The 144,179-nt window shown below is 38.0% G+C and overlaps 5 protein-coding genes across 5 annotated transcripts; 2 read left to right on the top strand and 3 right to left on the bottom strand.

Annotated features, from left to right (window-relative positions):
* Positions 1–5,972: 5,972 nt before the first annotated feature.
* Positions 5,973–15,699, bottom strand: LOC134803759 (CUE domain-containing protein 2). The gene is made up of 7 exons (XM_063776595.1): positions 15,121–15,699; positions 13,987–14,115; positions 11,398–11,482; positions 10,529–10,661; positions 9,484–9,647; positions 7,824–7,953; positions 5,973–6,484 (listed from the first exon to the last, which is right to left on the bottom strand). Exons 1-7 carry the CDS (start codon positions 15,284–15,286, stop codon positions 6,422–6,424), a joined length of 870 nt encoding a protein of 289 aa, XP_063632665.1. The 5' UTR covers positions 15,287–15,699; the 3' UTR covers positions 5,973–6,421.
* A 12,072-nt stretch (positions 15,700–27,771) lies between these two features.
* Positions 27,772–58,465, bottom strand: LOC134803816 (43 kDa receptor-associated protein of the synapse homolog). The gene is made up of 14 exons (XM_063776652.1): positions 58,339–58,465; positions 52,450–52,538; positions 51,366–51,481; positions 47,531–47,610; positions 44,865–45,022; positions 43,867–44,018; positions 42,856–42,978; positions 41,304–41,487; positions 40,126–40,326; positions 39,398–39,507; positions 38,451–38,631; positions 33,918–34,108; positions 28,325–28,460; positions 27,772–27,867 (listed from the first exon to the last, which is right to left on the bottom strand). Exons 3-14 carry the CDS (start codon positions 51,401–51,403, stop codon positions 27,772–27,774), a joined length of 1,650 nt encoding a protein of 549 aa, XP_063632722.1. The 5' UTR covers positions 51,404–51,481; positions 52,450–52,538; positions 58,339–58,465.
* A 7,689-nt stretch (positions 58,466–66,154) lies between these two features.
* On the top strand, positions 66,155–89,775 carry LOC134803778 (transcription factor SUM-1). Its single transcript, XM_063776614.1, has 4 exons — positions 66,155–66,605; positions 83,824–83,955; positions 87,375–87,471; positions 89,641–89,775. Exons 1-4 carry the CDS (start codon positions 66,369–66,371, stop codon positions 89,715–89,717), a joined length of 543 nt encoding a protein of 180 aa, XP_063632684.1. The 5' UTR covers positions 66,155–66,368; the 3' UTR covers positions 89,718–89,775.
* Positions 89,776–97,312: 7,537 nt separating this feature from the next.
* Positions 97,313–133,604, bottom strand: LOC134803646 (DNA topoisomerase 2-binding protein 1). Its single transcript, XM_063776430.1, has 26 exons — positions 133,475–133,604; positions 133,106–133,257; positions 132,009–132,141; positions 129,245–129,352; positions 127,527–127,786; positions 126,770–126,945; positions 124,865–124,962; positions 124,297–124,404; positions 122,912–122,985; positions 121,401–121,551; positions 120,790–120,987; positions 119,486–119,594; positions 118,779–118,916; positions 118,473–118,657; positions 117,081–117,250; positions 116,283–116,485; positions 115,236–115,559; positions 114,030–114,155; positions 113,276–113,392; positions 112,128–112,267; positions 111,528–111,569; positions 110,574–110,763; positions 109,315–109,634; positions 107,384–107,599; positions 98,157–98,380; positions 97,313–97,632 (listed from the first exon to the last, which is right to left on the bottom strand). Exons 1-26 carry the CDS (start codon positions 133,565–133,567, stop codon positions 97,440–97,442), a joined length of 4,248 nt encoding a protein of 1,415 aa, XP_063632500.1. The 5' UTR covers positions 133,568–133,604; the 3' UTR covers positions 97,313–97,439.
* Positions 133,605–133,823: 219 nt separating this feature from the next.
* On the top strand, positions 133,824–134,275 carry LOC134803901 (U6 snRNA-associated Sm-like protein LSm2). Its single transcript, XM_063776724.1, has one exon. The coding sequence runs from the start codon at positions 133,891–133,893 to the stop codon at positions 134,176–134,178; it is 288 nt and encodes a 95-aa protein (XP_063632794.1). The 5' UTR covers positions 133,824–133,890; the 3' UTR covers positions 134,179–134,275.
* Positions 134,276–144,179: the final 9,904 nt, after the last annotated feature.

The raw sequence follows: 144,179 nt of genomic DNA, 5'->3' as shown, positions 1-144,179 counted from the left end.
CGTGTTATAAAAATAAATATAAAATGCCAGCATCCCACCGCATCTGTGAATTAAGACACAACTTAACCTAACATTTAAAATGTAATTGCAGTCAAAAATAAAATAACCTATAAAATAAGTGACTTAATACTAAATTCAGATCGTCAGAGATAAATAATTTATACTTAAAAATTAAAACTTATCTAAAATGACAGTTTTTAGAGATATTATTTAAAATAATAATAGTTGTATTTGCTGACTGTTATAAAAGCATTACGAAATAATAAAAATTTAACTATGACAAAAAACAGCAATTATTCTGATTTAAACATTACATTTTTTCATGAATACATTTAACATATGTATGCCCATATCCTTTTCATAAAATTGTTATGGACGCACAGCGCAAAATCATTTAAAAGTATTTATGTAGAAAATACTATATTTTATTGAACATTTAATCATTTAAAAATGAAGCATCAGTTTGACATATTTTAAAAGTCATACATTTAAAAGCTGTTCAAATGGCTCATATTTATAATTATAACTAACGTTTTGATGAAGAAAAATATCAGAAAAAAATACACCTAATCCTTGTGACGAATATTTTACTAGACGAATTCTGAATGAGGGAACGCAAACCGGTTTTTAATTGTATGAAAAAACCGGTTATTAACCGAAATTCCATACAAATAAAAACCGGTTTGCATTCCCTACACTCACACAAGTATAAATATTAACACGCTTAAAACGAGACACATATTAAAACTGTTATAAGATACTTTAAGTAACCTATAAATAAATAAAAATACATTTCACAGATGCTTAAAGACAGCGCAGTAAATATTAGGAATCACATTTTAGGAATTAATCATATAAATATCGTTAACAATTCAAAAATCACAGGTCTTAAGACAGATCTAATACTCTTAACACTATCGTAAGAACTTGCGTTACTCGAAACATATGTTTTGTTATAATAACGCATGAAATAAATAATACTAGACTTTCTAGGATTTTAAGATAGGATTCACACGAGTCCGCAACCAAAAAGCCGCTGCCATACAATCGGAGTTGCGTTCTCATTTCAAAACGACATGCGTATATTACATGAAACTTTGCATGAACATTAACAATATGTCTGGTACTAGTTTTCATTGCTATACAAAAATTGTTATACAAAGAAAAAAGTGCGTGTAGAAGTTTTGTATGTAAAATTTATACTTAACCTCCTAAGTCCCGAGTTCCTTTAAAAAGAACAAATTAAAATCGAATTTTGAACTATAATGAAATAAAAAAAGGTTCCAAATTCAAAACTGCAAAAATTACCCTGGGTCTTAGGAGGTTAGAGATGCCCCGAATAGTGGTTTTGGCCGAATACCGAATATTCGGCCCATCTCTCGGTCGAAACCCCGAATATTCGGCATAACATGCGAAATTTTGAGTCACGTTAATTATAAAATTAAATTAAATTAATTATGAGAACTGTTCGTCAACAAAGCACAACGTTTGCTAAGATTTAACTTTTGTTGGTCAGAAGTAGTAAATCAGACCCATGATACAAATAAAACTATTTGTAATCAACAAATGCTCAAAAACAGCGTATTCGTATTTAACAACTTTTCAAGAAAACATGTTAACATTAAATATAGTGATTTGCGGTTATTTATATTGTGTAATTTTTTTTAGGTAGGTGCAACGTGCAACAGATATTCGGGTTCGGCCGAATAGTAGGCAACGTTCGGCCGAATACCGATTATTCGGCAATATGGCCGAATACCGAATATTCGGCAATATTGCGGAATACAGAATAGTTGCCAAATATTCGTGGCATATCTACTTATACTCGCTCGATTTTTTTTTGTATTACAATTTCTAGAAACGAAAGTATGTATTGAATGTTCATATTATTTCATGTTATTTCAAAATGTCGTTTTAAAATGAGAGTGTAAATTCGATTGTATGGCGGCGCCTATAACTCTGTATCTTTAGGTAATTAAATAAATGTAAACAAAATCCACCCTCAAATGGCTCCTTAAGCCAGTTGAGGGTAGATGAAAACATTACATGATCAAAAGGTTAGTCAGGTCGTTCAGTGACAGATCCAGGCGGTTTTGTATTTGGTTGGTTAACCAATAAATGTTATATCTAACTACCCGAAAATTTACAAATTATTTATTTACTTTTATATATGTCGGCGGCCGATCGTAAGATCAGGCATATCGTGAAACGTGATAATCTTTGACTCGTTCCCTGAGTCGACGGAGCCCCGGCAGTTTGCCCTTCGGGCATCTGAAGCAACCTAACGAACCTATCCTATCTATGTATTGGTTTAATGTGACTATCGTCAAAACATTACACAGGAACATTACAATCTGCCTGATCTTACGATCGGCCTACGACATATAAATACTTAAAGATACAAAGTATAGGTTCGAGACGCTTTAGACGTTTTTTTTAATCAGTTTTCGACGTGCTAGTATTATTTATAGTTCTTATTTCACAATCTGGGAATGTATCGATATAACAATGAATTGCAGGCGTTCAATCTATATTAAAGTCACTTTCAAAAGTTTACTACATTATTACGATCTACACATAGTTGACTAAAATGTAAGTTAATTTGTGATTAAACGATAATCTAAAAAGGTTTAATTCAGGTCTATGTGGCTAATTCCGTCATAGGTGGCTATTCCGTCCACTAGCGTTATTCTATATTGCTTATAGTTCAGCGTTCAAAAGCGAATGGTTTTTTTCCTACGATTGAAAATCAAAGAAATATACGATCGTGGACGGAATAGTCCCTATGGCTATGATATAGCCATATTGACCTTAATATAAATAATTTAATTTCATGACACATTTTCTAAATATTCCCTAATATATTTTTAATATAAATTGCTATAATAAAACAGGGTGCTATAATGAACTATTATAAAAGCGAATATGCTGCAAAATAATTTCTTTTAATAGTAGTTTTAACAGACCTAAAAAAGAAAATTATTCTTCGTGTAATTTTATTATTGAGCAGATAATTTAAACATTCATTTCAATTGTTCGAAAGACTCACTATTAGGTACTTATTGTTTTAACTATTTTTTTTTCTTTTTTTATTCGTAATCACCATCAGATATATCGAAGCGGCCAAGGTGTTCACAAATATCTGAACAAAGCCTCTATTATCAAGACGTTAAAGTGCATGCATGTTCAGATATTTTTGAGCACTTTGGCCGCTCCGATATATCTGATGGTGGCTGTACAATAAGTATGTTACAACATAAAGAATAACACAGACAAATGTTAAGAATAGTTTAAAATGATAAAATTATAGTGATTATGGTAAAATCCATTCTGCATTTAGTTAAGGTACTGTTCCATTTTCGACTGCAGCCAGATTGCTACTGCCGTGGAACAATACCTTAAATAAATATCAATATTTTAGCTGAAGTAAACTGACGTTTATTTGATGCAACATATAGTTATGGTGGATTTTTTTAAGGTTTTGTAATAATTAAATTTATCCTAGTAGTTTTAGTGCTTTAACCTATTGTTATATCTAAATATTAAATTATTTAAATACATACTTGTCAATTTAATCCAGCTAAAATAATTACATTTAATCGATCAATCATACTCAATTCGCTCATAGTGATGTGCCTGCATTATTACTATCGATATCGATACATTCCCCTAACTAACCGAATGAACACTTCCCATAGACTAGAGTTGTCGCGACGGGACGGCCTGACGCCGGTCGCTGTTTGGTTGGTACTAGTGATGCGCGTAACGTTGCCATATAAATAAATAAATAATAAATATAAATAAATATTACAGGACATACTTACACAGATCGACTGAGTCCCACAGTAAGCTCAAGGCTTGTGTCGTACTCAGACAACGATATATATATAATATACAAATACATAAATACATAGAAAACACCCAAGACTCAGGAACACACAAATAAACACACACACCACACAAATAAATCTGTGCTCATCACACAAATAAATGCCCTTACCGGGATTAGAACCTAGGACCATCGGCTTCACAAGCAGGGTCACTGCCCATTAGGCCAGACCGGTCGTCGAATATCGATATATATATTTTGATAAAAATATATGGCTGCAAGACAATAGTGTTTTCAAATATATACGTAGATATAAATGTTGTTCCTAGAGGTATGTAAAATTAATGCATCAGAAAAGATATGAAAAATGCCAGAACTGTCATCATTAATAGATTTAGATGAAACCGAAAAGTTTGTACCTAATGTTGACAGAATAAATAGCTGAGGTCTAGTTATTTAATGAAATAAATAGTTGTCAAAACTACATAAATAAACAATAAATATAAGTAAAGGCATACACGCATCACCTATAACAATATAGTTCTAATATAAATAAATAAATCACGCTGGTATTTATTTGCAATGATGAACAGATCTAGTTATTAGCCAATTAAAAAATAAGTAAGGTGCAGCGGGGTAATTTCGACTGCGGGATAATTTCAACTAATCAAAAATTTCCATGTTTTACATTATTAACTAGGGTCACACAACACACCTTTTTCGCTATCTGGACGTATGGCACTCTAGTTAATAATGTAAAACATGGAAGATATTTCGATTAGTCGAAATTGTCCCGCTGCATTAATTAATATAAAATCAACGACGAGTAAATGACGTTCTATCTCGACATTTAGGGAAACTTTAATAATGGTTTCAATTTATTTTTTGTGAGGCTCAAATGTTACCAAGGGATCAACTTTGAGGTAGGTATAAAAGTCGGAGAAAAATCAAAGTTAAAATAAAAATACCTAGTATTTTTACTTTTCATGCGATGATGTTTTAAAGATTTTTTTATACGAGTAACTAACTCTAGATTTGCCCCTCATTACATATAAAACAGTATCCAGCTTAAAACGAATCTAAAACATCACAGGCCGCCTACAGGCGGCCGATAATCAGACTAGCATATTTTTGGCCAACTCTTAAAGCGCCTAAGTTCATTTCTTTTCAAGAAATTTCATTAAAAAACAATTGAATATCTATTAAACTAGTTTGATATGCGGGTAAATATCGAAATGGGATCGATTGAGTCCACTGTTGGAAAATTGGGTTAAATTTTTAAGCCATCGACTTTAAAAAATGATTAAGTAATTGTTATCAATGCATTTAAATGTATAAATATTATTTCAAAGTGTGGTACTTTGACTTGAAGCGCTATAAAAAACGAAATATTACACTCAAAGCAGTGATTATTTACAAATAATACTAGAAAATTGATTTTAAAACCGATCTGGTACACGTTTGTGTTTAGTTACGATATAAAACGGTGTAAAAACAATATAAGGCTCTAAACAAACCAAAACTATCATAAACTTACTCTGTATTAAAACATTACTCACTTCACTATCAGTTTATTAAGTATCGCTACTCAATAATATTACAGTTAATTATCAAACGTTGATTTTTTTTTTAATTTACATGGGCGGCCAAATAGAATTTTAAATGTATCGATTTATCGAATAAAGAATACAGGATGGTCCCATATAAATTTCGTTTGTATTAGATGTCAACCACTTTAAGCAGTACGTAAATAAATATTATAAGGACATGTTTTACACAAATTGAATTGACTAAGCCCCACGGTAAGCTCAAGAAGGCTTGTGTTGTGGGTACTCAGACAACGATATATATAATATGTATATAAATACTTAAATACATAGAAAACAACCATGACTCAGGAACAAATATCTGTATCATCATACAAATAAATGCCCTTACCAGGATGCGAACCTGGGACCATCGGCTTCATAGGCAGGGTCACTACCCACTAGGCCAGACCGGTCGTCAACGTACGTAGTTTATATAATTAAAATAAAATTCGAAAATATTTTATTTCGGACAAGAAATCTTTAATGAAGATTGTCTTCGTCTTTACGTTTTCCGTAATCCATATATCATACTGCAGAAACCTAGCGTCCGCTCAGACATCTAAACCCAAGCCAATGCCATCAGATCATAAGACCCAAGAGGTGAGCATCTGTCAATTTTGATGCAAAATATGCATCATAAGCTCTTAAAATGGCGATACGAGATTTCACTCAGTTTCTCGCATATTTTAATACGACAAAAGGAAAATAATTGACCAAATTGATCCACATTTCGACGTCAACCCGCACACACAAACTATACACTAAAACCATATAAAAATCTTAACCGACCGCGCGTCAGACCCCGTCGCGATTCGCAACTCTCACTAATAAAAGACCTATTTGAAATAATACTGTCAAGAGAGAGCATAATAGTAAACTTAATCACTAAAATCATTAAAACCAAAATCAGTACGGGGAGGGAATGAACGCTACACATGAGGGGGGGATTAGGGCCGCAGGGGCCGGGGGCAGGGCGGGCCCGGTACTGATGTGGTTGTAATGGTTAAGGGCAGTGCTGTTTTTTGGGCTTTTTCAAGTTTTCCTCGTCGACTCCGGACCTTGGTACCTGGAATTTTTGGCGATATAATGTATTGCACATTTTTTTGCTTTTCGTCGGTTATCACACTGGTAGAGCATCCGGTTGTGGCGAGTTAGAAGAACTTAGGTCTACCAAACATTAGTGAACTATGCTCCCGCTATTCGCTATATACACAGTGGCTAAAAATAACTGCATTCCCGTTGCCACGGAGGTTTTGGAATTATACTGAGTTAGACCAAGAGAATGCAACGATTTAGATAGCACACGCAGTGCAAGTGTCATTTATACGTCATAATTTCATAGAAGTTATCAAAATGCGTGTGCTATCAAAATCGTTGCAGACTTGTCTTGGTCTAACTCTAAAGTGCTCAGCTCCCTCAGTGTACCGCTCGCCCTTGAGCGACACGATCTTGTTGTCGCGGTAGCGGACCATCTTGTGCTAACTTCACCTACTGTTTGTGATGTATGTAACCATGTCACACTCACCTCAGTGTACCGCTCGCCCTTGAGCGACACGATCTTGTTGTCGCGGTAGCGGACCATCTTGTGCTAACTTCACCTACTGTTTGTGATGTATGTAACCATGTCACACTCACCTCAGTGTACCGCTCGCCCTTGAGCGACACTATCTTGTTGTCGCGGTAGCGGACCATCTTGTGCTAACTTCACCTACTGTTTGTGATGTATGTAACCATGTCACACTCACCTCAGTGTACCGCTCGCCCTTGAGCGACACGATCTTGTTGTCGCGGTAGCGGACCATCTTGTGCTAACTTCACCTACTGTTTGTGATGTATGTAACCATGTCACACTCACCTCAGTGTACCGCTCGCCCTTGAGCGACACGATCTTGTTGTCGCGGTAGCGGACCATCTTGTGCTAACTTCACCTACTGTTTGTGATGTATGTAACCATGTCACACTCACCTCAGTGTACCGCTCGCCCTTGAGCGACACTATCTTGTTGTCGCGGTAGCGGACCATCTTGTGCTAACTTCACCTACTGTTTGTGATGTATGTAACCATGTCACACTCACCTCAGTGTACCGCTCGCCCTTGAGCGACACGATCTTGTTGTCGCGGTAGCGGACCATCTTGTGCTAACTTCACCTACTGTATGTGATGTATGTAACCATGTCACACTCACCTCAGTGTACCGCTCGCCCTTGAGCGACACGAGCTTGTTGTCGCGGTAGCGGACCATCTTGTGCTAACTTCACCTACTGTTTGTGATGTATGTAACCATGTCACACTCACCTCAGTGTACCGCTCGCCCTTGAGCGACACTATCTTGTTGTCGCGGTAGCGGACCATCTTGTGCTAACTTCACCTACTGTTTGTGATGTATGTAACCATGTCACACTCACCTCAGTGTACCGCTCGCCCTTGAGCGACACTATCTTGTTGTCGCGGTAACGGACCATCTTTTTCGGCTCCATCTTGGGCGCCAGTGGCTTGTGCTCCTTCGTTTCCGAGTTCTTGTCCACATACGAGTAGCTAAAACAACAATACTCATGTTAACTCACGAAAGCTCGGCCCCGAGTATACTTTCATGCCCTTTGGGGTTGAGACCCTTGGCCCGTGGGGTCCTAACGCTCTACAGCTCTTTAAAGAGCTATCCAACTCCGGAAAAGTCTAGTCGGCTTCACTGGCGACTGAAAAGCTGACAGCTTTCTCGCGCAACGTATTAGCATCGCAATACAGCGGAAAAATGCTGCCAGCATCCTCGGCGCCATGCCAAAGGGGCATTTTAGTTTATGTAGTTATTCGTTTTTAGTTTTATTTTATACATAAGTTCGTTTTTAACACTCTCGAAATAATAAGTAAAATTTAATGTTGACTGTACGAGCTCAGCCGAAAGAGCTTTGTATCATATGTCAGTGCAGTAGCTGAAAAGACTAGGTTTAGCGGAGGTACCCTAACGGCAGCACCAGGCCAAACCAGGAAGTCCCGAACTGAATGGTATTACCAAAAGAGTCAATAAGACTTCCGTAGTTCCTAGTCATCGTAGGGGGCCGATTTTTGAATTTCGACCGCATGATTTCGTGTATTTCGTTCAATAATATCTCCACTACAGGCATTTAAATTGTACCAATAGAATTGAAAATAAGTGGTCAATACCACTAGATTCCCAATTTCTATCGCTCGTATTTCAAAAAAAAAATAGCATTTCGCTGTTTTCCACCGATTTTCGAGTGACGAAATCGAGCGATTGAAAATCGCCGTCCAGAGCGGGTCTTGCTGATGGCGAGTCACCTATAGAGAATAGCTAGGCTTAGACAAAGCGATCATATCCCAACGATGTCAACTAGTAAGCCCCGAACCAAACGGCGCTCCTGAAAGACAATAGGACTCACGGAGCAACAATACAGATCTTCGGTTTCAATGGAGGGCAATAACGAACAGCGCTTGTCTTTGCTCACGTCAGTTAGTTTACTAGCTGCAGGGGCCCGTTTTTCAAAAGCTTGTAACTTGTAATACATGTGGAAGTCCCTTTCTAACAAAAGCTGTCAATAAGTGACAATTACACGTTACAAGCTTTTGAGAAATGGGCCCCAGGAGTCTGACATATCGCGCAAAAATACGGTTCTTCAACTCCGAGTCATCGCATAGCGGAGTCTTGCAGGCCTGATGGAGAGCGACAGCTGACAAATTTTTACCTTATCTTTTTAATTTTTTATTCTTTTCTTTATCTTATTATTCTTATTCTTCTTGGTTGACCAGCTGCAGAAGTGCACATATAGGGAGGAGGGAGGTTGTCCAATGGGAAAGCGAGATTTCGTGAGTGATTCTTTTTGCAGAAGGGTTATCTAATTAAAAACAAAACAAGTGCGAGTCGAACTCGCCCACCGAGGGTTCCGTACTTTTTAGTATTTGTTGTTATAGCGGCAACAGAAATACATCATCTGTGAAAATTTCAACTGAACCCATCACGATTCATGAGATACAGCCTGGTGACAGACAGACGGACAGTGGAGTCTTAGTAATAAGGTTACGGAACCCAAAAGCTGTTTCTGTAGTACTTACCGAGCGATGATACGGTTCTTGAGCTCCGAGTCGTCGCAGAGCGGAGTCTTGCTAGCCTGATGCAGGGCGGCGGCCGACAGCGCCTGGCCTTGCTCGCGGCGGTGCAGCAATGTCGCCGCCGCACGCTCCACGTCGCCGCAAGCGATCGACACGCAGTGCTTTATCTGTAAGTCAGGTTTAACCAAGGTTTGTTCTAAATGCGGCTACCTAAAATGTAAATATAATATTTTGCACATTCTACTTTGTACTACCTTTATTTTGCTCACCCACAATTATATTGCATTTGGATTCGGAGGTTTCTAATTAGAAAACGTTTTTGTAAATCAAGCTATAAATAGGTTTTACTGCAAAAATATAAACAAATTACTAAATGGCGCAGCGCAGCGCTCCATGGCCCTGGTCACTGACCCACTATCACTTGGTCTCTAGCAGGCTTCGTTAACGCTCGGCTTCCTCAGAGCTCGTCATCTCAAAGTCACTTTTACTATATTCCACACCACGGGGTCCTGAGTCCTAATACTATCGCCACTACTCTGAGTAGCGTCTTCGATGCAAGCGGTTACGATGTAATATCATAGAGAAATACAGTAAGAATAGAGTGCTCACTCCATAGTCTCCATACATCAGTTATGGTATCAAAACGACTATAATATTCGCAGTCGACATCTAGCATCGAGTAACGGGATTATCAGTACCGCGAGACAGTGATAGGTACGAGAATTCTCTAGTGTCGCGACTCACGAAAATTGTATTGAACAACAATTTACAACTAATATTAAAACTAGAAGTCGTTCAAAATAGAGTTCCGGTTAATCCGGTTATAATATTAGCCGTAAATTGTTGAGCATTAGACTTTTCGGTCGTCGCAACATCTATTGTCAAGTCGCAGTACTGATAATTCCGCTACTCGATGCTAGATGTATTATATGTACTAAAACTGATGTATAAAGTGAGCACTCTATGTATTTTTTTCTCTATGGTTATATAGAAGATCCTGATTATCCCTTGACCCTGTATGTAAAACATTTGTATTTGTCAATCTTACCTCCATAGCGCAGGTATTCGGGAACATCTCATGCAGCACCGCGCATTGAGCAGCGAGCATGGGCAGATCCTCGGCTTCCAGCAGGCTCCGCTGACGCTCGGCCTCCTCGGAGCTCTCGGAGCTTGAATGAGAGCTGGAACAGAGTTGTTTCTAGTTTCCAAACACGAGTAAAGAAGAGGAAAAGAGATTTTCTTAAACAATAGCAAAATATTTTAAATTAAATAAGCATTTAAAAATATACCGTTTCAACTCGAATTCGCGGCATTGGAACATAGGCTATAGTCGTATCATCGAGAGCGTGGAATTGCATATGTAGTAGTATTGTTTGTTTACAGGCATTCTATATTTGAATTTTCTATTTTCTTGTACTATCAGCATACAACCACTACAAATGCAATTCCATCTTCTCGATAATTCAACTATACCGAAGTTTATCTGACTACGACAAATAATGAAATGCTACATTTAATGTAATCTTCAATGCTTGACTTGTTAACGAACATACTAAAATCGCTAATGTTGATTTAAAAAGTTTCTTTAAGTATTCTTAATTTCATGCATTAGAACTGCGTTTTGTCAAATATAGTAAATTTTTTTTTCATGTCCTTTAGCACTACATCCTTTCATCTTGTTCTGGGTCCCACAGAGCACTGTGGGAATGCATTTACGCACGATGTGTGGGACTCGCCGCTCCTTTCCCCTCTCCTGGCGAGAGAGGGGGAGAATTTCGCCCTACCCACTAAACCCACTCCAGCGTTCACCCTCTTTGCCGTTTGTGAGGACGCATTGGGATCTGCTCTGGGTCTGGGTTCTGTTCTGGGTCTAACTCTACTTAATGATGTAACTACTGGAATTATTGATCATCTCACCGGCTGGGCTTGGTGGCCGTTGGCAGCATCTCGCTCAGGGTGTGAAGAGTCATCGTCAGCTTGTCGCTGCTGCTCGACGACTCCTCTGTAACAAGAACTTACAAGTTATAATAGTAATGGAATATGTAGTCATTAAGTCTTCTCCAACTTTTTCCATTAGCTGGCGCTGAAACCTTATTTTCGTACCCGGCAGACCTTGTCAGAAATGGTGAACTTCTTTTTGAGAGAATCGCCAGAAGTAGCACCAAACCGAGATGAGTGAAATTAGTTGTCGGCAAAAAATCATTTTTGGCACAAGCTTTTATCACTCACTGAAGTTTTCTTTCCACAGGCAATTTAACTCATTGAGACAATTCTGCACAACACAATTAGGATGCGTTGTTTTATCACAGTTTCTATGGCCACCTCCTGTCTCCATCATCAGATCAGCTCGATGGTACCATAATATTGCATACTCATCCATATGTAATGCAAATTTTCAGCTTTATCAAAACCAGGAAGTGGGTCAAGTTTAACTTGCAAGATTTGACCCATACAATAGTACATTGTGCAACATGGGGCGTAAGTTGAATATTGCAAACAAGAGTAAGTTAAATCGCGACGGCTTGCCGGAGCGATTTATAGACTCGAGTTTGCAATATTATTACGCCCCAAGTTACACACAATGTTTTTCATCACACTTGTGATACAAAAATTAAGTATAAAGACAAAAAACTGTTTATTATGGCACTAGAAACTTCATAACTCCCTAGGGAGAACGCTTTTTCTATAACTCCCGCTAGACCTGCGTGCAAATCCACATTTACTGAGCGAGTGTGATGAAAACATAGTTAGGTACATATATTCCTAGTTAAATAAAAGCTTGTAATAAAATGAGGCCGAAATGGGACACAATTGTTAATAATAAATCAAATAATCGTGCCATCCTGGCCCAGGACATTCTACATCGATATGCCTTACAGCGCAATCACTTTACTACAAGTCAACTAAGTCAAGTAACCAAGACAATAAAGTTTTCAGTCTATGAAGGACATAAAACTAGCTATAGACTAGATTTTACGCCTTCAAGGTAGCTGGGAACAAGTTGTTGAAACCTTGACATAAGGACTTCAAGCAAATCTAGGTTGCACTTGTAAGTACTTATAATTTCAAAGGACATATTCCAAGCGGCCATATTCACAGCAAGGCTTACAGATAAGAGATGGACATTAATAGTCACCAAATGGAGAGGTCCACTTGGCAAAAGAGGCCGGGGCAGACCACAAATGCGTTGGGAGGAAGACTTAAAAAGAACAGCCGGCACAGACTGGATGGCGACAGCACAAGACAGGCACAAATGGGCAGCAATGGAGGAGGCCTTTACCCACTAGGGATTCATTAGTAACAACACATATTATAAGTCATAGTTTTATTTAAATTTTTTTATGTAAACACGTTACAATGAATAAAGGGCTTTTTTATTTTTTTATTCTTTTTTTTTTATTTTTTTTTATTTTTTTTTTTATTATTCCAAGCGGCCTGTTTACATATTGTGCACTATAGTCCATATCATTAGGTATTTAAATAAAAGTAAACAAACAATTTGTCCATTTTGGGGTAGTTATAACATTCATTGGTTAACCAAATACAAAACCGCCTGGATCAGTCACTGAACGACCTGACTTTAACCTACATTATTTGATCATGTAATGTATTCATCTACCCTCAACTGGCTTAATGAGCCATTTGAGGGTAGATTTACTTTTAAATACCTAAAGATTACAAGAGAAGCAATAGACCCTAAAAAGTTTATAATGAGCGCCTATAGCTCACTAAACTATATTAATTTATTGATATTACTGTCTAGGATGCAAATGTACACTAGATTTAGTAATTACCTTGTAATACATTATGTTAAATAAAGAACTTATAAAAAAAAATAGACCCTAAATGGACACTGAATGTTGTCGTGTACCAATTTCGATTAGAATAATCTAATCCTATTCTTATTGGAAGCTTATTGGGCGAAGTATTGTCATTTTTCACGCACCCTACACAATAATTTAAAAACTTAGTATTATCTTTAATCCCGCCCAAAACCTACAAACTTTCAGACACTAGCTGTAGTAGATGTGTCTAAAAACGGATTAAGAGTGGAAATTGGAACTATTAGTATTTAAATCCAGCAAACTGTTTTTGATATTTAAGTAAGTGCTTGCTAGGTTTCATTTCAAGTTTTTCATGAAAATCTCTAGTAATAATGATGATGTTAAAGTCGGCATTTCTGTTATTCGGTCTGCAACCGATATGTCAAACATTTATTTAAAATTATGTAAAATTTATAAACAATAATCTGTTAAGTGTAACAAACCCTCGTTAATGTTTGTCCTTATCTGTCATTTTGTAATTTGTGTTAGTTAGAAAGGGATTTATAAAAGTTGCTATTTTTCATCTCACTATAATTATGATGTCACTGTAAATGTTATAATGACTTGTGAAAGAGCCCTTGAGGCCGCAACACCACTTGAGAATGCATTTTTGAATTTTGAATCCAGATATCAGTATAGAAGAGGTTAAAGTGGCCAAAATTATGTAGCTAAAGTAACTAACCGTGGCTAGACGGAGGGTCGCTCTCCTCGCTCGTGAGCAGGGCCTCCAGGTCTACAACCCAGGAGCACACGCGCTCCACGTCAATGTTGGCGAACTGCGGCACGTACGCCGCCATCATCTCTATGAACCCTAGAAGACAGATAAGAAATATGATAGAGAATTGATTAAGTATATAACTAAAGCTTTCTACTGTGCCCTTGCTATTTTACTAAGCACCACTTGCACCATCCCACTAACCCGGGGTTAAGCGGTTAAACTGTTAACCCAGTGTCAAATTGTACTGGTAACCATGGTAACTCCAGGTTTAACCGGTTAACCCTAGGTTAGTGGGATGGTGCAAGTGGCGCTAGGCCTACCAATAGTACCAATATAAAGGTGTGCCCTGGCTGGTAGGAAATTTGTTTAGATATACAGATATTAGTATTCATTTGCTTTATATTTTGAATAATCATTTATTCATATTCATTTATTTATATCATTCTCTTCCCTATTAACATTTTCCTGAAAACCAATTTGTTTCTAATGAAAAAATTGCAGCTGTATGATACACATGCAGTCAAATGTCAAACTTTAATTCAATAAATAATTATTCTCTCTTAATCTTTTGTTGTGATGGAACTCATAATATACTGGAGGAATACTCACTAAGAATTACATTTTTTGTGACATTTACCCTACTGCTCACAAAATTAACAACATAGGTGCAGCTGACTCCACCCTATATTGATTGATTTTTGTAAATTTATTTTTACAGTTATTTTCTCATATTAGCCGATTATTATCCAGCTGTAGATTAGAGAATACATGTTTTAAAGGAATACAACTGAAATCAACTGATTTATACAACTTGTTTTCTTCAATTCATACCTATTGATTTTGTGTAAAAGTTTGTATACATATTTTTAGCTCTATTTAAATAAAGTGTAAATGCATTATACATTATTACCTAAACTGCATTTACTCAGTTTATAAAGTAATTTATAAAAATAATGTGAACCCACTAGAATCATTGACACAAAATGCAAATTAGGAAGTTTATTTAAACGAAAATAGGTAGTTTATCGTCATAATTTCCATCCCAAGACCTAGTTTAGTTATTTATCTATAAATTTATAACATTTTCAAAGTATTTACCTTCGACATCGAAGCAGGGATCTTGTGAAGATTCCTCCACGAAAGAAATCACATAAGATAGTACTATATCGTCAATAACGTTCAAGTCCGCCGAGGGGACGTTCTTAGTAATAAATTGAAACAAACTCTCCTTAACAGCAGACTCCTGCAATGCTGTAGTGCTCATTTTCACTTACAACAATATATTTTTCAAGAAACTAGAGTTAATAAATTCTAATCGCAGCCAGGCCGCGTTACGCCCCGGTAAACAGGTAAAAGGGACGACGTTTTAGAGCAATGGGCGGCTCCTGAAAACCTTTTCTCTTATAACTAGCTAGCTTGTGCGTTAATATTAAATTACAAGGGAAAACTGGGCTATTCCGATGGAATTCCAGAGTTCGGCGACGGAAAATCAATAAAACACAATGCAATGTTTTTTTTTCTTATGTCATAAATTTGTTTATGTTGCTCGGGCATAGACTCGCGAGTATACAGCCATGGGTGACATTGTGACAGATTTAAAGGCCTCGTACACTTACCAGCATTGTTGTATGATGCACGGTGCTTCGGCGCTATCCCTGAACGCACCCGTTGTAGTGACTTTTTTTTTATGTCAATGTCATAACAAAAAAAATCACAACAAATTCAAGTTTTCATAAACTTTTTCATGTTGTTTAGAAGTTTGAGTCATAACATTTGTATTATAATTTACACCGTAAATAACAAGGTATATTTTTATTTACACCGAATTTCTTTAGGTCTTAGGAGATCTTGTATGGGTCTCGTGAAAACAGTGGTATAGAATTTAAGAGCAGATTTCTTGCAGCAGATTGTTACATGTTGTTACAGTGGTGTAAATACAAAAGAGTGTCAAAAAAATATGCGATAACAACAAATGTAACTCCGGAAAATCTTAGATACAGACTAAGCTTAAATACAAGGAGCTAGTTACAGTAGTTATATACTTGATAAACGTAACTTAAAATAATTTAAGTAAATAAACGCTGATGCTGTCATCAAGTACAAGGTAATATTTAGATAAATAAGTCTTGCATCATACCATTATCTATAACGAAAAAGTTGCTACCTAGTTTTAACAAAATATACCATATTATTTTTTTCTCATTATGTTCTTACAAGAAAAAAATACTTTTTGCATAATTTAAGAATCACCAAGGTACTTTTTTTAAACTATTACTTATTGTATTATATACTAAAACTAAAACATACTAATAAAATAAATGAAAATACGAAGAAGAATTTATAAAAAGAATATCCCTTTCTAAAACCTCCGCCTGCGGCATTGAGCCCATAATGCTGGCTGCATTACCTCTCTGTATTGCTAGCGATATGCGCTGGGAGAGGTAAGCGCCAGCCCTATAGTCTCCCGAGGCAACCATTCTTGCAAGTAGTTTATACTTTTGTATATAACATCTATTTTATTTTACAATAATTTAACTAATTGAGGTTTGTAAGTTATATACATTAATAATAATCATCTCACTATGTACATTAAAATACCTTAATTTGCAGATGTCTTCAGAATTGGGCCTTTCCCCAAAGGCACACAGAATGGGTTATCGTAGAATGTAGATAAAGGAAAACTGTAGATATAGTAAAAAAAAAATGTATTCTGAAATAAGGCTATAAATAAATAAACAAATTTGCAGATGTCAGAATACGACCATATTAGATTATTAGGAGACGCGCCAACCATATTAGATTACTTGAACGAGGAGTGCTGGAGAGAAGTGCTGAGTTACATATCCGTTAGTGACATCATCAAGTCAGAGCGGGTCTGCAAAGAGTGGCAGCGGGTTGTACTAGTATATTTGAGAGGTCAGGAGCAGTTGCTTAATCTCTAGCCACCCGGAGACCTATAAAATGGCCTTCCAGTCCATTGCATTTTGAATCTTCAAAACAATTTTTCAAACAATAGCCTTTATTTCATGCATTTTTGTTTTACACTTTCATTGTTTTTACAATCTAATATTTTTATTTGCATGTCGCGTGTGCGGAAAAGGCCTCCCCCAGTTTTTCCCATTCCTCCCTATTCTGTGCTGTTCTCCACAGTATCTGTCGAAGTTTATTAGCTCATATATGAATTATAAGCTGAAATAAACTGAGATAAGTGCTGGAAATCAATATACCGCCACCTATACGCAATTCATCAACTGTTCATACATTTAAAATTAAGTACAAAAAACACATTCTGAATATGCAAAAAATGTTATAAAATTGCCGATGCTACAACTCTTATGAATATTATTGTAATACTTTTTAAAGTTTTTGTAAAATTGTTTTTGATGTTCTTAACGACGGTGTGATAGTGTCCAGATAGGGCTTGCATTATCCGTCCATTTTTTGTATCCGGATATTTCGAATATTTATAATTTTACTATCCGGATATCCGGATAAAACGGATAATTCGAATACTTGCTTTGTATTTAACAAAACTCTCACGAACTTTATAAAAAATGTTATTAAAATCAAATTTTACGTATAAAAGGTTGCGTAACAGCAAATGCTAATAAGGTATTTTTAGGAATTCTACCTTTTCGTCGAAATTTTAGTGTCCGAATTTCACTTGGTAATTTTTTTTCTCTGAAGCTTTACTGTGACATGACAACCAACCTTCGGCAAATTTTATTTTTTAACAATATATAGTTTATAACCCTCCGCTTAATATCTAGATGGGTAGGACGAGGGTATGTCTCCTCGTTTTGTGTAAATTTCTGTGTATTTATGTACAAATTTGCAAGTCTCCAAAATGTAAAGGCAGGGTAGAGTAAGTATTTAAAATTTTACAAAGTATGGTTTGCAACTATCCGGTTCTTCAATATTGACGATTATCCGTATCAGGTTTTTTTGCTTAATGAAAAGGGAGGGAGCTTCACTCTACTATTTCTTAAGTGACTTCAGATGATCACAAGTTATTTGGCGTTATTTTATTAAAATTTAACAACCATGAATTAAGTATATAATAATGGTCAAACTCTTCTTCAGTTAAGAAATTGGCGTCTTATTGACATATGGTACTGGCCGTGGTTTCGATGATATTTAGAGAATCGAATACGTCTTCTAACTGCTGAAATATTACAGATTTATTCAAATGCAGAATGCTAAAACTTTCTTACCATATCTGCTAAACAGATACTGCATCTCGTTCAGCAGTTTAATATCAACCGAAGTTCTCCTCCGTTGGACCCATTTTAGTTCTTTTCGCACGTTATTAATAATGTATTCAGACGCTAACAATAATGCAGCGCAGCGCGTTTGACAGGAGTACATTCAAAGTTACGTACGTTGTACGTTTTACGGAGCTAGGTCGATCCCAGAAGATTGTTCCCAAATATTTTAAAAAATAAGGGAGTAGACAACAATCAAGGAGAAATACTTAAATAATCAGTTTTCATACCGTAAAAATGTATCTAAATAAATAAATAAATCAACCGACACCGTTAACGTTATAATTTTCAACGTTTTTGAAACAATTTTCTTATAAATTTAAATGATATTTTTGTCATAAATGGTATTCGAATTATTCGTTTTATCCGGATATCAACCTCATCTAAATCCGGATAGTAAATTAGACGGATATCTGGATAAAACGGTTATCCGGATATCCGGATTGCAAGCCCTATGTCCAGAGCTTAGTAAAGGTAATTCTTTAATAATGTGGCTAATTATGAATTAAAACATCATCTTATCACACATCAAACTTCTCACTCCTAGTCGCCTGTGTCTTTTTATTTTATCGTTTAAAGTTTTACAAATACATTCCTCATTCATCTCTGTTCCCATTCTAAGTACCTGTTTTTGGAAGAATTCTAATTCTGTTTTTATGCCGGCCATTATTATTTTACGCATTGTTTTTAGTATTGTTTTATTTCTTATTTTATAAGTTCAAGGGTCCACTGAAAATCAGCGTCGTTGCACTAAATGCTCCGACACATGCTGAGTGGTATCCTCTTTGGAACAACCAATTACATAACCTATGTTACATGTTTGTCTGTATTAATTTTAAGATTGTTATGTGTTGTTTCAAATAAATTATTTTCTATTCTATTCTTTATCTATCTAATTAAAAAAAAACTAAGTCTATAAAGGATATTAGGTAAATAAGAAACCAATAGCCATTTTCTCAATTTGATTTATTTCAATTAAAATTTCAAAATATAACGAACAATCATACTTTCAACTTTTATTGATAAAATGTCAAAATAAACACAACGCCGAATTCACAACTACATGGTTTTATATTATAATTACAAGAGAATTTTTAGCAATAATTATTACATTCCAAGTGCCTATATAGAAACATAAACTTAATTTTAATAGCTAAAGGATTGTTTTTTACAGCTTGGCAAAAAATAATAGAAATTAAAAAGTGGCAATACTGTAGTGTCGTCCCGTTTTCTTATATATTGGTTTGAAAGGGATGACACTACAGTGTTGCCACTTTTTAATTTCTACTCTAATTGCCAAGCTGTACTAGCGAAAGATTATAAACATTAAACAACCGAAATGTTTGAAATCATCAAAAAACGCTCTTGATTTCTTAGCATTAATGTCCTGTATGACTACCACCAGTTCGAGTCGAACTGTTCGACACTGACATAAGGTGTGCGTATAACATAAAGTATGTTACGCAGACGTTAACGAATGTCAGTTTGACACTGCTAAGGCAATCGTGGTAAGCCTACTAGAGTTAGACCAAGAAAAGTCTGCAGCGATTTTGATAGCCCACGCAGTGCAAGTGTTATTTTAAACGTCAAACTTCTATGAAATTATGACGTATAAATAACACTTGCATTGCGTGGGCTATCAAAATTGCTGCAGTCTTTTCTTGGTCTACCTCTATTAGACTGTTGCAGTAGCACTAGCTGTGGCCACGGAAGTCTTCCGTCCGTATCTGGCTGAAACGTCGGAAAAAGGTAAAATAATTAAATTTAATCGCGTTAGACCCGTTAATGACATTAATTAGGTAACAAATTTCAATACTAATTTTACACATTTAATTTTTCTTGTAGGCTTTCGGAATTCGGAATGCAATTTCTGCTGCTACTAAAGTTCTTGCATATTTAGTAAGTATAATGATTATAATGAAGGTAATTTTTTAGAGGAATCACATCGTGGAACGCTTGGCGTTAGTAAGTAACTTATAGTGTCCATTTTGTTACTTTTTATGATTAAATTGTCAGTTTTGTTACTTTTCTGTGATTAAATTGTCCGTTTTGTTCGTTTCTGTGATTAAATCGTCCATTTTGTTACTGTTCTCTGAGCTCCTAACGATAAGGAATAAACGATTTCTATTTTTAAATACAACTTTGTTATATGAGTGTTGTCGGTTCTTACAAAATTCAGTTATAATTTAAGATGCCAATGGTAGAATTTAAATGGACACCATAAGATTCTTACTTGGTTTAATCTATAGCCTATAAGTATTAGAACACAGTTATATCAAAAAATAAAACAGATAAGTTACCTATAGATAGATAAGTATTTGTAGGTACATCGAAGACATTATACCAATGTCAAATATTTGCTTGCAATTATTTATTTGTCTTTAGATACCACTATGGTAAATAAGAGCAATGTCTGCCTGATTGTAAAGGCTTCTGTACACAATGAGCCAGCGCCGGCCAGTCCAAGGGACGCAGCCATGGGGTAGAATGAGATAGCAATATCACTTTCTCCCTCTAACGCATAAATGCGTCCCCCAGACTGGCCCACGCTGGCCCATTGTGTACAGGGGCCTTAAAGCGGTAACGGCAGCCTATGAAGGCAAAAAGTTGTAAAAGAACTCGGATATAAAAAAAATCAAGACAAAACGTTTTTGAACTTCTTTATAGGAACTTTTGAGATATTTCTAAGATGCTTCCATGAAATTCGGAAAATTAATGTTTACCAGCACATATTTTACATTGGTATACTCAGTGGCAATAGTGGCCATCGCACGAACTGAGCTAATCCTCATGACGCTTAGTCATCGGGTCACTAACAAATACCTCCTTGAAAAACCATGGAATGCTCGGATCCTTTTTTGATTTTGACTGTTTTCCCTACTATAGTGGAAATAACATTATTTGCGGTATTTGACGTCTGTCACTCACAACAGCAATACTACGTAAAATGTTTTGCACATCGAAATCACAAAGGAAAACAACTGCACTGCGAACGTTTACGTTCTACGTCTTTTTTTTTTTAATTTTAGGGTTGGCCGGACACCACCGTTATGAATCGGTAGTCGTCTAAGTAAATCGATATGAATTTTTCATTTTTCTTTTAATAAAAATAAGGAAAAGGTGGATAATTAACTGTAAATATGGATATATTTATCGTCACCTAACAGACAACAAATTTGACACAGAAATAACATAAATAAACTTTAAAATAGATCCCCAGTTAGTTTCAATTTTGACAATGGGTGCGACCTACTCGGTCGGTGTATTAAAACTTGGTCGGGAAAACCATATAATTCTAGCTTTATTTAAATCTCAAATAAAAATTCATTATACGTCACAATTCGATACCTCAGTCTACGTGCCATCCAATCGTAATCGCTTGCTGTGACAATCGATTTGCGTTAGTTACATCTCTATATACGTCAGTCATAATGTGTCAAATACCGCAAATAATGTTATTTACACTATAGGCTTATAAGTTACAGCAAAAGTCACACAAAGGAAGTAAGCAGACTAAATTTGTATCAAAATGAGTCCGATTTGGTCTACCTATAGCTGCCTATAGTAATATAATATGATAAAAATGAAACATAGTTCAGACCTGAAGGCCTACCGAGAACCACGTTCGACGTGTTACTTCCCTGTCACACGTACGAATTTCCAAGTGCGACAGACAGGCAACACGTCGAACGTGGTTCGCGGTAGGCCCTCTGGTAACCTGAACCTACTTTTCATATTTTGTCTTTTACGAGGAATGTTATTAGATCAGTCCGTGATCGATCATTGGCCGAAGATAATTTATATATAGAAAGTGAGGTACTATCTAATACGGGTGCACTTATCAATAGTTGCTTAGTATTTTGAGCCTTATCACCAAATAGTTAAACGTCATCATCCAGTTGCTAGCCTGAGCATATTATAAAGCTAAAAACTGCAATTTTATAGCCGTAACACACTACCGTACCGCAGCGCGATCTTGATGCGGTGTGGTAGTGTGTTACGGCTTTTACTGCCAGAAATTGGCAACATTATTATGACATGACAACTCAATGGTGTTACCAGGACTAAAGAAGAGCAATATTCGGTTTTACGATACGCCTCCCTGTTTTTAATATATGTTTTTGATTTGTGACTTCTACACTTTCCTTTTCTTTCTAATTTTCGTGCATTCTTAAGGTAATTTAGAAATTCAACAGTTTTGAGCAAGCGAATTGAAATAATATTTTAAACACATCGACACTACAAAAATTGTGTAGTTAATAGCTGTATGTGATTTTCTAAGAAATTAAGAATTTTATCGGTTTTGTAATCATTTTAGGAGGTAAGGAACCAACTGACTTCTTTTTATAAAAAGTAAAGAAACAAATATGTTTCAAAAAAATTAAATAAAATGAAAAACTATAAAACACCCATCCTTTTCTTTAGAGTGCGAAAAAAATAGATATTTGGCTATACTTAACGACCTCCTAGCGTAGTTGGTAGTGACCCTGCCTACCAAACCACCCTCGTCTAAGTAAAGATACGTGTTTTTTTTAAACAAGTTTGTGCCAAAACTACTTAAAAATAGTGTACCTACATTTACTGGCTTTGTCCTTGTCGCACTTACACTTTAGAAAGAGATGGGTGCTTTATATCGATAGAAGTCAGAAGGAAGGCATAACAAGGCATGTATAGATGGTCAAGCAAATCTTGTCAGTAGAAAAAGGCGCGAAATTCAAATTTTCTATGGGACGATATCCTTTCACGCCTACATTTTTCAAATTTGCCGCCTTTTTCTACTGACAAGATCTGCTTGACCCAGTATAGATTAATAAGCGTTTGTGGAAATGCTTGGCATTTGAAGTAGTTACATATTTTATTTAACTGGCATGGTTTTTAATTTGCATCACATTTAGATCTGTAGGTATACATTTTATTGATTTATCCTATCGTCTCTATCGAGTAGGTTTAAGGCCGTAACACACTATCGCACCGCACGACGACCTTGGTGCGTCGCACCCATAAGTAAGAGCGAGAAAGAGATATCTGTTTCTCGCTCTCACTTATGGGTGCGACGCACCAAGGTCGCGGTGCGGTGCGATAGTGTGTTACGGCCTTTAGTTTAATTTATCCACAGGCAAATACTGGCAACACCAATACAATAACTTGAATAAAATCCAGTCATACCCATCGTGCCTGTATTTTTAAATTTGCCGCCTTATTGTAGAGTCAGACCAAGAAAAGTCTGCAGCGGATTTGATAGCCCACGCATTTTAAACGTCAAACTTCTATGAAATTATGACGTATAAATAACACTGCACTGCGTGGGCTATTAAATCCGCTGCAGATTTTTCTTGCCGACTACTGATATAAAGGCCGTAACACACTATCGCACCGCACCAAGGTCGCGGTGCGGTGCGATAGTGTGTTACCACTTTAATGATTATTAATGTTGCCGGTGGTTTTGATTGTTTCCATACTCGAATGTATAATACGTTCATTTAAAAATTTCCACGACAAATTTAATCCGGAATGATTTTGTCAACTCAGCACGGTCTAATTATCTTTATATTTTATATTAATCGTGTTTTTCCTTAATTGACTTTAATCTATTTATAATAATGTGAGTTGTGAATTTTAAGTGTGACCCTATATTTTCTTATTCGACAGTTAAAATATGTTCAATCTCAACGAGGATAGTTCTATCTATTAAAATGAGTTTACACGCTCTGACTTTCTGACCAGATCGTGTAAGCACATCTGAATTCATTATATAGTCTACACTGGCAACAAAATCGAGACCCTAGGAAATGGTGGTCGAATGACAGTTATATTTAAAGTACAGGTAAGTCTGGCTAGCCAAATATAGAAAAGTCTGGCTAGTAAAAAAATTACTTGATTAATGTGACGCTGACGTGACAACGCCCCAGGCAATGAGTATGCAATCCGTATACTATATATATTGCGGAATTGAATCTTTCGAGTTGTTTTTATAAGCCAGACATTTTTTTAATTAAATATATCTCGTTCTTTCATACACTTAGCATTTATTAGGACGAAATGAATAAAAAATTATGATATATTCCCTGATACTATGAAATCTGGCTGGCCAGACTTAGACTAGTATGTACAAGTATTTATATATACATATGTTTATATAGCTGCCAAGTCAATATAAATAATTATTGAATTAAATAATTCAGAAGCTATCTACCTATTACTACAGCCAAAATATAAAAGTGACATAGGGGCTGTCCATAAATTACGTCATCGATTTTTGACGATTTTGGACCCCCCCCCCCTATAATCATCCAAAAATCATGCTTCAAATGACCCCATTTCCTCCTACTTCATGCTACCGTCATCCGATGTCCAGACCCCCCCCCCCTAATTTGAAATGACGTAATTTATGAATAGCCCCATACCTACATAATATATTAAATTTAATCACTAAACCACATAAATTTTACACTAAAATTTCGAAACATTCAAAAAATTATTTAAAAAAAATGTTTATACTAGTTACACTTATATGTTATTTAAACTGTATATACATCAATGATAACAATATTTATAATTTATTTATTATAATTCGTTTTAATCAAAGAATTTATAAAGCGTATAGTGTAAATTAAACTATGTACCCAAAGGACATTTGACAGACAATTATTTTGACAGTGATGCTATGCAACTTTTTAAAAAGTTACACAGATTTTGTCCTATTCTTACACATTTTGTTCAAATGGTGGAAGAGTGGGACCACAATAGTGTTCACCATTAAAGTCGATTTTATATAGAATAGGATATGGACATTCGATCGATCCTTTCGTTTTAAGCTTTCCAGTAGGATTCATTTACCATAAAGACACAATAATAAATTTAACGTGCTTTTCCAAAAAAGGTTAATTTTCCAACGTTTTTTCTCGTAATTTTAATGAAAATTAACCCCCGACACCCCTATTAAATCTTATATAATATTTCCTTGCTTTTACCATCAATTGGTTAATATATATCTATATTAAATAAATTAAGTACACTTAAAATCCACATCTAAATATTATACATATATAAAATTATTTTACGTAGGTACGATAAATTCCTTCGATTTAATCAAAATGTCTTATCATTTTAAATATATTATTATGGGTATATCTATATATATTATGAACATCAAAAAAAACAATGACATTTTCGATAGTTACTATATTCATATAAGTATGTATAATGAGATTTATACGCATATTTATACAATGTATGTATAATGTCAATGTTTTATTCGTTTCATTTCATGTATGTACACATTTGTGCATAATCTTTGACATTTTTATTGCTATATAAATAGACTAAATACTATAAAGATAAGACTAAATATAATAAAAATAACACGTTATAGCAATAGCAAGATGGGTAAATTATATATCTATAAAATTATTTAGCAAAATCTACACTAAATCTTTTTCTTTTAACCATTATCACCGCGAATGAAGAATCCGTCTCTGTCGCACTTGTAGTCGTACACATGTTTAGATAGAGACACGTTTTAGTCGACGATAGACGAAACAATTGCGTACTACCTAACGGTGATAAAAGTCACTTGACTAAAGCCCCCTCCAGACTATGCGCGTGAATCGCGGGCGAAGCCGCGAACGCAAGTGTGGAGTCGATTTTCGCAGACAGCGAAATCGACTCCACACTCGCGTTCGCGGCTTCGCCCGCGATTCACGCGCATAGTCTGGAGGGGGCTTAAGGCGCACCCCACAAGAGCTGAAATTATCAGAAATTATAAGCACATTGTGGCTGGCCTGCATATTGGGAATTTGGGAGTGTTTACACATTGGTGTTTATTATACACACATCTCAAGCTACAAGCTCATACATTTGCCACTAAATGCAAGTACACTTACCTACTCGTATTGACCTTATCTGTTTTTTTTATGGCGCCGTACACAATATTCCGTGATAATCGACATTTCTGTGCTTAATTTCTGATAATTTCAGCTCGTGTAGAGTGCCCTTAAATATCATCAGTAGATTTGAATCGATAATTGATAATTAATAATTAAAAAAAAAAAACCTACTCCTCCACAATTAGGAAATCGTTTTGATAGTTTTACCGTTTTATATAGTTTGTTACTATGTACCTATATCTATTAATACATAGGTTCCAGGTACATGCTCTATGAAATATTCTGTCCCTCTCTAATTTACAAATAGACATAAATATAATCGTAATGATACTAATGATGATTTAGGTATTTTAGTCATATATTATATGGGCTCTATGGATAGCTTAACAGACTTTAGACTTTAAGAGAGACTTTATATTATCTGTATATAACATTTTGGACGTTGTACATAGGTAGTTATTTGAACTAGTAACCGAAACTTGAAATGTAACTATTATCAACATTAATATATATTATATACAAATTATTAAAACGGTTTATAAATTCGCTTCAAAAACAACGATAAGCGTAATATAGATTTTTGACACGATCGTGTTTTGTCTTTCGCGGTCTCATCGTGTAGAAAGCGCTTAAAAATATCAGTGACGAACACAAGTAAGTGTAGTAGAAATAGTTTTAGGAATTTTTTGCCTCTAGCAACACTTTTCTAGGCAGGAACTACCTTCATTATTGAAAACTTTATGTCATCTTTGTTTAAAAAAACAATTACTTACTTTTAAAGGTATCCATCCGCAACTAGGTTTAACATCAGGCAGCAAATTGTTTGTAATAATATCGGGTGTCTATATAATTATTATACGTGGAAATCATAATAGTAAATAAAAGACAAAAGATAATATCACCAGATTGTTGTTTATAATGTTAGAGCGCTGGTGGCCTAGCGGTAAGAGCGTGCGACTTTCAATCTGGAGGTCGCAGCTTCGAACCCCGGCTCGTAGGTAACCAATGAGTTTTTCGGAACTTAAGTACGAAATATCATTTGATATTTACCAGTTGCTTTTCAGTGAAGGAAAACATCGTGAGGAAACCGGACTAATCCCAATAAGGCCTACTTTCCACTCTGGGTTGGAAGTTGGAAGGTCAGATGGCAGTCGCTTTCGTAAAAACTAGTGCCTACGCTAATTCTTGGGGTTAGTTGTCAAGCGGACCCCAGGCTCCCTTGAGCCGTGGCAAAATGCAGGGACAACGCGAGGAAGATGATGATGATGGTTGTCAAAACAGGTTGTATTTAAGGTAGTTCCTCTCTAAAGACAGTGGTTGTAATCTCTTAGAGCAGGGGCCTCCAAACTTTTTTACCTGAGGGCCATATTGCGCCTCAGAAACTTTCGCACGGGCCACCGTCGGGTTTTGCGCCGGGGGACGGTGTCTGGTTGCTGGTTAGGAACAGTTCCACTCTCAATGAATGCTGAACCCCTGGAGCCTGGCTCCCGCGGGCCGGACAGTGAGCACTTGCTTTGGGTGTCGGCGGGCCGGATTGGAACGCGTCGCGGGCCGGATTTGGCCCGCGGGCCGGGGTTTGGAGAGCCCTGTCTTAGAGTTTAGACACTAGAAGTGGCTTGTTGGCTGCTGCGATCAGAAAGCACCGAGTTGAGGTCAGACTCGCGAAGCACGGGCGGGGTGCCGAAGGGAAAGTCCTGGAAACATAACATATGTTATGAACACATTTATTTATTTATTTTTAATCTTTATTGCACAATACATGAAGGTACAAAAGGCGGACTTTATGCCTTAAGGCATTCTCTACCAGTCAACCCATGGGTCAAACCAGAAAGATTAAGTAGGTGCAGTGTCTTTAAAGTAAATGAATTTGTGAACAAGACTATATATATATATGAATGTAAATTATGTTGATAAACTTACTCATATACTTAATACAAATAAACCTACATAGATACTATACATATTTACATATATACCTAGTGTGACTCATTAAGTTGACGAAGAAGAAAGTTTGTCAAAGAAATGCTTGCGCAGCATGCGCTTGAGAATGTGAATTTGGTCTCATGGTGTGGTGGTACATTTCACACCAAAGAGAACATCTGAGGTGAATTGGTCGAATCAGATCTTAAATCAATATGATTCTTCCTTTACCTGATCGGGGAAGTCCCTCGGAGCGGGTGGCGCGGGCGGCGGCGGCACGCGCGGCGCCCGCGCCGGCGACGCGCACTCCGCGCACTCGGGCTGCGCGCCGCGGACCGACCGACGCGACCATGACTCAGGCATACAACTGGAAAGGGCAATTACTTTATACATCAAATTACAAAGTCAAATGTGAAATAAAATTAAAAGCCGTAACACACTACCGCACCGCACCAAGGTCACCGAGCGCCGCACCCATACGTGTGAGCGAGAAAGAAATATCTCTTTCTCGCTCTCACTTATGGGTGCGCGGCACCAAGGTCGCGGTGCGGTACGATAGTATGTTACCGCTTTAAGGCGACGGTAGCGGTGGGTAAAATTTCAGATTCTGTCAATTTACCCCATTTCACACACAAGCTCACTTCACGCACACTACCTCGCTTTACTGGGACAGGTCAGTGACCCATCATGTTTTTTTAAGATTGGACTTTTAGTTTAGTATTGACCACTAGCCTCCTTTGAGGGTAAAAGCGTTCCATTGAAAGATGAAAGAGAAACAATGCATTTAATCTTGCTTTCCTTGTCTGTTCATGTCACACGTGACGTACCTATTTAATTCATTTGATTGTTGACTGTTTTACTACCTAATATTGCTTTGTCGAGATACGCGTTTTGTACAATTAAAGCGAATAAAACAAGATGTCATTAAGTCAGATGTAAAATGTTATTTACTACTCTGTACGGTTTTTCATAAGGTGCAAAATCCATTCAATAGGAATTTAAATAAATAAAGTTTCAGCAGGGTGGCAATTCCATTTTGGCGGATAAAGCGAAACAGAATAGTTCTATCGAACCTGCTTACAAATTTTCACGAGAATCAGTTGAGAAATGTGATCTGCAAAGGAGAACATACAAAAGCATTTTTGCCCAAGCTGAAACGGAGACCTTTGCTAACGCTCGGCCAATGATGGTTTAGGTACACCTATAAAAAATGGTTGTCCCTGCTGTAATTTTAATATCTTTATATTTCAACCGGTATAGTTTTACCTTCAAAAATAATCGGTATCGCTAAACAATAGCGGTACCTTACTACTTATACGTTCACGAAATCGGTATCTGCATAACTTGATTGTTAGTAAACTAACCTGAAAAATAATCTCAAAATCACCGAAACATTTATGTACAGTCACCTGCAATAATATGTTACGTCATTAGCGCCAAGTTTGCCTCCAGGGAAACTTTGCCCAAAACGACAATTTTAAACAAATTCGTTAATGTAGAAAAAATTATAATAGTTATGGCCACCCTGCTATTTTTAGTAGAATATAGGTTATATTTCTGACAAAACTATATACCAAACTTGTGCATAACTTGACTTGGGAATTTTGAGTTTGAGCGAGTTGTCTAATATAGGGTATATTTCGGCGGGCAAAAAATTTATAAATAATAAATGCAAGTAGAAAAAATTGAGAACCCTTTGACAAATATTTCCGGGTTTGAGTTATAACTAGACATGTGCGCCGCGCCGCCGCGCCGCCGCCGCCGACGATTTTTCCACGCCGCCGCCGCCGATAAATTTGACCGGCGTATAATCGGCGTGGGAAATTTTGATACCTATCGTGTCTTATTCCATGTTGCGTAGTGAGTAGATAGTGTCAGAGGTATAATTTAAAGATCCTTATGCTTTTTCGCTTATTATTTGCCAGTGAACCAAATTAGCATCATTTTTGTCGTTGCGGTGTTAGCCGTGATAACGATTTAGCGTTAATTTAAACAAGATCTAGTTTCGGGATCTCAGGTTATTATTTGATATTTTATCGCACAGCTTTTTTGTAGAACGCATTTTGTTTTACATCAATAGTCTCTTGATTGTCAATTTAATCAGTGAACTAAAGTCAAGAAAATAACAGGTTCATATCCTAGGACATAAACATGCTATTTCTTAGAATCTCCAGCAAGCTGTCACCATGATTATAATTGCGTATTTTATGATTTCTCGTGTGATGCTGGTGACACGCATAAGGGTCATCATATGATAGATATGATTTGATTTATTTATCACATAATATACAATTTCATTTAAAATTACACACGATCAATTCTTAGTCATTTTATTTTATGGTGATTATCAGCTTCTTTTACTTAACAATATATATTTCAATCAAAATTATAAAAGTCAGGTTAAAGCTTCCTAATGAGCTATACCTAAACAATTATACCTACTTATAGGAACTTAAATCACCAAGTATCATCATTAAGCTAGCAGTAAAGAAAACAACGTAGACCTTAATATTCCATAAAACGGGACACTTCAAAGACATTCTCTTGAGCGAATCAACCTGCCAGAGACGTTTACTTTCGAAAACGATAACATCTTTATTCTAATATACATTTCTGTTAAACTTCAGTTCAGACAAATGTAAAGTATGTAGTTCATCATTATTTCGTAACAAATACTAGGTGAGGCGACAGCGGCTGGGAAAAGTCAATATAGATTTAAGACTTAACATATAAAGATTTTTTTTTGTGTTTTATTTGTATTCCGCTTACAAAGTAAGTAAAACTGCCTAAAATGTAGTGTTTTAAAGTATCCTTCTTATTTAAATATTTAAAGATACCGTTGGTAACCGTTAGGTTGGTATTGGTAATAAATAGTTGCCAAGTGACATGATGGGATATGATTTACGGCAATAATTTAGAAAACACACATAATATGTTTTGGATAGCCTAGTAAATACTCAGAAGGCTTTAATGTAGAGTTTCTACAGCCACGTTCTCATGCAGTATCAAAAATTATGCCACGCCGATTTCACGCCGATCACGCCGCCGCCGCCGGTCAAAAAATCATCGGACGCCGCCGCCGATGATTTTGCCATCGGCGCACACCTCTAGTTATAACACATGAAGCATAGATTATGTCTATTGAGATTTAAACTAAAAAGGCCTAAATACACAAAAGTTTTAGCGGTGGGCAAAGTAATCCGGTAATATGCATCCATACTAACATTGCCCACCACCAAAAACGGATTAGGGTTGTCACTTTCATCTAATTTACCCAACTTCGCAAGTAAAAGAAGGTTATGTTTGTACACTAAAATAAGTTTATAAATATATACTGTATTTAATTTGTCTTATTATCCTTTATTTAGATGTTTTATCTCGTTAACGAATGAAAAACACAACAAAAATTTAATTTTTGGCCATTAAACTATTGTAACAGATTTTCTCAAAAGTGACAACCCTAGCCTTTGTAAAATGCTTAGGCGAGCCTTATTTGGAAATGGGCAAAAACGGGTAGGCAACATTGCCCAGCAAATTTATTTTAAAGTTTTTACACTTATCGCTAAGTTATTAACAGGGAATGGTAGGATTGCCCAAAACCTTTAAGTGATCCTTAGACATCATCATCATACGAGCTGTATTTGAATACCAAATTGACGTGGGCAATGTTGGCGAAAACCCCGGATATCTTTGCCCGCCCTCTAAAACGCAAAAAAATGGGTAAAAAATATATTTTTTTCAAATAAACTGATGCGTTTGATCACAATGGACGTGCTGAGCAAAAAAGTCATATGATGTGATGTTTTTTGAGAAATTCGTTTTAAAAAAAAAGCGGGCAAAGTTGGTGTTAATGACGGTACCTACTCTTCGAACGCCGCAAAAATATGTGACATGTTCTTATGGTTCTACAAATAAGATCGTGTCAGATATTTTTGCGGCCTTCGTTGTGTAACATAAATTGCAGGCGACTGTACATTTGGAATAATTATTTTATTTAGTTTCAACGAAAGTTTCAAGTTTAGTACGAAAATACTTCAGATATGCAATATGCACAAAATGTAGACCTAATCGAAATAAAACATTGCTTTTTATAGGTAATTTATAAAACATTCGATACATAGGTATACATAACAATAACTAGAGCGCCATTGGCCTGTAAGCTTCATCTCGGTCTCCAAAGCCGCAAAAACTCGCTAGTACTTTCAGAGAACAGCACGTACACGCATTATACATATAGACGGAACGAACGGCATAATCATTATCATTTATTCGTCGCAATCCATGGTATTACAGATCTAGGTACAAGACTTTCAGGTATTACTTATACGAATTACATAACTCTTCCTGTTAATAGGCAATATTTTAAGATAAAACTTGTATAATATAATACAAGATTACAATTGTCATCAAAATTCATTGACGTACAGAAGTCAAATACGTTTTTAAACTGACGCAAAATGATACCAGCATAATAAAAATTTATCCCAATCAGTAAAGATGAGTCTTTAAACTTTTTTCATTTTAAGCGAGTTTTGAAGGAACATAATACTTAAATTCGACTGTAATCGTATTGTTTTAAGATAGTTTACTGCGGTTTTCAACCATTATAACAGCAAATCAAATTTAAATGAGACGCGAGCAGATATTTATGTACCCTATTTTTTGAAATACAATTTATCTACTGGTATACTTTCTCGTGTGCGTATATGATTTAATGTCAATATAATTGTCAAAAGCAAGAAAATCGAGCTGTCATTTTCATTTGAAGAAGTACACATGTGCTCCGGTGTAGCCCCAACGGGCATCTGACTTGAAGAAGAATTTTGAGTGATGTCGTCAATGTATGGAAATTGTTCGAAAGTTTACATTTGAGATTGAATTTCTGTGTTGTCTTTGTGAGTAAAAATATAAATCGATAATAAATTGGTAGCTGAATTATCTAGCTTTCAGAATCATACAATAATTCAATTACTGTCAAAGACAAAATTGTTTTGCTTCTGTCTCAAACGGAACTCCATATTTTGATTTTTTGATACTTTTAGTGTCGATTTGTAGAGAATAACAGCAAATTAAAAATATAATGGCACAAAGAGTCGGTACACGGTTTCTTCGTGAACAAATTTACGTGTAATTTAATGCAATTATTAAACACTTATTGAACAAATTATGGTTACAAAGTGAGGTCTAAATCGAAAACGTCATATACCGGCCCCTTAAAAGCTGAGACTACACATACCAAGCTTTTTTTCACCTCTACGGCTTTTCAGCTAAGAGCGACTAAGAGGGATTTTTATTTAATGATCAAAACTATTTTTTAAAGACGCGCTGTTCTGTTGCGATGTTGTCGCCCAGCGCTGTGTAGAACTTATTTATCCAACTAGTATTAAATGGGTGTTCTCGGGTAAGCTACTTACGCTTGATGTACTATATGCGCGCACGGCAGTGAAGCTAGCGACTCTGGCTGTGTCGCTAACGGTTCTCTACACCGAGCGCACGGCGGGGCCACCCACGCGGCCGCCGCGCGCTTGAGACGCGCCGCTGCGTTGTTGTCGCCCAGGGCTGTGTAACACTTATTTATCCTACTAATATTAAATGGGTGTTCTCAGGTAAACTACTTACGCTTGATGTACTATATGCGCGCACGGCAGTGAAGCTAGCGGCTCTGGTTGTGTCGCTAACGGTTCTCTACACCGAGCGCACGCCGGGGCCACCCACGCGGCCGCCGCGCGCTTGAGACGCGCTGCTGCTTGTCGCCCAGCGCTATGTAGAACTTATTTATCCTACTTACTAGTATTAAATGGGTGTTCTCGGGTAAGCTACTTACGCCTGGTGTACTATATGCGCGCACGGCAGTGAAGCTAGCGGCTCCGGCTGTGTTGCTAGAGGTTCCCTACATCTAGCGCACGCCGGGGCCACCCACGCGGCCGCCGCGCGCTTGAGACGCGCCGCTGCGTTGTTGTCGCCCAGGGCGGTATAGATCTCGGAGAGGCGGAGGCGGACACGGCGGACCAGCATCTGGAAATCAAAAACGTGTAGTACGTTTAGCACATTGTTACTGTTGAATTCTCAATGCAACTTGAGACTCCAGTGCCGTTAAAAAGATGTAATCGTCTTTCGGTAGATGAGGCTATACGCCACCCCAAAGGCGTGTATACATAAGGGAAGGAATGGAAAGATTCGCGAGTTTCTGGTAGACTTCCGTAACTCAATTGGTTAGAGTAAACGCACGGATTTCGGAAGTTGCGGGTGCAAGTCCTGCCGGAAGCGTAAATTTTTAATTTTTTTTCCTTTAGGCAATATAAAATCTGGAAATCAATATTTATTTATGAATATGAGATAAGATGTGTCTTCTTATCCGGCCCGCCGCCGGTCCTATGAAATAGTTAGTATTATAATCATTGGCCCACGATAATTGTAAATCAAAATACGATTTAGCTGCAATTTTGGCCCTCCTCTTAAATTTCTGGCCCCCCATGAAGAAAGTTTGCCCACCACTGCTCCAGACTCCGCGGAGCGACGTGAGAGGTGTCCGAAGCGAGTATTTTATCCTGGCATATCATTGACGACCGGCGTTTTATGCGTAGCTAACGTGCCAACCACTTTTAAGGCGCTACGCGCCGTTTTTGGCCGTAAACTCTTACATTCTAGAGTATATATCTTCTTAACGGTTCAACAAAAAACTATGCATAAAATATATATGAATCTACGTTTTATGTACAACATTTGTAACGTTTGACTTTTTTCCTGTGACTTATAATTTTTCGAAAAAAGGAACATTACGAGAGGCCGTTTTGCGAGTTACTTTGCCTATTTCTACTAGACGGTTTATTCGATTAAAGTTATTTTTAAACTAAAATAAATGTTTTAACCGACACTACAAATGCAACGTAGAATAATGTTATTTAATCAATTTTTTTTTAAGAAATCGAATATTTTTCAATATTTCGTGCGTATGTAGCTCGAAAAAGGCGTGGCGTGGCCGGCAGTCGTGTGCTAGCTTTGAGACGAGGAGGCTGTGTCGCTCGTCGCTCCGTGCCTTCCTTGTATTCTGCATGCTTGTGCTGAGCCCAAGTGCAATAAAATTGGAGTTATTGTGGCCAAAGATTAAATAACTGCAGAAAGTTGATTTGGTTGTGACGCGCTTTAGCGCGCGCAACACGGTCTTTCGCAGCCTATTATTACAAACCTAATTACAATATTTCCACTTATGTTTGAGAAAGCTTCATTTGAAATTTATAATTAAAAACGTTTTCGAACATGCGCCGACATATTGACATTACAATTTAACGTTTTTAATAAAGTTCGATTCCTAAACAATTATAATTATGTAGTTGATCAACATTGGCAACTTATGTTGTAGGTATAGGTAAACTATATATCGTTGCTTATCATGAATAGTGACACAAAACAAAATGAAATGCCATTCGACTTTAAATCTTACCTGTAAAAGATAGAATATTAAATGCAATAGCATTTCATTTTTAGTTGTACCACTGTTCATGATAAGCGTCGATATGTAGTTTGATTCAGAAACCATTACATTTTTAGGATTGTTACCTATTAAAATGATGTTAGTTTATTAAGTAAATTAAGTTTTTTCAAACATGCGTGGAAATATTGTCATTACGTCCCGTCCTTATTTGAACTTTTATAATAATATTTCCACGCATTTTTTGAGAAAAGTAAGTATACATACATAACATTTACCGGCCTTACGTTCATAAAATATAATTTCTTTGCTGTGTGTTTAATATCATACTCGGCAGGCATATACCTAATAGGGATATGGCCATGTTAAATATTATAAATATTAAATATCTTCTTTCGAGAAATGTTTTTAGGGTTCCGTTCCGTAGCCAAATGGCAAAAAAACGGAACCCTTATGGATTCGTCATGTCTGTATGTCTGTCTGTCCGTCCGTATGTCACAGCCACTTTTTTCCGAAACTATAAGAACTATACTGTTGAAACTTGGTAAGTAGATGTATTCTGTGAACCGCATTAAGATTTTCACACAAAAATAGGAAAAAAAAAACAATACATTTTGGGGGTTCCCCATACTTAGAACTGAAACTCAAAAATTTTTTTTTCATCAAACCCATACGTGTGGGGTATCTAAGGGATAGGTCTTCAAAAATGATATTGAGGTTTCTAATATATTTTTTTTTCTAAACTGAATAGTTTGCGCGAGAGACACTTCCAAAGTGGTAAAACGTGTCCCCCCCCTGTAACTTCTAAAATAAGAGAATGATTAAACCGAAAAAAAATATATGATGTACATTACCATGCAAACTTCCACCGAAAATTGGTTTGAACGAGATCTAGTAAGTAGTTTTTTTTTTAATAGGTACGTCATAAATCGTAAACCGCAATTTTATTATGTTACTTGCTGCTACGGAACCCTTCATGGGCGAGTCCGACTCGCACTTGGCCGCTTTTTTTTATCTGATAGTCAGCAAATGAGCCGCCTGATGGGAAGCGGTCATCTGATACTACTTTAATACTGATAATACTTTAAACACTGAAACGTCCATGCGTTATTGATTTAGTGTAATTACGCCACAACAAATTATACAGTAATTTTATACATTTCGCGTTTGCGTTAAATCCGGTAGTTTTGATTTTTTATTAGCCTTTTGGCTGCACTTGGGCCGAGCACAAGCGTAAACAGTAGCAGTAGGTACTAGGTACAAAGAAATCACGGAGCGACATAACCTCCTCTTTCAAAGCTACCGCGATAGGCTCAGCTAGAAAATCGTGGAGTAACTGACTGCAAATAAATATGGGAGCGATAGCTTGCACTCCGTGCTCCATAACGGTCAAACAGATGGCGATGGCGTCGCATTCTTACGCCGATAAGGATCCGATAAAAGATAATTTTAGATATTAGACATAACAAAAAACTTAAGGTAGGTAATAAACACATTAAAAAATGTTGGCTAACGGCGTATTGCATAGAGTATCATTCTATGGAACTTGCTAACTATGTAAACAAAAGTTACTAGTAAATTCATTCATTCATCAAGTTTGATTTACATAGTTAGCAAGTTTCATAGAATGACACTCTACCAATACGACGGTTATGTCAATTACACAAACGTGCACGGTGCGTAACGGGATGGGTAAGTAATATATATAATAAGTAATAATATAATTTTATTTGGCGTATTAAGCGAGACTCGAGTCGTATTAACCGTGAAATATAATTTACGCCTCTGGGCTGTATCTTATTCTTTGAACCTCGTGAAGGTGCAGCGATACAAAATTCACATACGATCGCAGTGAGCGGGGTAAACGGGTGGTGCGGGTACAGAGCGCTTAGCTCCGCCCAGACGCTCAAGGGCATTGTGCCTACCTATCGTCTTAACCGCCGTACACTGATATATCTAGTCATCAGCTAGCCGTACTTTGCCTACCACTGGCTAGAGAGAGTTATAATGACAGGCAAAGTTGAAGACACGAGATCTCAGGGCCTTCCCGCTGCTAGATGGTGCGCCGCCGCCGCTTCCGAAGCGCGCTGCGGATGCATGGCTTCCATTAGAGCTATATACAAGTTGATATATTGGTTGAAATAAATTGGGTGAAATTGGTTTTACTAATAAATAACTTATGACTTATGACTTATATCTATTTATTACATAACAATGCCTTACCTTAGCCCCAACAGACGTGGCTACCTCCAGCAGCCTAGTGTTGAACTCAAGCGGGCGACAGTTACAAATGCATGCGGCCCTGCTTCCGAAGAGCTTCCAGACAGCGCGCTGCGCCGTCATAGCTTCCAATTAGAGCTATATACAAGTTGATATATCTATTACATAACAATGCCTCACCTTAGCCCCAACAGATGTCGCTACCTCCAGCAGCCTAGTGTTGAACTCAAGCGGGCGGCAGTTGCAGATGCGGCCCTGCTTCCGAAGAGCTTCCAGACAGCGCGCTGCGCCGTCCATGGCTTCCAATTAGAGCTATATACAAGTTGATATATGTATTACATAACAATGCCTTACCTTAGCTCCAACAGACGTGGCTACCTCCAGCAGCCTAGTGTTGAACTCAAGCGGCCGGCAGTTGCAGATGCGGCCCTGCTTGCGAAGAGCTTCCAGACAGCGCGCTGCGCCGTCCATAGCTTCCATTTGAGCTATATACAAGTTGATATATCTATTTATTACATAACAATGCCTCACCTTAGCCCCAACAGATGTCGCTACCTCCAGCAGCCTAGTGTTGAACTCAAGCGGCCGGCAGTTGCAGATGCGGCCCTGCTTGCGAAGAGCTTCCAGACAGCGCGCTGCGCCGTCCATAGCTTCCATTTGAGCTATATACAAGTTGATATATCTATTTATTACATAACAATGCCTCACCTTAGCCCCAACAGATGTCGCTACCTCCAGCAGCCTAGTGTTGAACTCAAGCGGCCGGCAGTTGCAGATGCGGCCCTGCTTGCGAAGAGCTTCCAGACAGCGCGCTGCACCGTCCATAGCTTCCATTTGAGCTAGACGGTCTCCTAGGGCTTGACCAGCACCCATTGCTACTTCGTAGTGCCTGGGAAAGTTAAAAAAAAGACACTTAGGGCCACTTGCGCCATTCCGCTGGCCCGGGGTTAACCGGTTAAACCTGGACTTATCATGGTTACCAGTACAATTTGACACTGGGTTAACAGTTTAACCGGTTAACCCTGGGTTGATGGAGTGGTGCAAGTCGGCTTTACGGAGTTAGAAGTTGTTGTCAAAGCTATGATACGTCGTTAAGTTAAAGGCAGCGTTGGCTTGGGAAAAACCTTGACAAATATCCCAGCAAGACAGATAGAGGATGGTCTGTTAAATTGTCGATATGCCAACGGCGTGTCAATCAGAAAATAATGTGGTCCTTCGAACCGGATATGAGTGACATACCTAATGTTGGCAATGAAAGACGCAACAAAAGTGCAAAACAAATAGTATATCTATATTATATTATGTTACGTCGTCGTCGTCGCCCAATACTAATGTTTAGTTAATTTCATTTTTATGTGTAGACCAGGTATTGTTTTTCTTTGTCTTGTCTTTAATTTTGTAGTTTCACAGTGCCTACTGCCTTGGTTTTATACTGTAATGCTGTGTTACTTATTTAATCAATAAATAAATAAATTGTCTATGTTATAGTTCCTTGCTTTAGCCACGCAGATCGCGTAAGTTCTTTGCCACCAAGCTACAGCCACGTAATGTGGCTGGCACAAGTAGAAAAGAAGTGTGCGTGATCCCCGCATACACCGTGTGCAAACGCGATTATATCCAGTTTCTATACATTCTAATATATGTTAATTAAATACCTTAGAGCTTTCCCAATATCGCATTTCCGTCTGTAGACATCCCCGGCTATGCGCACGGCTCGTGCGTAGCTACCTTGGTCTCCCGCCACCGCCGCCAGCCTTAGCGCCTCCTGTGGATGTTTTCAATGCATTAACTAATGTAAAAAAATATGTACATACATACATACATACATATAATCAAGCCTATTTCCCGGGGGAAGGCAGAGACCAACGATTTCCACTTGCTACGAAAAAAATATGTAGGTATACCTAATTTATACATACTAAGAACCAGTAATAATACCATACCAAACACTGTTGTCTGTTTCTTTTGCGCACCGGATGGTTGGATGGTTGGTTGATTGATAGAGAATTTATTGGTTTTCGACAATAACTTGTAATTAGGAACCGTAAAGGATGACTCACGTTAGACCGGGCCGTGTCCGAGCCGGGGCTACCGGTGCATAGTTTTCTATGGAAAGCATCACGTGATCGCCTGTCATGTCATAGAAAAATAAGCGCTGGAAGCTCCGGCCCGAACACGGTCCGGTCTAACGTGAGTCGTCCTTTAAATATGGGAGAAACAATCGTGAACAAAAATACCGAAAACCTTTACAAATCTAGTAATTACTGATTGGCTATTCATAACATTGGTGTTATCATGAGATTCATGAGATAAGGATTTTTTTGTTTCCACCCCTGTATTAACTATCTTGGTTATTGACATTGTCTATTTGTCTATAACTCACGTTACAATAATCATGAGCATCTCCAAGCTCCCCTCTTGCCCGTAAAGCGGCCGCCATCTGCAGCAGCGCTATTCTGTGGTGTCTCGTGTTGAGGTCGGCGGCGCGCGGGCCGCGGCCCAGGTCGCACGCGCGCGCCGCGCACGCCACCGCGCGCTCCGCGTCGCGCAGACGACGCCAGAGCTCGGACAGACCGACGTACACCTGGAAATACATATTAGTAGAACCACAGAATAAATAATAGTACGTATAGAAGACTCACTCTCTAACAAAACGCGTCTGTTACGATCAGGACAGATATGGCCGCTAGGTGGCGACAGCTCCACGCGCGGCTTATGGCTAGCCACCAAAATTTGTGTGTGCCCACAATATGGCAGAACCTCATATACACATAGGGTTGCCAGATGGTCGGGATTTGGCGGGATTCTCGCGATTTTTAGCATGTGTTCCCGATTCCCGACAAAGTGAAAATTGTCCCGAAAAACAGCTTCACGTTATAAAACAATAATTTCAAGCCCCGGACTGTCGTCGAGCGAGCGACGAACGTAGTGCCAATAATGTAAAATATCGTTGTTTTTAATACACTTACTTTAAATTGAATGTTTTTTTTTCCCTACTTAAGTCCCAAAAATTTATATTGTTTCCCGATAATAGCGCCTTTTGATCTGGCAACCCTATATACACAAGAAAACGTGCGAGAACGGTCGAAGTCAGCACTTGCTTTGGCAATGTATCTACATGTTTGATTCAGGCCACAAGATGGCAGACCCTCCAACGCGCACGGTCGATCCCTATAACTAAGTATGGTCCAGTTCATTTGGTTCAGTCTGGTTATTTATTCCATTAAAAAACTCCAAGTGCCTTCTGAAAGCCATCCATGGCCTTGGAGAAGGCGCCGAGTTCCAAACAGACGGCTGCTACAGTGAAACGCAGCCAGCGGTGGAACCTCCTTGTACAGTACATGAGTGTACATGCAATATGAAGCCGTCTAAACTCTAACCTGTAATAGTAAAGCATTGTCGCCCTGCGCCTGGGCAACCCCCAGTGCCTTCTGGAAGCCATCCACGGCCTTGGAAAAGGCGCCCAGCTCCTAACTGACGGCTGCCACAGTAAGATGGTCGCAGTCAGCGGTGGAACCTCCTTGTACAGTGCATGCAATATTATGCCGTTTAAATTCTAACCTGTAATAGTAACGTATTGTCGCCCTGGGCCTGAGCAACCCCCAGTGCCTTCTGGAAGCCATCCATGGCCTTGGAGAAGGCGCCGAGTTCCAAACTGACGGCTGCGACCGTAAGATGGACGCAGCCAGCGGTGGAACCTCCCCCGCAGTCGTTGTACAGCGCATGGCGGGCATATGATAGAGCTCTGGAAATTTAATTTGGGATTCTGTCACAGAATAAATAATAGTACTAGGTACAGATGGTTCACTCTCTAACAAAACGCGTCTATTACGACAGATATGACCGCAAATTGGCGCAAGCGCGAGCAGGCGTCCGTTCCGTAGCCGTGCGCGGCAACTACTACTGCTAGACACCAAAATTGGTGTGGGCAGCACGTACTTGTAGCGACGTGACTAAATCGCGGAGTGAGCCACGCCTGCTTCTGTCAAAAAGAGTTCCACTATGCATCGTCTGGCTCCATTCTTAGATGAGCTCGATGGTATTCCAATTTTCAGATCCTGATACTAATTTTCCGATTTCAATCATCAGTCGGACTGGACGGATTCGGACTGATCTTCAGTACAACTTAGATCCAAATCATGCAGTACCGATGTATTGCAAACCTTCATTTTAAAGATTGAGCAAACTCGAGGAGAGTTTGACATGGTGGGTCAAACAGATCACTGTGTTATGTCTTTCCTGTAGACATACACAAGAGTTAAGGGCTATAAAGGTTAATTTTCTTATTTAACCCTTATCCACGTGAAAAGGTCCTCCTTTTATTTAAAGAACTATGATAAAATCATTACTTACATGCCCACAAGCTGTTAACTATTGCCCACAGGAGAGAAAACTAGTGTGTTATCGCGAACAGTACATTTTTCTCTCCTGTGGGCAATAGTTAACAGCTTGTGGGCATGTAAGCAATGATTTTATCATAGTTCTCTAAATAAAAGGAGGACCTTTTCACGTGGATAAGGGGTCATCCATTAATTACATCACACGTTTAGGGGGAGGGAGGGGGTCAAGAAAAAGTGACATGTTGTGACAAGGGGGAGGGGGGAGTCATAAACTTTGTGACGTCACTTTAACTTCATCACTTTCATCAGTAACCGAAAATGTATTTAAATTATTTTATACGCTAATTATCATTTAAATAACAAGGTTTTGAAACGATAATCGTTTTTATTCGTTTAATTTTATTTCTTAATCAGTTTTGGGTTATAAAATTACTAATATTTATTTTGTCAAAAATATTTTGATAAAATATTAAATAAATATTTGCCGATTTCGTTGAAGAAATGTGACGTCACACCAGGGGGGAGGGGTTTGCCAAATGTGACCAAGTGTGACAAGGAGGCGGGGAGGGGTAAAAAATCCTAGAAATTCGTGTGACGTAATTAATGGATGACCCCTAAGGGTTAAATAAGAAAATTAACCTTTATAGCCCTTAACTCTTGTGTATGTCTACAGGAAAGACATAACACAGTGATCTGTTTGACCCATGTGATTCTCTCCTTCATATATCATACCAGCCCGACTGAGGTGAGAAAATGTTATCGTAATATGATACCTGTCCAGTCCACCCAAGGTCTGATGTGCCCTGGCCAGATTGAGGTAAGCTTCAGCGCGCATCGGTGCGGAGTCCAGCTCCTCTGATATCCCGAGCTGGCGGTTTGCAAATTCCAGGGATTCCCTGTAAAAAGTAAAAATGTTTAATATCCTCAAATACACCATGGTTACAAACAAGGAGATGACCCTTTGAACACCACGCCTATGGTTCATGAACCTTGTCGATTCCTTGCATTCGAAAATATTACTGCCGCGATTATGATGTTAATTCCGCCACTCGTTTTATCAAGGAGATCGAATGATACAGCAGCAGCAACAACGACGCTGCTACAGTACTGAAGCTGTAGTTAACATCAGAACATCACCTTAAGCGCCGGCAACTACACTTTTGGGCCAAATTCGACATGTGCAACTGTCAGATTTCGCATCCACGTCAAATCAACAGTTGATTTTATTGCATGTCGATTCTAACAAGTGTTGATTCGATCACCTGTGGATAATATCATTTGGTACAACCAAAACAACTCTGAACTCGGGATGGTTCGGTTTGGTTTGGTTGTCACCTAACCAAAGAGTAAAGTAAAACTGTGGATTGCTAACGTCAAATTTTGACATTGTACGTATTCGAGAACTTATGATTTTTCCCACATCAACGGGAGATCAACATGATACGTCAAACGTCGCTCGTCGAATAGGGCCTTCAACCTTATCTGTACTTTCCGAAGTCATTGTACGCCTGGTATAAGTGGCCAAGCAGAGCGAAGCGGTCACTCCTGTGCCGAACCCCTCTAAGCGCCGATAGCCACACTTTCACTGCTATGCTCATTCTACCTCATAAGTGGACTATAAACTGAACCTTACCTGTACTTTCCAAAGTCATTGTACGCCTGGTATAGGTGGCCAAGCAGAGCAAAGCGGTCACTCCTGTGCCGGACCCCTTTAAGCGCCGATAGCCACACTTTCACTGCTATGCTCATTCTACCTCATAAGTGGACTATAAACTGAACCTTACCTGTACTTTCCAAAGTCATTGTACGCCTGGTATAGGTGGCCAAGCAGAGCAAAGCGGTCACTCCTGTGCCGGACCCCTTTAAGCGCCGATAGCCACACTTTCACTGCCAGTTGCTGCTCATTCTGCCCGTACAGGCGCACGCCACGCTCGATCTAAACGAAATTCTATATTTTAATTTCAGTATCATAGATCAATAATACTTAGATAATAAATGCTGCTGGATTTATACAGTAAGTATAAGTATCTATTAAAATTAATCGGTTTGCTAATGCACTCAGGGAGTTCTTGGTATTGGTACCTTTTGTCACCGTTAGGTTAGATATGTTTAGTCACAGCTGATAGTTCATTGACCTCACCTTCCTCCTAAACCTCCTAGTGAGGTATTGGTCGAAGCACATACGGGATCCTTGGAAGCAGTCGAATAGCCCCTCGGTAGCAGGAGGGCGGTGCGGTGCGCGGTACCGTAACGGGAACCCCAGCGCGCTAAATTGTAACAATTTACTTCTTGGTATACTTACTCTTTGTCACCGTTAGGTTAGATGTAGTTAGTTGCACCTAAGAGCACAGTGACCTCACCTTCCTCAGCGCTAGGTATTGATCGATGCGCATACGGCACCCTCTGAAGCAGTCAAGTAGCCCTGCGATAGCAGGGGGGGCAATGCGCGGGACCGTAACGGGAACCCTAGCGCGCTAAATTGTAACAATCTACTTCTTGGTATACTTACTCTTTGTCACCGTTAGGTTAGATGTAGTTAGTTGCACCTAACAGCACAGTGACCTCACCTTCCTCCTAGCGAGGTATTGATCGATGCGCATACGCCACCCTCTGAAGCAGTCAAGTAGCCCTGCGGTAGCAGGGGGGCAATGCACGGTCGTGAAACAAGAAACTCAGCGTGCTAAATTGTAACAATCTACTTCTTGGTATACTTACTCTTTGTCACCGTTAGGTCAGATGTATTTAGTTGCACCTGAGAGTTCAGTGAGTTCATTGACCTCACCTTCCTCCTAGCGAGGTATTGATCGATGCGCATACGGCACCCTCGGAAGCAGTCAAGCAGCCCCGCAGTAGCAGGGGGGCGGTGCGCGGGACCGAAACGGGAGCCCCAGCGCAGCGCTCCATTCCGCTCCCCGCAGTCCTCAGCGAATGAGTGTAGCTCTATGAAATGGATGTTAGTTAGGACGTGATTTGATAGATGGCGCTGCAAGTAGTTTGATAGACTGTTTTTTTTTTTAATTGTATGAGAATGTATGTTTGGAAGTGGTGATCAAACTAGGGGTTTGTGCAAATATATTTATATGGTTTTAGAATTAGGTACGAAATTGCGGTGCTTGAAGTAATAGTACATTACGATACAAGTATGAAATAGTACATAACGATACAAGTGCGAAAAGTAGGAAATTCGCAACGAGTGGCGATAAATTGAAACACGACACGAGTTGCGAATTACCTTTTCGCACGTGTATTGTACAGTCACCTGCAATAATATGTTACTCTTCGAAGGCCGCAAAAACATGTGACACGCTCTTATAGCTTAACAAATAAGATGGTGTCAGATATTTTTGCGGCCTTCGTTGTGTAACATATTATTGCAGGTGACTGTACAACATTTTACAGTACATATATGGCCCTTTAAATTTTTGACATAGGCACGTATTGCCCTTAATCCCGACCTAGGGCAGTAAAGTAGCACCATATGTACTGTAAAAGATATATTTACCAGTCTTTTGGTACTTGGTAGTTGCTACTTTTTCCGAATCTCATCATTATTAATAAGGAACCTAATTACTTAATTACATTTAGAGAACCCTTAATAGTCAGTGCAATTCGAGGACTATAAATGCACATGATAGGGTTAATTTAAAATAAGAATGAACTAATGAATGACACTATATTAGAAACATTCAAGAAACAATGATTACTTACTAGTTAAGCAAGTACTGCAAGTAGGGTTTGCAATCCGGATCCGAAATGTATGAAATTATCCGGATCTGGATCCGGATCTGCGGATCTTCCTATACATTTCGGATCCGTCGTGCAAACCCTATTAGCAAGTATTAGTATGGGAGAAGAAATGCAGGCAGAAACATATTATAAAAATAAAGTATTACGTTGTACCCTAAATACATAGGTACATATTGTCCGATCCAGCAGGCACTTTTCATAGCTTTTATATATAAACTATAAATGTACATATATGATTTTTTCCCCTACTCCTTACACTTTTGTGAGTGGAAGGGGGGTAATAGAAATATAAATGTTTATTTGCCAGAATACGTTACAAAGTTTACAAACAGGTCTTAATACAGTTTTAGACTCAATATTCAGTGGACATAAAGTCTACATAAATAAATGTTTGTAAATTACAATTACACAGGTCAATGTGGCTAATTCCGTCATAGTGGCTATTCTCGAACAACGAACAACATTGATAATTTCGTCGACAAAGTTGCGATTGCTTTTAGTTTCAGCAATCAAAAGCAAATGGTTTTTTTCCTACGATGAAAATAAAAGAAATATACGCTCGTGGTCGGAATAGTCTCTATGACTGAATTAGCCACATTGAACTTACATCAGGTACATGCAGAAAATCAATAACAAAATCAGAAAAATCATGTAAAGATCTTCTGTCTTAAAGCAAACCTTCTTGTTTTAGTAAGGTTAAAGACCAGACGATTCCGTCGCTTAAAAGTTTTTAAATTTATTAACTTTAATATATACTTTATGTTAGTAAAACATTTTATATGAATGTTTTTGTGTAAAATATGGATTTTGTTGCTTGAATCAAAATTTAAATAAATATAATAAGATTGAGGAGGGCAATCATTGGATAGCCGATATTAGTATAATGTACTATAGTATAATGTATGTAATAGTTTCTTACCTGTCTGATCGGGCAAATCTGGCAAGCCTTGAAGTTAACAGACATATCAGACATGCAGACAGACAAGCGATGATTCAAACTGATGTATGAGAAGATTACTTTTTTAAGTTATTACACTCAGCAAAATTAAAAAAAAAATGTTTTTTGGCAATTGTTATATCTTTTGAGCACCCTTTAGGGTGATAATTTGGCTAAGAAACGTACATTTTGCTGAGTGTACATATATATGGTATCCATCCAGTCTTCAGGTCTTGTTTTTTACTAAATATATGTGATGTTCCACTGGTAAAGGTACCTTTATGGCGGTTGGCGCTTACGCTATTAACGACGCTCAAATACTAATTCCCACCGCCATAAGATACCATTTTCCGTGGAACGTCACATATTATGTAAGTAATAAAATTAATATGATGTTTCTGAAGAAAACTAATGATCGCACACCAAGAAATTTATAAATGTACCTAAAAATTATATATAATGTACAAATATATTTAATAATAGGTAGTCTTTTTTGTTCCTGATACTCAAGTATGGACACGACATAATATAAAGTATTTTTTTTAAGTTTTACTACGTAAGTAGTAATATGTAAAAAGAAAAAGCTTCTGAACGTTTTTTTAACGTCTTGGAAATACTAAATTACCATAAGATGGCTCCGAATAAAAAACGGACTCGCCCACCGAGGGTCCCGTTTTTACCCTTTGGGTACGGAACCCTAAAAATGTTCATTAATATACCATGCTCGCAGGAGTATGGTAGGGTATGCTAGGATAAGATGTTACCTGGCGGCTCATCGAGGTGATGTGAGGGGTCCGGGGAGCTCAGCAGCCGCGTTGCCGACAGCTGGTGGGCTGGTACCCCGCTGAAATTAATAAATAAATTATAAAACTCATCATCTACTCAAAGGTTAACTGGAAGAAATCCCTTAAAGTGATAAGTTCGCATTTGTACTGCCTATCCTGCGCCATAAAATTATATTTTGTGTTTTGTACAATAAAGAGTTTATACATACAGTCATACATACATACAAAACTACATCATTAGAGGCCGCTAGAGTCAGACCGAGATAAATCTGCAACGATTTTGATAGCACACGCAGTGCAGGTGTTATTTTAAACGACAAACTTTTATGAAATTATGAAATAACACTTGCACTTCGTGTGCTATTAAAATCGTTGCAGACTTACTTCGGTCTAGGCTAGAATACGTATGCATTTTTACAAGCTTTTATTTAGTTTCACCTGACCGTTGTCTGTCTGTCTGTCTGTGTGTAATCAAATCTTGCAAGTTAAATTTGATCCACTTCCCGGTTTCCGATTGAGCTGAAATTTTGCATACATACGTAAGTCGGGTGACAATGCAATATTATGGTGTCATCGAGCTGATCTGATGATGGAGACCGGAGGTGGCCATAGAAACTCTGTGATAAAACAACGAAACCTAATTGTGTTTAGGGTTTTTAGAATTGTCTCGATGAGTATTAGTTGCCTGTGGAAAAAAAAGTACAGTCGGCGATAAAAACTTGTACCAAAAATGAAATTTTGCCAAAAACTTATTACTCCAAAATTTGTATAAAATGAGGGTGGTCAGAGGCTACGTGCTTATTTCAAAATATAATTAACTAAATTATACTTATACACATGGAATTATTATATTTTTAATGCATAACTTTTCGTTCTATAATAGAACAGTTAAATTAAGGGTTTCACCTCGGAATGAGAGATAATAAGCTGGAAATTCGTATACACCTTCGTTATGACGTATTAAAGGTTCTCTTAACCCCTGGAACGCCGAACCGACAAACGTACTTGTACCCGTCAGATGCCTAGTGCCGGATCCGTCCCATCCCCCTCAACTGCCGGAGGGTCTTCAATTTTTGTACCCGTCAACTGCCGCGATAAAAAAAAAGTGCTATTGTGTAAATGATATAAAACTCTATTTGTAAGTGTTTAGATCTCAAAATTGTAAAAATATAATACAATAAATTTGGTGACTGATAAGGCACAAGGCAGTTGAGACACTTTGTACAGATCTGGGACTAGGCAGTTGACGGGTACAAAAATTGAAGACCCTCCGGCAGTTGACAGGACTGGTACGGATATGGCACTAGGCGTCCCAAGGGTTAAAAGTCAACGCATATATCGTGTGCGCGTCAGAAGTTATTCAAGGTCAAGGGTCATAAAAATCGGTTTTTCGCGAATATCAACATTTCTATAGCTCCAATGTTATTTATATGTAGGTAAAAATTATATTAGGTATCTGGTATAGGTTATACAAGTTCGCGAATATCAACATTTCTATAGCTCCAATGTTATTTATATGTAGGTAAAAATTATATTAGGTATAGGTTATACAAGTAAATACCTATTTAACATTTTTCATGGGATCAGCCGTTTTCAAGATATAGGGCACAGAAAGCGCAGTGATCAGACATACGTACTATTAGCTAGTTTGATAGTGCACGACAACTTGCATTTTGAAGAAACTTTTCACAGTTGATTCTTAGCTGGTCTTGAGTAGATTCAGACTGGGAGCCATCGAGAGCCACGGCACATTTAGTGGGGGGGAGGGGGGAAGTTCGACGCTGCCGCGCTTCAATTGAAGGATCATTTCTCTAAAGCTATACATATTAGGGCATCATGTGATATATCATTTTCAAATAAATTAAGGATGGGGAATCTATTTTTAGAACAAAACCAATGCACTTTCTAACAAAAATATGAATAAAGTAGAAAAAACTAAAAACGTATTTTTGTTTCTTTTATAATTACCATTTTTTTGTTTTATATAACAGAAATCTCAAAATAAAAAACAGTCGTAAAGCTACATTTATTTAGTTTAAAAACAAATATAGTTAATTACATTAATCTGTTGATACATGGGAGATAAAAAATAATATTAAGCGTGGGTCAGGTGATCTCAATGCACGATCGTCCGTGAAGTTAGGGTTTAGGTAGGTACTGTTTTAAACACACGAAAGGTGAATATATTTTATTGTTTTAGGTCTCCGGTTAGGTTAAACCGTTAACCCAGTGTCAAAATGTACTGGTAACCATGGTAGGTAACTCCAGGTTTAGCCAGTTAACCCTGGGTTAGTGGGATGGTGCAAGTGGCGCTTAGTACTTTAAATGAAACAACGCAATGTACATTAAATAAATAAAATAAATAAATAAATATTATAGGACAATTTTACACAGATCGGCCTAGTCCCACAGTAAGTTCAATAAGGCTTGTGTTGTGGGTACTAGACGACGATATATATAATATACACATATATACAAATACTTATATACATAGAAAACATCCATTTATTATTTATTTTATATATTACAAGATCTGCACAGACAAGAGATATTTAAGCTGCCTGCCTGTTTTTACGATTGCACTAGCCGCGGTACTGTTTTCTGCATTTGCACCTGACATTTTCTAGACCTGCTTCTGCAGCTACAGGCAAGTCCGTCCATGTAGGCTCCCAGTTGTTGTTGACCTTCGTGCAACCCCAAGTAGACGGACAGGGTAGATGCTGATATACAACAGCTTTGCTCGGTGGGATGTGTTCTATCTGCCGGTCTCTCTTAGTAAACAGATATTTATGGCACAGCATTTAAACCGTTAACCCAGTATCAAATTGTACTGGTAACCATGGTAGGTAACTCCAGGTTTAGCCGGTTCACCTCGGGTTAGTGGGATGGTGCACGTGCATTTTGTTTTATTAAGAAACAAAACTACGTTTTTTAGTCTTTTCTACTTTATTCATTTTTTTTGTTAGAAAGTGCATTGTTTTTGTTCTAAAAATAGATTCCCCATCCTTAATTTATCCGAAAATGATATATCACATGCCCTAATATGTATAGCTTTAGAGAAATGATGCTTCAATTGAAGCGCGGCAGCGTCGAACTTGCTCCCCTCCCCCCACTAAATGTGCCGTGGCTCTCGATGTATCCCGGTCTGAATCTACTCAAGACCAGCTAAGAATCAACTGTGCCAAGTTTCAGGGCATAGTCACAAAATGCAAGGTGTCGTGCACTATAAAACCAGCTAATAGTAAGTATGTCTGATCACTGCGCTTTCTGTGCCCTATATCTTGAAAACGGCTGATCCCATGAAAACATGATTCATGCCTAACTCGTCTCAAATTTTATGATCTACAACTCTTACTTATATGTAAACAGCATTGGAGCTTCTATAGCTCCAATGCTGTTTACATAGCAGTACTGATAATTCCGCTACTCGATGCTAGATGTCGACTACGAAAATAATAGTCGTTTTGTTACCAAAACTGATGTATGGAGTGAGCACTCTATGTACTTTTCTCTCCATAACAAGAGCCAGAGCAAAAAATCACTCTTTCAAAAAACCTTGATAGTGTAATTCTGAAAATTAACTCGCACAAAACAGCGCCATCTCGTATGTAATCTTAACACCAACTTAGACAAACATTAACGACACCACGATTTTCAACTTTGTCACTTTCCGATAAGGTTTACATTAGCTTACCCGAGGAAGTCACAAAACAGCGCCATCTCGTATGTAATCTAAACACCAAACTGACACAAACATTAACGACACTACGATTTTCAACTTTACCACATTCCAATAAGGTTCACATTAGCTTACCCGAGGAAGTCTCGCGACTCTATAGAATCCCATGACATGTTCCTCGGGTGGAGCCGACAGCGTCACCTGGACGTCGGGTGCATCCTGCGCTCTCGCTCGCACACCGCGCACGAACACTAGAGAAAAAGAGATATACTTTATTAGTACTTATCTATTATATTCAGTTCGATGAAATTTAAATCATATTCAATTGGAACAGAGACGCATTTGTTTTGTTTCGTTCAATTTTCAAACAAAACCAAAATCAACTCTATTCCATGCACTAAAGGTTCAAATTTCTGTGGCAAATTATGGGTTTTTCATTTGTATGGCTGGGCCTTAGGAGGATGGTTAAGTACCTATTTTTTTGATAACGGCCTCCTACCTAGTCGGTAGTGACCCTGCCTAACAAGCAGGAGGTCCTGGGTTTGAATCCCAGTCAGGGCATTTAATTTGTGTGTTTATCACGAATATTTGTTCCGGGGTTAAGTAGCTAACACACTATCGCACCGCACCAAGGTCATTGTGGGACGCACCCATAAGTAAGAGGGAGAAAGAGATATCGCTTTCTCCCTCTTACTTATGGGTGCGTCCCACAATGACCTTGGTGCGGTGCGATAGTGTGTTAGCTACTTTACGGATGTTATCTATGTATCTGTAAGTATGTATTTTATACATATAGAGTCTGTGCGGAAAGAGAGGAGTCGTGGAATGTATGGAGCCCAACTCTTCTTTTTCCGAACACTCTCTATATAAGTATGTATGTATATCGTCGCCTAGTGCCTTAGAGCATTTAGTCACTGGAGGCTCCTCGTCTGTCATTTTCTGTACAAAACAGTCTGCCCATTTCTGCGGGGGAGGGGCACGTCAAATGTATGGCTATTTGTACGTAACGTACAAATAGCCATGTCAGATAAACGTCAGTCCATATAAAAGTTTGCACAATTGTGCAAGGTTTTCGGCAGAGGGGTCAGCTCTTAAAGGCGACTCCAGTTATTAAATGCTCTAAGCCTAGTAGTACCCATAGCACAAGCTTTTCTTAGTTTGGGGCTAGATTGATCTGTGTAAGATTGACCCCAGATATTTATTTATAATTTAAATAAACCTGATTCAGACACCGCAGGCGGCACACCTCAGCACCTGATCCATTTTGTATCAAAAACGGCAACCATCACTTCGTCTTTACGGCATTACCTGAAAAAATAAAATAAAATAAGTTACTTATGAAAAAATTTAAGGTAATAGAACAGAAGTGAGATTACCGTAAAATGGGCTGAGTAGGGTCAAAACTGAAATTCAAACCTCGATAACATTATATGTAAATATGAAAACTGAATATAATAAGTGTTCCGGACGTTTGTATTTTAGTTTTTATTTTATTTTGGGTAGTTCCATTTCATAACTTTGACGATAAAGAGGAAAACCCACCTCACCCCGTAGTGCCTCGTATTTGGGGTGAGAGGGGTTTTCATACAAAGGTGATTTTGGAAGATTGTTGGATCGATTTTTTTTTATTATGCGTATTACTATAGCTCCATTTTAAATTGGAATACATTATTTTTGTAGCAGTAGCCTTAAAATCTCTTCTCACCCTCTCAAACCTTCTCTCCCCATTCATAACCCACCTCTCCCCGCGAAACCTACTCACCCCGTTTTACGGTACACGAAATCATCATTAATTTAAATTTAACGAAAGATATTAAAAAAGGGGGGCGCTACGTACAGTATTTTGTATTTAAAGTACCTTTTGAATACATCAAACTAGTTTTTATGTTGCTGGATTCGTCAATCTATGCGTCCAATGTTAAAACGGCCGTTTTTGTTGTGAGTTCATAGATCGACGAATCCAGCAACAAAAACTAGTTTGATGTATTCAAAAGGTATACTTAAATACAAAATACAGTACGTAGCGGCCCCCTTTTTTAAATATCTTTCGTTAAATTTAAATAAACACTATTATTTAGCAATGGCGCTAGTGTGCACGTTGATGGGCTCGTAAGTTAATTCCTTTATTTAAAAAGCCCATAAACCTCAACAAAATACAACACCATATTTTTTAAACCCTTTCAAAAACATCACGCTATCGTGCGTATATAAAAACTTTATTTCTCTCTGCTATAAGTGGTCATGATATTAAAAAGTCGAAAATACCCACAAACGGCCTCCGAGCACGATATTATGCATTCAGCTGAACAGTCCATTTATTCAGAGCAAACTGTAAAGTTAATTATCGCTCATCAGGGCTTGTTTCAGCCTGTTTCAGCCGTGTTCCGTAATGGCATCATTCACAATGCTGAATTTTACTTATATATTATTTATCATGGTATAATAATATACTCCGCCTGGTACTCTATTCCCGTCTTTTCTAGGTCACCTAACTGACACAAGCCTACGTCATCATGCGACAGCGCTATATGATAATATGCGATAGCGCTATATATAGCGGCCATGTTATTGTGACGTAGGCCTGTGTCACTCTGGGAATAGAGGACCATGTTTTATTAGACCATGTTATTTATGAGGGTACTAAAATTTTTCGCTAACTTCGCCTGCGTGGGACTTATATACTGAATTAAACCTTAAAAATTAAATGCTTCTAAATAAAACTAACAAACGCATATTAAATAAAGCTAAAATACATTTTTCTAGTTTATTTGATTTTTAACTGTCGAAAATTTACTGAATTATCTTTTTTCTTATGTCTAATTTTTACGTCTCACGCTTGACACGAAACTGAAAAAAAAAAGAACTGAAAGTTACGGGCTGGATATACGCATTTGAAATATAGTTGGTCAAACCAAATTTGTCATAAAATAAGAACAAAAAAACTACAGGTACTCATTCTTTTATTTTGGGTGCTACAGTATGATTATCTCTGTCTGTGTTTGAAATGAGACAGTTCTTTGACAAACTATAGTATATACTTATATAGTATATATTAGCTTCTATATAGCCGCCCAGACATCAAAACTTGCCAAGACAATTGCAATTTAGATTTGTTTGCAAATTAAAGATTCAAATTTACTACCTCTAAATTTCAAACTTATGAAAGTCGTCTTCTCGACTTCTGCCTTTTCGTACCAAAATTAATGTATGTACTTCGCTGCTGCCCTTTTACAAAATTCAAATTCCTCTGGACGACTTGATAAAAACTAATTTGGAATCTATTTTGAACTTGCAGTTTAGCGAAGAGTCCTGGGCCCAAGCATCCCTTCCCATTCGCCACGGTGGGTTAGGGATCCGCAAAATTTCAAGTGTGTCTACACCGGCGTTTTTATCTTCCGTTCATAGTTCAGCAACTCTCATAGGAAAAATCCTGAGGGCCTGTCCTCCAAACTATGAGATTACTGTCTTAACGGAGTCTAAAAACGCCTGGTCCATCGCCTGCCCGGGTAAGGATTTTCCCGAAAATCTAAATTCGCAAAGGGCTTGGGACGACATACAATGCAAAATTATTTATGACTGTCTTTTAAGCCGCAGCACAGGTTCTGCACGTGCCAGACTGCTAGCAGCCGGTTCCAGGGAGTCCGGCGCCTGGCTGTACGCCTTCCCGTCGGTGCATACCGGCACTTTCCTGGAGCCGCACACTGCGCGTTGCGGCCTGCCTGCGACTCGGCGTCCGGGTCTGTGCTCCACATAGGTGCCCCTGCGGCATTGACGTCGATACCCTCGGACACCACGGGCTCTCCTGCCAAAGGAGCGCCGGCCGCTTCTCTAGACACGCCGCGCTTAACGATATTCTCCGCCGGTCTCTTGCCAGCGTCAACGTACCAGCTCTTCTCGAGCCTCCTGGTATTGTAAGAGATGATGGTAAGAGACCGGACGGAATGTCACTAGTTCCGTGGAAGATGGGGCGGGTGCTGGTGTGGGACGCCACCTGTGTGGACACCCTAGCCCCGTCTCATCTCCACGGCACTACTGCAAAAGCCGGCGCGGCGGCAGAGGCAGCCGAAAAATTAAAAAGGCCAAATATATGGGTCTCGGCCCCGAATACGATTTCGTACCTTTCGGTGTCGAGACCCTTGGCCCGTGGGGTCCGAACGCGTCTACGCTATTTAAGGATTTATCCAAAAGGATAGCAGACGCCACTGATGATCGTAGAGCTGGCAGCTTCCTCGTACAAAGAATAAGTATTGCGATACAGCGGGGAAATGCTGCCAGCATCTACGGCACCATTCCGCAGGATAGTTTGTAATTATTTATTTTTAGATTAGTTTTATTTATTTTTAGATTTAGTTTTTAGGTTAGTTAGTTTATTATGTTTTAGGTATGGTATTATTTTGTTTCTAGGTATTAAGTTTGTATGCACTAATAAATATTTAATACAATTAAAAAAAAAAAAAGATTCAAATTAGAATGGAATGGAAGTCCTTTTTATAGGTCTCTGAGCGGCTAGAGGATGTGAGCTGTCATCATATTATTTTTTTGCTACATTGCTTAAATCTATACTATTACAATGTTATCTTTTAGGGTTCCGTACCCAAAGGGTAAATACGGGACCCTAATATTAATAAGACTCCGCTGTCCGCATTAACCGTGATAGCTAGACAGTTGAAATTTTCACACATGATGTATTTCTGTTGCCGCTATAACAACAAATACTAAAAAGTACGGAACCCTCGGTAAGCGAGTCCGCCTCGCACTTGTCCGGTTTTTTTAAATAATAAAACTATAACATGAATGACAAAAATATAGTGATACATGACACATCAATTGCATAAAATAATATCAAAATAAATGTATTTACATCAATGTTCTAGTAAACTATAAATTACAGCTACATTCGAATTCCTCATAGTAATTCTAGAATTAAATGACACACCTAACTGTTCAGGCAATCTAATTTATATCATAATGTTATTTAAATAGAGCTTAAATTACTAAAACTATCCTCATCATTTTATTATAAAGTGGAGTATTTTCTTTAAAATCATAGTCGTTGGATCGATTCCAAAACATTACAACACGGAGAGTACTAAATGTAGTAAATGCTAGTCAAATCAATTTATTAAACGACTTAAACAGGAATATAAAACTAAAACTAACTACAATTAAAATAACAAATTAAAAATACCTATCAAAATTTGGTCCCTCAGGAGGGTGCCCAACACGCAGGCAGTGTTCCCACGCTGGATCGCGATTGCAATTCTCATTCAATAGGGGGGGGGGGGGGGGTATTACTGCAATGTTCTGCCGCCAGAGTGCAGCACTAGCTCCTCTAGTAAATCATAGAGTAACTTATACACACGGTGCCTTAAACTGTTTTTTGACAAGTTTTCACAGACAATAAAATATGACATTGATGCATCAAGGCGGTTTGTTAACAAGGGCCTACCGGGAAACGCGAAAATCGAAATTTAGTTATCTGCCTCTTTATCGCTCGAATGAGCAAGAGTTATAGATAGGTTAGATAACGAAATTTAGATTTTATGGTTTCGCGGTAGACCCCCAGATTGTGACGGATAGTGGTAGTAGCGCCCCCTACGCAGAGTTTCGCGTAATATTCCCAATTTATTAAGCGCAGTATAAAAAGTTTCAAATTTCTTTCACATTGGGTGGTCACTGTTAATTAAGCCTGTTAAAACCTTAGTAGGTATATAAGGCCAGCGCTTTCTCTCAATATATTCAGTATTTACTCCACTCTTGTGTTATCATTATAACCCCTGAACGCCGAACACTTCAGTATGTTGTGATTAGTTTAGGTACTTTAATTTTGGCAATGTTTTACGTGGATAATACATTAAAATAATTACTTTTTTATTTATATGAAATAAAATACGTCTACGTAAGTAGTTTATATAAAATGGATTCCACAAGGTTCGGAGTCTTAAGTATATGCATATATGTATATGCAGAGATGGGCCTTAATCGATTTACTTTTTATTCGACTAATAATTAATCGAATAAAAAAGTTAATCGTCAAATTATAATCGCGATTAATTTAGTCGACCTAACATACTATTGAAATTGAATTAATCTGAATATTAATCGAATATATTTTCGATTAAATCTCGATTGAAATTTTCCAAAAGTCCCTAAAAATAACATTGTAATAGTATTGAAAACGCGAAATAACGCACCCTAAATATCAAAATTAATTTAATTTTAATATAATGAAAATAAAATGAGTAAAAACGCAAAGAACATTGCATCTTTTGACTAAAGTCTTATATAAACCGTTAGATATTTTAAATTATTTAACAAATAATTACATTGATGGATAAATGCATAAAATTAATTTACTATATTTAGAAAATGTCTACATACTCCCATTATAGGGATTTAGAAAATAAACATTCAGCACTTATTTTCACCTATTTAAAATGACATATACGTATCTTTTTTATTTCCTAGAGTCCGACCGAGATAAGTCTGCAACGATTTTGATAGCACACGCAGTGCAAGTGTTACTTTAAAACGTCACACTTCTATGGAATTATGACGTATAAATAACACTTGCACTTCTAAGAATCTATGACATAACCTGCGAGCACATTAGTGTTTAAACTATTTTGTATCTGTCCCGTCCTGAATGACCTAGGTCACGATATACGTCTACTAGGTAAATGTCATTAAATTGGGTCAAACCTTAATACTTTTTAAATCTAAGAAATCTACGCAAGTATTTTTTTAAATACTCTTTTTTATTTATTTTCTGCAGCGCGTTTATTAATATTTTTAAATAGAAAAAAAATGCTAGTATATAGTTTTGTGAGGCCTGATCTATGTAATATTATCTGTAGTTATAGTAATCTTAAAATAAAATTCGTTTTTGTTATAGGTATTATTTTTAGAAGCCATTTTTACGTAAAATGTCAGTAGACATCTAAAAATAGGTTAGAGTTTCGTCTCCGAAAATAATCTGATCAATGATGTGCTCAAGCATAATTTAATCAGATAATTATATTCATTGCTATGTAAAAAAAACGTTAAATGTATTATTTGACGTTATCAATCGAGTATAGATAGCAAAAAAAAGAAAATCGTTACTTACGCGAAAGAAAAATCCATTAAGGAAACCAACTGCACACATTTCTTTTTTTTCACGTTTGTCACTTGTTTTTTTTTGTTTTTAGTTGTCAAATGATTTGTTTTTAGCTGGTTTGGTTGTGGGGCCGTTTCGAGGTTTGTGCCGCGGAGGACTCGGATCACACCCCAATTCAAGGGATGTGTTATGCTGAGGGATAGGGAAATGGGTGGAGTAGACATGTTAAGGAAATATATTTTTATTTGTGTTTTAATTTTTGTGTGGTATTATTTTAGTTAAATTTTTGTATGTTATATATTTTTTTACATTATTTAAAATATATTTAATGAATAATTTGATACAAAAAACAATTTAAAAAGATGGGGTACTTAAAAGTCATTGGTAACATAACATGAAATTAAAATTCAAAAAGAATAAGACAGCAATTTTTTTATAATTCATAAAAATCATTAATTATATTTCATAAAAATCACAAATGACAGGAAATGCCGAGTGGCAATTGTATTCTAGTTTAATATTATCTTCGCTAAAAACACTTTTACTAAGCCTGTTGTGTTTCATTCACAACCATTTTAAGCGTAAAAAAATTATTAATTTACAAAATAACCAAAACAATACAAGCCAATTCACTTTCCAAAAGCAAGTTTCCAGATTAGTTTCAAATTATATAAAATTGGCACTCAAATTTGATCAATGGTGTTAGTAAATAGAATAAAACTTATTTTGGTTTTAAAATCAAACAAAATAACACAAATACAAATCTGTACCATTTAATAATGATTTCAATTTCATCGTAGGTAATTAGTACCTACTAGTATTAGGACAGTGAACCTGAAAGGGTTTTTATGATATTTCTTTTACCTTTTTATTTATTTATTTAACATTTTAAATCAGGCAACAAGGCCCATATTACAAATATCTTACAGACAAATATATATATTTATTTTTATAAACATAAAAAACTAAACACTACACTACACGAAGGCAAATTAGAAAAATAAACAAATCAATAACCAGCACCGTCTCCACACACGCCTCTGTCCCGCAGCCTCTCTCCGTACCGGCGCGGGGCGCATGCGCCCTCCGGCACCACTTATTGGAAATGTATGGCGGGAGTTTTGACGTTCCGAGATCCCGGTAATCTAGGATTATATGGAGATATGACGACATTGACGATTAATGCTTAATTTACATAAGCGTGGTTGAAATGTCTTTGCGTTCAAGCTTTCTCTTCATGTATTTATTCTACAGTACATATTTTTTATGGTATAATAGGGTATATGACTACTAGTCAAATCAGTTTCTTTTTTCGAACTGTCAAAACGATTTTTCTACTATGGAATTTATACGAATAACTAGCATGTGACGTCGCGATCAAATTACCTACTCTTCATAGTTTTACACGGGTTTTAAAATATAAAAGGTGTTTAAAAAATCTGCTGTTTACGTTTCTGTATCTTCTGGTGATTTATTTCATGCATGTTGTAAAATAATTTATTTTAAATACAGTCAAATACCCTTTTTATCTTTCCACAATTTTTTGCTCAAATAGACTCAATACTTTTTTTAAATCGCAGAAAGTGTTTACTGAAGTAAAATGTGTGAAATGTACGAAGCACTTATACAGTAGAACGCGCCCTATTAGGAGTGCTGTGCTATATTCTATAATTGAAAATGTATGGCGGGAGATTTGACGGTCAACAATCAATATTATGAAGACATTGACGATTAAACGATGACTCACGTTAGACCGGGCCGTGTCCGGGCCGGAGCTTCCGGCGCTTACTTTTCTATGACATGACAGGTAATCACGTGGTGCTGTCCATAGAAAACGATGCTCTGGAAGCTCCGGCCCGGACACGGCCCGGTCTAACGTGAGTCATCCTTAATGCCTAAATATCTGGGAGACCGAGCTTTGCTCGGAAAATATATAAAAACTCAAAAATGCGAGTTTTCCCAGAGATAAGACCTAGCTAGATCGATTTTTCGTCCCCAAAAACCCCCAAAAATTCATCGAATTCGTTAGAGCCGTTTCCGAGATCCCCGAAATGTATCATCATCATCTCAGCCATAAGACGTCCACTGCTGAACATAGGCCTCCCCCTTCCGAAATATATATATATATATAAATAAATAAATATACAAGAATTGCTCGTTTAAAGGTATTAGATTTACATTTACAAGCCTGGTTGAAATGACTTTTGAGAATGTCTTTCTTCCACCTTTTTCTTCTTCTCAGCATATTTGCGTCCACTGCTGAACATATGCCTCTTTGATGGATTTCCATGTTTTTTCTGTATGCCAGGGGGCCGATTTTTGAATTTCGACCGCTCGATTTCGTGTATTTCGTTCAATAATATCTCCACTACTAGGCATTTAAATTCTACTAATAGAATTGAAACCGAATACCACTAGATTCCAAATTTCGATCGGTCGTATTTCAAAAATGAGCATTTCGCCGTTTTCCACCGATTTTCGAGTGACGAAATCGAGCGATCGAAATTCAAAAATCGGCCCCCAGGTCGGCCCTGTCGTCCGACCATCTGGTTCGTGGTTTTCCATCGTCGTCGTTTTACCTTTTTCTTATTCCATATCCGTAAAGTGGGGATGACATTTTTTTCCGCCTAAACCCCCATAGCGTGGGCAGTCATTGGATAGGTCTTTACGAGACGAACAGGGGTCTTCATCAACAGTTTTTTATTAAAGTGAAGTGAAATATTTTTTAGAAGCTAAGGTGTCCCTATGAGTAGTATGGGTATACCAACATACAAGTATATTATACAGGGTGTGGCCTGTAATAAGAGCAAAAAATTAAAGTACACACCCTTTAACTAGTCAGGAATTAAGTCCAAATAGTTTCAATTAATTAAAATGAAAATTTTTTTTTGATTATTTTCTAACAAAATTAATCGACCCAGCAATGTACTGCAGACATTATGTGTCCAGTCGGAATACTTGACATTGACGTTTACGATCGTTTTCAATAATATTGAAAAACTTATTAAATACATCAATATTGCTTTATAAGCATATGCAATTCTAATTAAATAGTCACATCTTTCAACATTACTTAACAGTTTTCTTATCAAATGGACCTGACGGGAAAAGGGCGAAATGAGATGCTATAAAGTAACTTGAGCTGTTTATTAAGTAGTTCCAACAAAAAATGCGCACTTTTATAAAATCACTGATAATAATTATGCCAATCTTACGGATAACTTCACGATTCACGAGATAACTTGCACTTTTAAAATTTTGTAAGAATGTTTCCTTTCAACAACAACGACTGCGAACGACGGTACAACCTGTTCTCCGTTTGACTCCGCTCCGACACGACATCGACATGTGCAATACTAGGTGTAGGGCCTTCTCAAAAGTCTCAAAACGAACGAAGAATTTCACAGCTAATTCATCTGGCTGTATGTACACGGCGTACGGTGACCGTGCACCCACATTCGTAGCTCTGAGTTGAAAATAAAGCTCGGTTAACATTTACTCTTGTTTCGTTAATATCATGTTACATATTTCACGTGCATAACTAATTAATTCATAATAAATTTTATTATTTCTATTTTGCTTTATTTTGATTTTGCAACTTGACGTACATTGTCATGTATGTAGGAATATAGTAAACAATCCCTAAAAAATTTGCAATGCGTGGTTTATGGCTTGTGACTGTGAAGGTTTAATACAATAATTATGAACTTTTTGAAAGGCGACGCACTCCGGTAGAAAACAGTGGTAGAGTCTGTGCGTAATGAAAAGAAGAATTATGAACTTTACTTATAATAAAACGCAACGTACTTGTTGTAGCAAAGTACTAAATATGTACTGGGTGCTTAGCCAAGATGCCAATCGTTTGCGCCGTAGTGAACGACACGCTAATGTCTCTCTCTCTCTCTCGCTGTCGCACTAATATCGACGACTGATAGAGAGAGATAACCGTTTCGTTCGCTACAAGCGCAAACGATTGGCATCTTAGCTCGGCCCTCTGTTCTTTTCCGTGATAAAGTACCTTCGATAACACTAAAGAACGGCCAACCAATTTGGTTAGTTGGTCGCTTTAGAGCCATGTACAGTACAGATGTGGAAGTTGTGGAAAGTGAAAGTTTCCAAGAAGTTTTTGAAATGGAAAGCTTTATTTCTCATACAAAGATCACTTTGACCAGGTCGTAGCTACGTCTATCTCTCTCTTCCTAGCTATTTATTCTCACATGGTGGTGGGGTCAGCTCTCCTGCTTAACCTTCTCCGCTTCGCCCTGTCCACGACATCGTGCTCGGATAACTTGCAGTCACTCATGTCCTTTAGCACTACATCTTTCCATCTTGTTCTGGGTCTGCCCTACTAGATCTTCGACCTGTAATGGAAAGTTGTAGTGCCAAATTTCCTACGTAGTCAGAAGGCCTTCTTTTTACGTGACCATACCATCGCAGCCTGCTCTCCTGCATTTTATCGGCGATGTCGCGCACGCCTACGCCTCCTTGTACGTACTCGTTATGGATTCTGTCAAGCCTGGTAACGCCGCACATCCACCTCAGCATCTTCATTTCAGCGACTTACGTGTCTTTGAGTCGTTGCCCACGTCTCGCTGCCATACATAAGAACCGGCCTTAGTATACTTTTGTATACCAGACCCTCCTTGAGTTTGACCGGCACTCTTCTGTCACACGTAACACCAGTCACTTCTCACCATTTTAGCCAAGCTGCGGCTATTCGGTGTTGAATGTTGCATCCACATTCCCAGAATGGTGCATCATACTACCCAGATACTTGTACTGATCGCACATAGTGATTAGTTGCCCATGGATGGAAATTGGGCTAAGCATATCCCTCTACATCTTTCGCTTCATGTAAATAATTACATCACCAAGAAAAAAAAAAATGAACAAACACGTATAGTTACTGCGTTTATTAATCTTAAACAACTACATAACACAAGTACTTACATTAACACATCTAACAAATTTATAAGAATAACACTTTTCAGTTTCCATTCATAATCTTGCCCGATAGATTGCTTTTGTGCTTTTTCTTTTTTCGATGTGATGTATCATTAAGTATCCTTATTTTATCAAATGACTTCATTATGTATGAGGTACTTTTTCTCCTCAAATCTAATAGAATACACATAATTTTGATTTATTGGTACTGGTAGTTGTCCAAAATTGCGTAGTATTCTCTGGTATACCGCCAGCAACTGACTCGAATATCACCGCCTGCACGCTGGCTGATAGGCTGCACCGCCGTCCCGGGCCCCGGGCACAGGCAGGCTCGTTGTCCCGCAAACGTGGCACTACGTTCAACGTTGACGATGTCACTGTCAGTATGCCTCCTATCGGGAAATCGTTTGCGGTGCAACAGCTTGGTTTGAACGTCTTCTGGCTCCACCGTTCAATCATTTAATTCAATCATAAATAAGATTGGATTACATAAATAATTGTTGTGCATTCGCTTGACAGTTGTCAATATTGACAAAGTTCAAAGCATTTTTCAAATAGGTAGGTAATGAAGTTAAGTGTTTTATGGAGGTTTTTATTACGAAATTAAATTATTTTATAAACTGTTTCCATTACATAGAAAAAAAAGTTTTTTTGAGTTTGTCAACAAAACATAACGTGTCATTGCACATTGAATGAGTTCTGATTTCCTAATAATAAGAGCTACTTTTCTCTGTACTCATTTTTAAAATAAATTGTACTAAAAGGCGCGTACCAAGACGTCCCGGTACCATGACATCTTACGCCAGATAAGCGAACGTAAAGCAATGTGAAAATCCATTGCTTGCTAAACTTGACTTTAAATTAAAATTTCTCCTAAATTAAGAATTTTGAACCATCGGGACCACTTGGTGGTAACTTTGGGTACTCCAAGGAATCTCCAGTTTGATTTTTTGCTCTTATTACAGGCCACACCCGTTATATACCTACACAATTTCCAGCATAATAAAATTTGTAGCATATGTGTACAATTGGAATAAAAAAAAATAAAAAAGAATAATAAAAATGATTTATTCAGTAACTTAATAGCTTAACAATGTGCAGGTTGGTGTCTCTTTTTAAGTATACAAGATACCTGTGTCAAGAGACACCGCTCTTCCTTACTGGTTTGCTAAGTAACAAAACAAAACAATCAGTTAAAAGAAACAAAAATATAACTAAAATTAAAATATTCAAATTAAAATTAACAATACATAAGATAACCTAAGAGGAACCATAAATTTAGTATATTATGAGTAACAGAAAAGTACTAAATATCTAACTATAGGCCACTTGTGTTTGTGTGTGTGTGTGTGTGTGTGTGTGTGTGTGTGTTTGCCTGTGTGTATGTGTGTGTGTGTGTATGTGTGTGTGTATTACATTATTGTAACTAATAAATCTTCTATTTCTGTGTAGTTTTTAGTTTTTAGCCAGTTTAATATTTTACTTTTACATTCTTTCGATGTAGAAGGATATAAATCAATGGCATTATCTATAAGATTATATAATTTTGTCTTCTAGCATATACAGACTTTGTTTTTGGAATGGAGAGAACATTTCGTTTCACTTTCCTTGTGGACCTTGTTGAAGTATCCTCCCGACTGTACCTAGTATTTTTATGTCTCCGCAAAGTCACATTCCACACATACAGTTTTCTCACCGATAGGAGGTCACTATCTTCATACAGCTTATCGGTTGGGAACCTGTACGGTTTACAATACATGACTTTGAGTAAAGCTCGTTGAGCTCTTTCTAATTGAAGGAATTTGGTTTTAGTGGCTCCACCCCAGACTGAAATGCAAATGTAAGAACCGATTGCGCTAAAAAAATGTAAATTTGGTTGAGGAGTTTTTTGGTGGCAATATGTCTTAAATTTTTGAATGTCCATATGAGTTTGCGAGTACGTGACATGATCAGCTCTGTGTGCATATGCCATGTTAGTCGCTGATCTATCATAATGCCGAGGTATTTAACATAGTCAACTTTAGTGATAGTTGAACAAGAGCAGTTCGTTTGATTTAAATCGTTACAATTGTGAATCCTGATTGTATACATGTGGTCTGGTTGTGTCCTGTTGTATTTTGAGAAACATATATAGATTGATTTATCCGTGTTTAGGGTGAGAAGGTTTGCCTGAAACCAGCGGGCAATTTTGGCTAGTCCAAGTTCCGCATACCTACGCACATCATCCCAGGTATCGCCATAGAACACAACCGCTGTGTCATCAGCGTAAGCAATGATGGACCCTTGCTCGATAGGCAGATTGCAAAGTTGGTTCATGTATATTAGAAAGAGCGTGGGACCTAATACGCTCCCCTGGGGAACTCCATATGTTACATCACATTCATCACTTACATGTTTCTCTATTTTGACTCTTTGCCTGCGATTTTGAAGGTAATCTCTTAACAAGAATAGAGGAGTTCCTCTGATGCCGATGCTTTCCAGAGTATTTATAAGAGTGGGTACAGATACAGTGTCGAAGGCCTTTTTTAGATCTAGAAATGCGGTAAGGCACTTTTTATTTTTATCAACTATTTCTACTATTTTCGAAGACAGAGATATAATTGCATCCTCGGTAGAGCAACCTTTTCTAAAACCAAATTAATTGGAGGATAAGATATTAAACTTATTTATATAGTTTATAAGCCGTAAAATGTCTACAATGTTTATATTACTCTTCAAGAATGTCCTGAAATAAAACGACGACTTAAATCTATTAACCACCATTTGACCACCATCCTTGTTAAAAATACAACCAATGCAACTATTTCAAACATTAAAAATCGATTCAACAGCGAAAGACGATAAAACCGTCCCGACACTTTCATCGTCACAAATTCCCAGAAAATTATGGGCGGCATCAATTTCAATCCAAACACTAATAAATTGGCATCTTTCGACGTTAGAGCAGCGCGGCGTTAGTGTATTAATAGCTGTTATATTTTGTAAAACTCGATTCAACCCTCGGCTGAACAGTGTAGCGTAAGCCGCGGCGCGCGCCGCTTGAAAAAAAAAAGCGCGCGCTTTCAACTGTCAAATTTCGAAATACTAACCTCAAAATGAGTTATTTGTATGACGAATTTAACAATAATTTCCAGGATTTTCGTTATTATAAAGACAGTAAAAGTGATAAGGAGTGTTGTGTGAAAGATGAGAAAGAGGAGGGTCATATTCAGCATGTGTTGGGTCCCAGTCGAAGGTGTTTGGCGTGGGCGTGTAAAGCGTGTAAACGGAAAACTGCGGCCGTGGACCGGCGGAAAGCGGCGACGCTTAGAGAGAGGCGAAGGCTTAGGAAAGTAAGTTAATTTTTGTTTCGTCCATCTGGACAGGGTAAAGCAAGCCATACTGCCTTGTCATAAGTAGATTTTTTTGTCTTTTCAGTAATTTCAATCCGGTGAGAAAGTAAGTTCAACAGTTCAACTGATGTGAACTTTTTCAATTGGTATGTACCTTATGTATATCTTAAAAAGGAGAAGTGCGAGTCGGACTCGCCCACCGAAGGTACTTTTTAGTATTTGTTGTTATTTTTCAACTGTTCATGAGATAGGTACAGCCTGGTGACAGACAGACAGACGGACAGAGGAGTCTTCGAGTCCCGTTTTTACCCTTTGGGTACGGAACCCTAAAAACAACAGACAAGACAAGCCTCGAATAGCAAAATTTCCGTTTGTTAAAAAGTTCTAAAAAGTTTTAACTGGATAAGACAAATGAATAATGCAGGCAGACTCTGGCTAACAAAAGTGGAAACCAGAAATGGCGGCAAATTAAAACAAAAACAAAGTATGGCGAAATCGTATAGGTACCTATGAAGCGACTAAAGTTGTCTAAACATTAATGACACTTAAACAATTTTCAATACTTAAACCTATCCTGTAAAATTTACTCCCCCTAAATGATTTCGTTTCTCAAGCTAAAATCTCTGAAACGTCCATTAATAATCAATAAACATTCGAAATGTTTATAGCCATTAGGACCACTCCACAGGTTTGCAAACGAGTTCATAAAAAGTGCCTATTTTTCACAGAACAGCCTAATTTTCGGGCTGTTAATTGTTAGTTGTATATTTTGTATTGTTATTTTATTAGGCCAATCAAATTAGATTTCGTCCAGGAATTAATTCCCAGCAAGCTGGAAATCGTCTTAATACTTTCATTTGGTCCTAAATTAGTGTAATCCGAGTTTGCTCCATTCCAGAAGTTGTGGAAAAAATTTTGCTCTTCTTCAGTTTTTTTGCTTGTAGTTCAAAAATGGTACGTAGGACGGAAAATGAGCTTAATAGGTATGAATTCGAAGTTCGAAAAGTACCTTAATAGGTGTGAATTCTTAGTCAAACATTGTAAAAAATTCTATATTGTGATTTTTGACAAGTGTTTATTAATTATTGTGTTAAGACCATATTTCAGATTCAGTACCATATTTTGAAGGGAATACGAAAACGTTGTTAATTTTAGGGGCCGTTTTGATAAAATTTGGTAAGATTTGACAAGCTCGATTATCATTAATGGCGGAATTAATAATACGAAATCCCAATTAGGGACAAAAAATTCTGTTCCGTTACTAAAATTCCATATGATTTCGTAACTCAAAGGAAGATTTTTCAGGAAATACGGTGATATTGAGATATTGTACAGAATAGGGAACTCAATTTCTTCACGAAATACTTATCGAAATAAAATGACAAGAAAACAAAAATCGTTAAAATATTACTTATAAGTAGATAATCAATGAATGGCCAAAGTTACTCAATCTACCCCAAACCTTAGGGTGGGCTGTCAAACTTTGGTCCGTAGTAACACAGACAACGTAAATATGGTAGTAACTAACAATTGAAAGGTTAGGGCGTCGCAAGGGACCGTACACAACTTCTGTTTACTTGGAACACTGTTTATTTGAAAATGTACAGTAACTGACTATTATTTACAGACTAAGAATTTTTTGGGGCAAATTCAAATGACAGCTAGGGTGTTCCTACATCGATAAATCCAACTACGACTAAGTATCTTTGTTTATACTTTGTTTTTTTTGTGTGTAATTATTCACTAATTATTATACGTTACGACCACATTATACGTCAAAATATGGTACAGTCACCTGCAATAATATGTTACTCTTCGAAGTCCGCAAAAACATGTGACACGCTCTTATGGCTCTACAAATAAGATCGTGTCAGATATTTTTGCGGCCTTCGAAGAGTAACATATTATTGGAGGTGACTGTACTGAATCTGAAGTAAGTATTTTTTTACAACCTATATTTTAGCAATAAAAACAAATTTATTTCATAATTAAAATAAACCATAAACTAAACATAAAACTAATTAAAACTAAACTTAAACATAAATATAAACTAATTAAGTATAGCATTTAAATTACATTCCTGTGCTACCTAAGTCAACCATATTTGTTTATATTTCTCACATTGTTATTGAACTACAATTTTATTTGTGTACCTATGTACATTTGGGTGCATGTCCACGAAAATGGACCCGAGTTACGCACGCACGTTTTAATATTTAAGGTGGGTCCTTCGTCGTATTAAATTTGGAACGCGCTTAGAATTAGCTGTTTAGAATACAAAATTTCATTTACACGGTTATATATTCGTATTTCGCAAATATATTGATAAACCATATATATTACTTTGTTTAAATAGTATCCAGTTATTAAAAATGTATTTTAAGCAATTTAATCTATGTATTTTTAAGTAAGTACTTATATCATGCTATTTTTTTTCGATATAAAAAACGATTAAACATTTAAGTAACTCTAAAGGGCCCCTCATCAGTAGGCCCCACATCAGTGGGCCCCTTAAATATAAACACTACCCGGATTTTTCGTGTAGAACCCTCATTTTTGGAAATTAGTTAAAAATGTTCCCTATGAGATGGAGAACTATCACAGTTCTGATAATTCTGAAAACTTGCTGCAAACAGGCAAAAATTCGGTGTCGGGTTCAGCGGATTACAGTTTCAGTATAATTTTTTTCCAATATCAATAATATATTCAGTTTCAGGTAGATGCTAGATACAATAAAAACCGGGCAAGTGCGAGTCGTACTCGCGCACGAAGGGTTCCGTACCATAATGTAAAAAAAAACAAACGAAAAAAAAAGCAAAAAAAAAAAAACGGTCACCCATCCAAGTACTGACCACTCCCGACGTTGCTTAACTTTGGTCAAAAATCACGTTTGTTGTATGGGAGCCCCATTTAAATCTTTATTTTATTCTGTTTTTAGTATTTGTTGTTATAGCGGCAACAGAAATACATCATCTGTGAAAATTTCAACTGTCTAGCTATCACGGTTCGTGAGATACAGCCTGGTGAGATACAGCCTGGTGACAGACGGACGGACGGACGGACGGACGGACAGCGAAGTCTTAGTAATAGGGTCCCATTTTACCCTTTGGGTACGGAACCCTAAAAAAAAGAAAAATAAACTAACTTATCTATAAAATAAAACTAAATTAAAACTAATACTAAATAAAATTAAAATACGTCTAAGAAATTGGGCCCCTTTAGCATGGTGCCGAGGACGCTGGCAGCATTTCCCCGCTGTATTGCGATGCTAATACGTCGTGCGAGAAAGCTGCCAGCTCTTCGGTCACCAGTGAATATTAATTATTTGGAAGTATGATAGGTAATCCTCAACCTCCTATCCTCATTAGAACAAGAACAGGACGTAATCTCTAAACTCTGGACGTAAATAGACGTCACGTAGGACAGATTACGGGATTAGTGGCGTCGACTCTAACGGGTTCAGAACGCTGAAATAGATATGTATGTAAATCGTTTCCCGAATCTTTGAACATAAACATACTTGTATCAGTTTTATTATTATATTAAGTTTGTATGCACTAATAAATAAATAGTAATAGTGTGACTACATAATAAATGCATATCTGGGAGACATAATATATAAAAACTCAAAAATGTGCGTTTTCGAAGAGATAATTTAATGTTTAATGTTTGACGATCCTTTTGTGAAATTCTTAGTGTTAAATTTGATATGTATAATAATCCAATTTTATTATGGAATAATATTAACATCAATCAATTGCTCTGATAATTAGATTAAGATTAATTACGATTCATAAGAGCTTGTTGCTAGGCCTACATGAATAAAGTATATTTTTGATTTTGATTTTTTGATTTTGATAAGACCTAGAATCCTAGATAGATCGATGTTTCGCCCCCGAAAACCCCATATAGCAAATTTCATCGAAATCGTTAGAGCCGTTTCCGAGATCCCCGAAATATATATATAAACCAGAATTGCTCGTTAAAAGGTATTAGATGTTTAGCCTTAATACCTATATATAGAGTTAGACCAAGCTTAGTTAGCAGAAATTTTTAAATTTTGATAGCCCAGATTGTGCAAGTGTTATTTTAAACGCCAAACCTTTATGAAATTAACACGTTTAAATAACTTGCACCGTCTTCGGCTATATAAATCGCTGCCAACTTAGCTTGGTCTAACTCTATCTCGTTTAAATATTTAGATACGTACGGTAAACGTACTAGTGCTCGACATGCTAATGCCCAATAGATGACACCTTGCTGTCACCTCTATTGACAGTGACTTAAGTTTCAAGATGACATGTACCTTTACGTCTACCATCAGTTTTGACATTGACATATACGCTCACGTCTACGTAACTTACTTTCTATGCATCTCGCTCGTACTCGCATATTAGTGCAAGCGAGATGTACAGAAAGTAGATTAGGTAGACGTGAGGACGTACTTGTCGAGCACCAGTACGTTTACCTTACTTTACTTACTTAAGTTAGTAAGAATCTGACCACGCTAACTTAGCACAAACTTGGCAGTAAGAATGCATACCTACAACATATGTCCCTATAAGCTCTATACTTTACGTATCACTTGGCATGAAAACTGAGCCTGGTCCGACTCTACACACAATATTTTAAAGAAAAACCGGCCTAGTGCGAGTCGGTCTCGTGTTTCAAGGGTTCCGTACATTAAGTCCGACTCACGCTTGACTGCACATTTCTAATAGGTTTTCCTGTCATCTATAGGTGAAGAACTATTTTGTGTACTTTTTCAAAATTTTAGACCCGGTAGTTTCGGAGATAAGGGGGAATGGTAATTTTTTGGCTATTTTCTTTAATTACTTCTAACCTATGTATTTTAAAATTATAAAAAATATATATTTGAAATTCTCAAGATGAGCTCTTTCATTTGATATATAACATTTTAATTTCGCAATGTTCCTTCTGGGCTAGGACGATGAAAATTTTGTATAATGTAGAATATAAATTGGTTCATATTTGAAAAAAATGGTGTGTGTACCAAGAGTCGAACTTGTTATACAGGATGATGATGATTATTATTATTTTTTTACAAAAATTTAAATGGTTAGAAGGGTCATATTTTTTTAATATAACTTTTAGTCTCATTAATATTTGTAAAAAATTTGAAATTCGTCACTTTCATAGTTTAGGAAAAAAGAAATAAAACAGTTTTGGAGTTAATCGGGTGTTTTTCACCCCCAGGGGGTAACAGAGGGATGAAACTTTGTGCAGGGTATTACCTCTTCAAAAGGCATCGTTTGATTATAGTTTCGACCTAAAAACGCTGGGGGCAATTTTTCAAAGGCTATCCTGCTATACCCTTTTCACAGATGATGTATTTCTGTTGCCGCTATAACAACTAATACTAAAAAGTACGGAACCCTCGGTGGGCGAGTCCGACTCGCACTTGTCCATCTTTTTTTATACTACTAAATTGACGAATCTAACTAATTTTAATATATAAAAACAAAGCTTTGGTAATCTAGAAGCACGGTAGTGCTCCCGCCAAGTAGAGAAAAACAAACAAGGTACATTAATATATTTTAAAGGAATTTACTTTAAAATAGATAATGCCGTCTGAGTAAGCGGACTCGCTCCAGAGGATGTCACAACGAATTAGATGCGCGGGAGTGGATTACCAAGCTAAATGTGTTCGGTTACAAACTTCATACAAAAACAGGAGCCGTGTTCAAACTGTAAGCAGTTTAACTTGATTTGATGTTTATTATTATACCTACTCCTATTAGGTACATCTATTTATTATCGAGATGCACATGTAGTACAGGCACCTGCAATTTCAGAGATGGGCAAAATTTATTCTAATGACGAATAACGAATAAGAATAGCAAAATTTATCGCGAAAGACGAATAAAAATGTCGGAAGATTATAAATTGACAATTCCTTATACCACCGTTAAACAATCAGATAACTTAATTCGTTGGATAGTTACTTATCGGACGAGTTAAATGGTAACTGATTATCGGCCCTTATTTGAATAAATTATTCGTCGAATAATTTATCCACGACTACAAATAAAATCGTGTCAGATATTTTTGCGGCCTTTGTTGTGTAATATAATATATTACTGCAGTACCTGGACCGATTTTCATTTGGTTGTCGAATTGTTTTTTTCGTCAGGTTTCGATAAAAGTTATGGACAGATCTACTTAAAGTTAGTTCCCTATTTCTACATTTCTGTACGTACAATATAAGCGCCATTTCACTGTGACCTAAAAATCTTTCACTGAGCTACGAAAAAGTATGTAAATTTCCGGATAATTACAAACACTTTTCGGGACAAGTTTTATTTTTGTACCTATGTATCCTGTAAGATTGTTCGTAAATGTTTTTACGTCCCACGGGACGGGAAGAAAATCTCACTTCCTGGCCAAGGCAAGACGTAAAACTTTATACAAACCACGGGCGGTAAATGTAAAAGCCCCAGATCGCATATATATAACCTTGACACCTGCGATCTGGAGCATTTACGAATTTACCTCCCTAGGTATGTAATGTACTATTACAGTACATATGGTGCTAATTTACCGCCCTAGTGCGGTAATTAGCATAATAGGTACGTGCCTATGTCGAATATTTAAAAGGCCATATGTAAGTTACTGTAAAACGTTGTACAATACATGCGCGAAAAGGTAATTCGCAACTCGTGCCGATTTTTAAACATTACCTTCGGTCGTGTTACTCGTGTTTCAATTTATCGCCACTCGTTTCGAAGTTCCTATTTTTCGCACTTGAATCGTAATGTACTGTTACAGTAGGTACATATGGTGCTACTTACTCCCTAGGGCGGAATGAAGGACAATACGTGCCTATGTCACAAATTTAAAGGGCAATATGTACTGTAAAACCTTGTACAATACACGTGCGAAAAGGTAATTCGCAACTCGTGTCAATTTAAAACACTCCCTTCGGTCGTGTTTCAATTTATCGCCACTCGTTGCGAATTACCTACTTTTTGCACTTGTATCGTAATGTACTAATTTATTTCTTTATTTTAATCAGATCATTTGCAAGTATAAAGGAAGACATTTATTTATATAACAGATATGAAAGTAAAGAAATTTGCATATTTACAGTCTAGGATCGATATATACCCCGGTAAATGTGCCTAGCACGTTGCCTCTTTGAACAGCCAGCGAAATATGCTGGACTAGGTACTTACCTAAATATGAGCCGGACTTGGGGTCGCCGCTTTTTCTTGCAGGCGTTGACCTAACTTTCTTATAAATTTTAAGTGATGTGTAAAAAGACTGAAAAATCTAACAGTAACAATTCCAAACACATTCGAAATCTAAAATTATCGTTAAGTGCGGTTTCATTAAGAGGGTGCATTTATTAGTTTCAAAGTGCTTCCCGAAGGAATACACGTCAGATAAATTAAGGGACTAATGTGCGACACCCTACCTTTATATCTCACACACTTAACTTAATACGAACCGCCCTGAATCCCACTTTCCATACAAACGTAGTTCCCATTTTCCTCTTTGGATATTAACATTATTTTGACACATTTTGATGTACGAGTAAGTATATAATATCAATATCAATATAAAAACTGTTGGAGTACAATTCTGTACAATAGGGTATTATACTGTATTTAAAATAAATTATTTTACACCATGCATGAAATAAAGCACCAGATAATTATTAGAAAAACACAGATAGGAGTTATTTTTAAACACAAGTTCTATTTAATAAATCGGATAGATATAGATGGTCAAGCAAATCTTGTCAGTAGAAAAAGGAGCGAAATTTTAATTTTCTATGAGACGATATCCCTTCGCGCCTACATTTTTCAAATTTGCCGCCTTTTTCTACTGACAAGATCTGCTTGACCATCTATATATAAAAAGTAGGTGAGTTGACCGTGACGTCACGATGTTATGTTTCATATAAATTCCATATTAGCAAATCGTTTTGACAGTTCTAAAAAAGTAACTGATTTGACTAGTAGGAAAATACCCTATTCCCCAGTGGGGAGCAAAGTAGGTACCTGTACCTAATCTAAGATGTATTCGTAGTTCCACGGCTCTAACGATTTCGATGTGAATTGCTGTATGGGGGTTTTCGGGGGCGAAAAATCGATCTAATTAGGTTTTATCTCTGGGAAAAGGCGCATTTTTCCAGCAAAGCTCGGTCTCCCAGGTACTAATATGTTTAAACAGATATTTATATCAAAATATTTAGTAATAGAGTCTGGTCTGTGCGGAAAGAGAAGAATCATGGAATGTAAGTGAGCCCATACATTTAGCGATTCTTCCCTTTCCGCACAGACTCTATTTATTTTAAAGCTCATTAAAATTTTAAATAATCAATGTTTTAACCGTAAATTTAAAATTTCAAACAAGCAAAAAACATAAATAAAGTCTACTTTTATTACGCGTTACGCTTATGAGTTTTATGTCCCCCACAAAATTAGAGGAGCTTATTAGCGCCGACTCATTTGTTCTCGGCGACCCGATTTGTGGCGAAAGAAAAAAGTGGACAAATGTAAAAAAGCAGCCAAGTTCCTTCGACTATAGACTCTGTATCTTTAGGTATTTAGTTTAAATAAATCTACCCTCAAATGGCTCCTTAATCCAGCTAAGGGTAGATGAAAACTTTACACGATCAAATAATGTAGGTTAAAGTCAGGTCGTTCAGTGACTGATCCAGGCGGTTTTGTATTTGGTTGGTTAACCAATAAATGTTATATCTACCCGAAAATGTACAAATTGTTTACTTTTATTTAAATACCTAAAGATACAGATTATAGGAAGATAATTGCTACAGGTCCACCACATACATACACCTCGCACAGTTTAGAATGTTTATATGTTTTTTACGTATTTAAGAAGGTATTTTATGTAATCTATCTAATTAATATCGTTGTTTAGTACGTAGTGTTGTACGTCTTATTTAACTTGCTGTGAGATTGGGCTGATTGTCCTATAATATTTGTTTATCATCAAAAATGTAGGTACTGTAGATCTAGGTAGGTAGAACTTACCGTTTTTGACTTATTATACATAATACAAATGAGTCATACTTAAAATCGACAATATTAAATAAATATGTTAACACACACTTATGGCTCTGAAAATATTAAGCGTTTAATTTTTTTAGCGTGCTCCCCATACAACCATTTCCAGTCGCCGTTACGACGCGGTGTTGACACATCTTGTGTCGACACCGTCTGTTTCGGTCACAATTCCAGTCGCAGAGTCGTCGCCGTGTCGACACAGTTACCAGAAATGGGGAAGGGTCGACACATGACACAAAGTGACATAAAGTGTGGTCGCCGTGTGCACACATTGTTTCGGGTTTGCGACTACTTTATGCCAAAATCATTCGTTCATTCGTTCATTTTGTTCCTGTCAAATGGAAACTGTCAGATGGAAAAATACTTAAATAAAAATAAGTGACATTAATACGCCATCTCTAAAACGGATTACAAGACGTAATTATATATTGTTTGCATTTATATTACAATAGGACTTAAATTATTATGGGGAATTAAACTGCTCGAGTGATTTGATAAACTAAGTGTAATATAATCAACGCGCCACCACATTGTTTTAGTTTAGCCGGAAATGAAATTGTTTACTTCTCAGTGCCTGTGTTCATAACTATATTATTTGAAGCATTTTTAGTACTTCGATGCGTATACTATACTTAAATAACAGAAATAACGCTTTACATACTACGAAACTTGTTAATTATGATGTATAAATATGGTTTAAGGCTGAGAAATATTGCAGTCACAAAGTAGTTGCAATGTTTCGACTTTGTGTCGACTCTGTGTTGACACATGACACGCGCTGTCAAAAGTAATAACAAAGTTACTGGATTTGCAAAATGGCTCCTTGTGTTGATTTGTTTTCAGATATTCTCAAAGTGTAAAAATGCCGTGGTCAGAGATGGGCATTAATCGATTAACTGTTTATTCGACTAATTAATGGAATAAAAAAAGTTAATTCTCAAATTTTAAACGCGATTAGTTTAGTCGACCTAACATAGATTGAAATTGAATTAATCTGAATATTAATCGAATAAATTATCGATTAAATCTCGATTGAAAGTTGACAGGGGGCCATTTTTGTACGTAAAAATAATAGAAATGTCTTGCATGCAGATGGTAGCAAAACACTTTGTCATAAAAGTCGAGATGGGTGTCGATATATAGGTTTTAGGGAGTGCCGATTTCGAAATCGTTTTATAGGTTTTAGGGGGCGCAGATTTCGAAAATGATGACTATTTTGGATTCCAAGATGGCGGCCATGCACTATGTCATAAAAGTCGTCATGGATGTCGTTTTATAGGTTTTAGGGGGCGCAGATTTCGAAAATGATGACTATTTTGGATTCCACTTTTATGACAAAATACGTAGCCGCCATCTTGGATTATAAAATGATCATCGTTTTCGAATTCTGCACTCCCTAAAACCTATAAATCGACATCCGTGACGACGCAAGTTATCTTTATTTTCAGATCTAACAAATTGCTACAGAATACAAAGGACAAAAAAGAAGCGAGGAGGTAATGAAACAAGCAAAAATACAGATGATTCCTCGACGCAATTGGGTGATTCTTAAATTGTGTCCAGATTTTTTTTGTCATAAAAGTTTATATTTTTCACATATTACTCTCACAAGTTCCGTGACATTTCGACCTTGTAATTTTTTAAGTAAATGTTTTTGTTTATCTATGAGGATCTCACTAGAATAGTATAATCAAGGTATGTTTATATTTGATGAATGAAATAGTAACGCAAAAAAAAAATATATTTGTGTCTTATATTCCTGCCGAAGACTTTTATTTTACCTTTTCCTTCTACACAAGTTTGGCCAAGTAATAAGAATTTAGGGCTCTCAATTTTATTTTGACTTCTACAACAGTAAAGCTACGAGGCCATGTTTTGGTATCGTTTTCGTATAAATTCGCAGTACCAAATTTAGTTAAGGTATCACATTGACACCATTCCGAAGTAAAAACATATAAACTTATTAAAATACTTTCTTTTAAACTCCTCTTCACGCTTAAACTGCTGAACAGTTTTAATTTAAATTTGGTAGACATATATTTTGAGTCCCGAGACAGGATATAATAAGTTATCTCAAAAATCATCCTTTAAAGGTGTGAAATGAGGTGTAGGGGGGAATTCAGAATTGACTTCTTGAAGTTAATACTGTTTAAGTTTAAGTTTGAAGTCATGTTTTTTCATCATTTTTAACTAAATCAAAGATGTAGACCATCCCAAATTTCATATAAATCGGTTCAGCGGTTATTGATTTCCCGTACAAATTTCCACGCCACTTTTCACACCTTCAAAAGATGATTTTGGTTATAAGATCTATCCTATGTCCTGTTCCGGGACGCAAACTATTCCTATACCAAATTTCAACGAAATCGGTTCAGCGGTTAAGCGTCAAGAAGAGTTTCAAAAAAACCGGCCAAGTGCGAGTCGGACTCGCGTATTAAGGGTTCCGTACATTAAGTCCGACTCGCGCTTGACTGCACATTTCTAATAGGTTTTCCTGTCATCTATAGGTAAAGAACTATTTTGTGTATTCAGACGGACATACATACAGACGCACGAGTGATCCTATAAGGGTTCCGTGTTTTCCTTTTGAGGTACGGAACCCTAAAAAGATTTATTTTTATTTTGTGGAATGGTGTCAATGTGATATCATAAATGGATTCAGCACCCCAGATTTATACGAAAACGATACCAAACACGGCCTAGCACCTTCACTGATATAGATATATCAAGATAAAATTTAGAGCCCTAAATAAACTTTCAAGAGCGGATATCTCAAAAACTATTCAACATATCGAAAAAATTGACTGAATAAACTTGTAACAAATTAAATTAACTTTCATTTTGTATAAGTGGCCATGTCGCTGAGATGCATAGTTTCCGAGATATAATCGAAAAACGAAAAAATGGGACCTTCAAAGCCCCCTCTCTCCCCCCCGCTCAAGGGCTACGGCCGGGGACTTTTGATGTGTTCACCTCCTAACTTGTCAAACCGAGTTACGGAGTCAAAAATTGTGTTCCGAGCATTTCCCTCTACAACTTTTGGAGCATTCGTTACCTGACCTAAGTAGCTTATTGAATTTCTTTAAAAACTTTTCTGTAAAAGGTTGACGGGTGTTGGGTGTTTATATGGTTTCGGTCGATTATTATCATTTGCATTGCCCATGATGACTTACTAGAATTACGAGCACACGAGACACTAATAGTAGTTTGACAAACCTTGGTTTTCAAGAGGTATTTTATATTGACATTTGCTGTCACAAATTTGCTGTCAGATTTAGTCGCAAACCGCACGCAAAGTGCACACAAATGTGTCGACACCTTGTTACGGAAAAGTGTAGACACGGCGACGACACTTTGTTTCGAAACAATTCTAGACACATTGTGTGGACTCTGTTACGACACATCTGACATTTAGTTACCACTTTGTGATTCTGCGACTGGAATGGTTATATGGGTCCTTCGTTCCAGATATTATTACAAGTCAACATGAGTTTTTTTTACATATTTTTCACATTCCCAGTGTAAAAATGCTTCGTAAATATTTTTATATTTTAAAAACGAGAAATCAATACCAGTATTTATGAGTTATCATCAAGTTTCACTATTATAACACTCTTAAACAACAACAATATACAAAGTATATTTACAACTTGGCTGTCGCTCTTCTGTGCTGCCTCCTAAGGAAATGGTGCATAAATTGTATCCGTAGACATTGTTTTATTTTGATGTCTATTAAAAATGACTAATTTGTGTTTTCCTAAAATATAACGGGCGCTATTTGATACTGTTTGATGTTTGTGAATTATTGGTTTCCGGAAAATTTAATAAAGAGTATAAACGAACAAAAGAATTTAGAACTAAAAAACTACCGAACTATCAAACTAGCGAGGTTAAATTTAATAGGGGATATTACTGCAATGTTCTGCCGCCAGAGTGCAGCACTAGCGCCTCTAGTAAACCATAGAGTAACTTATACCTACTGTGCCTTAAACTGTTTTTTGACAAGTTTTCACAGACAATAAAATATGACATTGATGCATCAAGGCGGTTTGCAAAGGTCTACCGGGAATCGCGAAAATCGAAAATTAGTAGTCTGCCTCTTCTATTGCTCTAATATGCAAGAGTGATAGAGACGTTAGATTGTGATGGATTGTCGTAGTGGCGTCCCCTACGCAGAGTTTCGGGTAATATTCCCTATTAGCACGTCTGTACCTACTCCAAACAAAGGAATTAGTTCTAACACTAAGTAACTAAATGTACAATTTATTGTACATGTACAAGTACTAATCTATTTCCTCTCAATAAACTACACAAACCGCGACGGATTTATTCCCCATAACATTTAACGGCTACAAAACGGTACAAGAGTTAAATAAAAATAAATTGTCGCCCTTTGAGTGCAGCCGTAAATTAGTTTTTATGTGGAATTAAGATGTGTCCCATATATTTGTGAGTTTATCGGTGTTTCTATAAATATGACTGGCTGGCTGAGCAGCTAAGATATCTTTTTTTGAATGGTTTATGAGTCAGTGAGTAGGTACACTATTTAGAGGCTATAATTAATCTTTTTGCAACAGATTGAATTGCATTACTTACTCGTACTTACGAAAAAATACGTTAATTAAATATATTTTTTCTTCGCGGAATATTGTAGCTTGAAATAAATGTTTTTTTTATATTGTTGATAATTTTAACAAACGTTTGCGTTAGCTAAAGGAGAATATTTTGAAAATAATGCGTTTTTTCAGTAACGAGTAGTTTGATTTTTAATTACATTTTCTATATTTTTAAATAAGTAAAATATTTGTTTTTTTATAACCTACGTATTTTTGGGACAATTAAACTAAGTGACTGTAGTTTTGATTTTTAACAGCATTTACTAAAAGAAGTGTAAGTACTTAAAATATAAAAAAAAAACAGTTTTTTTGTGTATACGTAATACGTATTTTTGGGACAACCTGTATTGACATATGTCTACTGTCAAATTACTAATGCGTCCCGCAGCCGCCAAGCCGGCGTCATTGCCAAGCACACAGTCAATAAAATACAAAGGAACCTATAATTAATTCCGAATTATTTATGTTTTCAGTTTGCAGTCTGCCTTAACTGAAGTCGCGTTTTACGACTAGTTAATTTATTGTTGATATGACATCTTACTCTTATTTATCTTCTTGTCCTAGGATAGAAAAAGATGATTTTGACTGCCGGCCATTATGCATAACGTTTATATTAAGAAAAATAAAGTTTTAAGAGCATAGACGAATACGATTTGGTGAACGAATGTGATTAAATTAGTACACTACTAGCGACTCGCCCCGGCTTCGCACGGGTTAACAAATTATACGCCTAAACCTTCTTCAAGACTCACTCTATTGGTAGGGGAAAACCGCATGAAAATCCTTTCAGTAGTTTTTGAGTTTATTGAGAACAAACACACAAACAGACAGATGCGGCGGGGAGTTTGTTTTATAAGGTGTAGTGATGTACGGCGGCAAACAAACATGAACGAGTGCGATTTGAAGCCCGAAGCCGAAGGCGAGGTCTTGATTAACACGAGTCCGACGCGGTTGTACGGAGCGGGTGAGCAGTTTAAGAAAAAAATGTATGAGCGTTGTTAAAGGGGTCAGTTGTTCGGAACTGAACAAAATTTTGTTCTAACTGACAGGCCGATACCATCCGGCGGACTGTTAATCAGTGGGCCCCTTAACTGGCGCGGACGTGTGCGCGATGTCAGGGTTAATATAACCGTGAAAATCGAAGTTCGCAAATTGCCGGCATCTTTCTCTGTCACTCTAATTACGCCTTCATTGTAGTAAAAGAGAAAGATCCCCGCAATTTGCGGATTTCGGTTTTCGCGGTAGGGCCCCAGAGTCTCACGGTATTCTCGTGGATTTCGTTAGATTCCTAACTCCATGATCATTTATATGTCTTTGTTAATATTAATATGTGACGTTCCACGGGAAAAGGTACCTTATGAGGGTTTCTAGTTTCGGAGATATTAAATGTTTTGTAAAGAGGTGAAAAAATGCTCATTTTTTTTTTATTGTGTGATCTGAAACCTTAATGCGTAACGTTTGTTTACCTGTTTTTATTTTTGTTATAAGTTAGTTATAAGCCTAGTAATGTCGTCTGAGAGTTTAGTAGAAAAGGTACCTTATGGAAAAAAGATTGAAAATTCCCAAAAAAACTAGTCAATACGGGAAAAGAAGTTTGGTAGAGAACTGTATTAGCATTCTGCAAAACTAATTTGATAATTTCAGTTCTGGTTGGGGCGCCTCGCAAATATTATAACCGTACATAGACCGACATCACAAATCCAAGTAGACTGCTATTATACCAAAGTTACTCTCGTCAAGTCTTTCTTAACTAGAATAATCTTCATTTGGTTTGGTCGCATGCAGTAAATCAGCCATTGGTTTGCTGAAAAATGCCAATACCCGACGCATTACCTTATGGAATATCTGAGGTCATTGAACCTCAATGCCGCTTATCTTCAATTGCAACCGAAATATATTATTGATAAGAAATAGACGATTTATACCATTACCAAAATATTATTAGTTTATCCTAACTGTTCCATCATCATCATGCCTCATCATGTAACTTGACCACAAGGTACCTTTTCATTACATACAAATTATTGGTCTTTTTTAAGATTATTATGACGAAGAACTAATTAAATTTGGGGCAGTTTAATGTAAATTAATATTTTCTATTCATAAAAGATAAACTGTAATATGATTGATATTTTGTAGTGATGTATTATTAGATTTATTTCCATAAGGTACCTTTTCGTAAATGTATGGAGCAAATACTGTTATTGTTATGTAAGTTTAAAGTGGCATAAGGGGTTAAATATAGTATTTAGTTGGGGTTTTAGGATTTATTTCATTTGAATGACAGAATTTCTTTCATATGTACTCAGAAAAATTGATTGTGTGTCACATTAAAAGTATAAATATTCAATTTTGTGATTTTATATGAAAAAGTCAGAAAATACATTTTCACCTCTAAATCGGTATTGTTTTTTGCTTAAACTGTCTGTCAGTGTCGTTTTCTAATAGATAAAATTTAAATCTTGAGAGCTCATTGCGATCAATCGTGAAAATGAAATAAAACTTTATTTTCAAGAGATTGGTTAGTATACACATAAATCAGTCGATATCAAAAGTTTCTATTTGCATTACAGAACAAGTTGCAATATTTTTTTAATCTCAGATATATAAGGTATTATTATTTGTAGTCAACTATGTAACTTACTTCAGGAACATAGTTTTTTAGGCGGCTAAACTTAAAACTTCTCTATCGTAAAGTTGCTCATTTCACAACATTATTTTCAAAAAATCATATCTCTGTAACTACGCAACCTAGAAGGTTGATCTTTTATGTTATCGATAGCTTATTTATTGTAGATTACTGGGGTATGCATAACTCCATACCCGCCATAAGGTACCTTTGACCGTGGGACGTCACATATAATACTTATAAAACAAAGTCCCCAGCCGCGTCTGTCTGTCTGTGTGTTTCTTCGTGATAAACTCAAAAACTACTGAACGGATTATCATGCGGTTTTCACCTATCAATATAATTCTTGAGGAAGGTTTATGTTAATTTGTTAACCCGGGCGAAACCGGTGGCTAGTTTAAATATAAAAATAATGTCTTTTTAAATAAGTACCAGTCTGGCCTAGCGGGTAGTGACCCTGCCTGTGAAGCCGATGGTTCTGGGTTCGAATCCCGGTAAGGGCATTTATTTGTGTGATGAACACAAATATTTGTTCATGAGTCATGGGTGTTTTCTATGTATGTATGTCTGTATAAGTATGTATATCGTCGCCTAGCACCCATAGTACAAGCTTTGCTTAGTTTGGGCTGGTTTGGGCATAGAATAAATAATAGTACTAGGTACAGAAGACTCACTCTCTAACAAAACGCGTCTGTTACGATCCGCACAGATATGGCCGCTAGGTGGCGACAGCGCCACGCGCGGCTTATGGCTTTCCCCAAAATTGGGGCGGAACGGATGTACTTTTAGCTACCTGTAGCAAAGCGACGAAATCGCGGAGTCAGCCACGCCTGGTTTGGGGCTAGGTTGATCTGTGTAAGATGTCCCCTAATATTTATTTTATTTATTTATTTATTTTCAAGTTCTTTTTGTCGTAGGTAAACGCTGCCTTCGAAGAGCTACGAATCCGTGCAAGAGCCGGTAGTGGGAGATTACCGAAGCTAGAAATACTGAGGGCCGCCATACAACACATAGAGAGGCTCCAAGCTGCCCTAAGAGCTGCTGCCGCGGTATGTACCATGAGCTCGAAATTACATGGAGAGATTATGAATGAACTCATTGATAAAGTCGCCATGCACTGATGCACTTTTACGGCTGATCATAGTGGATATTATTAGATATGTATAGTTTAGTTAAAAAAGTGAATTTTAAAGAATGGTAAACTAGGTGACATGGTGAGTACGGATCCCTTTGTTTGACATAATTATTGAAAGTCATAATGTAATGATTGTCAGATTATCATTAGTCATAATTCTGAAACCGTTAACTTTTCAGGATTTTAATAAGGTTATCTTAAAAGATAGATTAGGTTACTTTAGGTTTGTTTTATGTCAATCCTGAAAAGTTACGCGTTTCTGAGAAAACCCAAATTATGACTAACAAAAATGCGGATACATTATGACTTAAAACTGTACGATTACGGTTACGATTAGTTATCCAGGGGACAAAATACTCTTTAAATTCACATTAAGTATATTAATATTTTTCAACTCATGATCACTGATTAAATTTCATCGTGTATAGTAAAGAAAAAAATAGACGAATTAAGAATACATGGTGGAGGTGCAAGGATATAGTTTAAAAACTGATTTAAAATACTAACTTTTTTGTATTTAATTAAATGATTGATTGATTGATTGTAAATATTTACGCCCTCTCGCATAAGCGTCGAAGCGACATCATTTATGTTTACTAATATTCTTAGTTGGCACTAGATTGTATTGACGATGTATCTCCCATATCGCACTAACCTAAGTTGACGCGTACATTCCCCGTAATAATCTATGACGCCAAGAATAAGAGCATTCTGTAATAACCTCTGACGCCAGGAATAACGTGTAGAATTAATTAGTCCCGATATAAATGTATTAATGTGGTTTCCAAGATGGCGCGCGGCGGACTCGCGCCGTCTAGCTTGTCAAAACGGTTCGATGCTTATTGCTGAAATTGGCAAGGGTTCCGTATGGGTGGATTGTCTGGAGGAGATCGCTTTTAGCCATAAGACCGCCTTGTTTACCTCTCCTTACTTACTGTATTCATTATTCATTGTTTTGTTTTATGTAAAGTGCCGTGCAATGTATTGATACAAATTACCAAAGTGTTTTCGTGTTGATAATTTAGACACATATTTTGTTAAATGGTAAATCTGATAGTATACATACACTCATTGAAGATAGTCCTCAATTTTTTTTTGCTTTTAGTTATAATTATGGTCATGCTAGTAAATCTGTTGGTCCTTCGAGCCAGATAAAAATGGCGGGTGATACTAGTAGGACTCTGAAAAATAACAGATACCTTCATACCTACATTAACTAAAAGTACCTACATAGTCTAAATGACAAAAACGTCATCACTACACCTTATAAAACAAAGTGTCCCGCCGCATCTGTCTGTTTGTGTGTTTGTATGTTCGCGGTAAACTCAAAAATTACTAAACGGATTTTCATGCGGTTTTCATTTTCACCTATCAATAGAGTGATTCTTGAGGAAGATTTAGGTGTACAATTTGTTAACCCTTGCGAAGCCGGGGCGGGTCGCTAGTTTTCAATAAAATTATTGGTAAGTATGTATGTCTAGTTTACAAAATGAATGTTTAAATATCAGGATACATTCAATCAACTAAAAATATATTAGGAACTTTACAAACCATTCATTCCTAGTGACAGATTAAAATAGCCCTATACGACGCATATGCATATAATGCGTTAAATCTACTCCAATCATCTTCACAACCTCCTATCTTAGCCAAACTATCAACCTAATCTCAACCGTATAGCTTGGTGACAAGGTGGATTTTAGACTGACAGTTGTGAGTGGTGTATGAGATTGGGAAGTTAATCTATTTCTGCGCAAGAGTCGTGTAGTAATAAATAATGCGAGGACTTGGATTAATGGCGATTTAACCCGCGACACGGCGCTCTGTCCGCGATGCTATCACGGGTATGTTAGTGTGGAAACGTCTTAAGTGACTTTGCAACCTTTTATACGTATTACGTCGTATTGGTCTACCGGGCCACTGAATATTTTTATTATATTCGTACGTAGATTCCTAAGTGTAGTACGTGGTTAAAATAATGGCGTTAACCTTAGCCTTTTTGTATGAAAGAGTATAATTTTGGCTATGCTTTAAGGGGCCCACATATTACCAGTTTGCCGGACGATATCAGCCTGTCAGTTGTTCGGAGCTGTCAAATTTTGCGTTTAACTGACAGACTGATATCGTCCGGCGAACTGGTAATCAGTGGGTCCCTTAAAACTACCTAAAATTACTTCAGGAACGGAATAAATAGGTAATATAAAAAAAATCCAATTCTAAATATAATAATTAACTTTAATGGGTTAAAAGGGGATTTTCAGTAAAACCTTAGAATCTAGGTATCAATGACGACCGGTCTGGCCTAGTGGGTAGTGACCCTGCCTGTGAAGCCGATGGTCCTGGATTCGAATCCTGGTAAGGGAATTCATTTGTGCGACGAGCACAGATATTTCCTGAGTCTTGGTTGTTTTCTATGTATTTAAGTATTTATATATTACATATATCGTTGTCAGAGTACCCACAACACAAGCCTTCTTGAGCTTACCGTGGGGCTTAGTCAATTTGTGTAAAATGTCCTATATAATATTTATTTATATGGGCAGAATATCTTGTACTTCCCAAAAGTTACATCCCCTCATCCGGTTGTTAAGTCCTTACGTAACTCCGAGGTACAGATGGGAATAGAAATCAACTTGGCCTATATTTAGCCCGCGGCGAAGGATAGATATGGCAAACTTCCATGCTGCAGGGATTTATACGGAAGATATGTCAGATAACATCTGTGATAGGGTTGAAATAACATTTTCAGTAGGTAGAGAGTTCCTACTTGTTGTATTTCGTCAGATTGGCGTTTTATACATGCAGACTCCCCTAAAAATTCGTTGTCATATAATTTTTAGGTTTATTTCTTACATAAGCGTTTTCACAAAATGGTATTAAAAATATAACTCCAATGCACAACAGTAAAAATTCTATGTTTAGCTTATTTTATGGTATTTAAATTTAAGAATATCGGAGACCGAGCTCTGCTCGGAACACATATAAAAACTCAAAAATACGCGTTTTCTCAGAGATAAGACCTAGCTAGATCATTTTTTCGCCGAAGCAAATTTCATCGAAGTCGTTAGAGCCGTTTCCGAGATCCCCGAAATATATATAGAAATAAATATATAAGAATAGCTCGTTTAAAGGTATACAATACTTGGGCTACAACGAGCGCCTTTAACCACTCTGCTCGGTGATTGTATTGATAGATTTTGGACTTTATTGCTAATTCAATAAGACTCTTAATAGGCAGATAATTTTACTTTAATGCGGCGTACACAATAGAATACACATGGCATAAATACTAACTTTTCGAGAGTAATATTTTGTGTATATGTTGTCCTACAGTTGGAAACAGAGGGGTGCAAGAGCTACATGGAGCCGGCTGGGGGCCGGAGCCCGGCCAGGGACTCCAACGTTGACAGAGAGAAACCTTTCGTGAACAGTGAGTACGAAAAATACTTACAAAACTTTTTTTTGTACTATGTCGGTGGCAAACAAGCATATGGCCCGCCTGATGGCAAGCGGTCACCGTAGCCGAAACGGAGGTAACTTAGCAGAGCAGAAGCCACTCAGTCCGCTGAAGGTGCCGTGCCGACGGAGTGGCGGATTTGCCCTAAGGCCAAGTAAGCCCGGGCCTAGGGCGGCAAGATATTTAGGGGCGGCAAATTGTGACAAAAAATTCGCTGATGGTAACAAGTAATAAATAAAAATGTAGTCAATATGATGGGTGCTGAGAAAGGAGCGGCTACAGGGCCTGGGGCCTAGGGCGACAAGGACTGCAAATCCGCCACTGTTAACAGTGTTAACAGACCGTACAGTCAGCAGCGCAGTTTCTATAAATGACTGTTGACAGATTCTACCGATGACATGTGATATCGGTAACGCTCTTACTGCGCTTAACTTTGTATGTCCACAGAAGAGACGTAAACCTATATTTAATCCCGACGCGAAAAGAGGGGTGTCATATGTTTTACGTCAATGTCTGTCTGTGGCATCGTAGCTCTCCAACGGATGGACCGATTTCGATGCGGTTATTATACGTGAAAGCGAATTTCCTTGCGGTGGCTCTTAGCTATGTTTGATAGAAATGGATCTAGCTGTTTGAAGAGTATAAGCTCTTTTCCAAGAATGTACTTATAAGGCATTTTTGGCATAAAATGTTTTTTTTTTGGTTTTTAATTTTTTTAATTTAATAGTTATGTTGTAACGAGTAATACGATTAATCCACATTTATTTATATTTTAATAGTTTTGTTATTATTCCCTGGCCCAGTGACAGTGACAGAGTGCTATCTCATTTACTCCGATACAAATAGATATAGTAACAGCACCAGTCATGGGACATTTAAGAGGAAATTTGGAGTATTTATGATATTTCCCTTGTACATGTAAATGGTCTTCCGCTTAGCGTGTTAAAAGATGAAAGTCCTATCCGCCTTTCATGTTTTAGGCGTGTTGTATCAAAGATACTGCAATGAGTTTCCACATAATTAACAAATTAAAACTATGCTTTTTTTCTCCAGTAATGGGCCCCCGGTAATAGACGTGGATCCAGTAATGGGCCCCCTATAATGGACATTGCTCTATCAGTATAAAATTTTGAAATGGGGAATAAGTTATGGCAAAAAAATCTATTTTTGGTATAAGCTGAATGTATTTTTCTTTCCACAGCCAATTATTATTGTATTAGATTCATCGAGACAATTCTAATATACCCAAACACAATTAGTCAGGGTTTATTGCGATAAAGTTTCCATGGCCACCTCCTGTCTCCATCATCAGATCAAGTCCATGTTATCATAATATTGCATTATCATCCGATTTGCAAACTTAATTACGTACTTACACAAAATTTCAACTGAATCTGAAATCGAAAAGTGGGTCAGATTCAGCTACCAAGATTTGACCCACACTAACTAACAAGGCAAGTTAAATAAAAGTTTGGAAAAACGATATTAATTTATCCTAAGTCCGAGAGTACCTCCTGGTTGACATATTTCGTAACTACATTTTACTTCTGTATTGTTTAAAACATTAAATTATGGCATGGCAAGCATCATTATGTCAATTGTCTCATCATAGGAGGTATGCAGTTTTACAGCTCCTATAATGGGATTGGGCCAAATACCACTATTTTTTTACATCTGTGGAGTCACAACATAGTGTGTTGTATACCTTATCTCATGGTAAATACAATTAACAAAACACATTCTAGTTTTCATCAAGTATTAATTAATTAAAATTTAATAAATTAACTCACCTCTCTTAGCGAAGTTGTTAAGAATTTTTAGTGATATTTTTTTTCAGTGGCACGACAACTTTTGGGTTGACGCACATTTCTTAAAAAATAACCGAATTTAATAAAAATTCAAACATAATAAGGACTCTTATTTGTGATAAAAATATATCCAGTGTTTATAAACTACTTTTATATACTTATTTTAGAAGAATTGTGTTTTTTTGTCCCATTACTGGTTCCGTGTCCATTATAGGGTATACTACTATAAGTGCTTTCGGTATTGACATCCTCTGAACTGTGTGTATGCCTACAGAAGAGACGTAAACCTATTTTGCTGTGTATGACCCATTTATCGTAATTGTTTTGTTCTCAGATGAAGGAGGTTGTGGAGTCAACAGTCTAGCGAGGTTGCGGTGTATCGTGCAAGCGTTAACTACGAGGGATTCTTGACCGGACCTCATACTATACTACGTACCTAGTTGATAGGGGTTTTCAGAAAAAATGGTACCATTTACTTTTTTTCGAATAACCATCAACTTTTCGATTATTTAGACTCTGAATCACGAGTACTATTGAATGAGACAAAGAAAAAAAGTGTCCCTAGTTTTTCATACTGGGTGTCAGTTTTGTAACGGTCCATACAAAATGTATGTGAGAATGCGTTACAAAACTGACATTTTTTTTTTGACACTTTTCTTTCTTTTTATTTCAATAGTCCTCGTGATTCTGAGTAGAAATTACCCAAAAGTTGATGGATTTTCGAAAAAAAGTGGTTGGTACATTTTTAAGTGAAAATGCTCTGATAGTTGATACATGTACCTACTGATTCTCTCTTAGGTAGGTATGTCTGAAAGGAAAAAGGTGTCAGTAGCCTTTTGCACAAATAAACTTTCATAACTATGTCTGTGGTGGTGTGTCGATTTAAAACACTCCCTACGGTCGTGTTTTAAAATTCGCCACTCGTTGCGATTCCTATCTTTCACACTTGTATCGTAAATCGTATATAACTATAATAATTGTGATAAGAGTATTTTTAGTTAGTACCTAGATTGTATTATTTATTTAAAATGTAACAAAGTAATTGTACATAGACATTCTAATTAAATATTAGTTTTTGATTGTTTCGTTTTATTTTTCTAATTTGCTGTAGGTACTAGTCGCCATCAGATATATTGGAGCGGATCCATTTGTTTGACATAATAAAATTATTGAAACGTTGCCTGCGTGATGGGCACCCTACCAAGGGCGCAAAATTTTGATAGGTATTTTTTAATATTTTTTAGCTTTAGTTGTCTTAATTGTAGTTAATTTTAGTTTTATATTCATTTTATAACACTTATTATACAGTAAATGAGTTCATATCAATATTAATAAAATAAATAAATATTGAAAGTCATAATCTAATGATTGTCAGATTGTCATTAGTCGTCCTAAACCGTTAACTTTTCAGGATTTTCGTAAGATTGTCCTATAGATAGGTTTGGTTTGTTTTATTGTGGTTTTATGGCAATCATGAAAAGCATACGTCGGACTCCAGCGGGCATTTTCGTGGCATGTCAGAATGATAGGTAAGGTTCGCAAATCAATCAATTCACTTTCGAGTATTTGTACTTAGTATTTGGTACCTAGTATTTATAATGTGAAATTCCAAATATAAGTATGAACAATAGTCATAATGGCGCATGTCAGCTATTTATTTGTTTTCTAAGTGGCCACTTCAGTGGGCTATCAGTCATCACTTCATAGAGTATTTACACATTAAAGATGAATAAATGATAACGGGTAACTAATTTAATTAACTATGTTACAAATACTAGGTACATTATAATACTCGTAAGTTAAGATTTTTTTGTAAACCTTACCTTGCCCTCAAACTGCCCCCTATAGTCCGACGTTTGATGAAAAGCTACGCGTTTCTGAGAAAAACCAAATTATGACTAACGAAAATTCGGACAAACAATACATTAGGACTTAAAACTTTATGGGTAACAATAGAGACCCATATCGGAGAGGCTGAGGTACTCAAAAATATCTGAACACGCACTCTAGCGCGTCGACAATAAAGGCATGTTCAGATATTTCTGAGCTCCTTGGTCGCTCCGATATATCTGATGGCGGCTGTACATGCCCTATATTTTTACGAATTGTAGATAACCAGTTACCTACAAGTGTGGCTACCAACAGTTTGGCACTGACATAAACGCTATCGAGAACGTAATACTTACTTTATATGTATCTCGCTCGTACTCGCATATTAGTGCGAGCGAGATGTATAGAAAGTAAATTACGTAGACGTTATCGTTAGCGTATATGTCAGTTTTGACACTGTCAGTGACTCATGGTACGGGTACTGTACCTGTTAGGGGCCCACTGAGTAACAGTCCGCCGGACGGTATCGGCCTGTCAGTTAGAACAAAATTTTGACAGTTCCGAACAACTGACAGGCCGATACCGTCCGGCGGACTGTTAATCAGTGGGCCCGTTTAAACAGGTAACGCAAAAAACACTACAATGTTGAAAATTCTCTTCTACAAAAATGTGTCCCCGAAACTCATTAGAGTAGATTTTTATAAAATATGGCCAGTTTTCTTTGCTTTTGTGTATACAGTGTGTACAAATCCTACGTTTAGCAGTATTTCGTCCTGATGGACGGTAAATGATTAGTTTAAAAGCATTTAATTGTCATTAATTTCTGTCCACGATCGCAAACTTCGTATTAAAATATGACGGTGCCAGTCTATTTCTGAAAGAGCTATTACAACTATGGAAGCGTTGATTTCATAAATTTCAAATCTAATTCCGATTGGGCGGGGCTTCGCCCAATCACGCCCAGACTGTATTCTCATTGGTTGGGCGAGATGCGCGAGCGCCGGCGAAATAGGCAGGCATTCGAAATTTAAAAAATCTCATCTGGCTTTTATATTGATCTGATATTACTCTCCTGTGCCCTTATCAAAAGCTTGTAACTTGTAATACAAGTGGAAGTCCCTTTCTAACAAAAGCTATCAAAAAGGGACTTCCACTTGTATTACAAGTTACAAGCTTTTGATAAACAGGGCATTGCACTTTTAGATTTTAGAGCTGATTGAGACGGTGCGCGAACTCGCATGCGATTTTAGTTAAGCGGACTTCGTTGCGAACTGTTGGATATGTCCAATTCAATCGACCGATCAAAAACCGTAATGTAATGAAACTCGTATGCGACTTCTCGTATCGTCTAAATGAGCCCCATTGGCACTGGCATTCAAACGCGGTTACTATTGTAGAAGCCAAAGGAACGTTCCGGTGAGGCCATAAATTTTAGGCCGGCCCCAAATCTTATAGGCTCGTCGAAAAATTCATGCGTCCGCACCTACATTTGATCGGTCATAATTATAATCTTACAATCGAACCAAGTTGAATCTGCGAGCCAATTTAATTTTTACGTCCACTACGCCACCTGATTTGGTCAGACAATTTAATGAGATTGGGCAAAAATCGTCTCGTCTGGGCTGGCCTTTATGTATTCAAAATTACGGGCGTTTTTCAGAGCCTTGCACTTTGCAGTAATCGAAGAGAGTACTAAGAGAGAGTGGCCATGTGTGCAAAGTGCATGGTGGAGCAAGAACAGCAATGATCGCGCTTAACGCGACAGATCTGTGAACTTACATACTTAAATTATGTTTGTAAGTACAATAAACTTAGTTTAAAAGAGTACCTGGGCATTTTCACTTAAAACTTACATCAACTTTTGGGTTATTTCTACTCAGAATCACGAGGACTATCGATTTAAAAAGAAAAAAAATTGTCCCAAAATTTTCAGTTTTGTAACGCATTTTCACATACATTTTGTATGGACCGTTACAACACTGACACCCAAAATTTGTATGAAAAACTGGGGACACTTTTTGTCTTTGTCTCATTCTATAGTACTCGTGATTCTGAGTCTAAATAACACAAAAGTTGATGGTTTTCGAAAAAAAGTTAATAGTAGGTACCATTTTTTCTGGAAACCCCCAGCTACATAGTATTGTAGCCTAATTAAACAGATTATTAATTATTTCTATATTTATACTGTGTCTTGAACCTTTAACTGTAGCTCGGTAAACGATTTGGAATGTCACTAGAAAGGGCGGGGCTTGCGCAGTGACATCGTGTAGATCATACGCAGATTGCTATTTGGATATCAACCTTAACACATTAAGATAAAGCTCAAATTACAACGCAGTTTGTAATAGTTGTAAAATCAAAAGTTTGACGGGAATACCTAGAGTCGTTTGATTTTGAAAGTTCTTCGTTTTTTATTCGAGTTGGTTTTTAGGGTTCCGTACCCAAAGGGTAAAACGGGACCCTATTACTAAGACTTCGCTGTCCGTCCGTCCGTCCGTCCGTCCGTCCGTCCGTCCGTCTGTCTGTCACCAGGCTGTATCTCACGAACCGTGATAGCTAGGCAGTTGAAATTTTCACAGATGATGTATTTCTGTTGCCGCTATAACAACAAATACTAAAAACAGAATAAAATAAAGATTTAAATGGGGCTCCCATACAACAAACGTGATTTTTGACCAAAGTTAAGCAACGTCGGGCGTAGTCAGTACTTGGATGGGTGACCGTTTTTTTTTTGCATTTTTTCCCGTTTTTTTTTTTGCATTATGGTACGGAACCCTTGGTGCGCGAGTCCGACTCGCACTTGCCCGGTTTTTTGTAAGTGATTGTTTGAACAAATATTGGCAATAGTTAACAGCTTGTGGGCATCTAGGTAATGATTTTATCATAATACTTATCCAAATAAAAGGAGTACATTTTCATGAGGATAAGGGTGACTAAACATCACCAATATTTGTTTGGGAGGCAGTTCTTACTCCGCAAGGATCACAAACCGCTTATGTATATTTTTGGGGAAAAAAAGGCATTCCACAGTCCGCTGCCAGTCGGTTACAGCGCTGGGCGGCGCGGCTGGCGGGCTATGATTATAAATAGTGATGTACCGACTATTGATTTGGCCGACTAGCCGACTAATCGGCGTTCGGATGGCCGATTAGTCGGCTAGTCGGCCAGATCATGAGTTTGGTCTAAGTTCGGTTCAAATGCACTAAAAAACAATACTTCTCCCCCCCTCCTCGTTTTTCCTCTTTCGTTGCGCTATAATTTATCATAGAGTAACGCAATAAAATTAATAAAACTGACATAAGAAAGCGACCACACGGTCCATAATTTCGAACAAAAGTTTTCGTAAGCACCCTAAATAGGATATGTGCTGATTATGAAAATATGTGCTGTTTATTTCTTTTTGCCCTGTTTTTCTGTCACTTATAAAGTGCCCACTAATCGGCCATCTTTGCCGACTAGTCGCTGACTAATCGCCGACTACAAATGAGGCCGGATAGTCGGCTTTACCGACTAGTCGGCGACTAGTCGGTACATCCCTAATTATAAAGTTGAATTTGTTAGGTCCGCGGAGAACGGCCCGGCGGACAGTCTGTCTAAGTCTGTGAAAATGAGGAGAGAACACAGCTCAATTTATTAGCCACTGTAAGTGTATTTAATCACAACGAAGGCCGAAAAATATCTGACACGATCTTGTTTATAGAGTCATAAGAGCGTGTCACATATTTTTGCGGCCTTCGAAGAGTAACATATTATTGCAGTTTGAAGTTCGGTACCTAGAGTAGTCTGAACGACGCATACAAAAACTATGACGGTCTTCCTAAGCAAAAAAATACACTTCCAATATGTTTGGGTTAGCGTTGTTCATAACTATTCTAAATATCAAATCGATAGCTTCAGTAGTTCTCGAGATATTTAGCGATATGACAGACGGATAGAGTCGCACCATAAGGGTTCCCTTTGTACCTTTTTGGTACGGAACCCTAAAAAGCGGTCAAGTGCGAGTCGGACGCGCAAGAAGGGTTCCGTACCATTACGCAAAAAACGGCAAAAAAATCATGTTTGTTGTATGGGAGCCCCACTTAAATATTTATTTTATTGTTTTTATTAGTATTTGTTGTTATAGCGGCAACAGAAATACAATCATCTGTGAAAATTTCAACTGTCTAGCTATCACGGTTCATGAGATACAACCTGATGACAGACAGACAGTGGAGTCTTAGTAATAAGGTCCCGTTTTTACCCTTTGGGTACGGAACCCTAAAAATTATATGCTGGTCTCTTAGAGCATTTAGTAACTGGAGACGCCTTGGCTGTCATTTTCTGTAGAAAACAGTCTGCCGATTTTTGCGGGGGAGGGGCACGTCAAATGTTATAGATATTTCTACATGATTTGTACTTAACGTACAAATAGCCATGTCAGATAAACGTCAGTCCAATTGCAGTCCCAAAAGTTTGCACAATTGTGCAAGGTTTTCGGCAGAGGGGTAAGCTCTTAAAGGCGACTCCAGTTATTAAATGCTCTAAGGCTGGTCTTCCTCACATTGGCCTAAATAAAAAAAACAGATTCTGGGATTAGAGGTGAATGCGTAAATGAAAAAAAAATTATATCAAAATAATTGCAATATTAGAAATAGTTGTGATACAGTATTATTAACTATTTTTAACTAAGTTACATCTACTTATATAGATTTAAGATGAAAGATTGAATGTCAAAATAACACGTTTTACTATACAGTCAAATTGTGATAACCATAAAATACAATTTAATTAAAACTATACAATAATTATATTAAATTGAATTTGACAAATACTATGAAATTAAAAAGTCAAATTAAAAAAACTATGACGATATTGATGATATAATATTATAACTTGTTAATCATATAGCAGTCATATTCTTAAAGAGCACAAAAAAAGTCTTAATGTGCCCACCGTAACCATGTAAGGTCAATACACATATGTGTGGCTACATTGGGGTCACATTGGGGCCTGTTAACTCATTGAGTAATGATTAGTATTTAGTGAGAATTCATACATTTGCCACTAAACGTAATTTGCAAATGTATGAATTTGCAATAAGCATTAATCAATGTGTAAACAGGCCCCAATATGAAGGCCAGCCACACTTATCCCGTCGCTACACTTACCAGTATTGACCTTAAGTTTAGATAGAGTTAGACCAAGAAAAGTCTGCAGCGTTTTTGATAGCCCTCGCAGTGCAAATGTTATTTTAAACGTCAAACTTCTATAAAATTATGACGTATAAAAACACTTGCACTGCGTGGGCTATCAAAATCGCTGCAGACTTTTCTTGGTCTAACTCTATTTCCATTAGAATATGTACAGTCACGTCTAAAAATGTCGATATGAACAAAGTGTCAAAAATGCAATGTCACATTCGTTCCCGCGAAGTAGGACAAATTAACATACATATAATCTGTCTCCCCATGTTGTATTCCGATTTGACCCCGCCGGGCACAGATAATAACCGAGAGATAACCGGGAATAAGTGCATTGATATGAATCATTAACATCTGTTCCCGCCTAATACACGCCGGCGTACACGCAGGGCGGGGACAAAAGGGAATTTTAACGGGTCATTTTGTAAAGACATCTCCTTAATAAAATGACACATTTTCATTGTTTTTGTGTGTATATATCATGACCACAATTCTACGCTATTTTCACATTTTTCTTAATGGTAGCCTGGTCTAAATTGGCCAAATAATATCTACACAATTCTGAACTTACAAACAAGTTATTTAAACAAAATATTTGATATCAGCAAAGACATATGTAACTTCGTATAAGACGAATAAAGTCTAAGGAAAAAACGTGCCTCGGAATTCAAGTAAAAGTCATTCTCGAATAGGTGGCGCACACACCTTTAGCCTATCCTCGGCTAGATGGTGTGACGACACCGTTTCATATTTAACAATTTTAACACATAGATATCAGTGAATGAACATGGATCAAAATGATATAAAAATTATAAAATCATTTATCCATATATATACATTTTTTGATAACTTTATACGTTTTCATTTTGAGTTTTAGTCGTGTGTTGATAGATGGCAGTAAATTTACAGTGACTACAAAATTTACAATGACAGGACCCCTCTATACTATCTATTCTTTTTGATATCAGTCAAGTGCAAAGAAATTAGGTTACTCCCAATTTGAGTGAGTTGAGTCCCATAGAGTGAAATACAAGCAAGGACCTCTATAAAACACAATACAAGCTTCAACTGGATATTATAGTTATGCACAAAATAATTTTCCATATGGCATGCTTATCTGGGGCTACTGTCTAAACTCAGGTAAACAGTGCTGGTTCAAATCCGGTCGATTCTCTTCCGTCAGAAACGCGCTAAGAAGTATGGAGGCGCAGACAGGGACGCGACGAGATACGAGCCATGCCCTGTCTCGCTCTTTCATCGGGTAGCGTTTCGGATCGGCGAAGCAGACGTTGATAGTTTCGTCGGTGTATGGGGGTCTGAAACAATAAATAAAATAAATAAGATAAGTATTATACGGGACATTCTTAGAGTTAGACCAAGAAAAGTCTGCAACGATTTTAATAGCATACGGAGTGAAAATGTTATTTATACGTCATAATTTCATAGGAGATTAACGTTTAAAATAACACTTGCACTGCGAGTGCTATCAAAATCATTGCATACTTTTCTTGGTCTAACTCTACACAAATTGACTAAGTCTCACAGAGAGATCAATAAGGCTTGTATTAAGAGTACGTAGGCAACGATAATCGTCTGGTTCACCAGTGGCTTGTAGCTATAAGTTGCCCCATTCGTAGATTCCCTTACACTAATTATAATAAGTTATATAAATAAGGAAATCAAGGAGGCGGCCGAGAGAGAGAGTCAAAACACCGACAAGAGTCTAACTCTTAAATTTACGACGACGACGATATAAATAAGCTAATAAATAAATGAAATGGAATGAAAAAGCTTGAAAGGTGGGGTCATTACAATTTGGTGCCGTGACCAGGATACTCACTCCTCATCCACTACGCTCCCTTCTCCAGCTTTCACCAATCTCGCCAGCAGTTTCCTCCTCTGCTCAGGCGCATGTAACAGTGCTATGACTCCAGCAAAAGGCCCGGGTTGCCCCCAGGCGCGTCTGGTTCGCCAGCGATGGGCGGCGAGGGCGAGGACTCGTTCGCCGCCGGTGACTGGGGGGAGACAGGTCGCTACGGGGTTGCCCCATTCGAAGTTTTCCTCCTGGGACAACGTTGTTGTTAAGGCACATCATGGTATAATAATATACTCCGCCTGGTACTCTATTCCGAGATTCGCGTATGACCTAACTGACACGGGCCTACGTCATCATGCTGTTTACAGGTTCTCAAACTTTAAAATGTGGGAGAATTTTAACCAACGGTGAAAATTATTTTAACGGCATTAATTTTAAGTTATTCATGTAGAAACATAGTAAAATAAAACAAATGTAATGTATTAAATTAAACTTTATTTATCTATACAAGACAAACGTTTAAAAAACTAATTCACAGTTACACATTAATTACCAAGCTTACGACGTGAAAAGTTTGGAAAACACTGCGACTGCTGACACTGAGCGAGAAGGAAATAACACTTAACACGCGTTCGACAAGGATGACGGTCAGGGCATGAAGTTATCTAGATCCGAATTGTCAAATGTGACAGCGCTATCCTGTGTTGCCAGTAATGTAAACAGAATTACCCGAACGTCTGAAATTGCTTTCGTGAATCGGAAGATATTGCTAACGAATAATTAAAATTGACGTGTTATTGTAAAATTTAAGATAAAATACATTATAAATGAAAATTATAAAATTATAAAGAAATATTTTAACTTATTAACCATAGCTATAATGTACCCATGTAACATGTTATGTTGAAATAAAGTGGCAATGTTATTGTGACGTAGGCCCGTGTCACTCTGGGAATAGAAGACCATAATAGATGTAGACTTGTATACTAAAGTATTTACATTTATTTTATAATTAAAAATAACACAAGTTTATTTTCTAAACTAATTTTTTTGTGTAAAGCCTGACAACAGTTTATTTAACCCTGAGATAGTGTCGCTGCAAACAGCTTACGTATGGCAATAATGTGCGTACGTCATGTATAGTCGGGGTAGTGGGCATTGGCTTCATGTTGATACTCGTATAATGTCAGAAACATTGCTTACAGAAAATTCGGTTTATTCAATTTACCTATTCGTCAAAATCTGATTCTAAATATTCAATATTAATATATTCTTCGTTTTCTGACTCTGACGAAGTCTGATTTTCATCAGATGTTGTGTCGCTTTCAACCACCAACCTCGATTATAAAACGTTCAGTTTCCAATTCGATTATAGGATTTTTATCGTCGATCTACAAAAACCTTAAATGAAATATTAAAGTTTAAACCAAACAACTAACCAGTTCAATAAAACCGCACTATAAAATGTCAATACCGGTCATGTCAACAACCAACTTCAAAACATTGTTTATTGGAATGCTATGTAATCCTTCGTCTTTTTTAAGCTGTAAGTATTTGATTGCATTCACTACAATTTTTTTCGCATCTTTGGTATTTTTTTTTTGGCTTTTTTGTAATAAAACCGTTTATATTTAAATATATTCGTAGATATTTTCCGTTTGTTTACATCGGCAACATTCGATGACATCCAACGTTCGTTGTCAAAGAGTACTTGTTGCCAGTAAAACTACACTAACACTAATTTAGTACCGTCGAAAATCCGCAAAATGGCGAGGGTCAAATAAACTGTTGTCAGGCTTTACCTATAGTATTTTTCAAACTGGACAGGTACGATGATAAATGTCATCTCCATACAATTTATAACTTAAAAATGCCAAATGTCGCAAAATTGTATGAAATTGACATCTATCATCGTACAGTCACCTGCAATAGTATGTTACACAACGAAGGCCGCAAAAATATCTGACACAATATTATTTGTAGAGCCATAAGAGCGTGTCACATATTTTATACATAAGAGTAACATATTATTTAAGTGGACTGTACCCTTCCAGTTTGAAAAATCATCATCATCATCATCATCTCAGCCATAAGACGTCCATTGCTGAACATAGGCCTCCCCCTTGGACCTCCATACGTGCCGGTTGGAAGCGACCCGCATCCAGCGTCTTCCGGCGACCTTAACAAGATCGTCTGTCCATCTTGTGGGTGGACGTCCTACGCTGCGCTTGCTAGTCCGTGGTCTCCACTCGAGCACTTTTCGACCCCATCGGCCATCTTCTCTGCGTGCAATGTGGCCTGCCCATTGCCACTTCAGCTTGCTAATCCGGTGGGCTATGTCGGTGACTTTAGTTCGTCTACGGATCTCCTCATTTCTGATTCGATCACGTAGAGAAACTCCGAGCATAGCCCTCTCCATAGCTCGTTGAGCGACTTTGAGTTTTGAGATGAGGCCGATAGTGAAAGACCACGTTTCGGAGCCGTAAGTCATCACTGGTTTGAAAAATACTATAATGGATCCGTCATTTAAGTTTTTTGAGAAGTATCAGTGAGTAAGTGTCGCTCAGTGTGTGTGTGATTTCGTGTGTATGTGAGAGTGTTACTGTGGAGTGTAGACTGTAGCTTTTCGTGATGGGGGTTCGTTGGGAGAAGAGTAGAAACTCGCCGCTGGAACGCGCTGGCCGCTGTGCTGTCTCGAAGTCCGCTATACCTCCATTTACCGGTATATGTGTTGTGTGAAATAAAAACACATATGTCTGATTTTAATTACTGGAGAGTGTTCAGGCAAGTGATAGAGTTAAGCTCTCTGAGGTCTCTGATATCTCTGAATAAGCCACGAAACGGCTCTGGCTTATATAGTAAAACACAAGGCCGTTTGGTACCTTCTTCAACTAGTGGGTGTATCATGCAGAGTCAGTAATGTATATTTTTGCCAATCTCGTTAATTATAAGCACGTATGAAAGGAGCACGAATCCTAGACTTATAAATAGGTACAATATTAAGCACGTATGAAAGGAGCATGAATCCTAGACTTATAACTAGATATAAAACATTCCACGCAATTCATTTGACATAATATACGAGCACAAAGTAAAACATGATATACAAAAGTAAAAATAGCAACCTAAACGTAAAGACTAATTTAACACATGCATGAACCCTAATAGCTATTTACGACAGTCTCCCCCACGTGTGTCAACACCGTCTTCATGCGCGGAGTAAATGGGGATAAGTCTAGAAACTGGGCGGCGGACGTCACCTGCGCGTGTGCGAACAATGGCCACTCTCACATGACCATCTGGGCCAGGAAATAGCTGGGCGATTACGCCTCTGGGCCACGTTCCTCGTGGCATGGAGCTATCCGCAATGATGACTACGTCACCTTCATGCAGTTTTCTCACGTTTTGATGAGCACCGGGCCTGGGGAGGAGGCTGGGTCGGTATTCCCGCTGCCAGCGCCTCCAAAATTGGTCGGCTAGCGTTTGCGCTGTTTTCCACGAAGAGAGCGACATAGTTGCGTCTGTGAAGACACCCAGTGGCGACATGGCACTTGATCGACCGATTAGAAAGTGATTCGGCGTCAGGGCTTCGATGTCTAAATCTGGATTCACTGGTGTCAGCGGTCTGGAATTGACTATGTGCTCTGATTCTAGCAGTAAAGTATGTAGAACTTCTTCGTGGGGTGCTCTTTCTTTCAGTACTACTTTTAATGCGGTTTTAACGCTGCCCACGAGCCGTTCCCAGGCACCGCCAGCGGAGGGGTTGCCGGGTGGAATTTTCTTCCATTTTATGGCTCGCTCGGTCAAGAAGGGCTTGAGACTGTCGGGCAGCGTGTTTTTGGCCTCTGCCAGTTCTCTTTTCGCGCCGTGGAAGTTGGTGGCGTTGTCGGAATAGAGAACTGTAGGCGTGCCGCGTCGCGCTATCATTCGGCGTAGCGACAGTATCATGGAGGATGCCGAAAGTGAGGCGGCAAGCTCCAGATGTACCGCGCGAGTCGTGAGGCATGTGTATAGTACACCCCACCTTTTCTCGCGGCGGCGGCCTATAGTTATGTGCATGGGGCCAAACAGGTCTACGGCTGCAGAGGTAAACGGCGGCTGATTCGCTTTTAGCCTTTCTGGCGGCAAGTCACCTATGGGAACTTTGATTGGCGTTCCCCTATAGGTTCTGCACCATTGGCATTTATTCGTTATATAGCGAATGCTACCGCGCAGCCCGATAATGTAGTACCTTTGTTTCAACTCGTTGATGACGGTCGCGTGGTTGCCGTGATTGTAGAGTGCATGAAAATGCTGTACTAATAACTTGATGAAATCTTCTTTCGCATGTAAAACAGGCATGTGCGTGTTTTTATCGATTCTAGCATTTAGTACGATGATTCCGTTTTTGTCAAGTTGTACAGCGATTTTGTATAGCGGAGATTTCTTCAGGAGTGGCCGCCCAGTTTCCAGAAGCTTGATTTCCTCCGGAAATGCAGCATGTTGACTCCGTCGGATTAGTAATATCTCTGCTAAATCTAAATGCCCCTTATTTATCTCTATGTCTGTTTTCTTAGCGAACAATGCGGCTTTGAAAACCTCGGCGGCAACCAGAATACTAGCGGTGGCGCGAACTAATCGTACGTTATTAATAATGAACGATCGCCACGCGGGTGCGAGTGAGACGGGTATAGGCGAGTCCCAATCGATCCCTGTCCACCAAACGAAACGTAACGTATCGCGATCTTGCTCAATTATTTCGATCTGTAAAGACTCTAACAGGTCGGGGCCAGCCAACAGCGCGCTGTTAAACGAACGTCTGTAAGCTGTGGCTGCCGTGTCCCAAACTAATCGCGTTTTCCCGCTTTGCGGCTGAAAAGTTGGGAAGTGCGCCAGAGGCCACGTCCGGGGTGCCTCGGGGGGCGGCGGCGAGTCAATTTTCTCCGCGTAACCTTTGTCAAGCAACATATGCTTTGCGTATTCGGCTTTAAGTTTCGCATCGTGGTCTAGCTTTCGTTCTAGACTGTACGGCCGTTGCAATGCTTGCGCTCGGTTATCGGGGAGTTTCTCGTCATCTGATCGCCACAGTAAGCCCGAGTGATACCTTTGCTCCCCCGGTATCTTCTCGCAGGTGGCTTCTAACAAATCTAGCGCACGTTGGCCGGGGTCGGCCCGAGGTACCTTCTGCGAAACGCCTAATGATTCTGTCTCAGAATGTCGTTTCGCAAGTTGTAAGGCCTCGTCTTCCGCGGTATTAGGCTTTGCGTGCCCAACAAATTGTACCGCAGGTGCGATGCTGTCCGCAGTTTCGTGTATCGTCAAAGCCATTGCCGCGCCTTCGTCAAATAGCGCGAGGGTTTGGACGGTACCTAACGGTTCCGACACCTCTTCAGGAATGACTTTGAGACACGTCTGCGGCAGCCTAACATTGAGTACTGCAGGTGCCGCCGGGACACTATTACCGTTCGCGGATGCGGCCGCGCTTAATCCGTGTAATAGTTTATTATGTCCGGCTTCGCACTGACTCATGCCACACGCGACATATTTACATTTAAAACGCGCACGGTGACTCGCGCCTAAACATCTATAGCACAATTTAGCACCCTTCACTAAGTCCCATCGCTCAGATATAGTCGCGGCCAAAAATTTCGAACACTCGCTAACTTTGTGTTCTTTGCCGTTCTTACATTATGGCGCACGCATCGCGCGAGACAGAGACAGACGATATCTCCCGCTGGGGCTTAGCTCCGGTTGACGCTGGCTTTTTTAAATTACCATCGCGGCGCTTTACTTGATTTACTAGTACGCGATCTATTTCCCGTATCACGTGTGTATGACTCGCGGGAATCTAACTCCGAATCCGAACTATAGTCGCGAAGGGACGCGGGGGCGCGGGACCTAGCGAGAGCGTGGCTCGATCGACTGGGCTCGCGCACAGAGGAAACCGCGTTTCGTTCATTTCGCGATCTATCATACGTATCACGGTAGAACGCGGGGTCGCGAGACCTAGAGAGAGCTTGGCTCGATCTTCTGGGTTCGCGCGCAGAGGAAACCGCGCTCACTGCATTCCGTGACCCGTTAGACGTATCACGCGTGTACGTTTCGTGGCAATCTGACTCCGAATCAGAACTAACGTCGCGAGAGTACGCGGGGGCGCCGGACCCAGCGAGAGCGTTGCTCAATCGACTGGGTTCGCGCACAGCGTTTACCGCGTTTCGCGATCTATTAGACGTATCACGCGTGTACGTTTCGTGGTAATCTGACTCCGAATCCGAACTAACGTCGCGAGAGTACGCGGGGGCGCCGGACCCAGCGAGAGCGTTGCTCAATCGACTGGGTTCGCGCACAGCGTTTACCGCGTTTCGCGATCTATTAGACGTATCACGGTAGAACGCGGGGGCACGAGACCCAGAGAGAGCTTGGCTCGATCTTCTCGGTTCGTGCACAGAGGAAACCGCATTCACTGCATTCCGTGATCGGTTAGACGGCTTATGTCGGTTTACGCGCTTGGCCGCAGTACTAATTTCGTTAAGAAACTCGGAAATTGCTACTAACCCGGGTGATTCTACGTTAGACTGCCTGTATTTGGCCCATTCATAGCGCACTATCAGATTTAATTTATCCACGATTTTATTCACGAGCTCAGGCGCGTGCAAGTATTTCTCTTGACGCAAGGATCTAATGGTGGCGACGGCATTCGCTACATGCGCGGCGAATGAGGCTATATTCGAATTGTCTTCGGATAAACGCGGCATGCGTTTAACGTTATGAATTTCCGTAAGAACAATCTCCTCAGGGTCGCCGAACTGCCGTTCCAGCGCTTCCATTATCTCGTACGGATCCTGAACTGTGTACATTATTGATTTTACGGCCGTCCGAGCTTCGCCCTTAAGTGCGCGCCTAATCCGACTGACGTTATTGACGGCACTAAACATGGGCGACGTATCTTCGAACTCTGCCCTAAATGATATCCATTCGGTGATATCTCCGCCGAATGCAGGTAATTCCGGCGGTTTATGGTACATTGGCGCGTAGGTACCGTGCGGTACCTCTAAAATGCGCGGGGTTGGTTTGCTAGTCCGATCGACGACTGCCCGCGGCGGCGGTGGCGCGGTCTGTTTCGGCGGCGGGATTTTAACGTTTTCCTGTGCGATCTCGTGCTGTAACCTCGCTTGTCGTTCTACCCAACTTCTAGTACGTTATTCGACGGTCGCGTCACTGCTGCCGACAGACTGCGCCTTCAGTTGCGCAACCTGCAGCCGTAAATGTGCAGTGTCGGACTCTGTCTTAGCAACGACTAGACGGGCTTTATGAACCTCGAGCTCGGCCATTAGCACGGCCAATTGATTATCGCGTTCCCTAACCGATTTGCGACTCCTATGTGAATCGCGATTAGACGGCGCCCGCGGCGGCGACGGCGGCGCATCGGCGTCTTTATTCACTAGCGTACCCGACCTACTACGATTTACTACGGTGGCATCTAACGTCTCCGAGTGTACCGACTCGGTTCCACCGGTAGCATTCGGGTTGCCACTGGTGCCCTTGCTCCACGTATTAGTCTCGTTGGACGTAGTCTTACCAGACGAGGGGGTAGGGGTGTCCATGTTCGGTGCGGGCGCAGGCGGGCCCTTGGTGCGTGGTCGTAGGCTCCTTGCTTCCTTTTCGGACATCTTTCTGGCTGGAACCACTTCACTTAACACACGCGGGGGGTCCCTAACTTGACCTGCCTATGCCTATGACTGACCGTTGCCGTGCGCAACGTCAGTGCCCTAAGCGTGGATCCCTCGTGGCACTGAATCTCCCGCAATGGCAAAGTGCTATGCCTAGAACGTTCGATAGCAGTGTGTGGGTATCAACCATGTGACACTTGCAACGAAAGTTGCCAGGACACGTGAGCGGAGGTAAACCTACGACGCTGCACGGTCCGTCCGGCAAGCCGGTAAATGGGTTACGGAAAGGTATAGGGTTTGGGTCTAAACCGAAGCGAACTTCTAGGCTCAGCGCGTCCTTTATTCTTTCTTGCCGTCTGAGTCAAGCAACGTTCGCTTAAAACTCAGCGCGTACTTGTTTCTTTCTTGCTGTCTGAGTTAACACTTTAACTGTCAGCGACTCCCTAGGGGAGTTCACTGTTCGTAGGCGCTTTTCGCTACATACGGTTTTTCCCGTGTTATCGGCTACGCTCGTAGCGCGTAGCACGGGCTGGCACTGAATGTGTTAAGCAATGTCGCTTGAAACTCAGCGCGTACGTTTTTCTATCTTGATGTCTGAGTTAAGCTATGTCGCTTGAAACTCAGCGCGTACGTTTTTCTATCTTCATCCGGCTCGAAGGACCAAACTGTGGAGTGTAGACTGTAGCTTTTCGTGATGGGGGTTCGTTGGGAGAAGCGTAGAAACTCGCCGCTGGAACGCGCTGGCCGCTGTGCTGTCTCGAAGTCCGCTATACCTCCATTTACCGGTATATGTGTTGTGTGAAATAAAAACACATATGTCTGATTTTAATTACTGGAGAGTGTTCAGGCAAGTGATAGAGTTAAGCTCTCTGAGTTCTCTGATATCTCTGAATAAGCCACGAAACGGCTCTGGCTTATATAGTAAAACACAAGGCCGTTTGGTACCTTCTTCAACTAGTGGGTGTATCATGCAGAGTCAGTAATGTATATTTTTGCCAATCTCGTTAATTATAAGCACGTATGAAAGGAGCACGAATCCTAGACTTATAAATAGGTACAATATTAAGCACGTATGAAAGGAGCATGAATCCTAGACTTATAACTAGATATAAAACATTCCACGCAATTCATTTGACATAATATACGAGCACAAAGTAAAACATGATATACAAAAGTAAAAATAGCAACCTAAACGTAAAGACTAATTTAACACATGCATGAACCCTAATAGCTATTTACGACAGTTACTGTATGTACAGTCAGCAGCAGAAGTTGCTAAGCGGGCCAGGTGTTCAAAATGATCTTGACGCGACTTTATTGTTAAGAGAATAAGAGCGAGTCAAGGTGATTATGAACACCTCGCCCGCTTAGCAACTTCTGCAGCTGCCCCTATGAGACTACTTATATATGCTACTTTACGTCCTGAAAAACCTTAAAACCCCAACGTACCGGCAAAAACGTGTGTGTATGCGCGCACGAATGCGACTGTGTGACAGTGAGTAAGTGTCGTTCAGTGTGTATGATTTCGTATGTGTAATAGTGTGTGTTTCTATGTCTATGAGACTACTTTACGTCCTGAAAAACCTTAAAACTCCAACGTACCGGTAAAAACGTGCCATGGGCGGCGCTCCTGGCCACGTAGGCGGGGTGCAGCACCCAGCACCCGCTCGCAATGCAGTTGAGCACGCGCTGGCTGCGGGCCGGCGCGCAGCACAGCAGGTGCGTGGCCGGAGTCCCGGGGGGGGCGGAGTCCTCGTCGTCGAGGTCGGTCACGGAGCCGCCGAGGCGAAGGATCATTTCGACTGTTTCTTCGCGGTTCTAGAGGGAGAAATGAGAAATAAATACGTCGGTGTGAATTTAAAAATTCATGTACATGTAAAACAACAGATAAAAATATGTATTAAAAATATTGGAAAATTTAGTCGATAAATTAGTGTAAGTATTGTAGCACAAATAAATTCAATATTCAAACTATTTTTTTTAGTACTATAACGCCTTGGCTCAAGATGTAGTGGATAATTGTTTTCCATCGTATTTTCTCGGAAACGTTCGTATTTGTCATGCTACTTCAGTCACCTCAGTACGTTTTGTACCGAGACTGACTGAAATAGCAACACACATTCGTACGTTTCCGTGAAAAAACAATGAAAATTAATTATGCACTAGTGAACTACATCTGTACCTTATTTCTGTCCGACAGATGACACTTATTTATTTAATTTCCGTTCTTATCTCAATAATTAAAAAATAATATCAAGAAATTTCAAGAATACTAATGGTTGATCATATTAAAAATTTCGACTGTTTTCTCTTTATGTCTAATTGAAACGCACAAACCATCCATGAAGTATAAACTAAATAAATAAATTTATATAAACTTATTTTTTAATATAGTTGCTCAAAAAGTGCTACTTTTCGTAGCTGTTTAGCGTTCGCAAAGTTGGTTTTTGCGAACTAGTGCTTTTCACTTTTCCAGCTTTTTTAAATTTAATTCTGACCGTAATCGATACGTCCATACCAAAGAGTTTGGATGTTCAAAAACTTTATATAATTTTTATTTTGCCATTAAACATTTATTACGTACAAAAAGTATTATTACAAGATATAAAGTCAATATTTATTAGTTATTATATAAATAAAACGTTATATAATACGACGTTTCACTAAAAATGTGTTTTATTATTTGGCTGAATGGAACTATCATTGCCCGTTGGCCGTCGTTAACAGAAACAAAAAGAAAAATTAAAAAGGTGCCCGCCATTTTCACTTATAATTTAGTTGTATCAATAGTTATTTGTACAACAAGAGATCAAAGTTTGATATTTCTTCGAGTGCTTATTTTGAGTCCCGTGCAAGCGAAAGATCTAATTTAGAATCTTGAGCGTAGTAAGGGATTCAAAAGCGCACGAGATGTAAATAACTTTGATCTCGTGTAGTACACAAAATTTTTCACCCTAAGCAGTGAGAACATACCTAGAGGGACAGAGATAATAGAACCCCAGTATATCGAACTTGTATTAGACCCCGCATGTTGAAATGACATTTGACTATAAAGGTCACTTGAATGTCATTTTGTCTCACTCAGTGAGCAAAATCGCATTTTGCTCACTGTTTTTAAGAAGCAAAGTACCCTTGTTCGAGCTGCTGAGGTGAAAAATAATTAACTTAAATTGCAACTGTAAGAGTGTTTTTGTATGAAATGAGTTTATGTGATTAATTTTTGCAATGTAAATCAACGCTGAACGTAGTTTATAGTGCTGTATAATTACAATATCATTCAAGTTCAAGGGAAAATTCGTAACTGTACCTAAGTGTAATACTCATGTAACCAATATTTGTTTTATTGTGATTTTGTCGCAAATGTATTAAAAAACGTCGTTCAATATACGTGTGGAAGTGTTATTATTTACTTGTCCCGTGAATAATAACACACTTTCTACACTTGCATTGAAATGTACTATTTTGAAATCATACATTTACAAAGTGAAACTTTTATTTTTTATTAATTTTTTTTACTTAACATGATAACTTACGTCAACATTCGAAGACAGCATAAATCTCCTAATCGTTTTCTTTTCTTCCCTCTTCGCTTCCACTGCCTTATCCACTTTTAACACACTATTCGAAGCATTTACTTCCACTTTTGACATATTCTCTTTTGATTCTACATTTCTTTTACTATCTTCATTATCCTTTCCTATTGGTTCTAAATAACTTTTAGTTTTATCTGATTTGTCTAAAGTAACGTTGGTATGCGGTTTGCTGGATTCGAAGGATTCCTTTTGTGATGGTGTGGTGTCGTCCCATCCGACGGTGTTAGGTTGGGACTCTGGCCCAGATTCGTACTCCATATCTGTAACAAAATAGACCCTTTGTTTGACATAAAGTTTTAAATCATAATGTATTGTTCGTTATATGATCAGATCGGGGAAATCCTGAAGAAAGGCCAGATCAAGAGCACCCTAAACCGGCGAGCGTGTATGAGGAATGTTATGAAAGTGAAGGAAGCGAAAGAGGTATGTCAGGATCGTAGCAAGTGGAAATCCGTGGTCTCTGCCTACCCCTCCGGGAAATAGGCGTGATTATATGTATGTATGTATGTATTGTTCGTTATATTATCATTAGACCTAATTCTGAAACAGTTAACTTTTCAGGATTTTCGTACGGTTATCCTATAGATAGGTTAAGTTAGGTTTGTTTTGTGACAATCCTGAAATTATTACGCGTTTCTGATAAAACCAAATTATGACTAACGGAAATGCGCACAAACAATACATTATGACTTAAAACTTTATGGGGAAGAATAGAGACTCAAATAAAACATATATACTTTGGCACACCCACTTTGCCAGCCGAAGAGGCAAATTTAAAAAAAATTAGGCTCGAAAGGTTGTCCTCCCATAGAAAATTTGAATTTCGGGCCTTTTACTACTGACAAAGCGCATGTCTGTGTTACAAACCGTGTTATTCCCAATGTTGCATCCTATGTTACACGCCATGTTACTTGCGTTCATAGACTAGGAATCCTCTAGACCGAGTTTAGAGCAATTATTTCATGCAACCGATGATGCCAAAAATGCGGGGGTGCGCGGGATGAGGTGAGCGAGATCCCGTGCCGTGATTGGTCCGTTCAAACGACGAACGAGTTCACGGACGTCACACATAGACACTTTCGACTCGAACATGGAGTAAATTTACCGTATGCGTGGCAGAGGGGGTAGCGCGACTATGCTCAGTCTGAAGGATGTTTTGTCTGTGCTTGCGTTACACCGTATGTTACAGGCTGTATTACCTGCAGGCTTCTCTTGCAGCGGCTGCACCCTGCTCGCGCGCCGAGGAGTCCGCCTCCCCGTGAGCACCACATTGAGGCGTTGTAGCTGTTCGTCTACTTCTAACGGGACCACGCTGGGCCGAGAGTCTTCCACTGGTTTGGGAGCTAGAGGGGTGGTCTGGACGTCTGGTATTCTTGCTCCGCCGGCACACTGTTAAAGAAGTTTATAACACTTTAAACTCTCGCGTTTTGTACACATATTTAATTACACAAACGGGTCTACCGCGATATAATTTCATTGTTTTACCTTTAATTCCTTTGTTAAAGAAGTTTGTTTTGAAAGATAAATATTCATAAGTATTTATTGTGTGTTCAAAATAATTCTGTCAAAATAATCCTAACTTGATTCAACTTGAATAAAGCTAGGATCTTATAAATTTATGATGTATCGAATTTCATGTTTGCCTATATCATACAAAGAGTAAACCTAATAGACCGCGGGCCAGGAACAGATTTCCACTCGTATAAGTGGTTAACGGTTATGTATTTATTTATTTATTTAATCTTTATTGCACAAAAGAAAACCTTATAGTACAAAAGGCGGACTTAATGCCATAAGGCATTCTCTACCAGTCAACCTTAAGGCTAAGCAGAGAGATTGTGAGCGGTGCTACAATTACAACAGCAAAAACAATCAATAAATTACGAATAACATATTAATTACGAATAACATATTAATTACGATGTATGATGAACCCTCATGGACGTCAGCTGCCGCTCCGTTGGTGGGTGATTTCATCAGGCATTTCAATAAACGCCTTACGGATTTGCGGACATAAATGGTAAGGCCCGTATTTTTTTACATGTTTAAGCAAGTAGCTGACGGTCTTTCCACCGCTATACAACCGGCTGCCCCATAAATAGGTATTGTCTTACCTGATCTTAAACCTAATAAATGGGTACCTATTGTCTTACCTGATCTTCAGTAAATTTGGCCATTTTAGATGGCGGAGTTTCCTGTAAAAAATAAAAACACATTCTTACTAAATAATGCAATTCGCAGGATATATCTACAATATCTAATCTAGTAAACGACCATCGGTCAGATTTCACTAAGCCTTTTGATATTGTAGATCATTATATCACGACAGCAAACTTAAGCGTGTCGAGGGGCGTTTTAGAAAAGAGTTAGTATGGAGTCCCTCTGGAGGCCCATGTAAGACCTCAACTTCGAATGATTTAACACATTCGCCTTCAATGCTAATTTTCTATGGAGTATCTCAGGGTTGTCACTTAGGACCACTACTTTAAACAATTTAACTATTAAACATTTACCGTATCACTGCGGAATTCGTCAGTAGGTAATCCGTCAACGAACTCCCACAGCAGCTTGCGTGCGTCGACGGACATCCGTTTGCGGCCGGGGCGGAGCGCGGCGCCTAAATGGCTGTCATTTCGGAGTCCCTCAAGGGTCTCCTATAGGACCTCTCGTCTTCAATGCTAATTTCGAATGGGGTACCACAGGGGTCCCACTTAGAACCACTACTTTAAACAATTTAACTAATTAACATTTACCGTATCACTGCGGGATTCGTTAGTAGGTAAACCATCAACGAACTCCCACAGCAGCTTGCGCGCGTCGACGGACATCCGTTTCCGGCCGGGGCGGAGCGCGGCGCCGAAGTCGCTGTCTGGAGTCGGGATCTTCTTGTCGACTGGTGAAGTATATATAATTAGAAAGTATGTATGTATGTATCTATGTATGTATGTATAAACTCTTTATTGTACAAAACACAAAACATGTGTCGATAGATGGCAGTAAATTTACTGTGACTACAAAATTTAATATGACAGTAACTCTCTATACACTCTATTCACTTTAGTACTATTTTACAAGCTTTTATATAAAATGTGGGTCGAATTTTGGTAGCTAAATTTGACTAACTTCCCGATGAGCTGAAATTTTACATACATATGTTAACCGTTGACAATGCAATATTATGATGACATGGAGCTGATCTGATGATGGAGACAGGAGGTGGCCATGGGAACTCTGTGATAAAACAACGCAAACTAATTGTGTTCGGGGTTGTTAGAATTGTATCGATGACTGATGAGTATTATAGTGCGAGTGCGACATAAAATAGTAGAAATGAAATAAAATGGAACTAAAAAAATTCCATACTAAATTGTTGCCATGTTTAAGCATTTTACATCAAAAATGTGACAGTTACGTAGGAAGTGGCGACCTCAATAATTTTCTACAATTTCTTGTCGGACTATAGTTGCCTGTGGAAAGAAAAGTAGTCAGCAATAAAAGCTTGTGCCAAAAATGAAATTTTTGCCAAAAACTTATTTCTAATATCTTATACCATTAAACGAGCAATTCTTATTTAATTACACAAACGGGTCTACCGCGATATACCCGCGGTAGACCCGTTTGTGTAATTAAATATGTGTACAAAACGCGAGAGTTTAAAGTGTTATCGAGCAATTCTTGTTTATATATATATTTCGGGGATCTTGGAAACGGCTCTAACGATTTCGATGAAATTTGCTATATGGGGGTTTTCGGGGCGATAAATCGCTCTAGCTAGGTCTTATTTCTGGGAAAACGCGCATTTTTGAGTTTTTACATGTTTTCCGAGCAGTAGGCTCAATAAGGCTTGTGTTGTGGGCACCCCGAAATCGAACCCGGGACCTCCTGCTTCGTAGGTACTTACATGGGTTATTAGGCGTCTTGATAGGCTCATCAGGTATTTCGCCCCTCCTGATAGCCTGCAGTTTTCTCCTCGTGTTCGGACTGAAACCTTTTAGGTTGGGGCTTGAGAGGACCTCGTCTATGGATGGGGTCCGTACGTTCTGACCGGCGTCTTGGAGCGAGGCTGTGGGAATTTATGATACAATTAGTAATTTGATAAATTCAAACAAGGATTAAACTTGAAGTAGAGGATTGGAAGTTTGTAGGAATGAGTTTTGGAAATAAAAATACGGTAAAAACATTCAATTATTTTTAATTTAAGCCTACCCAAAAGCGACTTGGAGGACCTATCATAGGAATCATCATTAAATTTGGTACGTAGAATTTAAAAAAAATACTTTTGTTTAATAAATAGATGACACAATGGCAATTATAATTCTAGTCTCAACTCTCAAGGCTACAGAAAAAATTGGCACTTTTTAAACTATTGAGAGTATTGAGACTGATATCGCGGGATACTGATGTAGCTTGCTATGTACTATTTTGGGCAGTACCAGTTTTTCATGCAAATTTTGGGTGTCAGTTTTGTGATGGTCCATACAAAATGTATGTGAAAATGAAAATCACAATACTGTCATTTTTTTGGGACACCTTTTTCTTTTTAAATCGATAGTCCCCGTGATTCTGAGTAGAAATACCCCGAAAGATAATGGATTTTCGAAAAAAAGTAAATGGTACACTTTTAAGTGAAAATGCCCTGATGATGATGATCTTACTGTCAGATTCGCTGTCAGGTCTCTTCGGCGTGTTTTCCTTGGAACTGTCCTCGTGGTCGCTGAACATGCCCATTCGACGCATGGCTATGAATCGCGACGCGGGGGACATTCCCTCAAATTGTTCGTCTGCAAATAATGATAAGGTGAATAAATAATTTTATTAGTGTCCAAAATTTAGTTTTTAGGGTCCCGTATCCAAAGGGTAAAAACGGGAGCCTATTACTAGGACTCTGCTGTCCGTCCGTCTGTCTGTCTGTCATCACGCTGTAACTCTTGAACCTTGATAGCTAGACAGTTGAAATTTTCACAGTTGATGTATTTCTGTTGCCACTATGACAACAAATACTAAAAACATAATAAAATTAATATTTAAGTGGGGCTCCCATACAACAAACGTGATTGTTTTGCCGTTTTTTGCGTAATGGTACGGAACCCTTCGTACGCGAGTCCGACTCGCACTTGGCCGGTTTTATCACATCACAACGTCAATAAAAACCCGATGCCCGGAGGGTAGAGTGATTTTAAGACTCGAGTTTACAAATTTAATACTGTTATCTTATTTTTTTTACCATTCGAACGTCAAATAGTGATTATATAATTCACTTTCCAAAATTACATTTTGGAACCAAATTTTGATTCAAAGTAAACTTAGAGCATTTAGTAACTGGAGACGCCATGGCTGTCATTTTCTGTACAAAACAGTCCGCCGATGTTTGCGGGGGAGGGACACGTCAAATGTATATTTGTACGTAACGTACATATAGCCATGTCAGATAAACGTCAGTCCATACAAAATAATGCACAATTGTGCAAGGTATTTGGTAGGGGGGTAAGCTCTTAAATGCGACTCCTATTAAATAAATAAATAAATATTATAGGGACATTCTTACACAAATTGACTAAACCCCACGGTAAGCTCAAGAAGGCTTGTGTTGTGGGTACTCAGACAACGATATATATAATATACAAATACTTAAATACATAGGAAACATCCATGACTCAGGAACAAATATCTATGATCATCACACAAATAAATGCCCTTACCGGGATTCGAACCCGGGACCATCGGCTTTGCAGGCAGGGTGACTACCCGCTAGGCCAGACCGGTTGTCTTGTTCAAAGTGCAAAATTCTAAGATAGTAAAATACTAAAGAAAGAGCAAGTAAAATAAAAGCTGCTAATAATATAAGTAAATACAAAACTTACTTTTATTAGTATTGATCTTAAACTTCTTCTTGGTCTGCCGCGGCGACATGGCAGTACCAACATCTGGAGGCAACGTCTGTTCAACATCAGGCACCATATTTGCATCTAAATCTGGTTCTGGTGTCTTATTCAGTTCAGTTCTTTTCGGTTCTGGTGTTTTCAGTTCAATTATTTCCGGTTCTGGTGTTTTCGGTTTCGGTTCAGTTATTTCTGGAGTGTTGGCTTTCGGTTCTGGTATTCTTTCTTCGGGTAGAGGAATACTCTTTTTCGGTTCAGGTGTTTGTGGTGGTGCGTTTAGTGTGTTTTGCTGAACGTGAGACGGATCTGTAACAAAGGAACTCTTCGATGGAAAAACACGAACGCATCGAGTTTTTTAAAAATCATAAGTCCCAATGTACTCTTAAAAGGACAAAAAATGTATTCGTGTAACTACATAAGAAAAAGCACTAAAAAATGGCGGAGAATTCCAAAAGGTGACTCTCATTACAATAGAAATTTTCGGGATTACCTAATTTCCGAAATTTGCCGAATACAATAATTTATATGATTGAATTAATTGTACAAGGGAATGAAATAAGGTTCCATTTTTGTTTTTTTATGTTACCTGCAGCCTCGACATCAACAGAATGCTCCGCCTCGTCTATTCTAACGCCGCTGTCGGCACAAGCAAAAATATTCTATATATCCCCCTAAAGCCCAATGTCCTTTTAAAAGGACAAAATGAACTAAGATGTTTTCTGGTAATTCCGAAATGAAAAAACACTAAAACACTGGAGGATAATATCGAAAATTGACTCTTGTTACAATGAGTGCTTTTAAATGATTTTCAGGATGAGCCAATATACTTATAGCCAAGATATTATTTACCTGCAGCCTCGACATCTACAGAATGCTCAACCTCGTCCAGTCTAACACAGCTCTCGGCACAAGCCAAAATATTCTACATATCCCAATGTCCTTTAAAAAGGACAAAATGAACCATACTATTGAATTAATGTTGAACTGTAATGGAATAAAATAATGTTCCATTTTTGTTTTTTATTTTACCTGCAGCTTCTTGGTCTACAGAATGCTCCGCCTCGTCCACCCTAACCCCCCTCTCTGCGCAGGCCAGCAGCCAACTAGCTCGGACCACGGGCACCCCCCACTTCCTGGCGGCGGTGTACTTGGCGCCGGTGGGCTCGGGGCACACGAGGTGGGTGGAGGCGAGCGCGCTGTTGTTGCTGCGGCGGCAGAAGCGTTGCTGCATGCTGGAGGGTAAATAAAGATTTAAATATAAAATAGAAGAAAGAAAAATATTTTATTTGCCAACACACATAAACACAAACAATAAGGTACAGTCAACTGTAAAATTGAGCACAAATCATCTCAAAAATATGTCCCATAGCTCTTATGTCAGCGAATTAAGAACTATGGGACATATTTTTGAATAAGTTGGCTACACCCATATTTTTACATTTTTACATATAAAACAATAAATTATCTGTGTGCCAGCAAAAAGGCTCAAGCTCAGCATAGTGCTCAGTACAGAGGCTGTAACGCTGATTTTCAGCTTAGCTAAATGGTTCTTTCCTTGTCCAACAGATATCACTGGCCATTCAGCGAGGCAATGCCGCTAGTATTTTTGGCACATTTGGTGACAAGGACAAATCCCAATGTCCTTTTAAAAGGACACATTCTAATCGGATTTTAAAGTTGGAATTAAAGAGGGTTTCAAATTCCTGGGATTCCTACTTTCATACCGCGTTTTATTTGTTAAAAGCGAATTTCAAACTTTTATGAAATATTTGTAACTTTAGGGACATAGAGACTATATTTGGACAATTTTAGCTTAAAAACACTTACGCAGCACCACATAGCTTCGCCAATTCGTCTAAAAAGGCCCGCTCGACCCCGCTGTAGGTGCTCAAACTCGCCACGACTCCGTGGAGCGGGTTGGAGGCAGGAGACTTGAGGTGGACGGGACGGTGGTAGTATTCGATGGGAGTTAGCTCTTGACGAGAGAGGCAGTCTTTCTGTAAATAAATCGTATAGGTCGTGTAATAAATAACAACTGAGCGTTTTCCAAAAAAAATGTACATTTCATTCATGTCTTTAAAATATTGACTTCTTGGGCTCATTTTTGTACAGTCAATAACAGAGCTATGAATACAGGCAAAGTGCCAAAAATATGTATACACGACCTTAATATACAGGCAATAAAGTACTGTATACATATTTTTGACACTTTGCCTGTATTCATAGCTCTGTTGTTGACTGTACATTCACGCCACATACATGAAAAAATGTGTCCCAAAATTTCGTATGAAAAAAATATTTTTCCAGTGCACCACGTTCATGCAAATAAAAAAACTTTTCATACAAAATTGTGACGATCTGGAAAGGAAATCTTGGGACACAATTTTTCATGTATGGGGCGTGAATGTACAAATGATTCTGAGTAAAATGAGCCAAAGAAGTCAATATTTTGAAGACATGGATGAAATGTAATTTTTTTTTGGAAAACGCTCAACTATAGGCTTAGGCATATATTTTCATTCGTTGCGGATGTTTAAGGTGACATATACTATCAAGTCTGGGCTAAAATAGCTTGGTCTCCCTAGGGCCTAGCGGGAGCGTGCATCTGTAGGGGGCAGCACAAGAGGCCCCTGTTTATTTGCGCGAAATGTAAATGTCAAGCTTAAGTTTTTAATTTACGCCCCAAGATGGCAGAACCTACAACCCGCAAGGTGGCGTGCGTGAACTGTAGCGGGCAGCACTTGCTTTAACTTGAAGTCAATGTTAAGTTTATGCTTAGAATAAATTTAAAAGTGGAAAAATTACTGTCTTGGGTGACACTTGAACTCACGGCCTCTGGATCGATACTCCAGCGCTCTGCCATCTGAGCCACCAAGACCTCATCCATAGCCAGCAAATCTTTACACCATATTACGGGTCAAGTGGACCCCAGCGACATCTACCTTAAGAGATGCTGCTATGGATGAGGTCTTGGTAGCTCAGATGGCAGAGCGCTGGAGTATCAATCCAGAGGCCGTGAGTTCAAGTCTCACCCAAGACAGTAATTTTTCCACTTTTCATTTTATTCTAAGCTTAGTAGCATCGTTAGCAGACGTTTCTGCTTGTTAAAAATTAAAGTCAAGTTTATGTTTCCGATTTAGGCCACAAGATGGCAGATCCTCCAACGTGCACGCCTAGTATCAGAGACATTAAAACAAGTAAAAAACCTTTGACACTCACCACCCAGAACACAGTAACCGCTTCCGCGCTCTTAGTAACAAGTTGGTTATTGTCGAAGTCCAGCGGCACCAGCACGTGCGTGCCGCCCGCACCCGCCGCCGCTAGCATCCCTCCCTCCGCTCGGATTTCCGCTCCGATCTCGCAGATAGCTTCATCTTCTAGGCCTTGCACTTCGAATACTAAATCTGGAAGATAAATTTAATACATTGGAGTTAGGGAAGCTTTTTGGAAGATTAATTTTATGTTTTCCTCTATGAAGTTTTAAAATTAAATCAATGAATGTATGTATTTATTTGTTTTACAAACCTTTAAATATATTTTCAGACTGAGTGAACCCTGAAACTGTGACGGCTGTGTCGTCATTGTTTCGAGAAGGTTCCTTCTTTTCCGGTTCCGGTTCCGGTGATTTGCTTGATTCGGCTGCTTGTTGCTGTGACAGATGTTCTGAAACAAAAAGGGTGGATCAACTACAGAGTGCATAATTGTTTTCCATCGTATTTTCTCGGAAACGTTTGTCATGCTACTTCAGTCAACCTTAGTACTTTTTGTCCTGAAAATGACTGAAATAGCAAGACACGTTCGTACGTTTCCGTGAAAATACGATGGAAAATAATTATGTATCTATATATAGTATCACTACATCTGTATAGCATGTGGTTATTCCGTCCCATATACATACATTTTGGAGGCCGATCGTAAAGTTAAGGGGCCCACTGATTAACAGTCCGCCGGACGGTATCGGCCTGTCAGTTGTTCGGAACTGTCAAAATTTTGTTCTAACTGACAGGCCGATACCGTCCGGCGGACTGTTAATCAGTGGGCCCCTTTACGGTGTATTTTGACGGGTGTCATGTGTTCGTTAGGTTGCTTCAGATGCCCAGTCCAGAAATATGAGCCAATGATTTTCACGTTACACGATATGCCTAGGATACTCTGAACCATACAATTTTTAGTTATGGGTGCGGTTAGAACCTAATGTACTAAATAAAGAACTTTTGGCATTTTTAACTTACGGCTCAAATAATGATCGACTATATGATCCCGTTGGGGTTGTTCTTCCACTATAGGATCTGGTGGGGGTAGTAACAGTTGTAATGTTCGTTTGCTCATAGGAAGCGGCCGCTGTGGACGGTTGTGACCTAATGTACTATATAAAGAACATTTGGCATTTTTAACTTACGGCTCAAGTCATGATCGACTATATGATCCCGTTGTGGTTGTTCTTCCACTATAGGTTCTGGTGGGGGTAGTAACAGTTGTAATGTCCGTTTGCTCATAGGGTAAGCGGTGGCCTTAGGTGCGGTTGAGACCAAAATGTACTAAATATAGAACATTTGGCATTTTTAACTTACGGCTCAAATAATGATCCACTATATGATCCCGTTGGGGTTGTTCTTCCACTATAGGTTCTGGTGGGGGTAGTAACAGTTGTAGTGTTATTTGCTAATGGGTAGCGGCTGCTATGGGTGGTTGGGACCTAATGTACTATATAAAGAACTTTTGGCATTTTTAACTTACGGCTCAAATAATGATCGACTATATGATCTCGTTGGGGTTGTTCTTCCACTATAGGTTCTGGAGGGGGTAGTAACAGTTGTAGTGTTATTTGCTAATGGGTAGCGGCTGCTATGGGTGGTTGGGACCTAATGTACTATATAAAGAACATTTGGCATTCTTAACTTACGGCTCAAGTAATGATCGACTATATGATCTCGTTGGGGTTGTTCTTCGACTATAGGTTCTGGAGGGGGTAGTAACAGTTCTAGTGTTATTTGCTAATGGGTAGCGGCTGCTATGGGTGGTTGGGACCTAATGTACTATATAAAGAACATTTGGCATTCTTAACTTACGGCTCAAGTAATGATCGACTATATGATCTCGTTGTGGTTGTTCTTCCACTATAGGTTCTGGAGGGGGTAGTAACAGTTGTAGTGTTATTTGCTAATGGGTAGCGGCTGCTATGGGTGGTTGGGACCTAATGTACTATATAAAGAACATTTGGCATTCTTAACTTACGGCTCAAGTAATGATCGACTATATGATCTCGTTGTGGTTGTTCTTCCACTATAGGTTCTGGTGGGGGTAGTAACAGTTGTAGTGTTCGTTTGCTCATAGGAAGCGGCCGCTGTGGACGATTGTGACCTAATGTACTATATAAAGAATATTTGGCATTCTTAACTTACGGCTCAAGTAATGATCGACTATATGATCTCGTTGTGGTTGTTCTTCGACTATAGGTTCTGGAGGGGGTAGTAACAGTTGTAGTGTTATTTGCTAATGGCTAGCGGCTGCTATGGGTGGTTGGGACCTAATGTACTATATAAAGAACATTTGGCATTCTTAACTTACGGCTCAAGTAATGATCGACTATATGATCTCGTTGTGGTTGTTCTTCCACTATAGGTTCTGGTGGGGGTAGTAACAGTTGTAATGTCCGTTTGCTCATAGGGGAAGGGGCGGCTATAGGTGGTTGACTCGCTTTACGTGGTGTGGCTGGCTCGGTGTTTATAAGAAACTGAAAAAAAGATAAGATATTTTTTTTTAATTACTAACGAGAAAAACGACTTTCAGTGGTATTTGATACATTGCAATAGTTTTTAGGATTTTTGCGTCCATATATTTGTTTGAGAGGTCTGTATACTGCACACGATTTGATGAAATTTGATATAGTAAGAGATTTCTTGTATTTTTCTTATGTTTCTTTTTTTATTTATAATGTAAAAATATAGTGGTGTATAAGCAGTATAAGTAATAAGGCGGTGGTAGTGTGTGTGGTGTATGTTTAAGTTTGATGAAGTTGCATATAGTTTTCATTGTTCAATTATTAAGCAAAGCAAAATCAACTCTATATCCTAAACACGATTGTTTAATATTTCACTACATTCACTAGCAAGTTTCAGATTTTTTCTTGTGTAATTTTCTTAGTACCTCGGCCTCGTCTAACACTCTCCCGGCCTCCACACTCCGTATGAGCCACAACGGGGATAGAACCGGCACCGTGGGCAGGGCAGCTGCCGCCGCCGACGCCGCAGCACCCCATGAAACTGCATGGGTCACTCGGGAGTTTGGTCCGTCGTACCTAAAACAAGTTAAGAATTAAAAAAAAGAATGTCTTCCTTGGTTTAAAATAATTAACCTCACAATAATATAACCTTAGTGCAACAAAACATTACACACTAGGGTAAATCGCCAGTAACTGGCCACCCTAACCTAAAAAATAATTCTATAATAGATTCACCTATAAACAGAATTCATTTTAGCAAAGACATATGTAACTTCGTATAAGACGAATAAAGTCTAAGGAAAAAACGTGCCTCGGAATTCCAGTAAAAGTCATTCTCGAATAGGTGGCGCTCACACCTTTAGCCTATCCTCGGCTAGATGGCGTGACGACACCGTTTCATATTTAACAATTTTAACACATAGATATCAGTGAATGAACATGGATCAAAATGATATAAAAATAATAAAATCATTTATCCATATATATAATTTTTTTGATAACTTTATAAGTTTTCATTTTGAGTTTTAGTCGTGTGTCGATAGATGGCAGTAAATTTACAGTGACTACAAAATTTACAATGACAGGACCCCTCTATACTGTCTATTCTTTTTGATTTTAGTATCCTTATACTGCCACCTTTAGTAGTTATTAAAGGCTGGCCAGTTATTGAAACCTTATACTAAAATGAATTCTGTTTATAGGTGAATATAATTCATTTTTAGTTTAGGGTGGCCGTTATCGACCAGTGGCAAGGTGGCGCCAGTTATTGGCGAATTACCCTACCAACAAAATTAAAATCAATTATTATTTTTTATACAGCGTCGGTGGTAAACAAGTATACGGCCCGCCTGATGGTAAGCAATCTCCGTAGCCTATGGACGCCTGCAACTCCAGAGGTGTTACATGCGCGTTGCCGACCCTAACACTCCGCACCCTCGTTGAGCTCTGGCAACCTTTTGTACAACTTTTACTGTGTAATAAAGTTTATAAATAAATAGGCGCAAAAGTTCAACAAAAATAAGTTTTTGGCAAAAATTTCATTTTTGGTACAAGCTTTTATCGCTGACTGTACTTTTCTTACTACAGGCAACTAATACTCATCGAGACAATTCTAAAAACCCCTAACACAATTAGGTTGCGCTGTTTCATCACAGAGTTCCTATGGCCACCTCCTGTCTCCATCATCAGATCAGCTCGATGGTACCATAATATTGCATTGCCATCCGATTTATACATGCATGCAAAATTTCAGCTCAATCGAAACCGGGAAGTGGATCAAATTTAACTTGCAAGATTTGATTACAGAACGACAGACAACGGTCAGGTGAAACTAAATAAAGGCTTGTAAAAATAAAGCGAAAGCAATAATTTCGTTCCAATAAAAATAAAAATGGAATATCCTTGAATACACAGAGTGTTGGAAATGGTGCCTTACCTGGTGCCTCCGGCTTTAGACACGCACGCCCAAGCACGCTCGCGAGGCATCCCGTCCAGACCGCTCACCCAAATCTATATATTGAAAGATAATCAATTAATTTCAAATAGAGATGTTGATTGTAGGATATAACCATAGAGAAATATAGGTAAGGACAGTGGCGGATTTGCTGTATTTGCCACCCTAGGTCCCAGGCCCTGTAGCCGCCCCTTGCTCAGCAGCCATCACTACATTTTAAGTTATTTCTTGTTATCATCAGCGAATCTTTCGTCAGCTTGCCGCTCCAAAAAAACTTGCCGTCCTAGGCCCGGGCCTACTTGGCCTTAGGGCAATTTCGCCACTAGGTAAGGATAGAGTGCTCTATACATCAGTTTTCTTACCAAATTACCAATTTTCATAGTCGACATCGCGTCAAGTAGCGGATTTACCAGGACTGCTAGTTGAGAATAGATGTCGCGACGAATGAAAAGTCTAATGCTCAACAATATTCAGCTAATATTATAAATAAATATTAGGGGACATCTTACACAGATCAACCTAAAGCTTGTACTATGGGTGCTAAACAACGATATACATACTTATATGAGCGTTTCTTTTATTTTTTGCCATTTTTATTTATTGTGTCCTTTTTTGCCACGTTTGTATTATTTCTACTCAGAATCACGAGCTCTTTCGATCCTAATGGGATAAAAAAATGTCCCAGAGTTTTTTTCCTATTGTGTTACCATTACCCCATATACTTTGTATGGCGGTAACAAAAAGGAAAGTTTGAAAAATGTATGGAAATATTGGGACACTTTTTTCTCCTATAAGGATGAAAAGGGCTCGCGATCCTGACTAGAAATAACACAAAACTGGCAAAAAAGGTCACAATATATAAAAATGGCAAAAAATAAAAGAAACGCTCGTATAGACAATTAAATACGTACTTATATACAATAGAAAACACCCATGACTCCGGAACAAATATTTGTGTTCATCGCACAAATAAATGCCTTTACAGACCGGTTATAACCCGATTGACCGGAACTCCATTTTCAATTCCTTCTGCTTGTACTTATAATATTAGTTGTAAACTGTTTTAGCGATACATTTTTCGTCAGTCGCGACTCTCGTGACATCTGGTGTCAAGTAGCGGTACTGATAATACCACTACTTGACGCTAGATGTCGATTCCGAAATAACCCGCGTTTTGGTAAGAAAACTGATGTATGGAGTTAGCACTCTAGCCTTACTTATTTCAAGTTATTTCGGTATGATATTAGAAGAACATTAGAAGACATTCCAAAATTGAAACCTATCACGTTGAAACAAAGTTCAAAGTCATGTGGGAAATATATCCCCCTGCCTTATAAGTAGCTTAAGAGTAAGGAAAGTTTACTTACACAAAATCCGTCAAAAATAGGGCCAGCCTTTTTGACCGCAGCGACGTCAAAAGCTTCGAATGCTTTCTGATTTTCATCCACATTGGAATCTCTCTTGGACTCTTGAAACTGAAAAAAAACAATGTTACAATTTTTTTTACAATGTTCTTGAGTAATCCTTGGCAAGGATAAAGTAATATCCGGGGAATTTCACAAATCGGATAGTCACGAAAATCATTGAATAATCACTCATATTCCGTTGTAATAAGAGTTTTCAGAGTTATCGGCCACTTGTTTTAGTTTTTTTTTATGTCGGAATTATCCTAATGTAATCATTACACCTTATAAAACAAAGTCCCCCGCCGCGTCTGTCTGTTTGTGTGTTTGTATGTTCGCGATAAACTCAAATACTGCTGAACGGATTTTCATGCTGTTTTCACCTACCAATAGAGTGATTCTTGAGGAAGGTTTAGGTGTATAATTTGTTAACCCGTGCGAAGCCGGGGCGGTCGCTAGTTATGACGTATAACTTGCACTGCGTATGCTATCAAAATCGTTGCAGACTTTGCTTGGTCTGACTCTATCTTACCTTTGTAGTTCCTGACAGCATCATGGAATCCGTCATTTTACTCTCATCCACAAAATTGCTCGGTTTTCCTTCTTTGGTTATCCTTGTAAGATTTAAACCTGTCAACAATAAAAATAATTTAGACTATTATTCTGGAAATTACTCCCTTGGGAATAATTTGGATTCTTCCTCTGGCTATTTGTCCTTTGAGAGTAATATTGATTATACATCCCTAGGGAGTAGTTAAAATAGGCTGTGTTTCCAGCGATGAGGTCATTTTTTTTTTCTTATTTATTTATTCATAAAACAATTTTACATTGTGTTTGAATTATGTTATAAATAACTTAAAACTACAAGAACAACAGCAACAAACAAACATGCAGCTAATATTAAAATTAAAACATAAAAACACACAAAATTAATAAAATGGGAATGGGATGCGAGGAGGATGTTTGTTAAGAACCAATGGAATCCTTTCATTTATCCATCCTCGTTCAGCGCAGCTCTAGTGGACGATATTCTATTCGATTTTAAAAAACACATTCCTCGACACGCCTCCTCGCACACCTCTGGTGGAAACGCAGCCTTACAGCTTGGCAAAAAAGAGAAGATATTAAAAAGTGGCAACACTGTAGTGTCGTCCCGTTTTCTTATATATATTGATTTGAAACGGACGACACTACAGTATTGCCACTTATTAATTTCTACTCTTTTTAGGGTTCCGTACCCAAAGGGTAAAACGGGACCCTATTACTAAGACTTCGCTGTCCGTCCGTCCGTCCGTCCGTCCGTCCGTCCGTCCGTCCGTCTGTCACCAGGCTGTATCTCACGAACCGTGATAGCTAGACAGTTGAAATTTTCACAGATGATGTATTTCTGTTGCCGCTATAACAACAAATACTAAAAACAGAATAAAATAAAGATTTAAATGGGGCTCCCATACAACAAACGTGAGTTTTGACCAAAGTTAAGCAACGTCGGGAGTGGTCAGTATTTGGATGGGTGACCGTTTTTTTTTTGCTTTTTTTTTTGTTTTTTTTTTTGCATTATGGTACGGAACCCTTCGTGCGCGAGTCCGACTCGCACTTGTTTGCTAAGCTGTGCTTTATCGGTTATTACTCTTTTGGGAATATAACGACTTCCACAGTCAGTTACATTGGCTATAGTATAGCTATTAACTCCCTAAATGATAATTAACTTACTCATGTCGGGCACGCCTCGGTGTCTGACCGGCGAGGACGTAGTGGTGCAACTCACTTTGTACTAGAGGGAGTAATATTGGCTATTGCTCCCTAGGGAGTAATATTGACTATAACTGTGTGATAAATAACTTACTCATGTCCGGCACGGCGCAGTCCCTGACCGGTGACGATGTGGTAGTGGATGTGACTTTGTACCGCGACACAGGCAAAGCGAACCCCAGCGCCGCTGAGTCCTTTTTCCAATGAGGGGTCACGCACACTTTTCCAAACTCTATGGCGGCTTTGTATTTTTCACTTATTTTTTTTTACCAAATATAAAAAAAACTTTTTACAAAAACTACACAAACTTTAAACCTTGAGAAAACCTCTAATTCCCTTGGGAGTAATATCGGGCATTACTCAGGGGTAATTTTGATCGTTACTCTGGCTATGACTCCCTTGGGAGTAATGGTCATTTTACTCTATAATTGATTTTAGCTCATTTTAAATAATACCCAATTTTACTTCTAAGTAATAGCCAGTATATGTATTAGTAAAAGTGAGTAATAGTTAATATTACTCCTTAGGGAGTAATATAAATAACTCACTCATATTGGGCACGGCTCGGTCTCTGACCGGCGAGGGCGTAGCGGTGCAATTCACTTTGTACTAGAGGGAGTAATATTGGCCATTTCTCCCAAGGGAGTATTATTGACTATAACTCCCTGCATGATAGATAACTTACTCATGTCCGGCACGGCTAGGTCCCTAACCGGCGACGATGTGGTAGTGGAAGTCACTTTGTACCGCGACACAGGCAAAGCGAACCCCAGCGCCGCTGAATCTTTTATCCAATGAGGTGTCACGCACACTTTGCCAAACTCTATGGCGGCTTTGTACTTTTCGCTTGATGTGGAGTCCCTGAAAAAAATAGGTAAGATGAAATTCGACGGCCTCCTAGCCTAGTCGGTAGTGACCCTGCCTACGAAGCAGGAGGTCCCGGGTTCGAATCCTGGTAAGGGCATTTATTTGTGTGTTTATCACAATTATTTGTTCCTGAGTTATGGATGTTTTCTATGTATAATATATACCATTATATACCATTATTATATTTGTATGCCATTTGGCATTAAGTCCGCCATTTGTACATTTTTGTATATACTTTGTGCAATAAAGTTTAAATAAAATAAATAAATAAATAATAAGGAGAATTCGGACAATTTATCGCAAAAATAAATATGGTATGGAACATGATACAATTTTTTTTACAATTTTGAACTGCAGTTTTTGAGTATAATCTGGAAATTTTATAAAGATATTGTGTACATAATATGAGTTTAATAAATCTTGTCCTATTTTGAGATATAAATGATTTTTGATGGGTTTGCGATGATTTGTCCGACCTCTGATAATAAGTATTTCATTTATAAATAATTATACATATATATTATTCTCTTTGCATTTACGTTAAAAAAAACTAGAAAAATACTTAAATAACTTACTTGGTCAACACCAAAACATCAGTCGTCTGACTCAAGAATACCCTGGAAAACTCCCCGCCATTCGCATTGACCAGTTTCATTATTAACTTTTTGTCGTGGCTATTCAAGCCCGAGGTTGTGATCTGCAAGTTGGCGAACGGAGGCAAGCGGTGTGCGTTGAATTCTGGTGAAGAACCGTTGATGTCAAGTTTCAGTGAGGCGTCCCAGACTGCGGGGATCCAGCTGTCTTTCATTACTGGGATTCCTCGTTCGGCTGCTTTCTGTGGGTAATGGAGCACTTACACAAATTGATCAAGTCACAGTAAGCACAAGGAGGTTTGTGTTGTGGGTACTCAGACAATGATATGAGTCGCTTAACTTCGAACTCGGGTAAATCCATCTGTCAGATTATGCGATTATGGTATTAAGAAAAGGTAATAGGATAGATATTTGCTGAGAGGGTCGAATGGATTTACCCGAGTTTGAAGTTAAGCGACACATATATGGAACGTTATCTATGAAAAGGGACCTTATTGTCGATGGCGCTTAAACAAACAATTTGTACATTTTCGGGTAGTTTCGGGCTGCTGAAGTGGTGGAGTATGTACACCAGAAGACCGGCTACACGCTGAGGGTGTTCTAGCTTCGATCGCGCCACTACGTGCACTTCAACTCTTTTGTGGTGCGCGTGCCGCGACCGCTGCAGGGGACCATCGAGTGCGCCGACTTCTGGCCGAAAGGTGTCGTGTTTCGGAGGTTCCGGGGCAAACTGCCGAATCCGACACAAGAGCAGCCGATGCAACGGAGCCACGCCGTTTTGTCGACTAAATAGTGTTTAGTTTATAAAATACATATGTATGTTAGTCTGTAAGGTATTTGTAATATGGGCCTTGTTGCCTGAATTAAATTTCTAAATAAATAAATATAACATTTATTGGTTATAACTACCCGAACCAACCAAATACAAAACCGCCTGGATCTGTCACTGAACGACCTGACTTTAATCTACATTATTTGACATGAATCTAGTATATAACTGGATCTGGCATGAAAGGTGGGGAGAAGTGACTGAACCCCTTCGCCCGCGTACGCAACCGGAGCTTCGTAACCAGTTGCGATCGAAGACTTTTTCGGTCTTGTACGAAACTGGTTGCGATTAAAAACTATTTTCTTCTCATACGTAACCAGTTACGATCGAACATTTACGAACGAAACCGAACCTCTCGACCGTTCCTAAAACCAGCAAAGACTTTCTTATTATAAATTTTAATGTTCTAATAATGCACCGCATACGCGGCCGAAGGGCGGCAGACAACCACAGTTTCTGCAACATGACCTTGGTAGAAGCGAGATAGAAGCGCGGCTGTCTACATGGTTTACAACAAGCCCATCTGCCAATGGTTGGCAGAGCACGCCTGTCTACCAAGGGCGTTCAAAGGTCATGCAGAATTTGGTTTCAACCACTTGCTACATGGCTTAAAACCACTGTTTTTCTACCAAGGTCATGTTGCAGAAACTGTGGTTGTCTGCCGTCTGGCACATGCTTCATAGTATCGCATTGCGTATGTTTTGTCCCTGACGGAGGCACGCGTATACCACTTCTATAGGATCCTACCTTCTGTTATTTGACTATGTAATGTTTTCATCTACCCTCAACTGGCTTAAGGAGCCATTTGAGGGTAGATTTTGTTTACTTTTATTTAAATACCTAAAGATACAGGCTATAAATGTTGACTTACTATGTATTTGTCGGAGAACACATTGTTGGCGATCAAATGCGTCGTTTCCGAGGACAGGACCGCGCTGTACGTGCCGCCCATCCATTCTATCTTCTGCTTTAGATTCGTCTGGAAATAACATATTAGACTTAAGCGGTATCCAGACGGGATGATTAAATCGACCGATTTGATCAGAAATTAAATTGGCGTCAATCTCCAATTTAATCAACAATTTTAAATTTATGGTGATATTAGAGCCCTCTAAATTGAAAAAATGCCCCAGAACGAAAATACTGGTGTCACAAATTGGTATTCTTGCGTCCGCACGTCATTTTATCGGTAATCAAAGCATTTATTTTCAAAGCATAAATAACATAAATAATATAATAAGCATAAATATCGGTCATTATCGGTGGTTGAATTCGGCGAGTCAAATTGGCGTCCTGATTCGATCGGGCAATTTAATCAGATTGGTGAAAAATTGACTAGTCTGGATACGCCTTTAGACCAAGCTAAGTTGGCATCGATTGTGATAGCCCAGACTGCAAGTGTTATTTAAACGTCATCTCTCTCTCTTTAGCCTTTTTCTACCCTTCAGGAGTAGGCCTCCTTCATTTTACCACAGAATAACTAATAGTACTACCGTACAGAAAATTCACTCCTTCACAAAAGTCAGGTTTAGGTATAAAATTATACCTATACTCGCCGCCTGCAACAAAATTGAAACTTATAACCGCGCACGAACCGTGAATCGTGAGCTGTGATTGTCGGCACGGGGTTATCACTTGCCAAGTTTTATAGTGGTAACAGACTATCGCACCGCACCAAGGTCATTGTGCGACGCACCCATAAGTAAGAGCGAGAAAGCGATATCTCTTTCTCGCTCTTACTTATGACCTACGTGCGGTGCGATAGTGTGTTACGGCCTTTAGTTTAGTTTAAATATGTAGGAATTTAAAAACGTTGATTCTGTAAAAATATTTTTTTTATCCGGAGATAGTATGTCTCATAGTCTAATAAAACATGGTCTTCCATTCCCAGAGTGACACGGGGCTACGTCACAACAACATGGCCGCTATATATAGCGCTATCGCATATTATCATATAGCGCTGTCGCATGATGACGTAAGCCCGTGTCAGTTAGGTGACCTAGAAAAGACGGGAATGGAGTACCAGGCGGAGTATATTATTATACCATGATATGTCTGATTCTCACGGAAGTAGGTATGCCACAGATGTATTCCTTCGAAAATATGTCGTTTAGTTCTTAATATTGTTTCTGGGCAACCAATATTCAATAAATTAAGGATGTTTATTTTAATTATTACCAAGTAAGGACTTAGATTTAGGTTTCGAAGCCATTGTGTATTTTCAAGTTTACGCGAGCGCCACGTGACACGACTATCGTGCGAGCCGAGCGGCAGCCCACTGCCATACGCCGGCCCGGGCGGCGCGCCGGCCAAATGTACCTAAACTGCGTAGTGACACCCCCCTGATTTTACGCCACTCGTCAGGGTTCTGTGCAACCTGGAGCCACTTCTTCCCCGCAGTCCTTTTGATGTCGTCCTCCCAACGCATCTTAGGTCTACTTTGAGGACGCTCTTCCCCCATGGTCGCCACTCGAGTAGTCGTTTACTCCACGAATCGGTCTTTCGTGATATATGACCAGCCCACTCCCACTTCAAATTGGCTACGCGTTTTACAACATCCGTAACCTTTAAAAGTCATAATATCATAGAAGTTTGACGTTTAAAATAACACTTGCACAGTCTTGCTTGCTTGCTTGCTTGTTTGGCGCGATTACCCAAGATGAGTCTTGGCCTCCAACACAAGAGCACGCCATTTGCACAGTCTGAGCTATCAAAATCGCTGGCAACTTGGTCTAACTTTAAACAACAACCAACAACTTCCAAAACATTAGGTTTTTGGAATGTTGAATACTGGGGTTTGAAGGAACACGTTCAGCAGGTGTGTGATGCGCCTGAATTTTAGGGTAAGAGCTTTTACAAGCCCTTATTTAACTTGCCGTAGGCCGTCGACTTAGGCAGAAGGGGGAGGACCCCCGCTCCGAGTCGTTTCTGGTGCAAAGGCTATCCATAGCCATTCAGCGCGGCAATGCCGCGAGTATTATGGGCACTTTTGCACCGGAAGCGTCTAGGAGCGGCAGCAATGTTTAGTTAGTAACTTGTGTGTGTTTAGTTTGTAAGTATGACTAACTGTATGTATGTTTTGATAGCTGCTACTTATGTTATATTTGAAGTGTTACCGGCTAGGAGAAGGAGGTTTATTAGTGATACACGCAACGGTTGGACATCAATTGTATCTGTTTCATTATCATGTATGTTTTTGTCTTTACATTATCAGAGGTTTTGCTTATGGCTATGGGCTACACTTGCCGTATGTATGTAAGTTAAAGTTAGTGTGAGTCAAATCTTGGAAGCTAACTTTGACCCACTTCCCGATTTTCAATTGAGATGAAATTTAACATACATATATGTATGTATATATGTATGTAAATTGAATGACAATGCAATATTATGGTACCATCGCGCTGATCTGATGATAGAGACAGGAGGTGGACATTGGAACTCTGTGATGAAACAATGCACCCTAATTGTGTTTGGGGTTTTTAGAATTTTATTTTTAGAATAGTACATATTAGTTGCCTATGGAAAAAAGCGATTAAAGCTTGTACCAAAAATGATTTTTTTGTCAAAAACTTATTGTCTACTTTTAGGCTAAAATAAATGGAGTTTTAAAAAAATTACAGTAATATCTTACATACCTTTGCTTCCTTAGAAAGTCCACTGAGAGTTACAATCAATCCCCGCATGGCTACTGTGTACACGGGATGCCCTTTGGATGGAATAGGGCTGCCCTCGGTGAGAGAGCAGGACAAGCATCGGGGACCAACCAATCTGTGCCAAATTAGTAAAGATATTTTAGAGAAGATGTCATATATTAGCATGCGGAGGGTTGTTGAAGAAAATAAACCAGTCTTAAAGCAGTGCTCAGTGCAAAGCAGTGTGTGTCAGTGGTGAGTGCAGTACGAAAAATATACTTAATAAAATGCATGCTGCCCATAGTTAACCATATTTTTTATTGTTGTAATTATTTTATTTTTATCTATAATGTTTATTCATTTGTTTATCTTTTAGCTGACATTGTTTCTTTATTTATTTTTGTCTTTCTTAGATATAGGTAACATATAATGTAATGTAATAGTCGTAAATCATGTAAACGTTTTGGAGCTACACTGTAAGTGTATATTGAAATAAATGAAATGATATGACATTCAGAATCACTTCCAACCAAGCTAAGGGTGCACGGAGTGGGTGTGGTAGGTAAGGTCAAATCCGTCGCACACATCCATGCCCGTTAGCCACACTCATACTATTTTTAGCTAACCCGCTCACCCACTCTGTGCTAAGTGGTAGACCTATTAGCAACTTACTGGTCTTAGGTAGGGAATTCAACCAGTAAAAACTTAGTATGAAAAGCACCTGTAATTTACTGCTAATTTCTATACTAAATATTTATCAGTTTGCATTCCCTAGTTTTAGGTCTCATAAATTGTACTATTGATAACATGCAATAAATAAATAAAAATAGCCTTTATTACTGAAGTTTTGTAACATTTATACTGTGCTATTGCATGTTACTATTGATAACATGCAATAGCACAGTATAAATAATAGTACTACCGTATAGAAAGGACACTTCCTACAAAAACGAAGTTTGACAGCGCTTCAGGGACGATTCATGCTATCCGTTTGTAATGTATGTCATGAGCCGAGTGTGCCCGGAGTTAGGAGTGCCTCCCCACTGGCAATCGTTTTTTACTTCTTTGAAGCGAAACTTCTTCGAAAAGAAAATACTTACAGACACTTTGTGGCCTTCAACTTCTCATAAAGGTCTCCTTCAAACTCTGATAACACGAAAATGTCATTCTTCATGGGAGGTTGGTCAAATGTGAGGGACTTCTCATGCGCCCACTGCGCTTGGAGCCCTCCTCCACGGTGATTTTCACACGCCTAAAGAATAAAAACGGTCAAAAGTGACTTCTTAATAAAACACAGTAAGTAAACTTGTTTTGACTAAGAACGTTGATTTTCTGAGAACCAAAGAGATCTATTTATTAGCTAGTGTTTATTTAAGTAAAAGAAACACTTTAAACATAAGTTTTAAACATGGGAATTCGTATATTCTGGTCAAGTTATTATAAACAAAAATATGAATACAATAACTTACCGTATAGGCAATAAGCATGTCTTCGGAACAATCATTTTCGTCGCTACAATGTTTAGGAATAACGAATGTTACTTTAATTTTCACATCAGTCATAATTAGTCTTATTTATTATTTAAATCTTTAACCTATATATTTAGCAGTTTTGCCCGCTTATTTACAGAAAACGAAATGTCAAGTCAAATTTGTCATGTTTTTTTTTATTTAGTTATAAATTATGGTAGCGTTCATGCGTTTGAGTTTTTAAATCTCTTCAATTCTCTTGCCAGTTCGTAGTTTGGTACGGTTGTGTCGAGCGCCCTTAACAGATAAATTGCTAAATGTCAACAAAATGTCTACCTTGCTTTATCTGTGGTACATAAAATTGTTTGACTGTTGTGCTCTGTTGTGCCGCCTTTTCACAATTTTAATACATAAAAATGCTGTTCTACTCTTTTTTCAAGTCTCTTGTGGGAAAAGATGTTGTAGTCGAGTTAAAGAATGATCTGAGCATATGTGGAACTTTACATTCTGTGGATCAATACTTGAATATAAAACTTTCGGACATTAGCGTCATCGACCCAGACAAATATCCGCATATGTTGTCAGTGAAGAACTGTTTCATCAGAGGCTCCGTAGTCCGCTACGTGCAGTTACCAGCAGACGAAGTGGACACCCAGCTTTTGCAAGACGCTGCCAGAAAAGAAGCGACGGTTTCTACGAGATGAACATAACCTCAAAGTCCTAGAATTTATTTTGGAGTGTTTGGTCGTTAAGTACGTGTAAATAATAAGTGTAAGCTTGAATAAAAATATGTTATATTGATTATGCTTGTTTATATTTTCAATATCTAATTTACATGTAAGGACACTGAAATTATAATAAATATGGTACTGAAATTTGTTAGAAACTCCTCATCATCATAAACTTAAGAGTTATTCTCTTGTTGGTGGAGTATCTTCCAGCTTTTCCTATCTTAGGTCAGCTCTTTGACTTTTTGACAACCCCTATCTTTTCTTTCACTTGATCTAATTGTGTCTGGGGTTTCCTTTACCTTGCTCGAGTCCTATCCGACCCTCCAGGATAGTTTTAAAGTGGTTGTGTTGTATTAAATGTCCAATCATTTTTCCCCTGTCTATTTTCAATATTGTTCAGAATAGCTCTTCCTTCTCCCACTCTTTGTAACACTTCCTCATTTGTTATCTTGTCTGCAACTGATGCCTTCCATTTGTTCCATTCCATGCAACCACATTTCAAATGCTTCATTCTCTTCCTATTTCTTAGGGTCATTGTCCAAGAAACTCCTATAGCAGTACCATCTTTACCATAAGGGCACACGGGCCTCCTCAGGGGCCCCCGAAGGACAGGCAGTAACAGTATATTTGATTACCCATAATAAATAGAAGATCATAGTAGGAAAATGTTAATTTAATTTGCTTTCTTTACTTTCCAAAAGGGCCCCAAATTCTCATGTGCCCAGGGGCCCCAGCATAGTTTAAGATGGCCCTGGTCATTGTCCAAGAAACTCCTATAGGTTCTGATAATCTGAGGCACTATTCAAGTATTTCTATTAGAGTAAAAGTTGCATATATTACAAATTTACTTTATCTATTTATTTAATAATTATTATTCTCTTTAATTTACATAGAAATCACCTGAATCTGCATGGAAAAATAAAAGGGTTGGAATATAAGGGAGCCAATACATTATACATATGTCTTTTCTTTTTTTTTCACATACTACTATAATATCCTATTTCAACATCCTCTAAAATTCTTGAAGTATTTTTTTTTATTTATCTCCGGAAATACAATTTACAGAATTAAAATTAGTAGTATTATACAATCACAAAAATAAAACATACATATAACTAATTTAATTACATATTTATTTTGTATCTATATTAAAGTTTCGACAGTAAATAATTCCTCATTTAATAAATACCTAAACCTAAGTCTAAATAAAATGTTTTCAGCAGATTCTTCTATATAACCATGCCATCTATTGAATTGAATCGAAACATTAAGTATAAATAGCGCCATCTATGGTTCAGTAGCTGCACTAAGTGTAAAGCTAATGAGCATGGATATTTTTTATTTATGAATATGTATTCAGTACACAGGTTTTGAATTCATTTATAGTGAAAAAAAATTGATACATACACTTACATTTATAGAACTTAATATCAATATGAATCTATTTTTAATTTAACCATTGCAATAAGGTTTGGTAGCAAAGGGTTGCCTTGCCATTGCAGTTTTAGTAGCAGTGGTAATATTTATTCTTAATACTATCATATTTTTGCTTCATTCGTTTGCAACTTATTACTTTTCTACATTCTTGTTTAATAAATACCGTGTGCTGTTCTATAACTTCTGAAACAACATGTGGTAAAAATAACAAATGGTAGATTTAATTTTTTGACGCTGCCAACATTTTTATATCGCTTCAATTTGTTGTATACTATAGTCTCATCTACTTTACGCTCGTCTCATTTATTTTGTCTTCGTATTCCTTGAATTAAAGCTTTCTATAAACATTTCTCGCCGCGAGTGAGTGTAGTGTGCCTCAGTTTTAACAGTAAACGATGAACGCGTTTACTTGTAAAATATAGTAAAACGTCAATACATATAATTTTTCATACATCATACTCTTACAGCGTCGAACATGTGATTCTAAATGTAAATAATTAATTGATATTATCGCACAAAATGGACGTGAAAGTTTGTAATCGTGGGTGTACAGTGAAGTGACGTCTTTTAGGTTCATTGGTCTTATATTTATGTGCAGTTATCAGTGTTTTTTTAAGAGACTAAAACACTTTCCTTGGCCTGCCTTCAGCTTCAGGTTTAAAAAAAGTAAGTTGCTTTTTTAATTGTTTTTCTTCGTCTGTTTAGTGTTTTGATCATGAGTTAGTTTTATATTACATTTTCACGCATCTGCTTACAGTATGTGTTGATGAGTCACACTTGGTTTTGTTTTATCTCAAATGTTTATGTGGTGTTAATTTCCGCGATATGTCGGCATCTCATTATCTTCAATTAGCGGAATGCAGGTCGGATGTGTTACTTTATTGTGATGCCGTGACAAACAGTTTATTATTATGTTGATGTTTATTTATATGTGATCTTCAACCTGCCATTTCAATGTCTCCTTTGAAAGGTAGAAAGGTACTGCCATAAAAGTAATAGTACATTGTAGGAGAGGACGAAAAACCGCTAAAAGATGGACGAGAGAGTTTGAGTTACATAGTGCTTTTCACGACTACTGCGAGGAAATAAGAAAACATTTGCATAACTATAAGTACTAGCCCGCGATTTTTCTGGTAGCAAATTACTAGCCACTGCCTGTGCTGTCTCTTGAATTTCGGTAGGCGTCAGCGTAAGGATATAATTTTCTTCACTAGAAGAACTCATATTTATAGCGAGCGTAGATACATGTTTCTTGTAGTTTTTAGTCAAACACAATTTACACTATCCAATTCAGTAAGTATTTTCAGATCCCGCCTTTTTTACTTTTTTTATCACTTTGAGAGGCGCTTTTCTGTTATTTGCTTCAAACCGACTCTAAACTTAGAAGCGTTTTTGCTAAAAAAAACCACAAACAGCTACAAAAGTGAAAAACGCCTTAAGCGTGAACTGAATAAATAAAATAAAAATAAATAAATATTAGGGGACATCTTACACAGATCAAACCTAGCCCCAAACTAAGCAAAGCTTGTACTATGGGTACTAGGCGACGATATACATACTTGTATAGATAAATACATACTTATATACATAGAAAACAACCATGACTCAGGAACAAAAAATGCCCTTACTGGGATTCGAACCCAGGACCATCGGCTTAGCAGACAGGGTCACTATCCACTAGGCCAGACCGGTCGTCAATAGGTACATAATTGTTAAAAAAAAAATTAACTGAATGGTTTTGACATTTCTTTTTTTTTTAACAAGAAATTGGTCCTATAAATAACCTAATTTTATTTTTGAAGGAAAAAGTTGCGCAAAAAAAGACCTTTTATTGATTTTTATTTTCATTGCTGTAGCGAACCATCACCAATGACAGATGATGATAACTATGAAACATTGTAGTAGTGGTGGTTCAGGTGCTACAGCTATTGCCTACTTTCCAGCTTGGTTTTAGACCATCTATTGCCACATTTCCGAACAGTGGCGTGAAAATGTAATTTGTGGTGAGTTTTCAAACTAAATATTTACCCAAAACTTTACTACGATTGCAAATCAACAATTACAAAATGGTTAAAAACAAAAAGCTACAATGAAATAGAAGACTTACAAAACTAACCAGATACTATAACTTACTAGAAATTCACACATCAACTTTATAAACTAAGTAAATACATACAATCCATACATACATATACAGCCACAAACACACACACACACACACACACACACACACACACACACACACACACACACACACACACACACACACACACACACACACACTTACTGGCTCCTTTATTTATTACTGCATGTCTGACAACCCAGATATTTACCTAGTTCTATAAACAATTGTTATATATGATCTTAATTGTATCCATATGTTATACTATTAGACTTACTTAAACTAGTACTTGAAATTTTCGTGTAACAATCTGTTAATTAAGGAAGAGCGGTGTTGCCCAACACAGGCAAATTTTGCTTACCGGGCAGCACTATCCCCTACTTTATAAACACATGTATATTTTACGAAAATAAATAATTTTAATTTAATTTTAATTTTTTTTTTTAACTTTTTTTTTTAATATTTTACACCTTGCAAAAATACCTAACAGAAAGTACCTATTTTATTTCTGCTCTTAAGCTTAAAATCCTACACCGGAATCCAGTACCAGATTCAGATATATCGCTGGCTCATACAAAGTACTACCTATGTTACATTCTCAAGATAGTTGAAATTTGACTTAATGTCACTATGACAATGTTCAAATTTCAGTTTGATAAAAGTGAAACGTGAGTGAAACATAGAACCCTGTACACATAATATAATTTGAAGCGGTAACATGTCTGTACTAGATTTTAACAAACCATTATTGTCCATATTGTTTAATTAATTTTTTTATTCCACATTTAAACAATAAGGAAGAAGAACAATGCTTTTTCAAATCCTTCATTTGTGGGTTACATAATCCAAAAAGTTTAAAACTGAAAGTGTGAGAAAGTACAGTAATTTAATGCATATTTAATTTAAAAGTCAACCGTGGGAATTATGCATAATGAGCCATTAGAATTGTTTACACAATTAATGTGTTTCTTACTTTTTATTGTCCTGTTGAGCTCATAAAAATGGTACACTTGAATCTTACAACTATACTCTGTATCTTTAGGTATTAAAATATTCATTCATTCTTTTAAAATTATGGCTTCAGCCCATTGGCGCTATTTCGCCAGTATCAAGGTCGTAGTAGCAGGGTAAAACGATTGAAATTGTACGGTTAGCACAAGACAGTGTACGGTGATTTCGCTCTTGTAAAACGATAGCGGACTTTACAAGAAACACGCGGACAACCGGCCGTTGACTACAAAATGATGGTTAAACGTGCTTCAAGATTAATTCTCCATTCACTGCACACTACCACATTAGTTTACTGTATAATAGGCTATCAATATTACACTTTAAACAATATTAATGAGCAAAAAACAAAGCAATTGATCCCGACGCGTGACCATCAAGATGGCGCTCGAACCGGAAGTCCAGGTATTAACACAAAAGAAAACAAACAATTTGTACATTTTCGGGTAGTTATAACATTTATTGGTTAACCAACCAAATACAAAAGCGCCTGGATCTGTCACTGAACGACCTGACTCTAACCTACATTATTTGATCATGTAATGTTTTCATCTACCCTCAACTGGCTTAAGGAGCCATTTGAGGGTAGATTTTGTTTACTTTTATTTATATACCTACATATACAGATTATAGGCCACGACTTTGTTCCCACCTATGGTTGCCGCCGCCGCAGTCGCCAGTCGCGCAATGTCGTGGCCGAGCTGTTACTCCTTTTGCAATAAGTTGAATATGTATACATAATTATTTATGTACATTTGGCTGAATTGATTGTGCCATTCTTTATTGTGAGATGATACTGTTAATATTATTAATGACTGTACTTAAATAAATAATTGATAATACTAAATATAGGACGTGTGATTACTTTGACACATGACATGCTTACTAGCATAATTACACAGCACAAGACAACATAGCAAGCAGGGCGGAATCGGTTTTTTTTTTAAATCCCAAAATAGCCCAATATTTTTAATAATTTTAAACTCTTTCCGTAGGACTGAATCATGTATTTCGGTAACGACTTCGCATTATTAGATTGACCCATCAAAAATGAAATAATAAACCAAAGAACGAAAAATAATGTAATAATACCGGTATTTTTTGTATGAAGAAAAAACCGATAAACTTGATAGCAAATTGACGCTATTAAATATTTATTATTCCAAACCATTACTTAAATTAATTTTACCAGCCAACATGAGGAAAAAACTCAAAATTTGCATCACGTTACTTTGCCTTTCTTAGGTTTAGAACACACTGTGATTAACTCCTTGCGGTTTAAGAACCGCACAAAGTGTAATGGACGGCATACTTCATAAGCGGACGCACTTGCAAGGCGGAAACCGCAAGAAATTAGACTGAAACTGCAAGAAATTAGACTGAAACCGCAAGAAATTAGATTGAAACCGCAAGAAATTATACTGAATATGCAAGAAATTAGATTGAAAAGGCGGGAAATTAGACTGAAAACGCAAGAAATTAGATTGAAACCACAAGAAATTAGACTGAAACCGCAATAAATTAGACTGAAAATGCAAGAAATTAATCATAGTGCGTTCTGAACCTTAAAATGCAACTCTCTCATCAGTGTTTGAAGATTATTACTTCTTTTCTTATTAGATTTACAGCAACTCAGCATTTTAAAGGATATTTAAAATATTTGATGATAACATTTTAGTTTTCCTTTTCTTTTCCTGCTATATCAAATATATCAATTTCTATGAAAGCAAGATAAAAATGTTTACTTATCATTATCATAACATATTCTGGGGAAATGTGAATCAATCTGAAGTTGGAGGAAGCTTATCAGTTATCATTAATAAAACTATCAATATTTTAAAATACCACTGAACCACAGACCAACCCCAATAGACCGAGCTTATAGGACGACTCGCGGTCACCGCCCGTATGGTGTATAGGTCAAATATAAGATTGTTCGCGCGCCGCTCCGATCAGTTGCGCCCAAGGTTACGACCTGTTAGCAGTGTGCACGAGTCTAAGAAAATAAATCGTAAACTATTGAATTCATTGGGAAATCATGGGATATTGCAGCGTAATATGGTGTGGCAAGTCATCTAAGACATCTACTTACGAAACAGATGGAATAACATCCCACGGGAAAGTCAAATTCATTATTTCATTGAATAATGTTTCTTGTCCGCGGGGTTCATTTTATACTGGTCAGTAAGCAGAGGCGAAGTATGTCCGTCCCTTTTCGTCAACTTGAAAATGCAATGCGCTATCCCTTTCCCTTTCGACTAGTGTTGTGACGATGATGGTTTTTCAGTTGCGGAAACTTCGTGCTTCTTCATACCGTATTGTACCATTTTAGACATAATATATAGGTAACATGTTGTGTAAGTTTTTTTAGAATCCTCTAGGCCAGCGGAGCAGTTAGGCCGCATGTCACGAGGTGGACCTGATGATGAACTTCAAAGAAGTACCTACGAGGGAACTCGGTGTTGGTTTGTGATAGACATATGTTGTATGGGTTATTTAGAATCCTCTAGGAGAGCAGTTAGGCCTCATGTCACGAGATGGACCTGATGATGAACTCCAAAGAAGTGCGAGGGAACTCGGTGTTGGTTTGTGATAGACATATGTTGTATGGGTTTTTTAGAATCCTCTAGGTGAGCAGTTAGGTCTCATGTCACGAGATGGGCCTGATGATGAACTTCAAAGAAGTGCGAGGGAACTCGGTGTTGGTTTGTGATAGACATATTATGTTGTATGGGTTTTTAGAATCCTCTAGGTGAGCAGTTAGGTCTCATGTCACGAGATGGACCTGATGATGAACTTCAAAGAAGTGCGAGGGAACTCGGTGTTGGTTTGTGATAGACATATGTTGTATGGGTTTTTTAGAATCCTCTAGGTGAGCAGGTAGGTCTCATGTCACGAGATGGACCTGATGATGAACTTCAAAGAAGTGCGAGAGAAGTCGGAGTTGATTTGTAATAGGCATATGTTATTGGTCCATTTGAATATGTTTTCAATACAACCTTCTATGACCTTAATAAAACGGACAAAAGAAAATAATTGTATGAGATTTTGGCGACACTTTTTTCGCATATCGAAAGAGATTGCGATTCTGAGTAGAAATAATATAAAAATTCTAAACTTTAAAATTCATGTTCTGGGTACTTTAAACAGAAATGCCCTAATATGTTAAGTAAAAATTTCAGGTACATTGTTAAATTACTTAATGAAATATTAAATTAATCAATATAATTATTAAGTAAGTTTACTCTAAGTATACTAAATTGGTAACAATTTTACCACAATAAATTTCGGTGTCACTGGTAGCAATACCCACTACCTGTAATGAACATGTCCCATCCCTACGCTTACACGTGTCAGCGCGCCATGTTTGAAACGACCAATCGCAACGCCGTGAGCACCCCTCCCGCACCTCACAGTTTGGTGATTTGCGTCGGGAACAAAATGGCCAATATTAGGTTTCTAGAGGCGGTGTTCTGTGCACTGAACACAAACCTACTTTAACCAGTATTAACCTACTAATACTATAATTATTATAAATGCGAAATTAGCTCTGTCCTGGACAGATTTTGATATTATTTGATAAGTGTCATTCTATGGAACTTGCTAACTATGTAAACAAAAGTCACTAGTAAATTAATAATTCTATGACAATTTCAATATGGCGGTTTGTTTACATAGTTAGCAAGTTCCATAGAATGACACTTAACCATGGAAATATTTTGAGTACTTAGCAAGTACTTAGTCAAATGTTTTGGTTAATCATGAATTCATTACATGACATTAAACAAAGAGATGCACTAGGAATAGGAAGTATCGATATTTGCTTAGCCATCGGCATTGAATACAAATTGCATGGTTAAATTAGTCAGTGTGGTGACGCAAAAAAGGTGTACTTCCGAGCTTTGTCAATATAAATTATAGATTGTGCCTAGGATTATTGCGCTAGTTTTAGTCCAGCTCTGGCTCTAGTTTTCTTCCACGAAATTTGAATATAATCCTACATTGCTGCAGAAAGGACTTATTGCAATCCTTAATCTCTAAACAATATATCTATCTACATAAAAAAGTTATTATGCGAATTAATAATGAAATCTCGATCTCGCACCACCTACATATTTTGCTTAGACCGTGCAAGGATGAATTTAAAGGGGCCCACTGATTAACAGTCCGCCGGACGGTATCGGCCTGTCAGTTGTTCGGAACTGTCAAAATTTTGTTCTAACTAAACACTAAACACGGGCACGGGTATGGAGTGAAACATGTCGAGCGTTTTTCGACTTAAAATACGTGAGTGACCCGTTCTTAATATATTTAATATGAATTTCAGGGTTAAAAACGAAAGTAAATAAAGTTCGAATTCGTATTTTATTTTTCAATGAGCCCTCAAGTTAGGGTGGACCTAGACGGCGCCTCAAATGCTCCCCAATATAGAAAAGGCTGCCCTCCTGTCTGCGACCTCATGTTGATCTAGATTTCTGGAAGTGCCGTACAAACTAGAATAACTAGAAGTCTGACTAGAGCTAAAAAAACCGGCCGAGTGCGAGTCGGACTCGCGCACGGAGGGTTCCGTACTTTTTAGTATTTGTTATAGCGGCAACAGAAATACATCATCTGTGAAAATTTCAACTGTCACGACTATCACGGTCCATGAGATACCGATTGAATTCCCGTCGCTCGAATTCGGCACTCGAAAATCGGTGGAAAACGGAGAAATGCAAATTTTTGAATTACTAGCGATAGAAATTGGGAATCGAGCGGTATTGACCAGTTGACCACTCGTTTTCAATTCTATTAGTAGAATTTAAATGCCTAGTAGGTAGTGGTGATATTATTAAACGAAATACACGAAACCGAGCGGTCGACATTCAAAAATCGGGCCCCAGCCTGGTGACAGACAGACGAACAGTAGAGTCTTAGTAATAGGGTCCCGTTTTTACTCTTTGGGCATGGTCTAATAAAACATGGTCTTCCATTCCCAGAGTGACACGCGATTACGTCACAATAACATTGCCACTTTATTTCAACATAACATGTTACATGGGTATAGTTAAAATATTTCTTTATAATTTTATAATTTTCATTTATATGTATTTTAGCTTAAATTTTACAATAACACGTCATTTTTAATTACTCGTTAGCAATATCTTCCGATTCACGAAAGAAATTTCAGACTTTCGGGTAATTCTGTTTATACTACTGGCAACACAGGATAGCGCTGTGGACATTTGACAATTCGGATCTAGATAACTTCATGCCCTGACCGTCATCCTTGTCGAACGCGTGTTAATTGTTATTTCCTTCTCGCTCAGTGTCAGCAGTCGCAGTGTTTTCCAAACTTTTCACGTCGTAAGCTTGGTAATTAATGTGTAACTGTGAATTAGTTTTTTAAACGTTTGTCTTGTATAGA

Source organism: Cydia splendana, chromosome 27, assembly GCF_910591565.1.
Source record: "Cydia splendana chromosome 27, ilCydSple1.2, whole genome shotgun sequence".
NCBI classification, from domain to species: Eukaryota; Metazoa; Arthropoda; class Insecta; order Lepidoptera; family Tortricidae; genus Cydia; species Cydia splendana.
Note: the sequence above shows the minus strand (reverse complement) of the source record. Positions and strands in the feature narration are given on the sequence as shown.

Excerpts from the sequence above, each read along its gene's own strand:
- LOC134803646 (XM_063776430.1), bottom strand. The coding sequence starts at position 133,567 with ATGACTGATGTGAAAATTAAAGTAACATTCGTTATTCCTAAACATTGT. Across the intron at positions 115,560-116,282 it reads TGTAGACCAAGAAGCTGCAG|ATCCGTCTCACGTTCAGCAA; the intron begins GTAAAATAAAAA and ends CCTTTGTTACAG. Across the intron at positions 114,156-115,235 it reads TAAGATCAATACTAATAAAA|ACGAACAATTTGAGGGAATG; the intron begins GTAAGTTTTGTA and ends CATTATTTGCAG.
- LOC134803901 (XM_063776724.1), top strand. The coding sequence starts at position 133,891 with ATGCTGTTCTACTCTTTTTTCAAGTCTCTTGTGGGAAAAGATGTTGTA.
- LOC134803759 (XM_063776595.1), bottom strand. The coding sequence starts at position 15,286 with ATGAGCACTACAGCATTGCAGGAGTCTGCTGTTAAGGAGAGTTTGTTT. Across the intron at positions 14,116-15,120 it reads TCCCTGCTTCGATGTCGAAG|GGTTCATAGAGATGATGGCG; the intron begins GTAAATACTTTG and ends TCTGTCTTCTAG. Across the intron at positions 7,954-9,483 it reads AAGAACCGTATCATCGCTCG|CTACTCGTATGTGGACAAGA; the intron begins GTAAGTACTACA and ends TTGTTGTTTTAG.
- LOC134803816 (XM_063776652.1), bottom strand. The coding sequence starts at position 51,403 with ATGTCATGGGATTCTATAGAGTCGCGAGACTTCCTCGG. Across the intron at positions 44,019-44,864 it reads AATACCTCGCTAGGAGGAAG|ATCGAGCGTGGCGTGCGCCT; the intron begins GTGAGGTCAATG and ends AATTTCGTTTAG. Across the intron at positions 34,109-38,450 it reads CGACATCTGTTGGGGCTAAG|ATGCTGGTCCGCCGTGTCCG; the intron begins GTGAGGCATTGT and ends TTTGATTTCCAG.
- LOC134803778 (XM_063776614.1), top strand. The coding sequence starts at position 66,369 with ATGAGTTATTTGTATGACGAATTTAACAATAATTTCCAGGATTTTCGT. Across the intron at positions 66,606-83,823 it reads AGAGGCGAAGGCTTAGGAAA|GTAAACGCTGCCTTCGAAGA; the intron begins GTAAGTTAATTT and ends TTTTTGTCGTAG. Across the intron at positions 83,956-87,374 it reads CCCTAAGAGCTGCTGCCGCG|TTGGAAACAGAGGGGTGCAA; the intron begins GTATGTACCATG and ends GTTGTCCTACAG.